Raw genomic sequence first — 121,760 nt, 5'->3', positions numbered from 1 at the left:
TTCTTTAAGAAATAACTTAGCACAATGATTTAGCAAAGAATTTTGGACAACATGTTGCAGCAGGTTAGAAAGTAACTAATTAGAAAAGAAAAGGTGCTCAATGCGAAAGAAAACTGATTGATTGATTTCACCCTCATTTGTAGATGACAACCATATAAAAGACAAAAATTGATCTGAAAGATTAAACAAGATTAATGGCAAACGCAATGACTTTGAGCAGTTAATGAGCCTTTTCAATAACTACCAAGACAAAAGTAAAATGTAGAGTTTATATTATGCAGTGTTTACATACCAACAAATTAATGCAATCATACATAAGTAGTTAGGCTTGACAATAAAAATACATTTTCTTTTGCAGTACACAAAATTAACATTAAACAGCATAAAAGGCCACAAAAATACAAATATACAAATCTAAAACTTTAATTTTTTTTAGAAAAAATGGTTACAAAAACACACAAGATATAGATTAATGCTTTCAAGGATTCTGATAGGAATGCAGTAATTCTAACACTTAGAAGATGACCAATACCCATTTAACTAAAGGTAATAAAAGCAATCCTGAATCATTTTGTTGGTCTATGAAAACTTTTACCATGATAATTTCTACAGATAAAGCTCTATAGACAATGTTGTATCAGCAAACTGACCACAAATGTGCTTCACCAGCATGATAAATATTTAGAATTTAGTATTGATTTTAGGATAAGCCAACACAAAAGAATCATTTTCAGGCTTTGGAACAGGTTCAAAACATTAAAATTTTTACAATGACATGTGCAATCCATAAAATGATCACCAAATGTCTGTGAAAAACACCTATCTAAAATTAATAGGATCCTGCATTTGTATTATTTTCCCCATGTAGCAACTGTAGGTTAGTGCACACTAAACCAATTCCTATAATATTTAAAAACACAATAAAAAGGAGGAATGTCTTGGTAAACATGTTCTGTCAACAAACGTTTCAAATGTTGGTACTAATTTTGACGGGTATTGATCAAATCCTACAACTAATGAGAGAGTTTTAATTCGTTAAATGTAGACAACAAGCTTAAATGGCATGATGGTCAATTCTGTAGCCTGAATCCATGTCTGCCACAGATTATGCCGAGGAACCTAATTTACTGAATGTAAAACCAAATAAATCAGTGGATGCTGGAAATCTGAAATAAAAACAGAAAATACTGTAAATACTCAGAAGGTCAGACAGAACCTCTGGAGATACAAACCGAGTTAATGTTTTGACCAAAGGTTAACAATGCGAAGCTGCCACCTGATTTGCTGAGAATTTCTAGTATTTTGTTTTTATTTCAATTATCAAAACTGTAAGGGCTTTATTTGAAAATAGTCCAAGAATAGTGTGAACATAATTACAAACTCCACAGTGTTAAAAATAATTACTGAAAATCTCAAAATAAAAAAAATGTGCAAATCTTAAAAGCTGCAAATGGGATTCAGTATTCAAAGAGTTAACAGCCATCAGGTAGAGAGAATCTCAGCGGCCAGCTGTGAGTGACTTTGTTTTCCAGAAATAAATGCCAGTTATGAAGGCTACTGGTCAACTTCAAAAACCCAGTTTTTGAAACAAACAGGAAATTGTTTTTCTCCCCCATTCCAGGATCTGATATATCATTTAACAATACACGTTGTCTCAGCAATCACATTCCAGAAAATCAGCTATGAAAAACTGCACTATTTTAAAATGTTTAAAATAGCATTAAATCCTCTAGTGCTAACTCTATAGATTATTGAAACATTAGCCATCTGCTGAACCATAGTCTTTTGTCTATGTTTTGTACAGAGTATATGTTGATTAACATTAAGATACAGTTTAAGCCAATATTTTAGTTCTGTAAGTTTTAAAGACAGTCTTCACTTGTGTTGACCTGCGCAGACTAATTAAAATGTATACAAATCAAACCTGTCAGCATCCCTTTATGAAATCTTAAACAGATAAAATAGTAATTAGTGTTACCTTTATATTCTTCACACAGGTTAAAAAAAATACTTGGCAAGGTGTATTAGCAAACAGATGTCTAGTTTTAAAAATCTTATTTTTAGCACTTTGAATAAACTTTCTTGTTATACAGATATACATAATGTACATATTTTTGAGCATTTAAAGTACAAACAATTTATTTTAAATGTCAGAAAACACTACAGACTTTTATGTGGGTACTTTTCAAATTCAGTTAAGTTCGGCGCTTCAAAAGGGATATTGTCAACGTTGCACGTGAATACTGACCATGCTGACAGACTAACACAAACAGAGGAAATACATAAACAAGATTTCCTACTTGTGTCTAAATTGTATTTTTTTTGATCAAGTAGTCTGAAAGGAAACTTTCATGCATAAAAACTTCCTATAGCACAAATATATAATACTAACATTTGTTAAAGTAACATTAAAATATATTATGCAACCAACAAATAATGTCATTAACAAGTAAAACTTATTTCTATTTCTATTGGCAATTTTGGGAATTTGAAAATGTTCTAGTATAAAAGAAAAAGAGCTTTCTATCCAACTCTTCCAATGTTCTTATAAATGTAGAAGAGACAGTAGGTAATCGTGCACAAAAATGTATCACACCAGGTAACACGTCGCAAAACAAATTAAAATCCCCTCATATCTTGTTTAGAATGCATCTTAATGGATAGGGTCCAAAAGGCTTGAAAAATCTATATGGTAGGAATCATGACAATAATGCAACTAAGTTGATATGGAATTTAGTAATCTGTGATGTAATACAAACTGATTTTAACAATCAATGTTATAAATTACTAATTGTTGATTCAGTTTCGAAAGAAAAATATTAAAGCTGCAGTTACTGCAGATAAGGATTATAAGCGATGCAATTTCTAGTCCAGAGATTAGAGTATTTGTATTGTGGGATTTGGCTATAGCTCAGATTTGTACTTTTAGACCCAGTGCTATTTTACACAAGTAAAGGTTTTTAAACGTTACTAGACCCAGAACAGCCTGCTAAAAAACCTTTGAACTTTGGTATAATTCCTGAACCTATAAAGTTCCCTTTTATGTCCTCCCCATGTCAGTTCTTAGCAAGTGCAACTTCCAAATAAATTGTAAATATGTTTTAATGTATAAATACTGCATGATCTGGGCAGTCATTGACTTCCAGTGACAACACTTAGGAAAAATGTTTTTCAAAAGAGATTCCAAGTACCACAGTTGACAATGGGCATTCACTCCTGGATGATAAAATTAGCCTCAGTCTTAGGTATTACTAGTGTACTAGTAAATATGCCAAGTCTTGTATTTAAAGATGCTTTTCAGCACAAGAATATAGTCTTCACCCAACAAAATGCCTACAGAAAAGTTTCTTTTTAAGTTGCTAAACACTCATTGTTTCAGGTTATGCTGTAATGTAATTTAACCCTGGATAAGTGAGGGAAAAGAAAATCACAGTCACATTACTAAGAATGCAACAGTTAATTTAAAATACAGAAGTCAGCTCTGGTATATCTATTAAGTTGTACAAGGTTTAATGGTTTTCACAGCTCTGTGCATGAATGTTGGCAAGTCCTGTCCACTAGTGATTAAACACATTGTGTTTCTCATGGTACTGCATAAATATACCCATAGTTTCAGAAAATGAATAGAAAAATCACATTTAATTAACTGAACGTGAAGCATATTGTGTGTAGGTTTCTTAATATTACATTTTTAAAAATCTGTTTCATTAATTGCATATTACTTTGTTTTAATTTTGGTAATGTTCCTTGATTTGTTTCTGTTTAAACTGTCAAAGTGCATTAATGCAAGTAATTACATGACAAAAGATAATGCGTATACACAGCAATATCAGAAAGTGTGTTAGCTAATCTAGTTAATGAACACTAATAATTTAAAAGTGCGAGGTGATAATACAATGTACACGAGGCTAACCTTCTAATATTCTTCCCACATCATCTGTGTGTAATTAGTTATATGGTACTGGGGTTCCTCATCATCAAGAGAATAAAACCACACTTCAGAATAATGCACCACCTATTCTCAGAAACAGACACTGGAATCCCTCAGGCATTCTGTACCATAGCCTAATTCTTTCTTTATCCATCATTTTTGTTGTTTTTTAATTACACTGTTGAATATTGCAACTTTCTACTTTACTTTCATGAACACATTAATCTTTGAAGCAATGCAATAAATAATCACTGCAGTATCTCTCTGTATATCCGAGAAGTCCATTGCAAGAAGAGTTGAACCACACAGTTCAACAGAATTATTTTAAAAATCATGACAAATTTGGATTGTTTAAATAACAAATTGAAACTAGGACACAAGATAAACTTTTTAAAAAAAAAAGCAAAACTGCATGCACAGAACATGAACACCACACCGTAAAGAGAGTAGCATACCAAAAGCACACTTCTGTACAGTTTAATTAATCTATTGCTCAAATGACTTTAATCTAACTATATATATCTATGTGGCCCATAGTAGAAGCAATTCCAACAGATTTTCTTTGCATTTGACCATGCATGAACTGTCACTGAATGCTGACACACCAAATTGCTTTTCATTACTTGTGAAAGTGGATTGGCTTTTTAAAGTTAGTTTAATTTAAGTTTTGTTTCCATTTCTGTTTAATGTAATTAATTAAATCACTGTTGCATCTCAAGCAGATTTTAAATATTAAATGGAATTTTGCAAAAATAAGAAAGTGCAAAGAGAATTAAAAGTTAATAAAGGTAGGTCCAATTTACATGTATGCCCTTTGGAATTGTACTAATTTGAAAGGTCTTGTTCATTACCACAGGACATCTAAAGATGACACTTCTATCGTCATAAGAATTCAATAGGGTAATTTCAAATATCAGTAACTTGGCACAGGGTGTTCGAGTTCTCTCACTGTTACACCAGATAACCTAAATTAATCTTGTTAAGAAAGAAACAAAACCTTAAAACACTGGAACTTAGTGCTGTAAAGTACTTGAACCTTTTTGAAAGTTACAAAACAATGTTCTTAAAGCATATAAAAGGAAAAGTGAATTACCCTGTTGATTACACTAATTGTATCATGAACATTTATAATATTTTAAATATCTTAAATTTTAAACCCAGGATAAGAAAATCAACATAGCATTTGGCCATGTGTTAAATCCAGCTTACATAGGTCAATTTACTCTTGTCAGAATTAGGATCTGTCCATTGGACATTAATACGAAACTGAGCCATGTTTGTCAAATGTTTTGTTCCGTCACTTAGTGAATTATGCACTAAGGACAAAATGAAAGAGTCTTTCTGGATTTAAAACCAACAAGTCCTGTTAAGTACAAAATTAGTGATATCTGAAAGGGATTAAGATCTCCCATGCATCAATGACCCTTTGCAAATTACTTCCTAAGAATGTGTATACTTTTCCACTTAAATGCTACCAGGCAACACACTTGTGGGCTTTCTTCAATGCTTGATTTTTGAAATTTCCTCACATAAGATATCAAAATTACATTTTTTGATTTGCAAATAAAATCCCCGTTAAGTTAAATAAACAATTGTCCACCTTGAAATTGGCCACTATCAACTTAACAAAGCAAATTTTCAAGTAAATTAAATGTTAAGAACAGAGTTAAATTTAGGTAAAAAGGATCATTAATTAATCACATATAATGCACTTCAAAAACAATATATAGAATTTTACTGTAGGGTCCTCAACAATTCAATCTTTTCATTCTTTCATGCTAACTTCGCCAACCCACAGACATAACAAGCATTGCAGGGGGACAAAATATAGCATTTACCAGTTTTCAATCAGAAACACAAATGTTTATGCAAAATATGAGCTTTGTATGGTTAGTAGCATTTTCATTTATTATTAAAGAAAAATCTGTCCTGTCATACATTCCCCATTAATGTTCCAATGAAAGATCCTATCTCTCCTATGCTGCAAATGCATGATGAAAACTATCAAAGTATATTTCAATCAATACCATAGTATAACTGACATAAGGCTGTCATAGTAGATGTGAAACTGTCTTAATTTATTGTCCTGCAGAGTTCATGCAATTATTTCCCAGCGTTTGAACGTCCCTCAATTGAAAGTTTGACTTCCTGTGGTATGAAGGAAGGCCGGGAGAAAATTTTCGTCTCCTCTGATTGAAAACCATCTCTTTGGAAATCTGCGGTGGCCCAACGATGTTGATAATTCAGATGGCTGGGAATGCTGTCAGAACATGTATGCAAACACTGCACGATTGAGTCTTTTGAACGGTTCTTAACTTCAGAGTTTCTATGGATTGAGACTTCTGGAGGAGCTAAGACAACTTCAGATGTTCCCACGGTCCTTGAATCATGAACTGAAATAGTATTGACTGGAGTTGAAGCTGGCTGAATAGAGCTCTTGCCAGATGTTTGGACGCCAAGTGATACACAGACGTTACCCACCGTTAGTCTTTGACATGAAAGTCCAAAGATGTGTGCAGTACGTTCTGGGTTACAAGAGGACCAACCCTGACCAAATACAAAGAAGGGATGCTCTGTGGTGACCTCTACACTCACCTACATGGGAGAAAAATCACAATGCCTCAATCCCACATAACACGTTTACATTATGAAATAAAAGCATAAGACCATAAGGTATAGCAGCAGAATTAGGCCCTTCGGCTCACTGAGTCTGTTCCACTGTTCGATCATGGCTGATGTGTTTCTCAACCCCCATTCTCCTATCTTCTTCCTGTAACCCTTGATCCCCTTACACACAAGGACCTCAGTCTTAAGTATACTCAATGATTTGGCTTCCACAGCCATCTGTGGCAATGAGTTCCACAGATTCACCACCCTCTAGCTAAAGAAATTTCTCATCATCTCAGTTCTAAAGGGTCATCCCTTCACTCTGAGGCTGTGCCTTTGGATTCTAGTCTCTCCTACTAGTGGAAGTATCTTCTCCATGTCCACTGAATCCAGGCCTCTCAGTATTCTGTAAGTTTCAACCAAATCCCTCCTCATCCTCTAAACCCCATCCAGTACAGACCCAGTGTCCTCAGTGACAAGCCTATCATCCCTGGGATGATTCTTGTCAAGCTTCTCTGGACACCCTTCTACACCAGTGCATCCTTCCTTAAATATGGGGCCCATAACTGCTCACAATATTCCAAATGCAGTCGCACCAGAGCTATCTCCAGCATCAATCTCTTCTATTGTATCCCAACTGCCAAGTGCACCTTCATATTAATCTTAAGAGATCCCTGAACTAGGACTCCCAATTTCCAGAACCTTTCCCCATTTAGAAAACAGTCTACGCCTCTATTCTTGCTTCCTAAGTGTATAACCTCATATTTTCCCACAGCGTATTCCATCTGCGACTTATTTGCCCAATCGCCTAGCCTGTCAAAGTCCTTCTGCAGCCTCCCCGCTTCTTAGCACTACCTGTCCCTCTACCTTTGTGCAATCTTCAAATTTAGCAACAATGCTAAATTTTCCGTACCTTTTTCAAAATTGTTAATGTATAACATGTATGGTTGTGGTCCCAACACAGACTACTGTGGAACTTCATTTGTCACTGGCTGCTATCTTGAAAAAGACCCTTTATCCCTAATGTCTGCCAGTCAGGCAATCCTCTATTCATGCTAGTACCTTGCTCCTAACACTGTAGGCTGTTATTTAGAAGCCTCCTGTGTGGCACCTTGTCAAACGACATTTGGAAATCCAAGTAGATGACATTCACTGGCACTTTTCTATCTAACTTGCTCCTTACCTCCTCAAAGAATTCTAACAGATTTCTAACAGGCATGGCCTTCCCGACTCAGCCTTATTTTACCATGCACTTCCAAGTACTCTGCAATCACATCCTTAATAATTGACTCTAACTTCCAACCCCTGAGGTCAGGCTAACTAGCCTATAATTTCTTATCTTCTGCCTTTTTTAAACAGGAATGTTGCATTAGCCATTTTCCACTCTTCTAGGACCTTTTGACTCCAGTAATTCCTGAAAGATCACTACTAATGCCTCCACATTCACCTCTACTATCTCCTTCAGAATCATGGGGTTTATTCCAAAATTAACTGTGGAACTAACTTCTTTGCTGTTCTTTTACTGGTTTGACTCTATTTCACAAACATTTTATCTTCAAAAATGCTTAGACTCTATTCCAACACCAATTCTGTGGGACAACACAAATGTTTGGGTTACCTGTGAAATGACTGGCAACTTTATTAATTATAAAAGGAATAGAACAATTTGGTGTGTGGCTTATGATCAACATTTTTTGCTTTACTAAGATTACTTGCAAGTGTAATTGCAGACTCACCTTTGTTTGAGTTTCTCCTACAGAGAAATGGAGAGTGACATGGCCAGGACGCTGGCCTTCAACAATGTCAATTACTGTACTGGAGTCAATCTTTAACCCGGCACTAATCTCTGCACTATGCACAAAGTCCTGCGCTTGCAGGTCTTCTACACGTTTCAACTCCCCATTTGCTAACTGGATGATTGCACCTTTCATAAAGTGTGAAGGAATATGAGCAGGTGGGGTCTGTTGGACCAGGACAGGCTGAAGAATTGGTACTGTGGTTTGAGATACTGGAAGTGGAACCACTGTACAAGCTGTCTGCCTCTCAGGATGACTTTGAATTGTGGATTCTGTTGTTACAGCAACATTATTAACCAATGCATCCTCCTCGCGCAAAGGGGTATCAACAGGCATTAACACTTGCTGCCCACTGGCTAATATTATTGTTTTATGCAAATATCCACGCTGGCCATCTAATGATTGTCTTTTGAGTCCAGCAGGCAGACAGGGAGATCGTGGTAATTCTTCACTGGAGCAAAATTCTACAATGTTTTTACTAGGAATGATCTGAGTGTGGTATTTTACTTGTTCTTGACTTTTGAATGAATTCTGTGAAACTTTACTGTTACTTAAGACTTCTTTTCTAACAACCACAGGACCCTGACACCCTTGAGTGCCCAAACTCCCAACTACTTGTTGGACCTCTAGGTCTGTGTCCGGTGTACTCCTCTGTGCTGGAGAGATAACTTCATTTCTTGGTTCCCGGTGAACAGAAAAGTGGGGACTGGCTCTTGGGTTTTCCATTGATGAGGCAGAAAGCGGAGTTTCCTTTCTGCTGCCAACATAATGGGGTGCCTGAAGTTCTATAAATCTCTCATGCCGTGATCGTCTCTCAAAATTCTGATGATCTGAAGTTCCTTCACTTCGGTTTGCTGAGACTTCCAATACAGTTTCTGAAATTTCTTTGTCTTTTGCCATGTGCAGGCTATATCTATTTTCAGGACACATTTCTGGATTTTGCACTGCTGTAGCAAAGGTTGCATAGGATGATGTTAATAGTGAAGGTTGAAAATGCAACGGGACCCTACCATGCGCCACACCTTGCGAAAGATCTGCTGTTGTCAGGTGAGGCAGTGGTCCTTGTGGAGTCAAACTGTGTACAGGAGACCCAGTGGCTTTATTGTACGTTTGTGTAGGAGATGCTGTTCGTGGTGGAGGAGTGCTAGTCTCAGCCATCATAGGAGGATATGAAACAAGTTGGGAAAGATGAGAGGTGGGGATTCCCACAGAAGAAATCAACGGATTTGGCAGTATCCCATGAGAAACGTATGGAACCGAATATGGAGGTCCGACAAATTGCAGTGAAGTGTGGGGTAGTTGGGTGTAATGAACAGGTGTGTATGGAACCCCAGGGTGCTGAATAAGTGGAGACGCAATGCTGTATGCTGGTGAAAGATGCCCCATATTCATCAATGAATGCTGAGGACTCAGTGAATAGTTTGCAGAAGGTACAGCCAATTTGTACATCATGCCATATTGATCCACTGCGACTCCAGGTGAGCTTTCACCATTATCTGCTCTGACTCCATATCTCAGCGTTGTTTCGTTCTCTTCAGTAGCACTTCTTGACCAATCAGCATCGCTTACAGTAGTGGCGCTAGTTGGCAATGTATTATTTTTTAAGACGTCCTCGCCTCCAATACTATTCTGTAGTAATTCTCGTTTCTTTGGTGGCAGGCATTCTTGGTTTCGTTCATAAGCAGGTTTCATATTGTACTCTGGAATATTATTTTTTCAGAAGTATCACTGAGGAACGTCAGCAGAAGAGTAAAGATATTCTAGAACTTTCCTCAAACCACCTGCTGACAGGACCCTAATCAGTCAGAGAAGAAACAGAAAATATATAAGTGACAATAATACTATATACAAATTGTTTTTATTCCTTAAATGTGAGATTCTCCTTTTCAAAAATATTTTTCTTTATTGTTGCTAAGCAGGCTCAAGGATGTCATTGTTAAATATCAGAAATTACTTTAGTGTTTTTTGTAAATAAAGCCATTATCAAACTTTCTTTATCATACATAAACCTCCTGATAACAAGTATAAGAGCTCCTGAATCTCAAAATTAGAAGGATGCCTCTTGGGTCTCTGACAGAGACAAAAAAAAAAGCAGAGGCAGCAACAGGCCCCACAATACACCTCTAATATTAAATGAAACCGACAGCTCACATGTCAACTTTTCTACCCTATCCCCATATCCCTCAACTCAAATCTCTTGAACTCTGTCTTCAATATATTCATCAACTGATCATCTACATCTCTCTATGGAATGGAGTACTGAAGATTCATTACTGCATGAGGAAATTTTTCTTCATCTCAGCCTTAGATAGCTTACCCTTTTTCCTAAGGTCATGACCTAGATTCCCAGCATCTATACCATCACCTCTCAAAAATTTTAAATGTTTGTTCAAATCACACTCTTCTCAACTTCAGAAAATATCGGTCCATTCTACTCAATCTTTCCTTATAGGATAGGCCTCTAATTCTAGTGAACCTTCACTGCATGTCCTCTAAGGCTGCTTCTTATCTTTCCTTGGTAAGATAATAAAAACTGGTTCTCCAGGTGTGGTTTGAAAGCCAAGTAACTGCAGAACCTTCTTAGTTTTATAATCCAACCCACTGGCAATAAAGGCTCATGTACTATTTGCTTTTTGAATTGTTTGATATACTTTCATGTTAATTCTCAATGATTTGCACCAAGGTCATCAAGGTGCTTATGACTACCTATATTTATTAATCACCTCACCTTTTAACAATACTTTTATATTCCTTTCTTAGTCCCAAATTGGATTACTCACACTGAAATCAATTATCAAGACTCAACTGCCAGGAAGTCAGAAATGAAAATAGGAAATATTGGCAAGAGCCCAAAGGAAAATAAAAACAGGCAAACACAACAAAACTAAGCCAATGCCATGTTCTGGTAAAGATTTATATGTTGAAACATAAACCAACCTACCTTCTTCTTGATACTGACAATCCCACTCACATTACTAGCATCACTTTCTGTTTAAAAAAAATGAAAGAGATAAGCAAGGTTTTATATTACTGCAGCCAGAGTTCAGACCAGAGGGCTGAGGAGTGCCCAGTATAAAATTTAGATGCTGTTCCTGTAGCATGCATGGAGTTCAAGCAAGCTTCATTGTTCCAGAGAGGTCAGATTGGGAACAAGTTAACATGAGGCACACATGATCACTGCAAAATTGCAGAGAGAATTTCTATATTTGTAGGTACTTCACTTTTTTTTTTAGCCTTTGCTCCCAATTTTTCTCAATTTTGCGTGTGTTGGAATTGTCTGTTTTGTTTTCTGCCCATGTACCTCTTTGGAAATTTTTCATGTTGTACATCTTCATTGCCTGAGTATGTATTAAACAGCTTAGTGAACGTGCAACTTATTAACTCCATCATTGGAGCACCTGCTGATTTCCTTATCCCAAACTTAAAATGCTCATTTGTCTATACATTTCCAGTTCTGATATTGCAGTTCCCCTTACACTTTAACCTGTCTTTTCACTTTATAGTTGCTGACTGTTCTGTTATGTATTTACAACATTATCTGTTTTGGTTTTGGTTCTCCAACATTAGAAACAATTTTTCTCTGATCTGATATCATTTGATTCTGCCTTAAATGGAAAAACTATTGAATATATCATTGTCATCTTTGTAATTTAATAATCACATCAAGCAATACATGCTACACTGTAACGTCTCCAGTCAGGAATCTATTGCTTGGACACCTCAATTGGTTGGAACAGACACGAGCATTCACCAGCATCATTTTACTTCAGTACTTTGGAAGCAGAAACATGAAAGATATGGTGTGTTTAATTGCTTTTTAAGGTTTAATCACTGTTTTATGTCTTCAATAAATATTTATATCTATGGTGTTTTCCAGTTCACAAACTATGGGTTAGGCAGTCCAATGTCAAAAAATTTTCAAACTCCAGAAATGATCTTATCCTATGCATTCGGAACAGAAGCAGTCTACTGTGTAAATCATGAGGATATTTACATTTGTGTTATGTTTTGCAGAGGCAGAGACTTAAGGGTGCAAAGTATAATTTTCATATTAAAATTCTAGGTCTCCACTAAGAGAAAATACCATTCAAACTCTTCCAATCCGTCAATTTATTTTCTTGCGTTAACTTTAAACAATTGTATGAACTTAAAGCAACTTACCAGCAGTTGCGAGAATCAATAGAATGCTTGTATGCTGTTAAAATAGGAAGTGCTGGAGAAACTCATTGGACCCAAAACGTTAACTCTGTTTTTCTCTCCACAGATGCTGCCAGACCTGCTAAGTTTCTTCACACTTGCCATTTTATTTCAGATCTCTACTACTTTGCATGCTGTAATTTTCATTAAACTGCATCTATGCCAAAAAGGCAGAATTTTGACACAGCACACATGTTTATGATTAAAGCGCCAGTAAACTTGAGAGACTGAATATTAGTTTTCATTCTCTTACTGAATATGGTTTTGCTTTATTACCCAACCCTCCTGCCCTTGAGAAGGTTGTCATGGGCCACTGAATGGCTTGCTTGGCCATTTCATAGGGCAGTTAAGACTCAATTGTATGACTTGACACTAGAGTTGCATCATCTTTGGATCACTACCTAGGCTTAAACTAGCTTATTTTTCCAGTAATATACGAATATGCATGGCTTCTCAATTAAAGATTTAACATCACAAAAATGTTTTGAATTTTTATTAATTGTAGCAAAATGTGATTAAGTTTGTTTTAATTCAACTTTATCCTATTTTGAATGATAGTACTTTACCAACCCGCTTTTAGCAGGGAACTGTACAATGATGAGTAGTTATGTTTGGCATTGCCTAATTATATCTTATCAATTGGGAATAAATTGAGCCAAAAACTTCAGTCATGTCTAATCTAAATATACCAAGATGGTTGGAAAAAATTACCTGCGAGTGTTTCTGTGGACACCGAGTGCCCAAAATGGAGAAGTATTGTGTTTCCGAACACTGACATCTTTCACCTTTAATGAGCAGAAGAAAGATTAAATGCAAGTAATATAGATTAAATGCAAGTAATATTCTTTCTTGAGGCATTATGGTGGTTAGCACTGATGCCTCACAACACCCAGGACGTGGGTTCGATTCCAGCTTTGGAATTTGCACACTCTCCCTGTAGCAACATGGGTTTCTTCCGGGTGCTCCGGTTTCCTCCCACAGTCCAAAGCTGTGCAGCTTAGGTGGATTGGCCATACTAAAATGCTCAGTGTCCATGGATGTGCAGACTAGGTAAATTATCCGTGGGATGTGCAGGGTTTCAGGGACAGAGTAATGGGGGAGGGGCTGGGCGGGATGGTCTTCGGAGAGCCGGAGTGGACATGATGGGCCAACTGGCCTGCTTCCACACTGTAGGGATTCTATAGTATGTATTTAAACAATAAGCACACAATTTCAACAGTTTACTCAATTTTATATTAAACAAAAGGATGAATTACCTCACATATTACACCTTCCATAGTTTATAATTAGCTAACATAATGGCAATCTTTCCATTATCAACTAAAGTAGTATCCAGCAAGGGGACCTCTACCTTGATCCTAAAAATGAAAAGAAAAAGTAAAATGTTTCTGTTATTATAGGTGTATATTAATATGTCTTGACAGTAAAACTATAGTGAAGTTTAATAGTATATCAAAGACATTTGCACTCGAATTTTGAAAAACAGCTTTGAATACAATTCTAAAATTATTGCTTTCAAACCTTAAGAGCATTTAAATCAAACAATGCTTAAGTGGTGCAATGATGACTACATTTTTGTGTGTATCTGTGTAGAGCGATCTATAACAGTTTGTATTTTTATAATGGCTTCAACATAATAAAATATTCAAAAGGAACTTCACAGAACAATGTAAAGCAAAAGGTCATAAAAAGCAATATCATGGCAGAAAGCAGGAAATATTGTCAAAGAGGTTTGGGGATTGTTTTAAAGCAGTTAGAAATTAGGTTTATTTTTAAACAGGAAGGAATGCCTGTACATAGACCACTGACAGCTAAAGTCACATCTGTTCGTGCTGGAGCATTAAAATGGGGAATTCTAAAGAGGTCAGAATTGAAGAAGCATAAATATCTTGGAGGGCTATCAGTCTGGAAGAAATAACAGTGCAGGGTAAGTAAGACCATGGAGGAGTTTAAAAACAAGGATAAAAATTTTAATCTCAAGGTTAAAAATCACGTAACCCCAGGTTATAGTCCAACAGGTTTAATTGGAAGCACTAGCTTTTGGAGCACTGCTCCTTCATCAGCCACCTGATGAAGGAGTGGTGGTCTGAAAGCTAGTGCTTCTAATTAAACCTAATGGACTATAACCTGGTGTTGCGTGATGTTTAACTTTGTACACCCCAAACCAACACCGACATGTGGGCGGCACGGTGGCACAGTGGTTAGCACTGCTGCCTCACAGCGCCAGAGATCCGGGTTCAATTCCCGCCTCAGGCGACTGACTGTGTGGAGTTTGCACATTCTCCCCGTGTCTGCGTGGGTTTCCTCCGGGTGCTCCGGTTTCCTCCCACAGTCCAAAGATGTGCAGGTCAGGTGAATTGGCCATGCTAAATTACCCCTTACCTAACACTATGGACAATGTAGGGGTATGGGTGGGTTGTGCTTCGGCGGGGCGCTGTGGACTTGTTGGGCCGAAGGGCCTGTTTCCACACTAAGTAATCTAATCTAATCTCTAAATCATTAATCTCAAGGTGTTGCTTAACCTGGAACTAATGTAGAACAAGGGTAAAATAGGTAAACAGGACTTGGGAAGCTGAATTTTAGAATTTGAGCTGAATCTGTTAATATGAATTGTAAGATTGAAGGAGAAATTAAGGGACGATGAGAATGCAGTAAATGCAGAAGAAAGAGAGCATAGTAAGTTGAGCTGGAGATTGAAATCACGTGTAATGACAGGATCTTGATGCAAAAACTGAAGAGAAAAGTAGTGAAGATGTATCAGTGTGAAAAGGTCTACAGTATCTGGGTGAGCAGTGCAGGATGAAGATTTTAAATGAGAAGCGAGAAAGCTGGAACCAGGTGAGGTACTGAAAGAAGGAGGAAGTGCCAGACCAAAGTGTAATTTGTGATTGTCAGTTTAAGAATCAAAGGAAATGGTATTTCCAAAAAGTAAATGCAATTGTGGAGACTGGTTATTAAAACTCTGGCAAACACCACAGAATTTGCATTGTTACTTTTGTTTAGAAAAAAGACTCATTTAATCATTAAATTCATAGTTGAACTGATTGAGAAAGTCTATAGCCTTAAAACTTGTCCTTAAACATTTAGGATAAATGTAATACTGAGTCATAGGACACATTTGCTGCACACTAGAAAATAAACAGGACAGGCAGGGATGCATCAGGCCACAAAAGGGGGAACCCAGGATGTGCTGAAGTTAAAAATATCTGTTCTCATCAAGTGATAACAGGCTGGTAAGGGAACGTGAAAGCTGTTGACCCTGGGAAATATTGAGGAGCTCAAGAGGGACTACGCAGGTTGGAGAACCGTGAAGCCCCTCTTTGAGTCCCCAGCGGACTGGTGGGAAACAGTAAAAGGGAACATCAAGAGGTTCTTCATCCTCAAAGATGTTCAGGAGGTGTGAGAGAGGCGGGGAAAACTCCCAGCTCCAGGAAAGTATGCAGAACCTGCTCCTGCTGCAGACGATGGGGGTGGATGTCACGGAGGACCTCAAGGAGGTGAAGGGCCAGCAAGCCTCGCTCTTTGCTTCGGAGGCCTCCAAGATAATTTTCCGGTCCAGGGTCCGCTCGGTGGAGCAGGATGAAACGTGCTCACGTTTCTTCTTCCAGAAGGTGCACAAAGAGAGCTCCGTGCTCAGCAGCCTGAAGGAAGAAGATGGCTCGATAACGTCATCTCAGGCTGACGTCATGAGGATCAGTAAATCCTTCTATGCCAGTCTGTATGACGCGAAGCTGACCGACAGCACGGCCTCCCAGTCGTTCCTGTCCTCTATCACGGAGATCTTAGACGACAGAACACAGGAGAGGCTGGACCAGCCGCTATCTCTGGACGAGCTGACCAAGGCCCTCGAGTCCTTCGAAAAGAATAAAACTCCGGGAAGCGACGGCTTACCGGTCGAGCTCTATTCCGCTCTGTGGGACTTGATTGACCAGGACCTGCTGGAGGTGTATGTCAGTATGCTTCGGGCAGGTACCATGAGCTAATCCATGAGGAAAGGCATCATCACCCTCATCTACAAGCGGAAGGGGGAGAGGGCAGAACTCAAAAATTGGAGACCAATCTCACTATTGAATGCGGATTACAAAATTCTGTCAAAGGTAATCGCCAACCGGGTCAGGTCTGCTCTAGGGTCAGTGATTCACCCTGACCAAACCTGTGCTGTGCCGGGCAGGAAGATCGCCGAGAGTCTCGCGCTCCTCAGGGATACGATCGCCTACGTGCAGGACAGGGGGTTGGACACCTGCCTGATCAGCCTGGACCAGGAGAAAGCCTTTGACAGGATATCACACAGGTATATGAGAGATGTGCTCTCCAAAATGGGCTTTGGGGAGGGAATCTGCAATTGGATCAGACTGCTCTACACCAACATTGTCAGTGCAGTCTCAATCAATGGGTGGGAATCAAATAGCTTCCCAGTCAGATCTGGAGTCAGGCAGGGCTGCCCTCTCTCTCCTGCCTTGTTTGTGTCCTGCATAGAGCCATTTGCCGAGTCCATCAGGAAGGATGTGAGCCTGAGAGGGGTGACTATTCCTGGCAGCGGGGGCCTGCAGGTTAAGGCCTCCCTGTACATGGATGACGTCGCTGTTTTCTGCTCGGATCCGCTGTCCGTGCACAGACTCATGTGCATATGCTCTTTGGGAACTGGGCCGACCAATCCTCGATCCCCTTCACCGTCAGGACCAACCACCTGAAGATGCTGGGTATTTGGTTTGGAGGGGCTGGGGCGTACGCCAAGTCTTGGGAGGAGCGTATCAGCAAAGTGAGGCAGAAACTGGGCAGATGGACGCTACGGTCGTTCTCCATCGCGAGAAAAAACCTGGTCATCAGGTGTGAGGCACTGTCATTGCTATTATACGTGGCACAGGTCTGGCCTATTCCCAGAACCTGTGCCGCTGCAGTCACCCGAGCCATCTTCCAGTTCATATGGAGGTCAAAGATGGACCGGGTCCGAAGGGACTCGCTGTACAAAGATCTGGGCAACGGGGGAAAAAATACACCCAATGCCACCCTCACCCTGATGGCCACCTTTGTGTGTGGCTGCATCAAGCTGTACGTGGATCCCCGGTACGCAAACTACGTACTGAGGTTCTACCTGTCCCCGGTGTTGCGAAGGATGGGCCTGGCCTCACTGCCGCGGAACGCTCCAAGTAGTTGGACCGTTCCGTATCACCTGTCCTTCGTGGAGAAGTTTATGAAGAAAAACACCTTTGACCACAAGTCCATCAGGAAGTGGTCAGCACGTATGTCCTTGAGACCCTTCGGGAAAAGGAGAGGGCGGATCCTATCGAGCGGTTCCCTGAGCAGACTGTCAAAGCCATTTGGCAGAATGCCTCTTCGCCAGAACTTTCCAACAAGCACCAAGACATGGCTTGGCTGGTGGTGAGAAGGGCTCTGCCTGTGAGATCCTTTATGCACGCCCGGACTCTCAGCCGCACCGCACGCTGCCCTCGAAGCGGCTGCGGGGGGGACGACACTGTCACACACCTCCTTCTGGAATGTGCATATGCAGAGGAAGTCTGGAGAGGAATGCAGTGGTGTTTGTCGAGGTTCGTCCCAAGCAGCGCCGTGACGCGGGACTCCGTGCTCTACGGCCTGTTCCCCGGGACGCACACCGAGACGAACATCAACTGTGCCTGGAGGATCATCAACTCGATGAAGGACGCTCTCTGGGCGGTCCGAAACCTGCTGATCTTCCAGCTGAAGGAGTTGACCCCGACTGAGTGTTGCAGACTGGCACATTCCAAGGTCCAGGACTACGTGTTGAGGGATGCGCTGAAGCTTGGGGCAGCTGCCGCCAAGGCACGGTGGGGAAAGACCACTGTGTAAAGTCTGCCTGCCTAACGAAGAACAGGGGGCCCATGCAGTCATTTGGGCTCTGCTGACGCCCCAGCTAATTATATGGGCATATGATTGAAAAATGTACAGACCTGTATAAAAATGATAAATTCTGATCTCTGTATGTACATGTTTACATATGTATGGCATGACCAACTGTACAGACCATCAAATTATTTTATGAATAAAGTATATTTTTGAAATAAAAAAAATAACAGGATCCTCCAAGGCAATTAAGATCATTTGCCTTAACATCAATGAATCGGTGTAAACAGGACACCGAGTGATAACATTCACTCTGTGAAATTAATGACAGTGTTTGATCATCTTGTAGGCATGTCAAAAGCCTTGTAATAAACGGTCAGGTTCGATCTGTTATAATGGATTCGTATTACCCTTGCAAGCTAGACAGACACAGAGGGAAAAACATTTTTCTGTTACAGTCCCTGACCCAAGAGTTCAAAAGGACACTGGAAGGAGAGAGAGAGAGAGACAGAGAGAGAGATGGATTGAATGTTTTGAATTTAATTGCATTTTGGGACTTAATGATAATTTTGAGTAGCCATCGCTGATTATGAAATGCAAACTCTGTAAAAGGTAATACTGATGAAGCTTTAACTTACTTGCTGTTCTTACAGATCTTGACTGCCCCACTGTTAACGCTAACTAGTTAGATCTTATGTCTTATTTGAATTTGAATCACAACCCTGAAAAGAAAGCATGTTTAATTCAAGACTAATGAATCATTTAAAATACAACCTTATGGTAACATTTCAGCATCAAGTATAGAATAATACTGTGCTCAAGATAAAAAGCAGGAGCTTAAAAATTATTCTAAATCTAACATTGAAAAGATTCTGACACAATCTGTCAGGAAGCCATTTTATGGTCAAAGTTTGCCCTCATCGCTAAGAAGCCATTTTGTAAAACAATGGTCTTTTATATGCGAGCTGTACAAGGTTACTTCTCCTACTTAGTTTAGACTGGTACTTCTTTATGATAGGATCTTATTTCACTAACAAGCGCTTGACTCAGCTGGATTTGTTTTTCCCACCTGATGGATAGCTAAGGCCCTGTAGGAGTGATCAGTTAAGCGCACATAGACCTGTCAATTAACTTCTCTTCGTTACGAATTATGTCTTTCCACTGTTATCTGTCTATTTAAGAACATGCAGTGCTTTTGTAAATTTTTGTATAAAGTAAGCCTGTTTATGATAGAAGGAGAGAGTACCCTGCAAGGGTTCTTAAAGGAAGAGCTGGTATCCCACTCTCCTAAGGTTTTAGAACCTTAGCTAGCCTGGCTTATAGGTATCAGCATTATGTTGTAACAGTGATGCTATTGGTAAATAAAGGGGAAGACTAAAATTAAACTAAACTGTGAGAGGTTTTCATTCCAGACTACCAAAGAGTACAATCTCCAGGACAAACCATGAAAGGCTTACAGGTCTGAGTCCATAAGGGATTCCCTGGGCCATCTCAAATCTGTACTTTAACATGATAACATCTAAATTATAAAAGAACAGATGGGACAGGGTTTCCAAATTCAACTCTTACTGACAAGTGTCTACATACAAAGTGTTAAAAGTATGTCAGATAAAATACCAAATGGAAAATTACATATTTGGAATTATATCCAAGGAGAGTTAAAAATAGGAGATAACAGGGGAAAAAATGTATGAAGAATGTGGAAAGAAAAGCCTGAAAGTAATGTAATGAAGCATTAGGTGTTTCATGATTATTCTGATATTAAAATAGAAAGAACAATAATAGCAATAAAAAGAAAGAAACTCGGCATGAGACTGTCAAAGTCTGTAATTATGTAAGTTGCCCATGTCAACAATAATAATGCCAACGTCAACATAATTGTCAAATTCTCAAATTTTTTTATCTATTAGGTGAGGGATCATTTTGGGTTTTTTTTTTAATTTTCATGGTGCTATCAAGTTAAAAGTCAAGAAGGGGACTAATTCCTATCTGGGAATGCCAAATAAGCTGAGATCAAGCAAAGCAGGCAACAGAATTGTGCTCATGTACTGCTGGAAAAAAGACATTTTGTCAAGGCTTTTAATTGTGCACTCACAATTTGCAAGAATACCAATTCAAGGAGAAAACCAACATTTATACGACTTGAGTGGAGACTGCTGACTGATTGTTCAAGGCACTGCAATGGACAATGCACCAACTAATGATGATTAATAGTTAACTGGCAGGTTTTGTTTACATTTTAAATAAGGCAAGTTGACGATTATAACCAGTAGCCCCATTTCACTGCCTTTGAAAGATAGGAATTCAGAGAATCAACTATATATAACTAGGATTCATATTGTTTCAACCCCCATTTGCATTATCATAGATAATGGAAAGCAACGGTATTGCTCAGATTATGGGGGATAATGGCAGTCTGCAAACAGCAGTGACTAGCAACTGAATGATAAAGGATATCTCCCGCAAACCAGAGATTTATAACCACCACACAAATCATTATTTCTACTTCACACACTTATACAAAAGGCAATGTGCTCAACCTGTTTCTTCTGTTCATTTAGATACACAATATAAGCTTCACATTTATAATCCATTTCTGGTGTTACAACATTCAAAAGATTCAGGCTGCTTCATGTCAAGTAAAATGTTCATTTATACAACTTTTGCTCCTTTACCACTCCCAATGTGTTCCAAAAAACTACGTGCTAAACAAAAACATTTTTAAAATGTTCCCATTCGAAACTGTGAGGTAGTGTGTTTTAGATTATCTTTACTAACTCACTCACCAGCTCGCTATATTCATTAATACCTGTTCCCGTTCATTCATTCATAACTCTTTATTAACCCATTGTTTACTATAACACTGTTTCATTCATTCATTTACAAAATCACATTTTATAGAAAATCTTACTATCTAAGATACACCAAATTAAAACAACCCTTTCTTCCCTTACTGCATTTTCATACCTTATCAGCCCTTGCTACCTCTGAATAAGCGTAGAGTACAGAACAATACCAGACCTGTCAACATTTCTCCACAAAATATTATAATATTAATCAGCCCTCATCAACAGTCTCCTGGATCTGAATGGATTACAAACATTTTCCCCAATTAGTATGTGCAGTGATGTTGTTAAATAATTTTTAACTTGACCATTATCCCTTTAAGAAACTAACTATCAAAACAGTGTTTAAGTGAAATTTCATGAAAGAATGAAACTCACACTAGTAAATAGTAAACAAATTATTACTATTTGTAGTCAGCTGCAGTAATCAGATTAATAGCCTTTATTCTTTTATTAAGTACAGATAAAATTTCTAACTTATCTAAAGCACATAGGCTTTACTCACATTTACTAACCTAAAAGACAAAAAATCCTAATACCTCTTAATTATGAAAGCAGACCAGACAGACACTCTTAATCGCATCAGAAGTAGCAGCCTGCACTTTGCACGTTTTAACTCACCTCGTCTCCCATGACAGAAGCCCCTCAAACCTTTGTATACTATAGTTTAAATGAAACAATGTAACAACATAGCAATGGAATTTTAATATATGTATGGGCCAGTTGGCTGAGAACTGGCAGATGGAGTTTAATTCAGATAAATGTGAGGTACTACATTTTGGGAAAGCAAATCTTAGCTGGACTTATACACTTAAGGGTAAGGTCCTAGGGAGTGTTGCTGAACAAAGAGACCTTGGAGTGCAGGTTCATAGCTCCTTGAAAGTGGAGTCGCAGGTAGATATGATAGTGAAGAAGGCGTTTGGTATGCTTTCCTTTATTGGTCAGAGTATTGAGTACAGGAGTTGGGAGGTCATGTTGCGGCTGTACAGGACATTAGTTAGGCCACTGTTAGAATATTGCGTGCAATTCTGGTCTCCTTCCTATTGGAAAGATGTGAAACTTGAAAGGGTTTAGAAAAGATTTACAAGGATGTTGCCTGGGTTGGAGGATTTGAGCTATAGGGAGAGGCTTAACAGGCTGGGGCTGTTTTCCCTGGAGCGTCGGAGGCTGAGGGGTGACCTTATAGAGGTTTACAAAATTATGAGGGGCATGGATAGGATAAATAGACAAAGTCTTTTCCCTGGGGTCGGGGAGTCCAGAACTAGAGGGCATAGGTTTAGGGTGAGAGGGGAAAGACATAAAAGAGACCTAAGGAGCAACTTTTTCATGCAGAGGGTGGTACATGTATGGAATGAGCTACCAGAGGATGTGGTGGAGGCTGGTACAATTGCAACATTTAAGAGGCACTTGGGTGGGTATTATGCCCGAAACGTCGATTCTCCTGTTCCTTGGATGCTGCCTGACCTGCTGCGCTTTTCCAGCAACACATTTTCAGCTCTGATCTCCAGCATCTGCAGTCCTCACTTTCTCCCTGGGTATATGAATAGGAAGGGTTTGGAGGGATATGCTGGCAGGTGGGACTAGATTGGGTTAGGATATCTGGTCGGCATGGACAGGTTGGACCGAAGGGTCTGTTTCCATGCTGTACATCTCTATGACTTTAACTGTGTATAAGGGGCTCTTGTAAGAACTGTATTTCGGGATTCTGTTGCCACCTCAAACTTCAGCTCCTTAATTCAGAAACAACAAGTAGCACATTTCTGCCACTCACCGATTTCGGTCGTTATTTGAACATGATCCCACAAAATCATCTAACTTTTTCTGGGCTGCAATTTTAGCATTATTGGCTTTCTTGAACAGAACAGGCCCAAAATCCTTTTACTAACTTACTATGTACTTTGGGCTCACTGCTTCCCACTTCAAAACCCCACCACTGCCATCTCCCAAGTCGCCCAGCCCCTCCCAGCATCTCACTCCACTCACTCCCAACACCATCTCTTCCGCTGCCCCCTCTACCCCTGTCTCAACCCCCCCATCCCATTTCCCTCTTCCAATCCTTTCCCACTTGCTTCCTCCATCTCCCCAATTCCCCCGCTCCACCCTAAGCACCTAGCCACACCTCTCCCACTGCCTTTTCCTGAACACTTCACTTCATAGCTTCCCTTTCCCGTCACCTTTCCACACTCCTCTCCCAATCCTATTGGTTCCTCCCACTTGTTGACCTCCTCCTGGGAGGATGAGGGGGGAGTCGGGAAAGGTGATGCGAAGAGATGGCCAAATTTCAGAAATGGACCTGAACAGGGCAGCTAGCAGAAGAAATTGAAGAAAGTTGGGGAGAGTGGGACAGGGAGGAGAAATCAGGAGAACTGCCGTGCGAGAGAGTCAGGAAATCAGGAGAGTGTTGCAGTAAAGGACTGGAGAACAAGAGAGAGAGAGACGGAAATCAGGAGAGGCAGTGAGTGAGAATGGTTGAAGAGAATCAGAAGAATGGCAAGCAAGAGAGAATGAGGGGAATCGGGAGAGGCAGCAAGTGAAGGTGGTGTATGGGAGTCAGGAGGTCCAGCAAGCAGGAGAGAGTGTGTAAATCAGGAGAGCTTACAATGTAATTCTTCATGTATGTGCAGTAGCAATGCTAAAAATTAAAATTGGGCCATCACTATTCAAATCTACAAATTGCGCTAAAAATATACTATTAGAACGTGCTTCAGATAGAGGATACCTGCATAATGACAGTGGCTATCTTGTTTAGGAATGTGAGCTAATCTACAGTTGAAGAAATATATTTTGTTCCCCCATCACCAGATTTTCTCCCATTTCTCCTCATGCTGGAATAGTACATTTTGTAGTGGGAATCCTCCAGTACTTATTATAAATGGTCACTAGTCATGTTTCACTTTCTTTGAGATCATTGTTTTTCTATATTAAGCTGGAGAGGGTTCAGGAGAGTTTAACCAGGATGTTGCCAGGTATGGAAGGTTTAAGTAATAAAGGAAATAGAGATGTACAGCATGGAAACAGACCCTTCGGTCCAACCCCTCCATACAGACCAGATATCCCAACCCAATCTAGTCCTACCTGCCAGCACCCGGCCCATATCCCTCAAAACCCGTTTTCACTGGAGTGTGGAAGGTCCAGAGGCAACCTTATAGAAGTTTATAAGGTAATGAGAGGTATAGATAGAGTTAATGGTAGCTGTCTTTTCCCTAGAATGGGGGATTTCAAGACTAGGGGCACACTTTTAAGGTGAGAGGAGAGATTTAAAAAAGAAATGAGGGTCAAATTTTTTAAACAGAGGGTGGTTCATATGTGGAATGAGCCTCCAGAGGAAGTGGTACAATTACAATGTTTAAAAGACATTTAGATAAGTACATGACTAGGTATATTGGCCAGGAACAGGCAGGTGTGACAAGTTTAGTTTGTGATTATGTTCGGCATGGACTGGTTGGACCAAACAGTGTGTTTCCATGCTGTGTGACTCCATGACTCTAAGAACTGTCTCAAAATGTGCCCAATATTTCCATTAGGGAACATTCACTAACTTCAACCTCACCCTCCACAATCTCTTCTGTGGATCGGGGGTACTGAAGTTAATTATGGATTGTCTTTAGCATTCGAGTTTTTCTAGTCTACATAGCTCAGATCTGTTCCAAGCAAATATCTTCCTAAAGGAGAAACACTAGCTTTTGTGAATATAAATTATTTTGAATAAGAGCAACAACTTGAGAACCAAAAAGCTAATTGATGATAAGGTATTTCTAATAACTGGTGCCTGGCTGGAATTCCATATAATTCAACTCATACTGAATAAATTGTACTGACTTGACGCACTGAATATCAGAGGTATCAGTAATGCATTTTCTGATACCAGGGTATGACATTAAGAGATTCAAATATCTTAAACTGTGAGCAAATATTTCAACTTTTTTTTTAATAAAGCAGCTCCTAACTTAATATTTTCAGTGCAAATGGATTATTTTACAGAAAGGCAACATCCAAAATTAGCTAACTGATAGTTAGTGTGTTCTTCTACAACACTGTACCTTCAAGAATATTAAGGTTTTGTGATATAAAGATCAGACAATTTCATTTACAAAAGCTAGTTTGCAGCCAAATTCAAAAATAAGACATTGATAAATTATAGTTTGTATAAAAAAACACTTGATAAAACCAACTTGAATCTTCTAGTGTTAACCTCAACTGGGACTAAACCACACCATATATGAAGCTGTATTCACATACATCGGTCAAGAATCACCAGCTCTGCTCTTGCTGATAATAATCCACCATCTTAACTGTATCAAGCAACATTTAACCTCAAAAACCACTAAGCATCTCCAGCAACATATTTACAATGCATCTTAAAACAACTGTAAATAAAATTACAGTAGTTTACATTATTTTCAGAATCAATGAGTAAAATAAAACAAATCTTAATGCAGTCTAAATTCAAGGATCGCTTCATACCGATTGACATATGGTTAATTGTTCAGCTTGTAATTGCTAATGTACAGTACTTTTGCCACATGACTAATGTTTAAAATAAAAGAAAGAGTTTTCATTAATATACCACTTTTTACATATATTGGGCGTCCCAAAGTGCTTCACATTGCAAGCACTGCTATTTGTAGATAAATGTGTCAATGATGCCAGTTGATACTCCACTGAAGGAAACACTGCGTTTAGGTGAGACATTAAGCCACCTGCTCATGGATATGAGGAATCAACACCACTAAATTTTCTCCTAATTTCTCTCCATTTATGTTTAAGAGATCTTGATACGTGCCAATTTACTCACATTTATCTATATAATAGCAGTGGTCACTGTCAACAAGTCAGTCCACTTCCAAAAAAGGCTGTTAGAAAGTATTCTGATATTTTCTTCGTAAATCAAATCGGCATCGATGTCCATTAGGTTGAGACAGACATTGCAAACTGTTATGGACCAACTCTTCCTTAACAAGTTAGCAAAAAACTTTGTGAAATAGAGACAAGTAATAAGGTGTATTCTGTTTTACTTCCAATCTCCTCATGTCAAATGGAATATTGGGATTGGATAGGAAACAGCATGCAGCAGTTTGGCCTTGCATTCAATCGACCTGTTCAGATGTGTTATACCGCACCTCCAAGCCAGGAAGAACTTGAATCCAGACTTTCAAGCTAGAGGTTGGGACACTAATACTTCCAGCAAAGTCCCCTGCAATCTTTGCCTCTTTGTCTTGTTTTTCCTTTGGGGTGTATAAAATGCTTATCTTCTACCCAAAGTTGAAATGCACGAAAATGGTCCCTCACACTGGCTGTCTCTCTTCCTCACACTCACTTTCATACATATCTGATCAAGATTCGGAGTCAAACATTCATGTCAAGTCTTGCATGAACAGATACAAGGAAAAGCTCACTGTGTCATGAAACTATGGCTTCAATTCAAGCACGACATTCCTTCTGTGTAAGTATGACTTTTCCACCATTTTTGACAGACATACAGGACATATTTAGCAGCAGTATGTAGTAGATCACAATTAATTTTGTGCTGTGGATCCATAATTATCAGCTGAACTTGCCCAAACCACATTCTGTACAGCAGTCCATGCAGCTTGCAGAGTGTACACTTCTGCCATTTCATCTAGGCTGCATTCAAACCATCTGTTCAGCTGCAGCACCAGCTACTTTTCCCTCCCTTAAAACAAGTATTCAAGATAGTATGTAGGCAAAGGTGCCTCATATTATGTTACTCATGCTCTGCAGCCAAAGCTGCATTGTGTTGACTAGGATAGATCTGCTTGTGGTAACTAGCTTTGTTGAACTTCAGCCTTGTACTCAGAAGTTTCCAGAAAAAAAAAGAAAAATCCAGGCTATGGCAAATGAAGACATGAACAATTCAAAAGTTGACACTAGGAATAAGCTACTTGTTATGTTTGTCTCTGTACCATGCACTAAGAATTAAGGTCATGTTACTGCTGGAGAAGAATACACAACTGCAGTTTGTTCAGCCTGAGTATAAATAATAGTATACACTGAGACCTTGGGATATACTTTTTTTTATTTATTCATAGGATGTGAGCGTCATTGGCAAGGTAAACATTTATTGCCCATTCTTAACTGCCCTTGAGAGATCACAAGTATAATCACAAGTACTTTTAAAAATTAAACACTTTATAGTTTAACTGAAAAAAATGGCATCGTACTTTTGGGATACTAAATCACAGGAAGATCAATCAATCCTGAGCTAATCTCAGCTTGGGTGCCAGTGGTTATGCTGGTATTGGCCTCCCACAGACAGGATTGTCAATGATGGTGACCACTGTCCTCTGAGCATTCATGAAAATAAAAGCGGGTTAACAGGATTTGAGGGGATGCATCCTAGGACATTAAAGGAAGTAATTACACAGATAGTGGATGCACGGATAGTAATCCTTCAAGAATGCTTAGACGCTGGAAAAGTTCCAAAGCATTGGGAACTGCCAATGTAACACTTTTATTTACAAAGTGAAGGAGACAAAAATATAGATAACTATGGGCCAGTTAGTTTAACAGTTCGTCTGTATTGGGAAAATGTGAAAGTCTATTATAAAGGATGTAATAGCAGAGCATTTAGAAATAATGAAATAAGATGAGAGCCTATATGGTGTTGGAGGTAGTATATTAGCATGGATAGAGGATTGGCTAACTAATAAAACAGAGTTGGGAAAAGGGAGAATTTGTGCCCTTTGGCAGGACAAGAAATATTAAGTAAGTGGAGAAAGACTACAAAAAAACTACAGAACAGAAAGCTTACATTCAAGTTCAGTGGGTAATTGGGAAGACAAATCGAAAGTTGGCCATTATTTCAAAGGGAATAGAGTATAAAAATGTAGAGATGTTAAAACTATATAAGGCATTAGTCAGATCACACCAAGACCATGAACAGTTTTGGGTCCCTTTTCAAAGGAAAGATATACTGGCATTGGAATACTCCTACTTCAGTAATGCATAAACTTACAGAAGCTGCTATTAACTCTGCGACCATGCAATACCATAGAAGGTCTGGCTTAATTCAGATCAACGGTATGTCTTCTAGCATGGCAATTCCGCTGGTTCACTTGTTTCCATAGACTATTGGAATTGTGACCCTGAATACTTTGTAAATGTTTTGGTCATTTTCAAAGCCTATCATGGGGTCTAGCATAAAGGATTTCTTTATAGGTTAGTATCACAGTCGCTTTGCATCATACTGTATCTAATTTGTCGCAAATCTTGACATATACCATGGTTGAGCATTCCTCTCAGCTGCATCTGCAAACTGAGGATGCCCAAAGCTATATTCTCTTATCCTATTCCTTTTAGCTAATGATTTCCACATTTTGGGTGGCACAGCAGTTAGCACCACTGCCTCACAGTGCCAGGGATCCAGGTTTGATTCCAGCTTTGGGTGACTCCATGTATGGAGTTTGCACATTCTCCCCATGTCTGCTCCAGTTTCCACCCACAGTACAAAGCTGGGCAGGTCAGGTGATTTGGCCATGCTAAATTACCCCAGAATAAGGATGTGTAGGCTAGATGGATTAGCCATGGTAAATGCAGGGTTAAGGGGATTGGGAGTTGGGCCTGGGCGCCTGTATCTGTACTGTAGTGATTCTATGATTGTTTCAGTATCTCAACGCCAGTTCCACTAAGTCTCCAAAAAGTCCACTTTCTTAACATTGTTAGCGATGCATTTCACCCCTAAGCACTTAAATATCAATTCCTGATCCTTTTCACTGAAAGCAAGCTAGTGCTCTTCAATGTTTACTTTGTCTGGTTATAAAACTCTTCCAATGCAAACAAATTTCTGTTAACATCCCATGAACGTACTGTCACATACTGGTTTTTGTTCTGAAATAAAGCATAGCTCCAGAAATAGTGACAGGTTAGTCATATCTTATTAAACCCCCTCATATTGTCAGACTAAAAATATTTTCACATATTTTCCTTCAGTCAATAATGTCATTAAATTAATGTCAGAAAAAGGACTAGGATGATTGAAGTGGAAAGTGATAATTTAGAGCTAAGAGCTGGGTAATGTTTCAGATAACAGTTCTTTCCAGTGTGAAATGCTACTACTTCAAGATTTAAATTTTAAAATAAATGACATTAAAATATATACAAAGCACACACCTTGCATCACACAGGATACATATAGAATTTCTGAGGGAATTGGAAGAAATAACAGAGTTCAGTGAGTGAATGTGTTGCAGAGGATTGAAGAGTAACTAAACCCTGTTTCAACAGGGCAAGACATAAACTTGGGTAATTACAGACCAGTTAACTTAATGAAGACAGAAAAAAGATGGCTCCTGAGGGAGCTGTCAGCTTGAGGAAATATAAATATGAAGAAAGACTTGAAATACTGGGGCTGCTTTCATCAGTATAGAGAGATTTAAAATTCTCGTGGAATCAGACAAAGAAGGGTTGACGGCCGTTCAAGAAAATCTGTCACCCTGAACAGATTTGCAGTAGTTCCAGTCCCAATCTACATGACTGATACTTAATCTTCTCAGCAACTATGCACATTCAAGGACTACAGCCTTGTTAGCAACATCCAAATCCCAAGAACCAATATAAAATGAAATAGATAGAACTACACTGGAAATCTAAAATGAGAAGTCATTGACACAGGATTAAATGCAAGAGATATAGGAGAGAGCAAGAGATTTCCTTTTTGTATATAAGGTTCTAAGGTTGTGTAATGCACCACAGCATTTGTAATTAAAGCAGAAACCATACTGACTTAAAAGATTAGGTTCAATATACTTTTAGTGGAACGTGGAGGTACCAAAAGGCAATGGGAATGGAACAATCAAACGGTACTGCTCATGTGAGAGGTTGACACATGGCTAAAATGTCTTTTTATGTGTAATAATTTCTACCTAATGCAACACAAGGAATTTGTCATTAAATAGCACATAAAGCAGTAAAACATACCAAGATACTCAGCAGCGTAATCACACAAAATTGGATATTTACTTGAGATATTAGAGATTTAATTTGCTCTACTGACCTGCAAGAAATTAAATACCTCAGAAGTAAGGTGGTGTGTCTTAGTCTTATAGGTGGAATGTGGGAGGTTTACATGGCCATTTCCTTGCCATTCAGGGATGACTTACATATTCATCCAGAAATCAATAAGAACATTACAGTTGGAATTTGACTACTCCCCTATAGTTAGAGAAAACAATTTGCTCCAGATTTGACCATTAAGGGATAATTTGCATTACATTGTTTCTGGAGGTGGGGTGGTCTCTGCATTATATCTTGTGTGGCATGTGACTATGAGGGGGTGCTGAGGGGTGTCTTGTGAGTAGTACTAACTGTGATGTTGAGAGTTTTGTATAAAGGAATGACTGTTTCCTTTCTTCAGAGACAGCTTTTGCCACGACCCTGTAAGCTCTGCGAGATGTGTGTTAAAGGTTCCTCCAAAAAGGAACTGTATTGTGCTTAATAAATTTGGTTGCTTGTTCACAGAAGTTGATGTGTTGTAGTTGCATCAAACTTGTAAGAATCTCAAGAATAAATGAACCTAACATTTGGTGACAGCAGTGGGATTCAAACAGCTTCCAGGTGGACTGAATAAGTGATCGTCTGAGTGTCAGTTGTGTGAGACGGATGGGCCCACAACATAAGCTTCACCCTGATCTCTCTCTCTCTCTCTCTCTAAATCTACCACTCAGTTGACCACTCGTCCCCTCAGACTCTATGGTAACGAAATCTCTAAGGTAACTTTTGGACTTGCATGCTGATGAGTTTGCTTTCAGAATCATAAATTATTGGGAATTCGGGGGTTAAAGTCCTCTAGGTGAAAAGGAGTTAAAGTCCTCTACTGGTGAGGTTTGGGTTCAGGAGCATAGCGTAAAAAATCAACTAGGCAAAAGTGAGGACTGCAGATGCTGGAAACCAGAGTTTAGATCATAATGGTGCTGGAAAAGCACAGCATGTCAGGCAGCATCCGAGGAGCAGGAAAATCGACTTTTCTGATTCCTAATGAAGGGCTTTTGTCCGAAACATCGATTTTCCTGCTCCTCGGATGCTGCCTGACCTGCTGTGCTTTTCCAGCACCACTCTGATCTAAACCCCAGTAAAACATCACCGGCTATGTCTGTCTCTATCACCCTGCCGGAGACTGGTTGTTAAGAGGGGAGATCCCTCACAAAAAGGTCAGGACCCCGAAATGGGTGTGGAGACTAAAAGGCACTAGACTAGTATATAGAGATAGTCAGAAGTTCAGAACATAAAACAAAAATGGGACAAACGTTGGATAAGTCAGGAGTCGGGACCCCTTTGTATCAGTTATGCCATGATGACACCCAAAATGAGGAAAGGTTTAGGCATCTGTCAGCATGCTTAAATAAAAAGTTGGGAAATGAAATTTGGCCGCTGGAAGGAACTTGGGACATAGACAAATGTTTTAAGACAGAGGAGGCAATCGAGAAATGAGATAAGGGGACTAAATGAAAAACTTTAATATCCACATGAAGAAAGACTGCAGAGGAAATTACAAACAAATCTAAACAGACTAGCTGGGAGAATAATGCATGTCAAAGAGGGATTAGAGTGTGTGATAATATGGGAAACCCCAAGTCTTGGCAGGTGCTGAGGAGTCGGTGTGAGGATTGTGTTATGAGTAAAGGAAACCAGGAAAAATTGAGAAAGGAAAGACAGTAAGGAATCAGAGTTGAAATGTCAAGCTGAACTTTCAAGAGGGAATAAAATGGAATACCTCCTGCCATGTTTGGTCTGCCGATATCGTTCCAAAATAATGACACCGATGACCAGGAGGAGGATTGGCAAATTCGGTGTGGGGCCCCGCCATATCAACCCAGAGACCCTAATACCCCTGCCAGCACCCCACCACCTCAGCCAGTCTCAGAACCAGCAACTATTACCCCCACTCTACCCTCTGCTACCACCTGCCTGTCCACAACCTGATCCTCAGCCCCTGGGAAATGCTAACTATCCCCGTCCTGACCAGAACCAGATCTTGGAATGTTTCACCGACCCAGTCACCTTCAGAACCCAATCAAATACCCAGAGAGAGCAAGGGACTAGACCTTTTGAGAGGCATAGGGGACAGACAATTTATCCTATAACACTGACACAAACAGTAGTATTGAACATGACGAACATCACCATTACGACCACAAAGACAATGGGTAGCTCAGAAAGATGGTAAAAGGACCGGTCAATCCTAGTTCTTCCCACCAAAGAAGGGGAAGAATCCCCGTAAACACAGACTGAGACAGTTCCCTACTTGGATAGTCCCTAACCCGAACCCTGGAGTGGCAGGCGAGGCCACTATGCAAGTTTACACTCCTTGGAAACCCTGAGAGATGTGTTTAATTATGTCATATGCCCCAAACCAAAAAATAAGCCCCAAGGCTGAAAGACTGGAGCAACTGGGCTTGTATACCCTTGAGTTTAGAAGACTGAGAGGGGATCTGATTGAGACATATAAGATTATTAAAGGATTGGACACTCTGGAGGCAGGAAACATATTTCCGCTGATGGGCGAGTGCCGAACCACAGGACACAGCTTAAAAATACGGGTAGACCATTTAGGACAGAGATGAGGAGAAACTTCTTCACCCAGAGAGTGGTGGCTGTGTGGAATGCTCTGCCCCAGAGGGCAGTGGAGGCCCAGTCTCTGGATTCATTTAAGAAAGAGTTCGATAGAGCTCTCAAGGATTGTGGAATCAAGGGTTATGGAGATAAGGCAGGAACAGGATACTAATTAAGGATGATCAGCCATGATCATATTGAATGGTGGTGCAAGCTCGAAGGGCAGAATGGCCTACTCCTGCACCTATTGTCTATTGTCGAAGGATTTTATAGATTACATTTGGATCATGCCTATAATGTATTAGGCCATAATGTATCAGGATCTTTTCAGTTTGTGCTGTATGGCATCGGTCCCGAATAAGGGATCTCGATGGAAAACCCAGTTGGGAGGACATAATGACTGGGTAGCCTTTGCCGGTGCAATGCTCCAACCTGGGGACCAAATCCAGGCAATTACAGGGGCCCTGCAAAGAACCTTGCAACAACTGGTGGATATAACTAAAGTATTAGAGTGCAGCCCAAAGCAGGGGGAGGAAGGTTCACATTTCTGGGAATGGTTCTGTTCCACGTACACCACCTATGCAGGCGGCACTGCTTAAAATGCAGAGAATCCCTCACCCCAGTTTAATGCTCTCCTGTTGCAGAGTATTCCAGAAGGGGTTGCCACAGCTATTAGGACCAATAATTTGGATTGGCCAAACAACACCTGTCTACAAATGAAAAGGGCACTCACTACTGGAATAGCATTAAAGACTCTAAACAAACTACAGTAAAACATAAAATGGTACAGCGTCCTCCTAGTCAGCCCCGTCACAGGGGCTCTGTTGCTCCAGTTGTAGATCTGGTCAATGGATTTAGCTATGGGTATACTACTCACCCGGATGGCCCCAGTGCTCCTCTTTATCAGTCACCCTATGCCCCTTCACCCCCTTTCTGCAACCACAACAGACGCTCCCTGCTCCGTAGCGGCCTGCCCTGTCTGGCAATGCAAAGGTCAGCACAGGGCTGTTTTAACTGTGGTGCCAGGGATCATTGGCAGCAAAAATGCCTGTAGGTACAGTAACAACATAGACCCCAAAACAGGAGACAACCTTTCTCCACCAGTAACCCTTTCTCAGCCCGACTATCTGCCCTTCCAATTTACCCCATGTTGACCAACAACCCTGAGGATGAACCGTTGCTTGACCGTTGAGGGCAATGAAATCCCTTGACGATTGATACCAGCACCACAGCTTCAATGCTTGAAACCTCCTGTGTGCGCCAACACGGATTTAGACTCTCACCCACCTTTATGAACCTTAGTGCCTTAACCAGGAAGGAAAGACCATATTCCCTGACAGAATCACTAACTGTTCAATTTGGCCTCCAAACCTGTACTGTCCAATTTGCACAAACCCCTGATTTAGGGATTAACCTAACAGGAAGGGATTTGTTGTGTTCCCTCGATATTCTTTGCGTTAACAACGGCATCTCCATTAAAAACACTCTCACAAAGAGACAATTTTGGATCTATTGCGCCCCCCTCCGAACGGTGGGCTGTTGATTTGAGGCCAGAGGAGTTTATTCCTGCCCTGCAGGCCCCCAATCCCTATGTAACCCTTTGCTACAATTCCACTGGAGCTTCCACTGAGCTGGCAGCCACCTTTGCTCCCTTCCTAGGATCGACTGTCATTATTACCATTATAGGCAAGGAGAAATCAGCCCTCTTCGTGGATGTGCTAGTCTACCTATGGCATCAATCAGGATTGGTTTCTTCCCATATTGCCTTGACTGTGAACAAGGAATATAAAAGCTAAGGCTCTGGGAATCTTAGCACACCGTTTACAGCAGCAGTCAGACCCCAGTGTCACTGACATTCCACAACAGCTGACTGAGGGGAATTTGACTAATTATTCAAGCCTTTTCACTCTAGCGGGCATACTTTGCCACCATCAACCCCAACACAATCCCTCGGAAGAACCCCTTTCCAGATCTCTGGTCGGTCTCTTAGCATGAACTAGCCCCATAGAGGCTATAAAAATCCAGATTATACCAGGGACGAAACTGCCTTCAGTACCCCCTAAGACCAGAAGCAATAGAAGGGATATCAACCTTGATAGATTCATTCCTCCAACAACGCGTTCTAGTCCCCTGCCAATCACCCTGCAACACCCACATTCTACCTGGTCCAAAGCTAGGATGCCCAGAATGGAGATTAGTACAGGATCTCAGGCAGACGAATAGAATAGTCCAGCCTTTACACCCAGTCGTGCCAAACCCTGCTATGATTCTTAGCAGCATCCCCGCTAGCCCCTGTATTTTCACCCTGTTGACCTACAGCATGCTTTCTTAGCTCTCCCTCTAGCAGCAGATTGTTAATATTCGTTCGCCTTTACCTTCAAAGGTCAGCAGTACATGTGGATGCACCTCCCTCAGGGATTTGTCCATTTGCCTACTTTATTCTCCCAGGTATTGCACCAGCAGCTTTCGGAGCTTCAGCTGCTGAGTGGCTCCACCATTGCCCAATATGTTGATGACCTGCTCCTGGCTAGCCCTTCGGAATCTGCTAACATCACAGATCCCAACTGTCTCCTGAATGTCTTCCATACTTGGGGCTTCATCATACCAGCCAGCAAGATTCAACGCACCCAGTGCCGAGTCACATTCCTGGGAACCTTGCTCAGTGTTTCTGACCGACAGTTAATCCTGGAACTTATCACACCCATTCTAGCGACCCTTCTGCCTACAGGCGCCAAGCAAATGCATACCTTCTTAAGCCTAGTTAACTACTGCCGACAGTGGCTCCTAACAGTTAACCCCTTTGGCCTCAAGCAAGGCTTCAAGCACCTTCACCTTAAATGAAGAACAAAAGTCAGCTTTCACTGAATTAAAAACAGCCCTTGCCAGCGCCCCAGCATCGGAAAACCATTGTACAACAGGCCCTTCCAGTTGTATGCCAGCATCCTAGAAGGCTGTGCAACTTCTGCTTTAACCCAAACCCAGGGGGATCGCAAGAAACCTGTGGCCTACTACTCAACTCGCCTTGACCCTGTCACCATGGGCCTCCCACCCTGCTCACAAATTCTCCCAGCTATCTACTCCCTTGTAATGACTACTTTCAATAGTATTCTTCAAAAATCCCCAACTACCTACCTGTCACATGCCATTGTAGCCCTCGACTTCTCATCAGGCGCAACATCATACACAAGCTTGACTTAGAGGAGAAAGTGAGGACTGCAGATGCTGGAGATCAGAGCTGAAAATGTGTTGCTGGAAAAGCGCAGCAGGTCAGGCAGCATCCAAGGAACAGGAGAAGAAGAGCTTATGCCCGAAACGTCCATTCTCCTGTTCCTTGGATGCTGCCTGACTTGCTGCGCTTTTCCAGCAACACATTTTCAGCACAAGCTTGACTTAGCCATTATGAAGTAGCTCTTCTCAATAGCCCCCGTTCTGACCTTCTCCTACCGCTCACCTGTGAACCCGACAACACTCCTGAGTACCCCAAGAGGAGCTTTCAGAACACCGCCCATGACTGCCTTTTGTACAACCACTTCTTAATCTCCCCTTGACCAGACCTTGTAGATGCCCCATTACCCCCACCGGATTTTACCCTCTTTGTGGATGGTAGTTCTTCGATATTACCCTTAGAAGTTCCCCTTTCAAGATACACAGTCACCTTGGAATTGGCCTCCTTCGATCCCCCAGTATCTGCTCAGAAAGCAGAACTCTTTGCTCTAACATGGGCTTGTATCCTGACCACAGGAAAATCAGTAAATCTATATACGGATAAGCGATACACTTTTGGCGCAGCCCATGACTTCGGACAGCTATGGTCACAACATGGATTTCGGACCTCCTCAGGGACACCTATTGTCCAAAATCTCTTCAAAGTCATCCTCCTCTCCAAAAAATTGGCCATAATCAAATGTGCTGCCCATGTAATGGACCTAAGGACATCAGCAATGGCAATGCCAGAGCTGATCAAGCTGCCAGAGACGCGGTGACAGCTCGCAATTCTATTGTGTCCTCTATGAACTGGCAGGCACTAAATCGATCACCTGCCTCAAAACTAACAGACATACCAGACACTGTTACTGTGCAGCGTTTGCAGGGGTCTCCCCTGACCCAGAAAAACAAAGATGGAAGACGCATGGGTGTTCGCACTCTGCTTCAAAAGGCCTCTGGATTCTCCCCAGTTGGCCAAGTATGTATAGCTGATGTTTTATTACCAGTGTTTATTGACTGTCTTCATACTGACACCCATCTTGGCAAGGAGGGAATGAGTAATATTATATTGCATACCCCCGACTGGCTGAAGCAGCCCAAAAGCGTGTCAAATGATGTTTAATATGTCAGCAAAACATTACCAGTCAAGGGATGCAGTGCGTAACAGGGAGAACACCCTTGTCAGGTGGTGCATTCGATTGTATCCAGCTTGATTTCATTGAACTGCCACGCATACATTGTATTGCCTTGTTATTATTGACTTATCTAGTAGATGGATCGAAGCTTTTCTGATCACTAATAATAAAGTCTCAACGGTGGTAAAATTACTCCTGACAGCGATCATACTGAGGTATGGTGTGCCTCGGCAGCTTAGTTCAGACAATGGCCCCCATTTTGTAGGGAAAATCAACAAAGAGCTACGTGAGACGCTGCATATCCAGCAGCAATTCCATTGCGCTTACCACCCTCTGGCAGCAGGAATATGGAAAGAGCAAACAGGACTCTTAAAACCAAACTAACTAAGTTAATGTCTGAAACAGGCCTCAACTGGTTGAATGTCTTGCCTTTAGCCCTGTATCACATGAAGATTACTCCACACTCAACCACTGGGCTATTGGCAGCCAAAATAATTTATGGCTGACCCAGTAGGACCCCTTGGGATGCAAACGCAGACCCACCCACCCATGTAGACTTAAATATTATGGAAGAGGAAATCCAAAGATACTTTCATCAGCTAGCATCGTCTCAAGAGTTTCTCCATTCACAGGTAAAGGACGCCTTCGGACCACCGCCTACCCCTCCACAACCTGATCCGATGGATTCAATCAGCTCCCCAGTCATGTGCAAGAAAAGTGAAGAAGCTAACAACGGTGAAGAGGAGGTCTGTTTGTTTTTTGTCAGTGGCCTTCCTACGGATATTAAACCACGTCAGCTTTACCTTCTTTTCGATATTTAAAGGAATATGAAGGCTTCCTGATCAAGCTAACATCACAACAGCCAGTTGGCTGTTACACTTAACAGCAGAGTGGGAGCAGAAGCAGCAAAGAATGCTGCGTTCACCTAGCCTGCTGCTACTGCAGCCGCTGCACTACATGGCCAGATGCGCTGGTATCCTCGATCTGAAGAGTCTCCGCAAGGATGAATGTCTCGTCAGTTTTGTGAAGTCTTTAACTTCCGTTATCCAAGAATTCGGATTTCTCTGTGGAGTGGTGTGCAAGGGCCGACTGAACTTTATTTTCAAGTTGGACTTTCCTGAAGGAGATCTTGGATAACTGGCTCGTTTCTACTCAACTTGGAGGGGATGGAGTGGTCACTATGGACGGTGGATTTAAGAACTTCACTGGTGAACTTTTTTTCCCACATAGGAGGATCCTATCTACTGCGTGGACTAGTAATTTTTGTTATGTCAATAACATGCTTAAGTACTGGCTATAAGATTCTTATGAACAAATTGGTAGTGCCTTTCTCATCCCACATCTAGGTGGTTATCATGGAATGATAAAAGAAGGGAATGAGATATTAAAGAGTTAAATTGCTCTGTGGATCTGCAAGAAATTGAATGCCCCGGGGGGGGGGTAAAGTGGTTTGTCTTCGTCTTACAGGCGGAATGTGGGAAGTTTACATGGCCATTTTCATCCAGAAATCAATAACAACAATATACAGTTGGAATTTGACTACTCCCCTATAGTTAGAAAAAACAATATGCAACAGATTTGACCATTAAGGGATGATTTGTATTACACTGTTTCTGAGGGGTGCCTTGTGGGCAGTCCTAACTGTGATGTTGAGAGTTTTGTATAAAGACTGGTTCCTTTGTTTAGGGACAACTTTTGCCACAACCCCGTAGCTCTGCAAGGTGTGTGTTAAAGGTTCCTCCAGAAAGCTTGTGCTGTACTGTGCTTAATAAATTTGGTTGCTTGTTCAGAGGTTGGTGTGTTGTAGTTGCATCAAGTATGTAAGAAGAGTAGAAGAACCTAACACAGTCACATAAGAGATTTAAGAACAGATGAAGAGTAGGTTAACAGGAGTATCTTAAAGCATTTAAAAGAGGGAGAGAGAAGAAGGAGTTTTTTTCTTCCATGGAATATAGGCATCGCTGGCATTTGTTGCTCAGCCCTAATTGTGCCACTTCAAAGGGCACTTAGAAGTCAAGCACATTTTTTTGGGTCAGGAATTACATCTAGACCAGACAAGGTAAGGACAGCAAACTTCCTCCCATTTGTGGGTGGTCATTCGTGAACCAGATGAGTTCGACAACAATTGACAATGGTTATATGGTTACCATGAGACCATAAGAAATACAAACAGAAGTAGGCTGTTTGACACCTCAAGCCTACACTGAAACACTATAGGATCATGACTGATCCAACTGTTCTTACGCCCACTTTCCTTAACCCTACTGATCAAGAATTAACATTCCAGAGTCCAAGGCCTGGGCAGCTGAAAGCATAGAGGTAAAAACAATGACTGCAGATGCTGGAAACCAGATTCTGGATTAGTGGTGCTGGAAGAGCACAGCAATTCAGGCAGCATCCGAGGACAGGCAAAATCGACGTTTCGGGCAAAAGCCCTTCATCAGGAATAAAGGCAGAGAGCCTGAAGCATGGAGAGATAAGCTAGAGGAGGGTGGGGGTGGGGAGAGAGTAGCATAGAGTACAATAGGTCAGTGGGGAAGGAGATGAAGGTGATAGGTCAGGGAAGAGAGGGTGGAGTAGATAGGTGGAAAAGGAGCTGGGCAGGTCGGACAAGTCCGGACAAGTCGAGTTGCTGGAGGTTAGAAACTAGGATGAGGTGGGGGAAGGGGAAATGAGGAAACTGTTGAAATCCACATTGATGCCCTGGGGTTGAAGTGTTCCGAGGCGGAAGATGAGGCGTTCTTCCTCCAGGCGTCTGGTGAGGGAGCGGCGGTGGAGGAGGCCCAGCACCTCCATATCCTCGGCAGAGTGGGAGGGGGAGTTGAAATGTTGAGCCACTGGGCGATTTGGTTGATTGATGTGGGTGTCTCTGAGATGTTCCCTAAAGCGCTCTGCTAGGAGGCGCCCAGTCTCCCCAATGTAGAGGAGACCACATCGGGAGCAACGGATACAATAGATGATATTAGTGGATGTGCAGGTAAAACTTTGATGGATGTGGAAGGCTCCTTTAGGGCCTTGGATGGAGGTGAGGGAGGAGGTGTGGGCACAGGTTTTACAGTTCCTGCGGTGGCAGGGGAAAGTGCCAGGATGGGAGGGTGGGTCGTAGGGGGGCGTGGACCTGACCAGGTAGTCACGGAGGGAACGGTCTTTGCGGAAGGCGGAGAGGAGTGGGGAGGGAAATATATCCCTGGTGGTGGGGTCTGTTTGGAGGTGGCGGAAATGTTGGCGGATGATTTGGTTTATGCGAAGGTTGGTAGGGTGGAAGGTGAGCACCAGGGGCATTCTGTCCTTGTTGCGGTTGGAGGGGTTGGGTCTGAGGGCGGAGGTGCGGGATGTGCCTCACCTCCATCCAAGGCCCTAAAGGAGCCTTCCACATCCATCAAAGTTTTACCTGCACATCCACTAATATCATCTATTGTATCCGTTGCTCCCGATGCGGTCTCCTCTACATTGGGGAGACTGGGCGCCTCCTAGCAGAGCGCTTTAGGGAACATCTCAGAGACACCCGCATCAATCAACTAAATCGCCCAGTGGCTCAACATTTCAACTACCCCTCCCACTCTGCCGAGGATATGGAGGTGCTGGGCCTCCTCCACCGCCGCTCCCTCACCACCAGACGCCTGGAGGAAGAACGCCTCATCTTCCGCCTCGGAACACTTCAACCCCAGGGCATCAATGTGGATTTCAACAGTTTCCTCATTTCCCCTTCCCCCACCTCATCCTAGTTTCTAACCTCCAGCAACTCGACTTGTCCGGACTTGTCCGACCTGCCCAGCTCCTTTTCCACCTATCTACTCCACCCTCTCTTCCCTGACCTTCATCTCCTTCCCCACTGACCTATTGTACTCCATGCTACTCTCTCCCCACCCCCACCCTCCTCTACCTTATCTCTCCACGCTTCAGGCTCTCTGCCTTTATTCCTAATGAAGGGCTTTTGCCCGAAACATCGATTTTGCCTGTCCTCGGATGCTGCCTGAATTGCTGTGCTCTTCCAGCACCACTAATCCAGCTGAAAGCATAGGCCATCAGTGCTGGAGCAATTAAATTCAGGGATGTGCAAAAGATCTTAAGAGGATTGGTAGAAATTATCAGGATGGAAATGAAAGATTTGCATTTGTACGGCATCTTCAAAGCACTTGACAGACAATTAAGTACTTTACTGAAGTGTAAACATGGTTTTAATGTAGGAAACATGACAGTCAGTATGCAATCAGCAAACTCCTACAGACACCAATTTGATAATCACCTGATAACCTGCTTTTCACTAATTTGACAGAGATAAATATTAACCAGGACAAAGGAAAAAACTCTCCATGTCTTTGAAATAGGTTCATGGGATCTTTCACATTCACACAAAAAGCAAATGGGGGACTTGGTTTAACATCTCATCTGAAAGTCAGCATCTCCAACTGTGCATTGTTCTCTCAGTACTGCAGTGGAGTGTTAGCATAGGTTTTCATGCTCAAGCACTGGAATGGCACTTTAGCCCAGAACATTGTGATTCAGAGATGAGTCCACTACCAGATAATCCACAGCTGACAAATAAGAATGGGGGTGGGGGTTGCAATGATAATTAAAACAAGGATTAGAGTTTAAAAATTAAATGTTACTGTATGGATGTGAAAACATAAAACAGTATTAGGAAATAAGTTGCAGAGTTTTGCTGAGGTTGGAACAAGGGCTGTTAGCTAGGAGACAATTTGAATAAACAACTCTAGCAGTAACAAAGGTAAGGATGAATATCTAAACAGTAGATTAACTGAAGCAGAGATGGAAATGGGTGATGTTACAAAGACAAAAGTACGTAATCTTTTTGATGAAACATATACATGGTCAGAAACTCATCTTGAAGTTTAAAATATAACCAAAGGGTTGTGAATGATAAGATATTAACAATCAAGAGGGGATGAAGTTGGTGCAAGGTACCAAACATAATGACATTGGTCTTCTCAATATTTAAAATGGATATTGGAAAAGCAATGTGTCAAATCCAACAGAGCAAATGGATTAAGTGCTCAGTATTGTTAACATTTATATGAAAACTAAAGCACATTTTCAGATGAAGCCATCAAGATGCAGCATGTAGATGAAAAATCAGAAGATAACCAAGGATACCCTGACACATTGCAGAAATAAACGGATGAGGAGGATAAAAAGCCATTGCTCTGGAACTTTATCGTGCCCTAAGAGATCTGAATGTGCTAACTTGTACGTGATAAAATCAAGACAAATGGTTGTTGCTTTCTAAATTATACTTTCCAATTATTCCACTTCAAAATTATATGACACATTGTTCATTCTTGTCCTACAAATAATTGGGATAAGAAAATAGGAGTTATGGTTAGTAAGCTTGCAGATTACACCAAAATTGGAGGTATAGTGGACAATGAAGAAGGTTACCTGAGAGCACAACAGGACCTTGTTCAGATGGGCCAATAGGCTGAGTGGCAGATGAAGTTTAATTTAGATAAATGTGAGGTGCTGCATTTTGGAAAGGCATATCAGGGCAAGACTTTATACACTAAGTGGGAAAGCCCTGGGGAGCATTGCTGAACAAAGACCTTGAAATGAGGGTTCAGAGTTCCTTGTAAGTGGAGTGGATAGGATAGTGAAGGTGGTGTTTGGTATGCTTGCCTTTATTGCTCAGTGCACTGAGTATGGGATTTGGGAGGTCATTGGTTAGGCCACTACTGGAATACTGCATGTAATCCTGGTCTCCTTGCTTTAGGAATAATGTTGTGAAATTTGAAAGGGTTCAGAAAAGATTTACAACGATGTTGCCAGGGTTGGGGGGGTTTGGCTTTAGGGAGAGGCTCAATAGACTATCTTCCCTCGAGCGTCAGAAGCTGAGAACTGACCTTATTGAGGTTTATAAAATCATGAGGGGCATGGACAAGGTATTGCCCCTGGCATGAGGAACTCTAAAACTAAAGGTCATAGGTTTAAAGTTGAGAGGAGAAATATTTAAAATGGACCCAAGGGCAACTTTTTCACACAGAGGGTGGTGTATGTATGCACTGAGCTTCCAGAGGAGGTGGTGGAGGGTGGTACAATTACAACATTTAGACTCAATGTCATGCCAACCAGGTTTCCTAATCTAATCTAGTCCCATTTGTCAGCACTTGACCCATATCCCTGTAAACCCTTCCTATTCATATACCCATCCAGATGCCTTTTAAATGTTGCAATTGTACCATTCTTCACACTTTCTCTGCAGCTCAATTCTTACAAAGGCATCTCGTTAGGTGATATGAATAGGAAGGGTTTAGAGGGATACAGACCAAATACTGGGAAATGGAAGTGATCAATTTATTTAGGATATGTGGACGAAATGGACGAGTCAGACCAACGGGTCTGTTTTCATGCTATATATCTCGATGACTCTAAATGTCAGGTTTTTGAAGACAAAGTTACGGTGCACACTATTCACTCAGTCATTCTCTGGTACAAGTGGCCAAACATGTTAGGCGACACTGTAAATGTCAGTTAGCTTTTCCTCAAATTCAGTCCTCATAGGTCACCAATATGCATGCCCCATCAAAAAGGCAGATCAGGCTAAATTTTCTCTTGCATGTTCTAAGGCCAATGATGGTGCTCTCTTACAAACAATTCAGTTTTGCACAAATTAGAAATCAAGCATGGTACCTTCCTGGATTTTACAATACAAAACTACCCTGTCCAGCTTGCCCAGAAACAATGTAATCAGGAGATCATCGTGGGGGATCTCCTTTAAATGATGTCAGCATCATTTAGAGAAAAATCACAACACTCAAGCCAGTTTCTTTATGCAGTATACTGAAAGAATGATCAACCACTATCCCCTAACCTTAACTAAAGAAAAGCAGCATTTCTCAAATTTAAAAGTAAAACCACTGTCAGGCCCAGCAGGAAACTGGATTCTTCCCACAGGTTTCTAAACTTCAGCAAAACAGGCTGGAAGATCCCATTCTTTAGCTACTCTTTCTTTTACCTGCAAATTTCATCCTGATTCCAGCAACTTCCGCGAATTCATGGGCTTTTCCCTTTCCGACGAGTCTTATATTTCCTTTCACCTGAAAATTAGAAACTCAACAGCAAAAAAACTTTACAGCGACAAACACCACAGCGCAGGCTGATGGCGTCACTCAAAGCGTCCGCCTGCGAACCGTCACAGCGGTCCTCCAGTTACAGCGCCCCCTCTGCATGGGAGGGAGGAGTGCTCGGAAACTGCAGACTGTGACAGAACCCTTAGAACTGTTCGAGGAAACAACCTTTGCACCCCATCCCCAAATAAAAGAAGGCGAATAAAAGCAGAAAGTACTGGGGAAGATCAGTAGTGCTGGTAGCATCTGTAAAAAAGAGAGAAACAGAGCTTACAGTCCGGAATTACCCTTTTTCAGAACTTCAAGTTAACCTGTTCCCTCTCCAAGATACTTGGAAGATCGGGTAGAGGGAATGGGTCTGGGAAGGTCTCTTCGGAGGGTCGGTATGAACTTGTTGGATTAGAGTGGTGCTGGAAAAGCACAGCAGTTCAGGCAGCATCCGAGGAGTAGGAAAATCGACGTTTCGGGCAAAAGCTCCCCATCAGGACTACAGGCAAAGTGCCTGAAGGTTGGAGAGATAAATGAGAAGAAGGTGGGGGTGGGCAGAAAGTAGCATATGTCCTGGGTCTCCTCCACCGCCGCTCCCCCACCACCCGACGCCCGGAGGAAGAACACCCCAACCCCAGGGCACCAATGCGGACCCCACCAGCCTCCCCAACCCACCCCAGCTCCAAACCTCAACTTGTTGGGTCGAAGAGCCTGTTTCCAAGCTGTAGGGATTCTATTATTCTATGCTACCTGATCTGCTGAGTTTTTTTCCAGCAATTTCTTTTGTAGTTTAGAATTGCAGCATCCGCTGAATTTTGTTTTCGTTTAATTTAAGGATCATTGTAGAATTGGGCCGGTACCGGAAAGGGTGTTCAGTGAGGTAAGGACAGGGAAGCAGAGATATCGTTTCTGACCGATGATCTTCTATCAGAACTGAAAACAGTTAGAAACGTAATACATTGTGGGCAACCAAGGAGATGTCCGAAATGCCAGGTGCCACCAGGAAACGAATATTTTGCTTCACTTTAAACATTGCAAAGGAACCATTTCTTGTGCAATAGAGTGATAGATTCTTCAGTCACTCTCAACACCGTCTCCCATTCCTATAGCTCTTTTTGGCAGCAGATGCGATACCCATTCTTTTTAATTATTAATACACCAACACTTTTCTCCACCGGAAGCACTGATTCACTTGTTTTTTTTTAATTTAGTGTTAGCATTACTCCTCCTTAACTGTCCTTGCACCGTGAAATCTTTTGTCATTTAATCTCTCCTGCCTTCCACGATCACAGAATGTGCCTTTGTACTTTTTTCCCATCGTCTCCTTTTCTCGTATTTACTATTGCATCTCAATTTTTACCCCATTCCAATGAAAGAAACTCGACTTAAAATTTTAATTTTCTGCGCAGATGCTGCCAGATTTGAGTTTGTTTTTCTTTTTTTCTGTTTTTATTACACTAATCACAAATGCGTTTTCCAAGAGTTGAAAAATAACTTTTTGGTCTGAATTTAATGCCGATTTAAATAAATAAATGTGCTGTCAAAATATATTTATAATTCTGATCCATTAAGCAATATTTTGTGTCTTCAATTAAACTTCCTGGACACCAAAACCATTTATAAATCTTTTTGGATACTGTTTACGTTCTTTTGTTACATTTCATTCCACACCCCCACTTTTGTCCATTTAAAACAAACACCAATACAAACAGCTACACGACAATGTTTAATTGTTGGGTTGCCTAGACTTGTTGTTTTGACCAATGAACAGATAGTTTATTCAAGAGTATAGTTTGAGTAATGCTGCTGATGATTGGGTAGTGCTAGAAGGGAAGATGGCGGTCTCTACAGTGGAGCATGTTGTCGCGGATGCCGGGGCTTTTTTAAAGAACGCGCCGCTCCAGGTCAGTGAGCCATGTCTAAGGGCTTTTGTGGATAGGGTAACAAAAACCGGCAGTTTTGTTTGTGTATGTTCTCCGGTCCTGGGTGCACTGACTGAGCTCAGTCTCTTCCTGTCCTTTGCAATCTCTCGTTTAGAATCTTGCTACGTCATAATTGTGAACGTTCCGAAACATTCAATGTAGCAATTTCTTACTAAACACGTGACCGTTAACATTAAGGCAACGTGAGCAAGCCAGTAAAAAAATCAAAAAGAAAAGGATTTGAGAAACATGTCCTTTTCTGACGATCCATGAAACAGGTGACGATTTTCTAACTACTGGAGTTATATGTGAGTGTAATTTATTCGGTTCACTTGTACACTTGGCTGAGTTTCATAAATCTTCAGCCCGGTGTCAGATACAAGCGACAGCCCATTGTTAATCTTAAAGTTTTCCAAACCAAACTACTGATTTTGATTTATTAGTTCTGTTCATGCTACCGAATCCAACTGATTAGCCATTGCTGAAAAGTGCCTTAGAGTATTCTGGTATAAGATGAAAGAGTTTATCGAAAAAGATATTTATTTTCAATCTTCTGTTGCCACATGTGTAACCTGGTGGCTTCAGATAAAGTTATTGACAGTTTATTTTTATTCTAGCTCAATTTTACATTGCCTCATTTTGTGTGAAATATGAATTTTCATTTAACGTCCAAATTTTATTCTCACATAATGCTGACTTCACCTGATGTACAATTGTTTGGATGCCAGACTAATTGTTTCCTCATGAATGGTATTTTGTCATTTGAATGACTTAGATACCAAGTTTTGGCAAATGGTTCAGCTGAGAATCAGAATTGGTCCCAGTCTGTCCACACACTCTTGCTTTCTAGTAAACTCATGGATTAATGTGGCTGCAGCCCTTAGTGTCTCAAATCTGGATGACATGCAAATAAGTGGGGCACAGCATTTTAATTTTGCTACTATAATAAATCTATTGATTGTGATTTGCATGAAGAAATAGAAACAAAACTGACACATTTTAAAAGTTAGACTTCTGACAAGTTTGCAGTTTCATTTGGATATATGTGAGGTGTTGTACTTTGGAAGGCAAATCGGGAAGGAATTATATACTAATGGTATGGTCCTAGGAGGTATTGCCAGACAAAGAGACCTTGGGGTGCAGGCTCATAGTTCCTTGAAGGTAAAGTCAAAGGTAGACAGGGTAGTGAAGAAGGTGAAAGTGAGGACTGCAGATGCTAGAGATCAGAGCTGAAAAATGTGTTGCTGGAAAAGCGCAGCAGGTCAGGCAGCATCCAAGGAGCAGGAGAATCGATGTTACGGGCATAAGCCTGAAGAAGGGCTTATGCCTGAAACGTCGATTCTCCTGCTCCTTGGATGCTGCCTGACCAGCTGCGCTTTTCCAGCAACACATTTTTCAGGGTAGTGAAGAAGGCATTTAGCTTATTGGTCAGTGCATTGACTATAGGAGACAGGATGTCATTTTGCAGCTCTACAGGTCATTGGTTAGGCCACTACTGGAATATTGCATTCAATTCTGGTCTCCCTCCTATAGGAAAGATATTAAACCTGAAAGGGTGCAGAAAAGTTTGACTAGGACGTTAGAGGATTTGAGCTATAGGGAGAGGCTGAATAGTCTGGGGCTATTTTCCTTGGAGCGTAGGAAGCTGAGGGGTCACATTAAAGGTTTATAAAATCATGAAGGGCATGGATAGAGTGAGTAGCCAAGGCCTTTTTCCAAAGGGTAGGGGAGTCCAAAACTAGATGGCATAGATTTAAGATGAGAGAGGAAAGATACAAAAGGAACCCAAGGTTCAACTTTTTGATAGTGTGGTATATGTATGGAATGAGCTGCCAGAGGAAGTGGTGGAAACTGGTAAAATTAAAACATTTAAAAGGCATCTGGATGGGTACATGAATAGGAAGGGTTGAGAGGGATATGAGCCAAATGCTGGCAAATGAGAGTAGATTAATTTAGAATATCTGGTTGGCATGAACAAGTTGGACCAAAGGGTCTATTTCTGTGCTGTACAATTCAATGAATCTACATTTGGAAGCTTGCATTGTCTGCTGTAAGCTGCGATACATGACGAGCATAATGTTGTCACTCAGACTGTAAGATGAAACCATTTCTTTTCCCATTTGCTTATAAATGCTGATGGAATTTATAGCGTTTTCAGACATGCACTCAAAATTGGCAAATCAGTTCATCCTAGACTCAGTGTTTAGGTATTATACAATGTAATTAGTCATCAGACTACTGAACAGTCAGATGTTTACTGAGTAGAATGTCAATATGGAATTATCACTAAGGCTCCTTTGACAGCACCTACCAAATTTGCAATCTCTCCCACCTAGAAAGGTAGCAGATGCAGGGGAACACCACTATCTGAGCACCTTACCTGACTTGGAGCTGTACTATTAATCCTTCACTATTAGGTCAAAATCCTGGAATTTCTTTCCTAATGGCACTGTGTTGGATGCCCTAAAAATTACAATGGTTCAAGAAAGCAGCTCACCACTATTGTAACCAGGTGATAAGCATTAAAAACTGGCCTAGCCAATGACACCCACGTCCCATGAATGAATAAAACAAAACCATGATTTTTGAAGGATATGAAGTCATAACTCAATTTTGAGTGAAAAAATACTAATCCATTAATTCTGCATAATTTCCAAATGTATTTGAAATATTGTAATTTGTTGGAAGTTGTCTAACATGACATGGGACTTAAGTTGAGAGTAAATGCATGAATGCTAGTAGTGTTTGTTCATTTGTTTGTGTTCAGACTACACCAGTGATTTATTCATTCTCTACCAATAAGAAAGGATAAAATGGAAAAAGACATCCTAACGCAAAATATTGTAAATACTCAGCAAGTCTGGCAGGATCTATATGGAAAAGAGTGGAGCTAAATGTTTCAAGTTGATGTCTTTTTCATCAGAACGTGGAAGATCATCAGTGTGAAATATTAGTTCTTTGTCTCACTCCATAGATGCTCTGTGACCTGCTGAGTATTACCTTAACTTTCTTGTTGCTTGGAAATCAAGTAAAACTAATATTCTGTTTTTCTAAACTAAATGTCAAAATAGTGATAAATCATGAAATTTAGTAAAAACAAACGGATGCAAGAATGGGATGGTGGGGTACAAAAAGCAAGTATCTTCTTTAAAAAAAAAATGTCAAGGAGAAATGTTTTGGCAAAAAATTGTAAATGTTTCAATTGTAAAGCATTTAGCCATGTCCTATGTGCAACTTTGAAAAAGTTCACCTAAGCAAATGTGGAATTTAATTTGTTTAGAGCAAGGTAGCACAAATAGCAAAAGAGATGCATTTGTGTTTGATAATAGTTGAGGGAGAAGAGTTGAGATGGACATTGAGAGCACCCTTCTCTTCGCAGAGATCCCTCATGTCAATCTGTCATCAGTTGTCTTGATGTTGCCCTCCACTCATCTGCAACAAAGGGTATTTTGAAATGAGTTCTAAGCTGGATGTAAGTTTGCTCGTTGAGCTGGGAGGTTCATTTCCAGACATTTCGTCACCCTACTAGGTAACATCTTCAATGGGCCTCAGGCGAAGCAGTGCACATGATTCCTGCTTTCTATTTATATGTTTAGGTGTCTTTGGGTTGGTGATGCCATTTCCTGTGATTATGTCATTTCCTGTTCCGGTTGGAACTCTATCAACAAACACATTGAGGTAGACCTCATCTACCATCACCCTGACAAAAAGAACAGGAAATGATATCACCACAGGAAATAACATCATCAACCCAAAGAAGCCCACACATATAAATAGAAAGCAGGAATCATGTATGCTGCTTCGCCTGAGACCCACTGAAGATGTTACCTAGTAGGGTGACAAAGCGTCTGGAAATGAACCTCCCAGTTCAGTGAGCAAACCTACATCCAGAACCTCAACCTGAGCTACAAATCTTCTCAAAACTCACTGAATTCTAAGCTCTCAGATTTTGAAGGAAGTGTTAAGCAAAATGATTTAAGACATTTAATTGTTTCCTTTGAGCATGAGCTGAATGAACAATGTTTGATTTTGAAAACAAAATTAACCAAGTTGCTAGTTTTTTGCATTATACATGTTAATCTTATTGACTTTAGGAATTTGGAAAAAACATCTACACATTAAAGGAAGTTGTGAATGAAATACGAGATAAAGAAACTAAGCGAAGACTGGCAGTTTTGCCGTATCAGCTGCATTTTAAGGAACCATTCCCCGAATATATTCGACATGGTGAGTTGTTTGAGCATCCCTCACCACCACCCACCAAATATGGAGGGGGCGGGGGGCTTTATTGTGTAAAATAAATGATAAAACCTTCATTTCTTTTATAAATGCATGCTAAAGTTTTTGCTTATTTTGTTTGATTTTAGCAAAATTAATTTCTATAGTGAAGGAAAGAAAACTCTTGAATTATGTAGTGCAGGTAGTTCTTCATTAACACTGAAAGAAATTGATGGAATTACTCAGCAGGTCTGACAGCATTTGTGGAGAGAGAGCTGAATTAACATTTTGGGTCCAGTCACCCTTCAGTGACCATTCCGAAAATAAAATTGTTCCTTTTAAAATTTGTCTGGCTACGTGTCTTCACCATGTATCACTAGATACTAACCCCACACTATCATAGAGACATTGTTAGTCCTGATAAAACCCAATGAAAGACTCACCACTTCTCACTAAAAGATTCTCACCTTTTCTCACTGAATCAATATTTGGACTTCGTTCTGTTACCAACCAGTATTCCAAATCCAAACTAAAGACAGTCTTGCAGACCAAACATCTGATACAGGCCTCACTTAACTATTGATCTGAGGCAGCTCCCTTTGTCATTGAAACAGAACTTGCATTGAAGGGCTGCATCTGGTGGCAGAGGTTTGTTGGTTCAGATAGTGCTAGGACTTGAAGCATCTTCCCCGAGATGGAAATTGATCAATCTTAAAAACAATACAAAAACCAACCAATAAGCACTTAGTTAAATAGGAGCAGAAGTAGGTCATTTGGCCTTTCAATCTGCTATCCCATTCACTGAGACTCTGATTTTGCCTCACCATTTTCCTGCACTATCTCCATATTCTCAGTTATCTTTTAATATAAGGAAATTTATCAATTTCTATCTTTAGGCGTACTGGTACTCAATGTCTGATCCTCTATAACTTCTTGGGGCAGATAATTGAAGGCATTTTTTCCTGACCTTTGTCCCAAATAACTTATCCCTTATTCTGAGAACCCCCTCCTCCCTGTGCGCAGCCACAGGAAGCATCCTTCTTGCATTCACCCAGACCCATTTGGGCCATCTAAGAATCTTGTATATTTCAATGAGTTCACCTTTACCTATCCTGAACTCTTGAGGATATATGACCAGCCTCCTCAGTCTCTCCCCATCGGGTAATCCAACCTAGAATCTGACAAATCTCTTACTTGGAAGGTGGCTTCACATAACCCTACAGGCCAGTGTCCGGTTGGTGGAGAATTACTTAGGAAGGCAAAAGATCCCACAGACTATTCACTGGACAGGCCCACTTGCCATTAATAGACAACACAAAAAATTCCATCAGAATTAGCAGGCAGAATGCTACTGCCTTTGAGATACCAATGAGTTAATATCTGGATTCAAGCTGGAAAGCGTCAGCCTTATTCTGGGCTCCACATTCAGCTAGTTCATTTTATTTATGTTCAGCCCCACCTGTTAGAAAATCAATCTCTCAGTTACATATTGTAACAGTAGTGTAAATATTGCTTTTAAAACTCCATTCTCATATCTTACACTAACGATGCCATATTGCACATGTGAGAAACTATCTGGTTACATGGGAATCAGGATTTTGACCCAATCTCATATGGGTTCAGCCCTGGGATTGCATTTCAGTGAATTATGTTTTAGACGCATTTTAGAGATCATCTGGAGGATGCTCACAGATACACTTTGAGAATCACTACTTCAATAAAACTTAAAAATCCCAAATTTCTATTTGGTGAAAGACATGAAATTCTCCCAGGGTTGTGAGCACCAAAGTCAGCAAAAGAGTCTCATTGCTGTTTGTGGAACCTTGCTATATAGAGATCAAATGGTGAACTTGCTGACATACAACTATATCAGGGGCAGTCCTAAGTTTGTTAAATGTATTGTACAAACACAAGTTTGGTCATAAGATTCAAACATTATTTTAATTTTTGTTTAAAAAAATGTCTTCACAGTGACTGAGTTTTCCAAAAAAACTGGAGATTACCCCAGCCTCTCAGCAACTGACATTAAGGTTCTGGCATTAACATATCAGCTCGAAGCTGAATTTGTGGGAATTGGCCACTTGAAGAAAGAACCTGCACAAAAAGTAAGTAGTTTGTCATGTGAAGATTACTTGCTGATGGGCTGTCTGTATTACTATCTGACCAGTAACAATTTGAGACAAAGTGACTGCAGAGACTTAGCCATATTATGGAAAATATAGAGCAGTTTATTGTAGTACATTTAAATGACTGCTGTGATAAAGATGTATAAAATACTGTTGTTATATTTGAAATTTGGATTTGTAAGGTAGAGGCAAATGGCTTTTGCCTTCAGTTCAACGGAGCCTTTTCCTTTTTTGAAAGAAAAGTCAAAGTCATTTGGAACATAACTTAAATATGTCAATTCCAAGTAAGCATGTATTCAGGCAAGTGCCTAGCAGAATACCTATACTATGAAGTTATGGAATGTTTTCATTGCTAAATTTATTGCATGCGGAGAAAACAGACCCAGAGCCACTAATTATAGTTTTTGACTTGAGAATAGAAGAATCAGAGGTTCTGTTTAAGTTTCCTAGCAGAACAGTCATCCGAGCAAAAGTGTTTTATAGTTCAGGGTGCCTTGAAACTGTGAGTATTTGCATAGAAGTCTTCCAATTGTCAGAACTGGAAATAAATTGTAAGGTTACCCCAAAAGTCCAAGAAGGAGAATCAGACAGAGCCTGTTAAGTGAGAATTTTGAGTTTGGATAAGCGTGATATTTCTCGAGGATTTAAGTATCTGTAAGCATAAATTTCAACCTGTTTCTCAAAAATATTTTGTTTAACTTAAGAAAGATCTTAAATATGTTGTTTTTTATTAAGATCTTTCTCAACTGTCATATATAGCTTTGTCTTTTGTTTTTCTGTGTGTGATAATCTTGTGTTCTTCGCATTCATGTAACCTTGTGTGAATACACTTAACTAGCCACCAGATAGCTGACCACAAAAAATTAACTTATGATCTATCTGGCCAGGTTTCACTTTGGGACTTGATTTATTACCATCAGCTGAGATTGCACAGGATAGAACTGTTTCATTTTGTACAGCTGATACTTGTTTTGAGGAGCATATACTGGGTACACAAATAGATTTAGCAGAATGCTAAGCTATGTTGCCTATATTTGAATATAGCAAATGATTTTGAGATTCTAAAAATGATATCCAATATGAATATGATGAGCAGGAAAAGTCCAGTTGGGCCTTTAATCCTTCAGTCAATAAACCTTGCTGAGTATTTTAAGTGGAAATCTAACATACAGGCTTGCAGAATCAATTTTTAAAAAGTTTCTCCTCCAGCTGTTGCTGGGAGGCAATGGTCTAGTGGTATTATTGCTGGACTGTTAATCTAGAGACCTAGGTAATGGTCTGGGTTGTCGTGTTCGAATCCTGCCATGGATAATGATGGAATTTGAATTCAATAAACTCTGAAAGACAAATGATGGCCATTGTTAATTGTTGGAAAACCTATCTGGTTCACTAAAGCCTTTAGCAAAGGAAATCTGGCATCCTTACCTGGTCTAGCCTACATGTAACCCAAAACCCATAGTAATGTGCTTGATTCTTAACTGCCACCTGGGAAATTAGGGAAGGCCATTAAAAGCTGGCCTAGCCAATGACGCCCACATACCGTTAATGAACTTGAAAAAATTAAAATTAAGGCCAAAATCAAAGGTGTGAAACAGAAACATGGATTTAAGTTTCTTGTACACATTGACCAATGCCTGTGTGCATTTGGTACATGTTGCTTTTCAAAAATCTGAAGAGAATTACTGTGTTGATATAACAGTGGTTAAAAATATGTCTCTCTTCCAATATTTTGTGCAACAGAAACATCAAATAGATGTACTTGCCAGTGGAACAAACAAAATTGGTAATTCTTGAAAATCCAATTTGTTCTTGCTTTATTTGGTTAGGTTGAAGTGAGTACCACTTTAAGACACCCAGAGTCACTGATCGACATAGCAGGCTTTCATCTGCCATCTAAGGTAAAAAAAAATGCACAGTTTATAATCATGTAAAGAATTTATGAACTGTATTTCTAGGAGTTACCGTTGACAGTTTTGTATATACTGTATTCCTAATTCCCAGAGAGCAGTGAAGAAAGAACCGGAGTATTGCTAGAAAAACCAGATTTTGTCAAAGTTTTTTTTATCTGACAACCATCAGGGCAATACACAAGAATACCAGTGTAACAAGGAAGCAGTATTCATACTATCTGAGCAGGGAGTGCTGATTGTTTGGCAAATGGACTTTGCTCATTTGATTGACTAGTCGTTAAAGGGATGTTTTCAAAGAAAGTGCATCAGTCTGAATTTGATTGACAGTTAAACACCAAGTCATTTTTAAACATTAAATAGGTCAAGATGTTAATTAGATGAGAGAAATGAGAAAAAGACCGGAGAATGGTTGAGCCCTGTTTGTTGAGTTTAAACAAGTGCAGTATATGTAAGTCTTTCTGTTCAAAAGAACTAAAAAATTCTACCAATTGGAATTTGTTTGCCAACAATCAACACACTCCTCTTCACATATACATGTTTCTACAGTTTTTGAGTGAGATGTATGCTCATTAGTATTGAATGTGTGTAACTAAGCTATTAACTAAATATTGCTCACTGTGGTATAATTGTTCACCCGAGTTGTTGCTGTGGCAGCACACACTTTTAAATGAAACAAAAGCAGAAATTGCTGGAAATCTCAGCGTGATGTGAGATGCTTTCTTTTGGAAAGGCACATCAGAGCAGGACTTATACACTTAATGGTAAGGTCCTGGGAAGTGTTGCTGAACAAAGAGATCTTGGAGTACAGGTTCATAGTTCCTTGAAAGTGGAGTCGCAGCTAGTTTGGATAGTGAAGAAGGTGTTTAGTATAGTTGCCTTTTTTGCATATAGGAGTTGGGAAGTCGTGTTGCGCCTCTAACTAACTAACATTAGTTAGGCCACTTTTGGAATATTGTGTACAACTCTGGTCTCCCTCTCTTATCGGAAGGATGTTGTGAAACTTGAAAGGATTCAAGAAGACTTACAAGGATGTTGCTGGAGTTGGAGGATTTCAGCTGTAGGGAGAGGTTAAATAGGTTAGGGATGTTTTTCCTTGAGTGTTGGAGGCTGAGGGGTGACCTTATAGAGATTTATAAAATCATGAGGGACATGGATAGGCTAAATAAACAAGGTCTTTTCCCATGGGTGGGGGAGTCCAGAACTAGAGGGCATAGGTTTAGGGTGAGATGGGAAAGATCTAAAAGAGACCTAAGGGACAGCTTTTTTATGCAGCGGGTGGTGTGTGTATGGAATGAGCTGCCAGAGGAAATGGTGGAGGCTGGTACAATTACAACATTTAAAAGGCATCTGGATGGGCATATGAATAGGAAGGGTTTCGAGAGATCTGGGCCAAGTGCTGACAAATATGTCTAGCTTAGGTTAGGATATCTGATCGACACGGATGATTTGGACTAAAGGGTCTGTTTCTGTGCTGCAAATCTCTGTGACTGTATGACTGGCAGCATCTTTGGAGAGAAATCAGTTAATGTTCCAGATCCAAGACCCTTCTTTAGAACTGAGAATTTCTAGCTATTTCTGTTTTTGTTTCTGATAATTACAAATCTGCAGTTCTTTGTTTGCATTTAATACATATTTCTAAACAGTCTGTTCAGACATGTTATGATACACATTTGGAACAGGTGGGATTTGCACCCAGGCTTGGTGGCTCAGAGCTAGGCAAGCTAGCACTGCACCACGAGATAAAAATTACATTGTATGGATCTATGAATTGCAACAGTTCAGGGTCCAGTGTTCTTTCTGTCACGTAGCTGACCGAGAATCTCTTGTAAGAAGGTTTTGCAAGTTGTTACTCGGTCCATTTGTCCACATTATAAATGCACTTTTTCTTAACCATCAAGTCTTAGGGTGGGACTTGAACCTGGAACTTCTGACTCTGAGGCAGAGACCCTACTGGTTGCAAAAAAAGACTCATTAATTAAAATTGGAAGCTGGAAATGGAAACTGAGGCAAAGAGAAATGAAGAGGAAGACAACAAAAAGTTGGCAGTTGAGAGAAACGTAATACTGAGTCAAAATAATTGTTGTTTAGAATAGATTGTTATTTCAGATTAATCTATGGATTTCTTGTGATAAAGCAGTTCACAACTACCTCCCTTGCCATTGTAACACACAGAGCCACCACACAGGCCAGCTGGCTTTGGTTTGATTGCCTGAAAATGCTGAGTTAGCTTCTTCAAACAGGGCTAATGTGTTTGGCACCAGAATACAAAGACCTTCTATGTTTAAAGATGAGTGAAGACAGAAACCTATTTCACTGCTATGGCCTCCACATTCAAATAATCTCTCTGGATTTGTGGAACAAAACTGTCCATAGACTGCTAAATTCAAATTAGTTACCTCATTCAGAATGGGGAAAGGACATTGAAGAGCAGGGAGAAATTGCAGAAATAGAATTTTAAGATTGGTCAATTTATCAAAACAGCTAGCTGCTGCAAACAGACTTCAACCTAAAATGTAGTATTACTAGTGTCAACATATCCATTCTAGTTTCAATCTGAAATTGTTTGAATCTGAGTCAGTTGCAATTACATTGACTTGCTGATTCAGTCAAACCTATATCACTTCTTCTTCCCAGTGTTGAAAATAGTGATTTAGAATTTTTTTGTTTTCAGCAGTTTTGTTACTTACATGTTTACATGAATACAATGAAAATTATTTTTATGCAGCAGCATTCAGAACAAGATTGCCCAAAGGAAGATTGTTCACTTTCTTTAGGATCAGAGGAAGCTTGCCCTCCAAGTAGAACAAAACATTCTAGTGAAGTGCCTGTGGCTGATGCATCAGAATTCAGTACCTTTCATTATTGGAGAAATCCACTACCAAGCATCGAAGAAGATCTACAAGACTTTTTGGTAAGCTGGTAGTTTGATGTCAAGTCATTGATATGAAGCATTGACCTACTGAGCGATTTTAGCATTTTCAGCATTTAATTTAACAGTATTTAGCTTTTGGTTTTATTATGTTTTTTAAATAAATTAATGGTAGCATACAATTTAGACTCTCCTTAGTAAATGAGAAACAAATCTAGATATTTTGAATGTAATTTGCTTACCAGTAACTGGTGTGCTAATCTGTATTGCTTAATAGAACAAAGAGAATTTCTGTACTTCAAGTGGGACTTCACTTGAGCAACGCCAAGAAGAACCGTATGAAAGTAAAGGAGATGATGAAAAAGATGATGACGATGGGTGGATAACACCCAATAATATTCAGCAAATCCGCCAAGATATGGGCTGCTCTGAGATGACGGCAAATGTCAAAGTTGGTTGTATGACTACAGATTTTTCCATGCAGGTAATAGATTTTTTTCCTGCTTTAGGTTTCTATTTAGTAGAAAACCTGATTGTTATGCTCGTGCCAAAAAGCCTCCATGTTACTCTGTTATCGTTGCAAAATTGTAAAACAATTTTAAGCTTGTCATTGAGTCTGAGGGATGTCCTCAGAGAGACTTATAAAATCATGAGGGGCATGGATAGAGATTGTGTGTATGGAATGAGTTGCCAAAGAAAATGTTGGAGGCTAGTGCAATTAGAACATTTAAAAGGCATCTGGATGAGTATATGAATAGGAAGGATTTAGAAGATTATGGGCCAAATACAGCAAATGGGTCTAGGTCAGCTTAGGATGTCTGATCAGCAGGGACAGGTTAGACTGAAGGGTCTGTTTCCATGTTATATGACTGAACTGATGAATGTACCAACATCAAATAATAGTAGAGGTGGCAGTAAAGCCCACTAGAGTCAAATGTGACCATATGAATTAGGAACAGTAGTGGGCTGTGACCAGCTCCATCGTTCAATAGATCATGGCTGATTTGAAGGAAAAAAATAAAATTAATTCAAGATTTGGGTAGAGATATTAAAGGTGACAATGATGAAGAAAGATTACCACACTGAAATTTGTGCCGATATACAGTGACTACATTAGTATTGTTATGGACCAGGCCAGAACACTGAGTATTTTTAAGAAGGTAGCCTCGACCCTAACATTTTCTTATTTTAAAGGTAGATATGAAGTGTTGAAAGTGTGATGCAACTGGTCAAACCACTTGGCTTTAAGCAAAAGCGAATTTATGTAAACATTATGGTTGAAATATGAACAAAAGAAAGTGGAATTTAGAATAACAACTATTGGAAAACTTAACCGATCTCTACACCATCTTAACTAACTGCTCCAATATAATAACATCCCATAAACACACCCCTTGGCAAAAAGGTAAATTCAAACACAGGTTCTTACAGACAGGAGTCCAATCCAGAAGGGAGCAATGAGAGAGATTTCAGAGAAGGTCATTTAGGAATCTTTAACGGAAGCTAGCAACTGTTCTGATACTCTCACGTCTTGTGACTGCTACAGCTAAAAAAAACTGGAACTGAACTGGGAGAACTGGCCGCTCCCCTTCCATTGTTAAACTGTGTTTTTTAACAAAAAAAACTATGAATTCAGACTGGTGCCTAGCCACTTTGGCATCTCTGCCTTTACAACCTCTCTTCAAAAAAAACATATTAGGACAAAATAACCCTTTTTAAAAGTGACAGCATCGTCACAGTATTCTAAGTACACATATTTTACATAGTGATTACTGAAATTTTTATTACACATTTTATTTTTTGTGGTTTCTTGGCCAGCGTTTTCTGTCTACTAAATCACTAGAACAATTATATTTTAGTATTGGAATGCCAACATTCCTTCTAAACTTTGCAGCAACAGGAAAGTCCCTATGAGAGCCACCCCCTCTGAGTTACCATTTGTGATAGTTGCACACAAAACTTAAAGGAGCCGCACACTTAAACAATTGACTTGTGCTCTATATTAATCTAAAGGTATGTTGGCCGTCACTTTTGCCTATCTTATAACGTGCTATGCTAAATAAACAAGTCCTTTGTTTATTTCTTAGAATGTCCTTATTCAGATGGGGCTCCATGTGATTTCTTTAAAAGGAATGCTTATAAAACAAGCACGAAACTACATTTTGCGGTGCCATGCGTGTTTCAAGTAAGTATTGATCATATGTACATTGGAATGCTTTTCAAGAATCTGAAATTATACCACAATGATCAAAACTTGGGTATCACAAGGGTAATTCAGTGGATAAATGCGGGTCCTACTGCCAAAGATGCACAAACTGCAGTTGGAAATCAGAAGCTGTCAGCAGATTGACCAGCATTTGGAGAACCGAGCTCACGTCATGTATGTGAACCTTTTATCTTAACTGGAAGATATTACAGATGAATAATATTGAAAAAAGGGCAGATATAGATAAGAGAAGATAGTCCAGAAAGTCATAGTGATATACAACATCGAAACAGACCCTTTTATCCAACTTCGACCAGATATCTCAACCTAATCTAATCCCACCTGGCCCATATCCCTCCAAACCTTTCCTATTCATATACCCATCCAGATGCATTTTAAATGTTGCAATTGTACCAGCCTCCACCACCTCCTCTGACAGCTCATTCCATACACGTACCACCCTCTGCGTGAAAACATTGCCCCTTAGGTCTCTTTTATATCTTTCCCCTCTCACCCTAAACCTATGCCCTCTAGTTCTGGACTCCCCACCCCAGGGAAAAGACTTTGTCTATTTATCCTATCCATGCCCCTTATGATTTTATAAACCTCTATAAGGTCACCCCCTTAACCTCCGACACTCCAGGGAAAACAGCCCCAGCCTACTCAACCTCACCTGACAGCTCAAATCCTCAACCCTGGCAACATCCTTGTAAAAATCTTTTCTGAACCCTTTCAAGTTTCACACCATCCTTCCGATAGGAAGGAGACCAGAATTGCACACAATATTCCAGTAGTGGCCTAACCAATGTCCTATACAGCCGTAACATGACCTCCCAACTCCTGTACTCAATACTCTGACCAATAAAGGAAAGCATACCAAGTGCTGCCTTCACTGTCCTATCTACCTGCGACTCCACTTTCAAGGAGCTATGAACCTGCACTCCAAGGTCTCTTTGTTCAGCAACACTCCCTAGGACCTTAACATTAAGTGAATAAATCATGGTAAGATTTGCTTTCCTAAAATGCTGCACTTTGCATTTATCTGAATTAAACTCCATTTGCCACTTCTCAGCCCATTGGCTAATTTGGTCAAGATCCTGTTGTAATCTGAGGTAACCTTCACTGTCCACTACACCTCCAATTGTGGTGTCATCTGCAAACTTACTACCTATACCTCTTATACTCACATCCAAATCATTTATATAAATGATGAAAAGTAATGGACCCAGCACCAATCCTTGTGGCATTCCACTAGTCACAGGGCTCCAGTCTGAAAAGCAACACTCCACCACCACCCTTTTGAGCCAGTTCTATCTCCAAATGGTTAGTTCTCCCTGTATTCCATGAGATTTAACCTTGCTAACCAGTCTCCCATGGGGAACCTTTACAAATGCCTTACTGAAGTCCATAAAGATCACGTGCACTGCTCTGCCCTCATCAAACCTCTTTGTTACTTCTTCAAAAAAACTCAGTCAACTTTGAGTCATGATTTCCCATTCACAAAGCCATGTTGACCATCCCTAATCAGTCCTTGCCTTTCCAAATACATGTACATCCTGTCCCTCAGGATTCACTCCAAAAACTTGCCCACTGCTGACGTCAGGCTCACTAGTCTATAGTTCCCTGGCTTGTCCTCACTGCCCTTCTTAAACAGTGGCACCATGTTAGCCAATCTCCAGTTTTCTGGCACCTCACTTGTGACTATAGATGAGTGCTTAATTGGAAATCAGGAGGTGGTGAAACGGCTGAAGTAATACATACTAATAAAGAAAGAAATTGAACATTTTGAGAGGATATGTGGAAAATTGAGGACATTTGGTAAATGGAACAGCTTCCAGAAGCATAGAATAAACCCTCAACCCCACTTCCAACATAGTGTTCCAAATGAAAATCTCCTATGCCAAGTAACAATCAATCTTCGACTAAATTTAACCCAAATCCATTATTAATTGCAATAGTTTAATGGATTTTTAAGTGTCAAAGGTTTTTTTCTCTGAATCTCTGACACTCTACAGTCAATGTCATGTAGTTGCTGAGTAAAGATAGTGAAAGTACCTGCTCTGTATCCTCGCTGGATCAGTGTTGTTCTTTAGTTTGAATCTCACATTAATTAAGGAATGTTATTTTATTATCATATGAGACGCTTCTATGTGTTTCCAAATCAATGGTTTGTGGACGGAAATTTGGGGTGTGGACTGATGCTGAAATGCTCCCAAAATCAGAAAGCACAATGAAGATTGTTGGAAACCAGTATTGTGTAAATGTTTTTCTCTGGTTGGCCAGGACCACAACCAATATGAACAAGATGTTCTGCCCAAGCTGTGGTAACAAGACACTGAAAAAGGTTGCAGTGACTGTAAGCGAAGATGGCAGTATTCACATGCATTTCTCAAAAAACCCAAAAGTGTTGAATGCACGAGGATTGAGGGTAGGTTGCTCTTTTTTTTTTAAAAACCCACCATCAAAACACCCAATTAGTCGCTTCTTGACATTTATATTATTGAATGTGACACAAATTTGTGATGGTAACAAACTTCTTCTGTTCCATCCCTTTATGCTCTTACAAAGATTGTTTGTTGGTGGTGCAGTTTATATAATTGAAAGTGAAACATAGATGTTAGTGAAATCATTACTGAAATTGCACTGGAAAAAACTATTCTTATTCATCTCATGTGATCCTCTTTAAATTGCAAATATCTTGTCTGGTAAGATGCATTTATGTCATAAATATCCTGTTAATTCTTTTTTGTCTTATAGTATTCTCTCCCATTACCACATGGTGGGAAACATGGCAATAATCCACATTTGACTGAAGATCAAAGCTTTCCTCAGCAACGACTATCCAAAAAGGCTAGACAGAAGACAAATGTCTTTGACCCAGATTACATTGCTGGGATTTCTCCCTTTGTGGAGAATGACATTTACAGCAGAGCTGCTAACTTAAACATTCGCGACAACAGAATTGGAGCTGGGAGGAGGAGGATCAATCCAAATGCTGTATCAAAAAAGTTTGTTAAGAAGAAATAATCATTCCAACTAAGTTACTGAAAAATTAGAGCATAATGGGGTTTTCAGTTACTGTATCATAAAACTATTTGTATAATGCAAATTCAACAAAAGTTGTTAAAGGATTTTCATTGTTGAACTTTTTTAAATCAACAGTACTCACTGAAGGGATATAACACTTGTAAACACTTTCTGGAACCAGTAACCCTACATAAGTATAATGTTTACTTTCGAAAGTATATTTATATTAATATTGCTAGACGGAGATGGTTTACCAGTTAACACTGTATACCTTTTAACTACATGTGCCTCTTGCCTCATTTAGTATAAAAATATTCCTCTGAAATGCTTTAAGGCCAGATTGTCTTTGGTTAAAATCTACTGTGTACGCAACTTCAATATAAACAAATTTACTAAGTTCACTTTTTTTCCCTTGCTTTGTTTCATCAAACTTCGTTTTTATAAGTTTCCCCTTTTATATAAATCTCATTCTGCATTCATAGCACCAAACAAGCTTATTTGTTTGGTAATTTCCAAAGTTGATCTCTTCTTTCTGATTATTAAAATTCTCGGACAAGTATTTGAAAATAATGCTTAACAATATAATTGCCACAACAGTCATTTATGAAATATGTTGAATTAAATTTATTTAATTCTTTTTGGAAGCACAAATAATGTGCCTGAGTTTGTTTAATGTCTGCTTTAATTAGCAAATATTTTTGTGCATAATGCTGCAAAAATTCAGTGTGCACTTTAATTAATGTAATATCAGAAAAACAGCAATCTTATGTTTTGCAGCATGCCTCAAAACCAGCATATGTAGTCCATCCCTAATCTTCCTTGAACTGGGTGGTTTGCTAGGCTACATCAGAGGACAGTTAAAAGTCAACCAACATTGCAGTGGGTGTGAGTCAATTCTAGTAAAGATGCCAGTTCCCTCGCATAAAGAACTTAGTGAGCCAGATGCCTTTTACAACAATTGGTGGTTTCATAGTTCCCATTACTAGAATAAGTTTTATGGTCCCTATTTTTATTGAATTCTAATGCCTCCATTTACTAGGGTGATATTTGAACCTATGACCATAAAGCAATGGATTTCTAGTGTAGTAACATTACCACAATTCCAAGTTAAAGTAGTATTGCTATGATGGTGGTAAATACAGCACGTTAATTTATACCAAACCCACTTACAATTTGTGGGTCACTTTTCATGGGATGGCAAAAATTATTAGTGTACCTTTGAATGTACAAACTAGTTTTCAAAATTAAGTACCTCAACTCCTTTCATATGTTAAAAATCTGGATGTAGGTTTGCTCGCTCAGCTGAAAGGTTCATTTTCAGATATTTTGTCACCATATTAGGTAACATCTTCAGTGAGTCTCCAGACAAAGCACTGCTGGTGTTTCCTGCTTTTATTTATATGTTTGGGTTTCCTTGGGTTGGTGATGTCATTTCCTGTTTTTTCTCCGGGGGGGGGGGGGGGAGAAGATGGAGGAGGAGGAGGAGGAGAGAGAGAGAATAGTAAATGGGATCCAAGTCAATGCATTTGTTGATAGTTTCGGTTAGAATGCCATGCTTCTAAGAATTCTTGTGCCGTGTCTCTGTTTGGCACACTGACCTTCCATCCAGGCAACCAACGCCAAGGAATCAGTTGCTACAGCACCATACTTTTATAAGTATACTATAGTCATACAGCACAAAAACAAATTATTCAGTCTAATCAGTCCGTGCTGACCATAATCTCAAACTAAACTAGTCCCACATGTCTGCACTTGGCCCATATCCCTCCAAACATTTCTTAGAAAAGTACATGAATAAGTGTTTTTTAAATATTGTAACTGTACCTGTATCCACAATTTTCTCTGGAAGATCATTCCACACCTGAACCACTCAAAAAAAATTGCTCTAAGTCTTTTTTAAAATCTCTCCTTTCACCTTAATGTCCCCCAGTGTTGAAATTCCCACCCAGGGAAAAGATACCTGAGCAATGAAGGCAAGCATGCTAAACACCTTCTTAACCACCCTGTGTGTGATACAAACTTCAAAGAATTGTGTAGCTAAACCTCTAAGTCTAAAAGTCCTGGAGCTGTGGTAGTAAATTCCAATTTTTTGTTCATCACATGTTTAACCAGGAATCTCTGGCAAATATTGGAAGGATGTATAAATTTATACTCCACCTGTGGTTCATATTCTGAATGCAACTTTCCCAGCCATTAGGGTTTCCTTAGTCTTGAACCAGGGCCAAAACCTGAACCATCTGGCTCAGAGACGTGGGTGATAACTCTGTTGCAATATTATGTGCAACTGGGTGTTCAAAATTTATTGAGCCTTTAACATGGTACAAAAATATTTAACCTTTGAAGTGATTTTTGACAAGTAACAATTAACAAGTATTAATAACATTAGCTATTTGTATATTAACCTGGTTTTCCCAATCCACATGCCTTTAAAAAGTATGTACTTTATGCTGCTCATAAGTCAACTAATCTTTAATTGATATAATAGGAAGCAAAATAACCACATTTTGTACAATATTTATACAAAGATAAATCATAATCAGACAAAATGTCCATATTCATGAGGACAGAACCTAAAACATTATTTAATCTTACCCATTGGCACCTTATGAGAAAAATCTTAGAAGCCCAGGAATAATTTTACAACACTTTCCACCTTAGATTTGTTATTTACAGTTCACAAAGAATGTATACAATGATTAATACAATTTAGCAAGTTTCACAATGGTTATTTACAAAACCAGCACACCTCGATTTCACAAACACCACAACTCTTTTAGGTTTACAGAACTATTTCAGAGTAGCTTTCCAAGTAAGTAGTGTGATTAAAGTCTTTAAACATATTACCTTTCAAATGTTACCATGAAAAGATTCAACACCATTCAAGTCCCTTAAACAGGCAGGATTTATGATGATCCCATATTTAGAAGATATTAAATAAAGTCAGGTCAATTTATTGCAAAGTGATTTTCTAATTCCTGAAGTAAAACTTGGAATAATCGGGTATTGTAACAAAACGTATTTGCCGCTAATTCAGTCCTTAAGTAGTTGCCTCAGCATTAAATATTAACATGGATTTGCCAACAATTTAACAAAATAAAACAGAACAAGAATGTGTCAGTATTGAAAACTATCATTGTTAAGAAACAACCATTTGTTCTTTCCTCAATTCTCTTTCATACTAGCTACTAAAAATTCTTGACGTTTCAAAACATTAGATATTTGGGAAAACTATATTAACAGTTAATAAAACATGAAATATTAACAAGTTTAAATAAACAAACTGTGCTAACAAACAGTAACATTTATCTCACCTTGGCTGACTATGTCAAGTCTTTTTCAATTACAATATGTTCCACATTTTAGATTCAACTAAATCCAAATAATTTACATTTTCAATATTAATAGGGAAAATCAAGCATTTATGCAATTCAGTCCACTTTTGGAAATAATGTGAATCCCATGTACACACAACTGCCTTTGCTAAATTATAAACATGTTACAGTTCAGCTTGAAGTGAGTCATCTTCTGTTGCCTGGCTATCCACATACAGGGGATATGGTTTCATTTCCTCCATTGTTACATTTGGCACACATGAAGGTGATGCTGGTGGATACTGTTCACTTAGTATATCTAATCCAGAGCTGTCTATGGTATGTTCCACTGGCAAGAGTTGGATGGAATTATTTGGTGGAATTATAATTTCCTTTCTTGGTAGCAGAAAATCAAGCATTTCTAGAATAACACTTGTGTTAATGCACCCAATGGAACCATATTTATGAAGCTGAGTAGGAGGAATGCCTGTGAAACATAAAAAAGCCATACATTTTTAAGTCAAAAGATATAGCTGTGGTTCAATCAAGTTTATTCAACATCCAATAGAAAATAATGTATTATTTTCTAAGTAACTGGTAGCTGAGTACATACCTAGAATCTGCGCTACTTGTGCAGGTGGAAAAAGAACCTGCAAGCATCGATTCAGGTAAGGCACTAAATCTTCAGTAAATGTAATGCAGAACTGGAGAAACAGCTCCCGTTCTTTCACACTGAAGGCAGTTTCCTCTGCTCGATGAAAAATGAGAATTAACTTTGTAACCTACAAAGAAAATCTGAATTAGAAAATCATACATTTTCTGAAAATTTGCTCAACATTTAACATTTCTATAAAGAAAGACAGAGTTGCCACTATTATCATTCTTCATTTATCAAGTAGAACTACTGAACAACAAAACCCCAATGATCATAGAATTATTATGGGACAGAAGGAGGTCTTTCAGTCTATCAATTTCTTGCGAGCTCTGTAGAGCACTGCAGTTAGTTCCATTTCCTTACGAGTGGTAAATTTATTCCCATTACTACCCATAAATCTAAATCAGTCATTGGCTCAGCCTCCACCATTTTCATAGGGAGCAACTCGTAGCTCACTCCCAACTGTGATGAAATCTGTGGTCAAAGTTTGTAACTTATCTTGAAATGAACTCCCAACTGAAAAAGAAAATTGAAAAAGAAACCATATACAGAAAAGGAACTGACTCAGTTTCTCAGGCAACAAAAATAAACTACAATTGGAAACAAAAACTTCCGAGACTGAACCTGATTGGAAGGACACCAATCAACTGTATTCTGCCTGTTGATTCATTTTGTAACTTTAGCAATTCTGAGTTTGGGAGTATACAGGGGTACCAAAGACAGGATTTTGTCTTGGTTTTGTTTGAGTTACGTATAGTAAATATTCTTCTGTTTTCTAAAGTGAAATCTTGTGGTTTCATTTTTTTCAATAAATGTCAGATTTTAGATTTCATTTTTCAAAGGGAAAATGTCACTAGCCTTGACCAAGATTGCAACACTTGAAATAAAATGTTCTCCTTGAGATCCACCTGCATATTTTGTCCAAAAGATTAAAGGAATGTCCCTTAGCCTTTACACCTTCAGCTAATGGGAACATCTTTCAATGTCTGCCTTATCTAAAGCTGTCAAAATCTTGCACACCTCTCCTTCAATCTCTTTCGCTCCAAGGAAAGAAAATTCTATGTCTAACATAACCTTTTGGCTAAAATACTTCCTCACTAGAATCATTTTGGAAAATGTCCTCTGACCTCTCTCAAAGATCCTCACAGCCTTCTTGAAGCACAGTGACTGGATGTGGATGCAATACACCAGCTTTGGACTAACCATGGTTTTAAACAGGCTCAGAGTAACTTCCAGCCTTTGCTCTCATTGCTTCAATTTCTGAAGTCCAAAATCTCTTTACTGACTGCTCTCCCACCACCCTCAAAACATCTATTCAAATTAAGCCCTAGGACTCTCTGTCCCAACACTCTTTTAGGACTACTCTTCCAGGCTATATTGCTTTTGCCAAAATTGCATCAACTCTCATTTCTACGTACTAAAATCCATCTGCAACTTCACGGCTCATTCTGATATTCTGTACAGTCGATTGGTATCATTCTCAACATCAACTATATTTCAAGTTTAGAATTATCAAATTTTGAAATTTTACTTCAAATTCCAAACTCCCTAGTTTCAGCTTTCTTTGAATTGATCCTTCATGCAAATTAGTGTATTTCTCTCAACTCCATTAGTCATCATCTTTCATAATTTTTTGGGTGGCACCTTATCGAATTTCTCTTGGAAATCCAAGTATACTACAGGTACTGGTTCCCCTTTTTGCTGCTAGTTACATCCTTAAAAATACATTTGTCAACAATTTTCTTTTTGTGAAACCATATGACTCTGCCAGGTCATATTATGACCTAAGTGCATTGTTAAGACTGTCATAACAATAAGCTCCAGTCTTACTCAATAGCTGTCAAGTCAACTGACATATACTTGCCCATTTCCACTCTCTTTATGAGGCTTTTTAGGATGTAACAAATTTTAGAAGCAATGCCTTTGAAAAGCAAGAACAGCACATAGTGGATTCAAAAACTTCAAACTATGCCCTTGTGGCAATAATATTAAGTTGGAAATGCTATTTCCATCCTTAGAATACCATGTATCATCAGCATTGCTATATAAACAAACACTAATTTAAATATGGGAATACAGTACTCTCTAAAATTCAAACTATGTGATTATTGTTATATTTTTGCAGAAATTGTACAAATTTGGCCTCATCCTTTTTTTCCCCCTTTTATGAAATATGCCCAGGAAAATAGTTAAGTGTTGGAAGGTTGTAGCGGAACAAATATTACTGTAAAGGAAATGAGAATTTAGTACTTTAATGAATTTAAACTGTAAGAAAACACAGCTGTGTGTATTCCTAAAGTTGCTTCGTTAAAGTTTTTAAAATACTTTAATTATGGTGTGGTAACAATAGTTAAAATACCTTCACAAGTGCATCTTCCAAGCACGTGGTAACCTCCTGTGCAAGTGCTATGGGACAACAGAGGCGAAGATCATTAAAAGCTGCCAAATTGTTATTTAGAAAACATGCCAGCGGAGGAAAGTCCAGAAGTACCATTGGAGGTTGTAGGGTGCCTGGCTGATTAGTTGGTAGAGACACAGGGATCGTGCTGCCTAATATTGGAGGGGCAGAGGTTAATGTGTACAGATTCATGTCTTCCTGAAACTTCTCCACAGCATCCTGAATTGCTTTCTCAAAAGTATTCATAGCAACCTTTTGAAACATAGGAGCAAGCTGACCTCGAAAATCTACTCCCACACGACTAAAGGAAAGCCCAAAATACATACATTGGCCCAGCAATGAATCCAAGCGGCCACCTACACCCTTCTGAAGATCCAATTCCAGAGTCTGCAAAAATTCAGAAACCTTTTGCACCACCCAGCCATGGAAAATAGCACTTTCATTCACAGTGTGATTACTGGAAAGCAATAAAGGATCTTCATCAGAGAAAATAGCACGATATTGAGTGATAATATCAAACAGATGGACTCGGCAAGCCTCAATTGTTTTAGTTACGTGAAAGTAAGGATCACTGTCCATTATGGAGGCAAGCATAGATTTCAACCAGGCATCTCGAGCTTGAAGAAACTTTATTCTTAATTCAGCTTCAGTGAATACATCCATTCTTCTCAAATAGCCTATGACCCGTAGACACGCTGGAAGTTGGATATTGGTTCGTAGCTGTTGGATAAGCTGGTTTAACATCAACTGAGCAGAAGAACGCACTTCATTCACTATTCCCTGCATGAGAAAAATAATAGCCAATACATTAAAATGTTTCAGAGATTTAGATTAAAAAGAACTAAATGTATATTTCCCATAAGCAAAGATGAGAAGATAAACCAAAACATATAAAATTAGTGGAATAAAGAGTAAGTTTTAGATAGCGTTTTTGTTGCATTAAAACAAGCTTAAAATTACAGCTACAACTCAGTTATTTCTATTATTACAATAAGGAAAATTCGGGGTGAGCAACAAACAATGGCCTTGTCATTAATATTCACATCAAGGCCACATTTGACCAAGGATGGCATCAAAGAACCGTAACAAAATTATAGTCAATGTAAATTAAGGGAAAACTCTGCTGGTTGGAGTTAGACCGAGCACAAAAGATGATGTTTCTGGTCATCTATCTATCCCAGCTCCAGGACATCTCTGCAGGAATTCCTCAGGGTAGTAGCCTAGGCACTACCCTGCATTGCAGCTACTTCATCATTGACCTTCCTCCCTTCATAAGGCTACACATAAGAGGTTAGTAGCTAAAACTGAAATGCATGGGATTGAAGGCAGTATACTGGCATGGGTAGAGAACCAGACAAGCTGACAGACAGGAAACAATGTAGGAATAAATGGACCATTGTCTGAGTGGCAGTCAGTGGGATGCCACAGGAATCAGTGCTTTGACCCCAGCTATTAAAAATCTTTTTTAACAATTTAGATGAGGGAACTAAATGTAATATAGAGTCATAGAGATGTACAGCATGGAAACAGACCCTTCAAGTCCAACCCGTCAATGCCGAACACCAACCCAATCTAGTCCCACCTGCCAGCACCCAGCCCATATCCCTCCAAACCCTTCCCATTCATATACTCATCCAAATGCCTCTTAAATGTTGCAATTGTACCAGCCTCCACCAGTTCCTCTGGCAGTTCATTCCATACCCGTACCACCCTCTGTGTGAAAATGTTGCCCCTTAGGTCTCTTTTATATCTTTCCCCTCTCACCCTAAACCTATGCCCTCTAGTTCTGGACTGCACGACCCAGGGAAAAGTCTTTGCCTATTTACCCTTACCATGCCCCTCATAATTTTGTAAACCTCTATAAGGTCACCCCTCAGCCTCTGACACTCCAGGGAAAACAGCCCCAGCCTGTTCAGCCTCTCCCTATGACGACACAAAGCTGGGTGGGACGATGAACTGTGAGGAGGATGCAGAGATGCTTCAGTTGAGTGAGAGTGTGCAAATGCATGGTAGATATAATAAGATGTGGATAAATGTGATTGCAAAACCAGAAAGACAGATTATTTGAATGGTGACAGATTGGAAAAAGTGAGAGGTGCAAAGAGACCTGAAAGACCTTGTAAACTAGTTGCTGAAAGTAAGCATGCAGGTGCAGCAGGCAGTAAAGAAGGTAGATTGTTATGTTGGATTTCATAAGATGTCTTGAGTACAGGAGTAGGGATGTCTTGCTGCAATTATACATTGGCCTCAGTGAGACCACACCTGGAGTCTTGTACGGAATTTTGACCTCAAGTGAGGAAGGATGTTCTGGCTGTGGAAGGAATGCAATGAAAGTTTACCAGACCAATTTCTGGGATGGCAGGACCAACAAACGGAAAGACCCGGGATCGGTTACAACTATATTCACTGGAGTTTAGAAGATGAGGGGGAATCTCATAGAAACCTATAAAATTCTAGCATAACTAGAAAGGATAAACACAGGAAAGATGGTCTGAATGACGGGGGAATCCAGAATCAGGCGGTAATGGTCTGAGGATACAGGGCTGGCAACTTAGGTCAGAGAGGAGGAGAAATTTCTTCATCTAGACAGTGGTGAGCCTATGTAATTCTTTACTACAGCAAGTGGTTGAGGCTCAAAAATTGAATGTTTTCAAGGAGATAAATATAGTTCTTAGGCCGAAAGGGTATAGGAACAGAGTATTGCATTGGCCCATCAGCCATGAACATATTGAATATCAAAGCACGGTCAAGGGGCAAACAGCCTACTCCTTTTCCTATCTTCTATAGCGGAGATATCTCCAAAGCGGAGATGTTTGCTGATTAGATTAGATTAGATTAGATTAGATTAGATTAGATTAGATTACTTACAGTGTGGATACAGGCCCTTCGGCCCAACAAGTCTACACCGACCCTCCGAAGAACAACCCACCCAAACCCATTCCCCTACATTGACCCCTTCACCTAACACTACGGGCAACTTAGCATGGCCAATTCACCTAACCTGCACATTTTTGGACTGTGGGAGGAAACCAGAGCACCCGAAGGAAACCCAAGCAGACACGGGGAGAATATGCAAACTCCACACAGACAGTTGCCTGAAGCGGGAATTGAACCCGGGTCTCTGGCGCTGTGAGGCAGCAGTGCTAACCACTGTGCCACCGTGCCGACCAAATGCATAATGTTCAGCACTATTTACAACTTGTCAGATATTGACACAATCTGTGCCCATACAAAGCAAGACCTGGACGATATCCAGGCTTGGGCTGACAAGTGGCAATTAGCAATTCATATTTGTAACATTTGCCACACAAGCACTCCAAACAGACAATCAAACCATTGTTCTTGACATTCAATGCCATTACCATCACTGAATCCTATGTTGCTAACATTTGGGGGAGGGTGTGTGTGGGGTTTACCATTGACTAAAACTGAGCTAATTACATAAATACAATGGCAACACATCCTGAAAACATTCACTCCCTCCATTACTGCACACAATAGCAGTAGTGTTAGCCACTTACAAAATGCACTGTAGAAATTCATCAAGGTTCCTTAGATAGTGCTTTCCAACTATGTCGCTGTTGTTTCAAAATCCTAGAAGTTCCTCCTTAACATCTCTGTGTATATAACTACATAAATGGACTGCAGCAGTTCAAGCTGACCACAATCTTCTCAAGGCCAACTGGCAAGAAATGCTAGCCCACGCCTTATTTATTAATTTTTAAATAACTTCCTGGCATTTTCCACTTTTGCTTCAGATTTCCAATATCTGCAGTAGAATATTTGCTTTTGTGTGTCTACTTAGACAGTGATAGTTATACAACACAGAAAGAGACCCTTCAGTCAATTTCATCCATACTGACCAGATTTCCTAAATTATTCTACAGGTTATTCTGCTATAGCTCGCGTTTCTTTAACGTGAATTCATTGCAATGTGATTGACAAATTGTTGACACTTTTTAAAGCGTGAACGTTTAAAACGTGTGTTGGCTGTAATGCAAGTACATTAGAAACAGTGCTTAAAGTGTTGACAAAGCACAATTTTTCTAATAATGTCGAGATGCACAAGAACACAACCATCGAATTATAGAAGAACTACCTGTAGTCTCATTTGCCAGCATTTGGCCCACACCTCTCCAAACCCTTCCTATTCATGTACCCATCCAGGTGCCTTTTAAATGCTGTAATTATACAAGCCCACATCACTTCCTCTGACAGGTCATTCCATAAACACACCACCCTCCACATGAAAAAGTTACCCCTTATGTCTCTTTCAAATCGTTCCCCTCTCACTTTAAACCTATGTCCTCTAGTTTTGAACTCCCCTACTCTGGGAAAAAGACCTTATGTCATATTGTGAAGAATTATGCAACATTCAGAACACTTTAAAACCAATTCTCACTCATAGCTAATACTGAAGACAGACATTCACAAAGGGTAGTGACATGTGTATCAGTCAACATACCGTGGGCACTGCAAATTGGAAATGAAATCAGAAAGTTCTGGAGAAACTCAACAGGTCTGACAGCAACTGTGGAGAGAGAAATAAAACTCTCTTTCAGAAGTCCAGTTCAGAATTAGTTCTGAAGTTCTGAAGAGGAGTCATATCAAGGTTGAAACATTAACTCTGACTTCTCTTCACGGATGTGCTGCCTGACTAGCTGAGTTTCTCCAGCAATTTCTATTCTGAATTACAGAGGAAACTCGATTAACTGTTGTGTGTGGGGCGCTGTGTGCGCGTGCTATTTGGAGACTCACCCCCCCATAAGGCAGCAGCAGCAGCTGCCTTGTTGTTGGTGTCCAATTCAGCTGCCCCTGGGAGTGGGGGGAGAGGCACGCAGGGGTTGGGGTTGGACAGGGTTGGGGACTCGTACGCAGTGTGCTGCTGCCTCATCTCCTGAATGGGGAGCAGAATTAACAGAAAACTCTGAGCCCCAGAGGAAAAGCATTGAATCAATTAACCGAATAATCAATTATCCAAACGAAACAGTGCCTGTCCATTTCATTCAGATAATGGAGGTTCCTCTGTATTCCAGTTCTGAGGGCAGCTTACTGGACGCAAAACGTTAACGCTTGTTTTCTCTCCACGGAAGCTGCTTGACCTGCTGAGTTTCTCCAGCCATTTCTGTTCTTGTATTGAGTTTCTGCAGCCCTTCCTGGTTTTGATACCTGTATGACGGGTATGGAAGAGTGTTTCTTCTCCAGCCTCTTCACGTAAGCGGTCAGCTCGAGAGCCTCCTCGTAGTAGCCGTTCCTGACACAGGTGTCCATGAGCTGAGGGATCTCCAGGATCTCCAGGATCTCGGTGTGGCGGTTCAGGGTCAGGCTGTTCATCCTCCTGCTGGCGCCGGTCTCCTCCGTCTCTCGGATGAACTGCCTGCATTTCTCGCTGAGTCCGGGCAGCTTGTCCAGGAGGGCGGAGACGTGCTTCTCGACCAGGCCGAAGTCTCGGTAGATCTCCTTGGTGCACTCGGCCGTTTTGATGAATGTTTTGTAGTTGGAGAAGGCCAGCTGCTGGGTCTGCTGCAGGATCTGGGCCCTGTCCTCCGCCAGCCTCTCGGGCTCCCGGGTCAGCTTCTCCACTCCGTACGAGCTCAGCTCGGACAGGTACACCGTGAAATCCGCGTTCTCCCTCCAGTTCTCCGGGAAACAATCCCGGAAAATCGACGCCAGGATACTCTCGTCCTCCACGTCGATGCCCAGCGCCGCCATCTTGGTGACCGGCCTCACTTCCGCTTCCGGCGGCGGCAACAACAACAACACAGAGGCGCTGTCAATGGCAGCTCCTTGCTGCTCCAAGTAAATGTTCGGGTTTGCGGAATGTCACCGCGGAAACGGTGTGTATTGATATTAGCACGCGGTTTGCGAACAGTAAAGTCGCGCAGAGTCACAGTGGGTCATCTCCTGATAGCCTGGTATTGGGTGGGTTTTACAGAGTCCTCTTCACTTCAGCACAATGCTCCTGGGTGGGAGCTTTGATTTCATGTCTCACCCAGAGACGGAGCTGCATCCCCTCAATAAAACAAAAGGTGAAGTCACTGTAGCTGAAAATGTGTTGCTGGAAAAGCGCAGCAGGTCAGGCAGCATCCAGGGAGCAGGAGAATCGACGTTTCGGGCATAAGCCCTTCTTCAGGAATTTCTCCTGTTCCCTGGATGCTGCCTGACCTGCTGCGCTTTTCCAGCAACACATTTTCAGCTCTGATCTCCAGCATCTGCAGACCTCACTTTCTCCTGCGTGAAGTCACTGTAGCCTTACCAGACCACAGGATTGCCCTTTTATTACAGGGGGACGACTGGCAGTGGTTTAACCTGAGGGTCACCACACTCAAAGCAAATGGAGAGATTGAGGATCATTCATAGTAATCCCGGCCAGTGCAGGAATTGAACCTTGCTGTTGCCTTTACTCTGCATTACAAACAAGCTGTCTGACCATCTGAACAGCACCCCTTCAATGCTGGTTGAAATTGTATGCCCAAGATATATGGTGTGGGGTTTTGAACACAATTTGCCAACTTAGAGTTGAGAATGCTACCTTACAGGGAACCAAGACTGACACCTGGAGGCTTTTCAACACTACATATAAATCCTCAAACACAGTTATTTTGTTATTAAAAAAATTAGATTCCCGACAGTGTGGCAACAGGCCCTTCGGCCCACCAAGTCCACACCGACCCTCCGGAGAGTAACCCACCCATTTCCCTCTGCCTAATACATCGAACACTATGGGCAATTTAGCATGACCAATTCACCTGGCCTGCACATCTTTGGACTGTGGGAGGAAACCAGAGCATCTGGAGGAAACCCACGCAGACACGGGGAGAACGTGCAAGCTCCACTGACAGGCGCCAGAGGCTGGAATCGAACCCGGGTCCCTGGTGCTGTGAGGCAGCAATGATAACCATTGAGCCACGTATTCTCCTTGACCACTTTTGTTAACCATAGGTGGTTCTGCAGACAAAAGACTTTTGATCAAAAACTCAAATTACATTATCTGAAAGTGAACAAAGCGTAAGGTTACAGGGACAACGCAAGGAATGGCATTAGGAGAGTTGCTAATTTGAAGAGCTAGTGCAAACACAATGGACCAAATTGCTGCCTCCTGTGCTGCAAATATTCTTATGATTTTGATCCTATGCAATTTTTTAAATTACTAACAAAAGTTTTTGCTTTCCCCAATGTGCTACATAATAGGTCATTGCGAATACTTGACTCCTTTGAGCTTTTGATCCAAAATAAATTAATTGTTCATGATATCCAGTTACGCAAAATATTTTACTTCCAAAGGAAAGGCTCATCAGACAGAAGCAGTCTTTCCCAACTATTACTGACATGTAGTGAGATCCGTTGTTCTAGTACTCATTTTAAATTCCAAAAGCCATATTGTCCACGTTTGCCGAGTGGCTGGGATACTTAACCAGCTGTTCCCAGTCATAGACATCCATGAAACAGTTTCAAGCTAACGCATATATCACCAGCAGGGATAACTGCCGAGGTCAATACAGGATTCTGAAGAACCCGTCGTCTTCAGCTCCAGCAATGAGAAGGCAGCTGACTGTACAAGACACATGGTCACAAGAAAAGGCTTTATAATGTTTGGTCTCAAAACATTACAAAAACCAGCTCCATGGTGATAAAAGCTGTTTCAGTTCATATAAAGTTGATATTAGAAATGGGATTGAAAACTATTGTTTGAGAGTACTTCGAACCTTGCCTCACATCCATGACAGTTGTAAATACTCGAAACTATTTCTGTAGACGTGCTGCAGATTTGTATACTCGAGATAAGCCAGGTCTACAAGTCTGTCCCTGTTTTGTGGAATCAACACTGAGGAAGACGAACACAAGCTGGACGAGAAACACATAGTCAGAGTCATGGAGCTGTAGAAATGTACAGCACGGAAACAGACCTTCAGTCCATGCTGACCAGACATCCCAACTCAATCTAGTCCCATCTGCCAGCACCGGGCCCATATCTCTCCAAACCCTTCCTATTCATACACCCGTCCAAATGCCTCTTAAGTGTGGCAATTGTACTAGCCGCCACCACTTCCTCTGGCAGCTCATTCCATACATATAGTTTAAATTAATTAAAAGATTGATTACTCTGTGATTAAAAATGTGTTTGCAGATAAACTGTCTAATCTTCTTTAGTTACACTGTTTTGATTCATGGAAAAAAGTTGGAAATTATTGATGTTCTGCAAAATCTATGTTCACTGAACAAGTCACTAGTAGCCCTTTCCAAATCTGCTAAAAGCACTGGCAAGGAAAAGAACAAATAAAAATGTAATTAACAGAACAGTTGCAAATGACAAGAAGAAGTAAAGTTAAATAAATCTATGCAAACAACAAAATATTTTCTCTCCTTTCCTAAAGTGTGTATATTGTGGATAGAGGGATAAGTATTTGTACTTCCATATTATTGACTGTGTATGTTAAACAGAAATTGCATATTAATTTAACATTTTTTGTTTTGATAATGAAATAATTGCATTTATTTTTAAAAAGTCTGGTTGGTAGATCGTTTTACTTAAAACTTAATTGGATAGTTAAAAATCACAAAACACCAGCTTATAGTCCAACAGGTTTAATTGCAAGCACACTAGCTTTCGGAGCCTCGCTCCTTCATTTGATGTTGGACTATAACCTGGTGTTGTGAGATTTTTAACTTTGTACACCCCAGTCCGACACCAGCATCTCCAAATCTGGATAGGATATTTTATTTGGTCATCCTGGTAATTGGAAAGAGTATTTTTATGTTATGTGGAGTAGTGGATTAGAGTGACAGTGCACTGCTCCAGCTTGTAAAAAAGTTGTAAAAAAAGACAAGAATATCAATTTTGGGAGAGTTATTGTTCATGGTACATATAAACAATGTAGAAGAAAATGTATTGGAGTGATAAGTAAGTTTGTGATGACATAAAGATTGTCTGGGTGGTTTACAATAAGAAAAGTGATCTCAGTTTACTGGAGGATATTGATGGAATAGTCAACTGAACAGATCAGTGTCAGATAGAATTTATCACTGAAAAGTGTGAGGTGATGCAGTTTAAAAGAAGTAATAAGACACAAAAGTACTAATGATTGGCAAAACACTAGGAAGCTCAGAGGAGCAAAGGGATCTCAAAGCAAACAGGAGAAAGTCAGGACTGCAGATGCTGGAGATCAGAGTCAAGAGTGTGGTGCTGGAAATGATGAAGGGCTTATGCCTGAAATGTCAATTCTCCTGTTCCTCGGATGATGCCTGGCCACCTGTGCATTTCGAGCACCATACTCTCGACTTTGAGTCCAAACGCCTATCTGATAAAGCAAAGTGGTGACAGAAAAAGAAAGAGAAAGAAGCAAATGCTACAGTCTAGATCTCACTCCATCATGGGACATTCTGCTTCGTGGGCTCAAAGATCTGATGGTCAAGAATTAGCCAGTTACATGAAAACCAGATTACGACTCCCTGAGTAAACATTTTCCTTGAATCGAGGAACAGACAAAATACATATTAGTGTAGGCTACATAGCTCCAGTTCTTTAATTTATTTCTTCACACTTAGAAATTCAGGTTCTTTTATTAAATGTTCCTTTGGTTATTTGTAAAGCAAGCCTCCATTTCCGGTATCACGTTTTTCTTGTGCATTTCTGTCCTTGTCAGACACATTCCCTTTTTCATTCCTGACTGCTGTGTCTATTGCTTCCACTTTATATTGTTTAGTGTTTCTCAAACATTTTTGGTTGAAGGTTTCTTTTTCAAATAAATTAGAAAAAATAAGCTATCCCCATCTATGTTAGGAAAATTGTGTCCTGAAGAACATGTACTTGGCATTAGTCATAGAATCATAGAGATGTACAGCACAGAAACAGGCTCTTCAGTCCAATTCGTCCACGCTGACCAGATATCCCAATCTCGTTCCACCTGCCAGCACTGGACCTATATCTCTCTGAAACTTTCCTATTCATATATGCATCAAAATGCCTTTTAAGTGTTGCAATTGTACTAGCCTCCACCACTTCCTCTGGAAGCTCATTCCATGCACATATCACCCTCCGTGAAAAAGTTGCCCCTTAGGTCTCTTTTATATTGTTCCCCCCTCACCCTAAACCTATGCCCTCTAGTTCTGGACTCCCCCCTCTCAGGGAAAAAACTTTGTCTATTTACCCTATCCATGCCCCTCATGATTTTATAAACCTCCAAAAAGTCACCCCTCGGTCTCTGACGCTCCAGAGAAAACAGCCTATTCAACCTCTCTCTGTAGCTGAAATACTCCAACCTTGTCATTCTTATTTTTAATTTAAGTATGTAGTACTTTAGAGATATTTAAAGACTGTGAGATTTACTGACCTGCTGGCCACCTTAGAAACTCTAGGTCTACCTGGTGATCTTTGTGCTTCTCCACATGTGACCCCTACACAAGACCATATTGTAATGCACATATGGTGGTCATCTCTGATCTTACCCCACAGCTCACATTAAGCTTGCCCCTATACCCTGTTTATTTACGTACTCTTGATCATACGCTACCAACATCACCAACACATTACTCCGAGATGGGTTCAGTAGGCACTTCCACAGTAGTTCTCAGACCCCCTTTACAGAACCCCAAGTGTCAATGGACCACAGTTAAGAAACCACTGTTCTATTTGCTTGTGTACCATGACTGTTCCTAACAATTCATCCAGGCTCAACGCATTCCCTCTAAAAGTTAGCTTCTCTGTGGAAGATCAGCACTTATCCAAAAACCCTGATCTGATTGATTTAGGGACCAGAACCAAAGTTCATTGCCCGGAGTATCAAGCATGTGTCTGCTGTTTGTCCCTCTTCCTGGAAGCATTGATGGGAAGCACATCTCTCAAATGGTACCTAGTTCTTAGTTGTGAGGTGACTGGCCAAAACAACATACCGGACCACATTCCCAGAAGAGTTTGCATCCGGATGGCAGTTGAAGAATAATTCTTACATTTACAATCTCACAGATATCGAAACTTTTCTCCCCCATTTTAGATGCTTCAGGGAAACAATATAAATTGAACTGTGTAACACATACATTTTACTTTGTTTGCATTAAGGTTTTGCCTTTATATCAAAATATGGATTCTGTTAATTCAGAGAACATAATATCACTTTGACCTCAGCGCAACCTTGCCTGAAAATCCTTATTGATAATTAATGTTGGGGGAATCAAAAACTGTTAAACAGTGAAAACGTTGGGGTTGATATGAAGTCACAACATCGTGATGAGAGGGAAAGTTTTTTTGGGGGACAGGTGGAGGTTAAAATTAATCTTTTTAAACATAATGTAAATCTACAAGATCAATTTTGAATGTGCTCCCACTTTTATGGTCAAGGTTTTCCATGCATTCATAAGAATTGCAATATATAAAATTTAAGGCTTTCATTAACTTTCCACATATAATCTATAAGAGAAGTGGCAGATGAGTTTAATTCAGATAAATGCAAAGTGCTGCATTTTGGGAAAGCAAATCTTAGCAGGACATATACACATAATGAACAAAGAGACCTTGGAGTGCAGGTTCATAGCTCCTTGAAAGTGGAGTCGCAGGTAGATAGGATAGTGAAGAAGGCGTTTGGTATGCTTTCCTTTATTGGTCAGAGTTGGGAGGTCATGTTGCGGCTGTACAGGACATTGGTTAGGCCACTGTTGGAATATTGCATGCAATTCTGGTCTCCTTCCTATCGGAAAGATGTTGTGAAACTTGTAAGGATTCAGAAAAGATTTATAAGGATGTTGCCAGAGTTGGAGGATTTGAACTACAGGGAGAGGCTGAACAGGTTGGGGCTGTTTTCCTGGAGCGTCGGAGGCTGAGGGGTGACCTTATAGAGGTTTACAAAATTATGAGGGGCTTGGATAGTGTAAATAGGCAAAGTATTTTTCCTGGGGTCGGGGAGTCCAGAACTAGAGGGCTTAGGTTTAGGGTGAGAGGGGAAACTTATAAAAGAGACCTAAAGGGCAACTTTTTCATGTAGAGGGTGGTATGTGTATGGAATGAGCTGCCAGAGGAAGTGGTGGAAGCTGGTACAATTGCAACATTTAATAGGCATTTGGATGGTAAATGAATAGGAAGGGTTTGGAGGGCTGGGTGCTGGCAGGGGGGACTAGATTGGGTTGGAATATCTGGTTGGCATGGATGGGTTGGACCGAAGTGTCTGTTTCCATGCTGTACATCTCTATGACTCTATTTAGAATTACACAAATACTGTGTCGGAGGAGTTGTTCCAGTCCATGTCCAATTATTAACCTTCCATCATAGTCTGACAATGTGACATACCTGTAGTTCTGAGGTGTAGATCAAAAAAGTGAGTGAAGTTAGTCACACATTACTTTTACAACATATTCTTAAACATTCTATTACTACACTCAACAATTCCGGAAGACTGGACGGTATGATATATGCAACTTCTGCTGAATTTCCATCAACTCTTCTAATACAATAGAAATCCCTTGTAAAGTGAGACCTTGGTTCTAGTTGGCCAATATGTGAAGTCCCCAACTACACAACACATCACTTAATAATACCTTTGTCGCCATAAATGTAATATGTGACTGACAAGGAAATGCTCTATATAGATTAGACAATAACTGTAAGTTCATATGTAAAATTTAATTATGATGGTGATAATAGGACTATAAAGTCAATTTGGTCATGCATCAAAGGAAACTATGGTGCTGCCTGACAGTTAAGGAAAGCTCTATTCCCACTCAGTGTCGGGTTTACCTGTAACCCTGGCAAATATCTAGCATCTAGAGTTTACATCCTGTTGTGAAGGTTCATGATATATTATTATTACTGCCTGGAAAATTAGATTCTAAAATACACAGAAATTGCTAATGTTGATCCTATCTAATACACACCCTGTGCGATATAACCTGCATGTCTCTGTCTTAACTTTGATCTGTACATCCTTGCTTACTATGATCTGCCTGTACTGCTCGTAAACAAAGCTTTTCACCATACTTTGTTTCATGTGACAATCAATCAATCAATATATTGTGTGGGTTAAATGTAAAGGGCATAATTTAATTTTCATTTTAGATTTGTTCTGTGAATGATGATGGGATGTCCGAACTTTGCTAAATATGTATTTTTAATGAGGATTGACAGCCTTGGAATAGAGGTAAAACCAATAACTGCAGATGCTGGAAACCAGATTCTGGATCAGTGGTGCTGGAAGAGCACAGCAATTCAGGCAGCATCCAACGAGCAGCGAAATCGACGTTTCGGGCAAAAGCCCTTCATCAGGAATAAGGCAGAGAGCCTGAAGCGTGAAGAGATAAGCTAGGGAAGGGTGGGGGTGGGGAGAGAGTAGCATAGAGTACAATGGGTGAGTGGGGGAGGAGATGAAGGTGATAGGTCAGGGAGGAGAGGGTGGAGTGGATAGGCGGAAAAGGAGCTAGGCAGGTCGGACAAGTCCGGACAAGTCAAAGGGATAGTGCTGAGCTGGAAGTTTGAAACTAGAATGAGGTGGGGGAAGGGGAAATGAGGAAGCTGTTGAAGTCCACATTGATGCCCTGGGGTTGAAGTGTTCCGAGGCGGAAGATGAGGCGTTCTTCCTCCAGGCGTCTGGTGGTGAGGGAGCGGCGGTGAAGGAGGCCCAGGACCTCCATGTCCTCGGCAGAGTGGGAGGGGGAGTTGAAATGTTGAGCCACAGGGCGGTATGCTACTCTCTCCCCACCCCCACCCTCCCTAGCTTATCTCTCCACGCTTCAGGCTCTCTGCCTTTATTCCTGATGAAGGGCTTTTGCCCGAAACGTCGATTTCACTGCTTGTTGGATGCTGCCTGAATTGCTGTGCTCTTCCAGCACCACTGATCCAGAGCCTTGGAATAGAGGTTGAGGTGAACTTGGGAAAATAGGATAGGCCATTCAGCCTGTCCAGACTGTTCCACTATTTAATATCTTCATGGCTGATCAAATATTTCAATGCCTTTTACTCACATACCAACAATTTGTCAAATACCATTTTTCATTTGCAAATCTATGCTGATTGAATAAGTCAGTGCATTAGAAATGAGGGTAGTAGAGAAAAAGATGTTTCCTAGCAACAAGGTGTCCTTTGAAACAGTTAGTGTGTGCAGATTCAATCAGAGCAAAAATGTCAAGGCTAGGGAAAACATTCTGAATGAATTAAACGAAAACTCCAGAAAGAGAAAACTGAGGGAATCATAAACCCATCTGTTTACAAGTCGGCAAGAACAAAGCTTCAGAAACCAAGTATAGGCATGCCAATTGAACAACAAAACTAAAGTGAAGGCAGGAGTGAGTTCACTGAGGTTCAGGTATTTGTATGGTTTTTGTGGGCGGAAAAAAATTGAGTCATTTCTGCTGTCTAATGAAACCTTTCAAATAGTTCTTGTATAGTGTAAAGTAGTATGTTTTTGCCTTTGAAAGTATTAAACTTTGAAGTTCTGTTGTTGAAAGTACATTGTGAAGATGTAACTGACCACCTTAGTAAACAAATTGCAAAAATAAAACTTATGGTCTATAAAGCCAGGTTTCACTTTGGGTCCTCACTTATGCAGTATTGCCATCCATACTTTATCTAAGGTCAACACAAGTCCAGTCCAACACCACCACCTCCACATCAACACAAGTTGCAACTTTTGCTTGGAGAATCTTAGCAGAATAATGACCAACATTTGGATGAGAATGAAATAAACAAAAAATGTAATCCTCTAGTTCAGAAGGAACACACCACTGGATTTTGATTTGCCTTTTGCTCACACCTTAAAGAACAAAGAGAACCTTCAATAGAAAATAATGTAAGTTCATGAACAAAATGCACCCAAAGTCCAATAAATATCTAATTGATATGGGTTTTACTCACACTGCAGGCTTAGCTATTGAACACCCATTGCTACAGTTTCATCTTTGAATGACTGAGTTATGGTACTTAACTCTAGAAATGAATCTCTGGATACAGCTGCTTCCTTAGCTGCTATATCAATGGCATTGTTTCCCTGAGTGTGCTGAGAACTATTCCACTTCTCTGCTATGACATTAACTATGTTTCTCTCTTTCAAAACTTGTCAAGAAAATTAGACATTGGATCAAGGATTTACTTTCTGAAGATCAATAGGGATTTTTAATAGCATAGGTCTCAGATCATGTATTCACAGTATTCACCTCTTTTATAGCTGCAATGCATAAAAGCCATCAATTCTATGAACTGGGAAGAATGACAAAGACTTGAACTTGAAAGTCTGCCAAATAATGCCACTAAAAACCCTTTGAGAAACTCCCTTAACAAGCCATCACTCTAAATATCAGAAGCTTATTGAGTAGGAACTTAAAGAAGTGGATTTTGCTCAAAATCTATCAATGGTAAAGGATTCCAGAAATGCACGCAATACTCTAGCTGTGGACCAGCCAACGTTTTATACATTTTAAGCATTGCCCTCCTACACTTAAAATCTATGCCTCAGTTAATAAAGACAGGTGTCCAAGTCTTTTCCTTATCACTTTATCTGCTTGTCCCACTACTTTAAGGGATGATTGGACATGCACACCAAGGCCCTTCTGATCTTTGGTGCTTTCCAGGTTCCTACCGTTCATCATTATTTTCCTGGCCTTCCTTGTCCTGCCTAGATCAGCCCATCTGACCAGCCTTTTTAACCTCCTGGAATCTACAACTATCCTTGTGAGATGGCCCTCATTTTCCATTATTACTAGAAGAAGGGTAATATCATATAGGGTCACATCCAAATCTCTGTGAAATAATTCCAGTGTTCATCTACTCAACCTTTGTGAAATTACAAACAGTCCCCAGTTTCATTAATAAAATTAAAGGAGGGTGAGATGAATGGATGATGGTATTTTGTGGGTCCATGATGTAAGTAAAATAGCAGACCAACAAAAGAAAGCTAACAAATGCCATTTATAAATCAAATAAGAATTCTCTATCCACTGTAGGACATGACAGACATACTTTACTTGATGCCAGTTGTCTGCAAAGTCTTGTTCCAATATCTGTGCAAAACCCTATATAAAGCAGTACCAATCACACGCCAATCACAGAAACAAGTTAAGCACAGGCTTGGATACTGGCAAAGGCAACTATTGAATGACTTCTACCTTATGTCTGCCTAGACTCAAATTATGTGGTAATATTGAGACTCCCATGAAAATCACTTCATCCTGCAGCACCTGAGCCTTCTTCAGGTTAACTTTTGAATTTCCCCTTCAATAACGAAGATAACACCCTACTGTGTAACTTAACATAGTCGTCAGTTGTTTCAGTGGGTCAAAGTAAGTCATCTACATATTGCAGCAAACATTTTGGCTGCAGAATTTTGTTCCATTCTGAGAAATAGTGGATGCATTATGAAACCCCTTTGTGATCACAATCCAAGTCAAACTATAACTTCCCAATATTATTGCAAAAATGCTCATTTATTTTTGCCACTGGTATACTGTAGAATTCATTTGCAATATCCAGTACAGAAAATACTTTAGCTTTTGCTGATATTTCAGAAAGCAATGATTTTCTAACAGTGAGTGTGCATTTAGACAGTTACACTCTCCAGTTTCATAGTCTCAGCAGAATTAACATAGTTTAATACTATTTCAAATATATTAAATGATTATTTTAAGGGATTTTTTTAAGTATTATAAAGCTGCATGCTTACAAGCAAAATAAATTGCCTGCTCGTCATTCAAAAGAAAACTTGTGAACGTAGGAAATGCTGACAAAAACCCAGCTGCTATAGCTAATTGTCACTTGGCTTGTGGAAACCAGCACTGGGTAATATATGGGCATACATAATATAATAGCATTTTAAAATGAAGAAGATGAAAGGTTAACACTGTTTGTTATTGAACAAAGTCAACAAATTGAATGATGCTGCCTATGCATTTACAATTGAAAACCAACACTAAAATATAAAATTTATTTTCTTGCAATTCTCTATGATGGTATGATTATCATTTTGTGTTTGCTAACCTCACCTTCAAGCACAGAAGTTCCAATTCACTTCATAATATTATTTTACCATTGATATTAGAATATAATTCCTTTGTAATTAAATCACACCAGTATTCACATGCAATTATAAAGGAGGGTTCTTTGGAAACAAGAACAAGATTATGAAACAACATGAAAGATACACAGCACAGCAAGTATACATTTCAGAAATATAACTAATGTCTAGAGAAGAATATCCAAGAATACCTTTCTTGCTCTTAAAAGGAATACAAAGAGCCCTTTACATTTAGCTTTACTCTTGAAAAAAAATTACAAAGAAATTACTAAAGAGCTCAAAATTACAGGGAATCTCATTCCTGAATAATAAGATCCTTGGCAAGAATTGTGGGAGAATTACATGATAAGTCAACAACACCTATATCCATGTCAGGAGAACAAGTCTTATTTTTCACAGATTTCCAGAAATTGAAATGAGATCGTTATCACAGAATAAACAGTGATACTTGAGCATGAGTCAGAATGTTATGGGTTCAATTTTCAATTCAGAGACTTGAGTGCTTCTAGATTGTCACTGCAGTGCACTACTGAGAGGAAGGTGCACTGTCAATTGTGATGTACTTCAGATGAAAGGTTACACTTTTTTGAGTAGAAGTAAAAGACCTCACAGTGGTATTTTAAAAAGAATTGGATTTCCTGGTCAATATTAATCCCTTGTCCAACAACATGATGCAAACAGTTGTTCCACACTGCTTATGGGACCATGCTCTGCAGCAATTGTTGTTTCCTACATTACAAGCATGTTTCATCTCAAAACAACGAGAGATCAAAGGTGGCAAACTGATATTGATTCAGAACAAGAATTAGAGAACAATATGCTCTCTCAGTTTTGAAATATCTTTTGATTACTGACTGGTGTTTGGGGAACTTCAGGGAAATAGTGTGACCCACATTATACACAAAATATTGCTATCAATCTCACACATTATTCTGAGCTATAGATCGTCTATTTTAAGAGTATTGAAACTGAATTGTTTCTGTTCCCAAGGCATGCACATACTTGTTGCCTTTCGGCACCCAATGTATCTATTTGTCCATCTTGGTTCCTTTTCTCTTATTTCCTCTCCTTCTCATCATTTTAAAATGCCATCATATATTTCCCCTCTCTCGATTATTTCTCCACCCAACATCCCCCCTTCATCATCAATCTATAGCGCAATCCATTAATACTTGTTAAATCTTATCTGTCCCTGTGACTATAAATAGTAGCACTGTCAGTTCTAATCGCCCTGTTATAGGAAAGGATATTATTAAACTGGAGGGGGTTCGGAAAGGATTTCAAAAAGGAGGCTGGGACTTTTTTCACTGGAGCATAGGAATTTGAGGGGTGACCTGATAGGTGTTTGTTAAATCATAAGGGCTATAAGATAAGGTGAATGGGAGAAGAGATTTCAAGACTAGGGAGCATATGTTCAAGGTGAGAGGAGAAAGATTAAAAAAGGCACGCGCGGTGGCGTTTTTAGACAGAGTGATTCGTGTGTGGAATGAACTTACAGAGGAAGTAGTGGATGGGGTACAGTTATAATGTTTAAAAGACAATTGGATAAATACATGAATAAGAAATATTTGGAGGGATATGGGCCAAGTGCGCAGGTGGGACTAGTTTAGTTTGGGAATATAGTCAGTCCGGGTTGGTGGAACTGAAGCACTTAAAACAGTCTGATCCTGAGCTTCCAACACTTGCAAAGCCTTCTTTTTGTGGTTTAAAATCTTCACCATGTAATTGGACTGGACAGGGTGCAGTGGATATTTACCAGAAATCCATCACTTATCTGTGATCCAAATTTTATCTCATCTAAGGTTTGGCACAGGTGTAAATCTTAAAGGGTAGTTCCAATTAGAACTCTTGTCACTCTACTGGAAAACAAAACATACAGTGGCTTAAAAGTGAAGTGTTGCTATCATCAGAGTTTGAGTCCTAGGAGTGACTGGCACTTGAAGCCATCCATCCACATCTAATAAGCCCTATCAGTCTTCAGAAAATCTTCCGGATGAACTCACTTGCCTTGAGGGGAAAAGCTGAGAGGAGCAGCTCGGTTGGAAGAAATTAACTAAATTCATACTGAGTACAAATGTTTCACAGAAACTGTGAATCTTGGCAATAGCCAGAGACGGGAATATTAGATCCTCACCAGCCTGCAGGGCTATGGGCTCAATGTTCTGGGCCCATGCCTGCACATAATGGGAGACCATAAAATTCCCCAAATGGCCCTCATACCGCGAGCCCCAAACTTACAGACAGCTAGCTGGCATGCATTGGCCCCAGTTAAGGACTTTAAGAGGACAATTAATCACCATTTTAAGGCAGTTTCCTGCCTGGCTCGATCTTGATACTGGCAGGATCAATTACAGGGCAGGGTAGGGAGAGATGCCTGACAGGTCACCCTACATATGCCTCAGGTAGGAAGGCACTGCCTCCCCTCAATGGTTTCTTTTCTACATTGGGTACCTTCCCATAAGGCCTGCACTCAGTGTGTGCTCTGTCTGTCATCTTCAGTTTCTCACAAGATCCTTCACCTTCCCTCCTAATGTCCTCAGGCCCCACCTCCCAATTGCATCTGGAAACCACTAACACTTACCTGTTCCTGGACTCATTAATACATATTAACCAATTCCCACTGACAGTGCCCACAACAGAGAGACAGTGCGAACTTGGGCCTGGTGGTAGGTACTTTAATGTGTGAAAACAAGTGGATTGGGCATTTTAAGACAAATTAGTGTTAGTGTGTGCCATGCATTTCCTGCAGTTTTCAATCCGGCTGAAAGGGAAGCCTAGTAAGAAGGCTTAAAGTACTTTTGTAGAGTCAGGTGGAATAGGATTGCTGTCTTGACTACAAAAACAATCTGGGTCTCTACTGTACTCAGTTTCTAATCACTGCCGAGAGAATGGAACCATCTCACAGGTTGGGATTTCTGATGGACCAGCTCCAATTGCACTGGCTTGGAATGGTGAACATTCCTGCAGAGCTGGTTTTGAACCAGGATGTTTCAGACAGCAGACAACCAGGCCTTCCTGGAGCCATAGTACTCTTGTTTATATTGTGAGAGTATTATGAACAGAGACAGCAAACACTGAACGGCATTAGCTTGCTCGTGGTTAAGGAAAATCAAGAATTGATTTCTGCTTAATGCAAACCTTGGATTGGAAAGCTTTTGAGTAGTTCACAGAAGACCTAGTTGGGGCTAATGCAAAAGCAGTTTACTCTGAAGAAAAGCACTGATTCAGAACAGTTGATAACAGGTTAACAGAATTTGGGAGAAATGCGACAGGTCTAACGGCATTGTGGAGAGAGAAACAGAGTTAACATTTCAAGTCCAGTGGGGAGACTGATGCCCACTGGATAGATCTTTTTTTCAATTAGTGATGAAAATCCATCCAGCACTAAGACATTGCACTGGCACAGGCTAAAAACATCTACAATAATGTTGTGCTGCACCAGCTAATATAAAAGAACACTGAAAAGGTTTACTTGTTGATGGTGAATCTCAATCAATCTTGTTTAGTGCCACTGGTTAGGCTACTGAAGAACCCGAGCAATCCTAATAACTTGCTGGCAGAAGTCCAAAACAAGAATTAGGCACCTCATTAACACACAAAGAAAATGCCTGTTTTAGGAAATAGCTGGAGGGGTTTGTGTATGGTCTGACTCAAAATGATGTCAGGCACATTTCAGACCCCTACGGGGTGTAAAGATAGTTTTGGGAAGTTTGTACTTTTTGCTCCTTTTCTGTTCTGAGGACAGAGTGGTCCAATCTTCCTTCAAAATGTTTCTTAACAATAAAAATCATTCTTTTCCAGTTCTACCTTTTCACAGGTTGGGATTTCTGACAGATCTGCTGAAATTGCACAATATAAATTTGAGATTTGTAATAAAACATTGAATACACAGATGGTTCACCATAAAATTCCTACTTATTAGGAACTTAATAATTAAATCAATGGAGATTTATTATTCTGCCGCATCTTGGCTGTTCATGTTGCTGCTGAAGATGAAGCTACATTGAGAAAAGTGTTTTGGAGTTGAGAAATGTGAGGACTTCACATGATGGAAAATAGAACTTTCCAATTTAGCATCCGATCTCAGTCTGAAGCCCAGTTAGCCTGATAGCTGGAAATTTCATGTCAGTGAACTGATTGATTACTTATCTCTCTGCACATCATTTGAGAAGAATGGTACAAAATTGTTAGAAATGTTTTTAAAAATGTGCAGAACCATATTAGCTGTGCTTTAAAAGTGCAAATGCACAATTTAAACTGGACAGTTTAATAAATCATTTACTGACACTTAGTAAATGGGAAACGTCAGTAGAACAGTGAGTTGTTGATCACTGGCTTTGTATCCACATATATCTGACTAGTCATCGCATTCCAAGAGATGATTTCTGGATAATTTAGAAAAGAACTGAATGAAGCAAAAAAATCAATTACTCAATCCAGCTAAAGCCTGTGTTTTACTGGTTACCAGCCAATATGTGAAATTAATGTAAGAAAAATGCATTGGAGTAATTACATGTGCACAGAATCTGCCACTTTCACAAACTACAAATTTTTTGCCAAATAATGAGATCTGTTTTATGGTGGTAAAAGTGGGAAATTGTCAGAATTCACTTTCTTCATACCAGTGACATGAAAGCAACTGCTGGATTCAGCATATGTGTGGTTAAGTGTAGAAATACATATTTGCTGTCAGTGATTGCAGATTTCCCCATAGGGTGCACTGTTGAAGTCTCTGCAGACAACAATCAAATAGAAATTGCTGAACTGATGTGACCTTTGACTCCTTTGCGCTTGCTCTCATTGTAAAAACCCTTGAAGAATTCACATCTGATTGAATGAGACACAATTTGGTTTTTAACAATGTAATAAATTCTTAGTTTTTCAAGTGCATGTTTAGGAGTAATTAAGTCGAGAGTGTGGTGTTGAAAAAGCACAGCAGGTCAGGCAGCTGAGGAGCAGGAGGATCGACGTTTCAGGCATAAGGTCTTCTTTATACAGTATTTGTGGAATGTCAGGATTCTCCATTGTGATCAAAAAGGTTGTTGTTAAACAATACTTCTTAAAATATATATTAATGATGTTTCACGTACTATCTGAATTTCATGTGTATGCTCCAATCATTTATTTTATTCTTTGTAACATTTTAATTATAAAGTTAAATAATCAGTACATTTTACTTCCTAATTTGCTGTTTATGAGACTACTTCAACATGATTGGCTGCTTACACTCCTTGATGACATCACCTTTGCTGAATATTTGGAGATCAGCCTGACTTGACACCAGATGCAAACTAACATCAGGAGATGGGAAACCCACACAACAAAGATCACTCAATCTTTGTAGTTAATATTTTTCAAGATCTAAGTGAACACCATTATTTCACTCCTGCTTGACATTGTATTTGAACAAGTACAGCAAAGTCTAATTAGTTACAATACATAAGTTAGTAATGAAATATATCGGATAAATCAGTTTGGGATGAGGACTAAATAAAATATTTTTTATATTATGTAGATGCACTATGCCAGAACAAATTTAACATTTTCTCGAATATTTTGGATTTTTGTTTAAAATCAATATCATGGAACCTCTTACTAACTTTCTGACCAAGAACAGAGAAAGCAAAACATATAAAAAGAACTTTTTTTTGGCTGTAGTATGTGATTGTAACATAATGAAGATGTGTTTCAGACCTTAGTAATCGCAAGAGAGTTTTGTGCAACATAATTTATTTTCAGACTTAGAGCTGAAATCAAAATCATTCTCCTTCCTTCCCAGTAAATAATGCTTTTTCTTCCAGAAAATGAATGAACAGAACCATTTCTCCTGAATGTTTTGAATATAACATGGTTTTCTCTTGAACAGATAAACATGGTCCTTGAAATCTGATGTCTGTGCTTCTGGGCAATGTAGCATATGGCAGAAATCAGGTCACAACGTTCACAGATTTCCTTTCTTGGCTTGATATACTCTAACACAGACATATCCAGGTAAAAACAATGACTGCAGAAGCTGGAAACCAGATTCTAGATTAGAGTAGTGCTGGAAAAGCACAGCATTTCAGGCAGCATCCGACAAGCAGGAATATCGACGTTTCGGGCAAAAGCCCTTCATTAGAAATAAAGGCAGAGTGCCTGTAGGGTGCAGAGATAAATGAGAGGAGGGTGGGGCTGGGGAGAAAGTAGCATAGAGTACAATAGGTGAATGGGGGGGGGGGGAATGGAGGTGATAGGTCAGGGAGGAGGGTGGGGGAAGGTTGCAAAGAGTACAATGGGTGAATGGGGGTGGGGATGAAGGTGATAGGTCAGAGAGGAGGGTGGAGTGGATAGATGGAAAGGAAGATATGCAGGAGGACAAGTCATGCAGACAGTGCTGAGCTGGAAGTTTGGAACTGGGGTGAGGTGGGGGAAGGGGAAATGAGGAAACTGGGGTTGAAGTATTCCGAGGTGGAAGATGAGGCATTCTTTCTCCAGGCGTCGGGTGGTGAGGGAGCGGCGGTGAAGGAGGCCCAGGACCTCCATGTCCTCGGCAGAGTGGGAGGGGGAGTTGAAATGTTGGGGCACAGGGCGGTGTGATTGATTGGTGCGGGTGTCCCAGAGATGTTCCCTAAAGCGCTCTGCTAGGAGGTGTCCAGTCTCCCCAATGTAGAGGAGACCGCATTGGGAGCAACGGATACAATAAATGATATTGGTGGATGTGCAGCTAAAGCTTTGATGGATGTGGAAGGCTCCTTTGGGGCCTTGGATGGAGGTGAGAGAGGAGGTGTGGGCACTGGTTTTGTCTTTCATTGGGTGTAGCTCCCTTTTAAGAGGAACAGGTTGTCTTTAAGAGCTGGAGGTTGATTAGTTGCCTTTCAGAAAAGAACAGGTAAAATTTTCACATTAGGTTAAATGCCACTAGCAAAAAATTCATTGACAACACACAATGAATTGGTCAAATATGGCTGGAACTGTTTCTGCACTATACACGGTGGCTCAGTGGTTAGCACTGCTGCCTCACAGCGCCAGGGACCCAGGTTCAATTCTCGCCTCAGGCAACTGTCTGTGTGGAGTTTGCACATTCTCCTCATGTCTGTGTGGGTTTCCTCCCACAGTCCAAAAAAAGAAGTGCAGGTTAGGTGAATTGGCAATGCTAAATTGCCTGTAGTGTTAGGTGCATTAGTCAGGGGTGAATGTAGGGGAATGGGTTGCTTTTCAGAGGGTTGGTGTGGACTTGTTGAGCCGAAGGGCCTGTTTCCACACTGCAGGGAATCTAAACTAATCAGACTTAGCATTTGAGCTGTGCTTTAATAAACATAATGTGTACCTTCGTGCATTTTTACAATATTCAGTTGCTTTTTATGTATACAATATTATTAGAATTATAATGGATCCATCTTTTGCCCTCATTCTAGGCTACTTTACATGTGTGCATGACACAAAATAATATATGTCATTATCTCTCAGTGATAATTTAAATACTTTTGATAAGATTTTTAAAAAAAAAAATCAAAGATCCATTGAACATTGCGGTTAACCCATTCTGAACAAAATACTGGCACACCTTTCCCTTTTATCAAAATGTTATCGTGGAGATGGTGCTCAATCCTGAATCAATAAATTCTTTTATGAACTATGAAAATGCCCATGCTTAAATTGAAACAGATAAATAGAAGATTTTTTGATTTATGACTTTCCAGTACATTTAAATGCCACAATAATACAGAAACAAAACAGAAAATGTTTTGCACTGGATAAATAATCATTAAAACAAAGAACTGTGGATGCTGGAAAAATCAAACAAAACCAGAAATTGCTGGAGGACTTCAGCAGCTCTGGCAGTATTGGTGGAGAGAAAACAGCGTTAATGTTTCAAGTCTGTTCTGGAGAAGAGTCACTTGGATTTGAAATCTCAGCCACTTTCTCCAAGGCAGCACTTTGGCCAACTAGTTTTGAATAGTTCTGGGAAAGGGTCACTGCATCCGAAACATTGTTTCTGCTTTCTCTCCATAGATGCTGCCAGACTAGCTGAGTTCCTCCAGCAATTTCTGTTTTTGCTTTGAATGATAATTCAATTGTATTTGATACTGATTTTAGTTTTAACAAAGTGCAGGAGTATGAATCAATGTCATTGGATTAGAATTCTTTTTGGTTGTTCTTAGACATCATCTGCTTTATCGGAAGAACAAGTACTTATTTCTGCAGGGCTTCTAAGTGTAAAAACATTTAATCCCCTGGGAAATTAAACAACGTAAGTGAAGCTTATGATAAAGCTGAACAGACGTTGGTTAAAATAAACAATCGCATCATCTGTAGCTTAGCAAATAATATTAATTGCAGGTATGTTTGATATTACCTATGCGCATCTTGTTACAAATTTGTAAACTTTTAAATTATATGATTATGATTTCATACATTTTGCATATAGAATATTCCCCTTATGTTTTGTAACTACCAATATTCAAAATAAGCATTTCTAAGTTTGGGGTATGATGAAAACCATGCTAAAAAGAAAACTCCAGAAAAAATACAGCAGACATTCAACATGATGAATAATTTGATCAAGATTGCTGCAGAGTAGGACACTCCTGCAGGAGCTCCTCTGCTCTGCCTGTTCTTCTTCTTCTTCCTTTTTTCTTTATTTTCCTCTTTTTTTTCTTCTTCTTCCTTAGCACCAGAGGCAAATCCTGGACCAGCGGCGGGCACTGGCAGCAAATCCCTGGAGCAGCAAGCCCTGGAACAGTGCACATGCAGCGAGTCCCAGGCGGACACTGGCACAGGGGAGGAAATCCTGGAACTTGCCATGGAGCAGCTGAGTGCTGGTATGGAGCAGACTGGAGCTTGGAACGGAACAGGGATGACTGTTGGACTGGTGTCTATTTTTCAATTCTGTAGAGTAATGCAATTATTTGTAGTTCTCTGCTGGAACTAGGTACTTGCACCTAAGATGTCACCTTAAGAAGGCAGACATTGTAAAAGCGTTTCACTGTACTCCTACAATGGAGCATACAAGATAATAAAAGTATATTTTATTCCAATTTTCAAAAAGATAACCCACTGGCTCACTGTAGAAATGATAAAATGCAGGAATTACTTTGGTGAATTGTGCCAGAAATATCTTTTGAAATAAAACTTTAACAGTTTGAAGTTTTAGCAGAAATAAAGCTGATGTATACTTGCTTATCATGCTTGTTGAATACACCATAGCTCAGTGTTCTTAAAGATAATGCTAATGGAAAAGTTATTCAAAATTTACGTGCTTTGGTATGATGTATTTTGTTCAGTGAAACAGATAATACTGAGCTTTTTGACTTATTTAGCAGATTTTGTATGAATTATTTCTCATTTTTATTAATTGCCCCAGTATATATATTGATTATAGATTAGAGTGGTACTGGAAAAGCACAGCAGGTCAGGCAGCATCCGAGGAGCAGGAAAATCGACGTTTCGGGCAAAAGCCCTTCATCAGGAATAGAGGCAGAGTGCCTGCAGAGTGGAGAGATAAGTAAGAGGTGGGGAGAAAGTAGCATAGAGTACAATAGGTGAATGGGGGTGGGGATGGAGGTGATAGGTCAGAGAGGAGGGTGGGGGAAGGTAGCAAAGAGTACAATGGGTGAATGGGGGTGAGGATGGAGGTGATAGGTCAGAGAGGAGAGTGGAGTGGATAGGTAGAAAGGAAGATAGGCAGGTAGGACAGGTCATGGGGACGGTGCTGAGCTGGAAGATTGGAACTGGGGTGAGGTGGGGGAAGGGGAAATGAGGAAACTGGTGAAGTCCACATTGATTTGTTGATTATGACTGAACATCTGATTGAGCTGCAACAATAAAGCTTTGAATCAACCGCAAGAAGGTAATTATTTGAAATGTGTCTGTACATCTCGTGATTATCTGTTTATTTGCATTTGTGCCTTTTTACCTGTTTCTCTTTCTTTACCTGTCACCATTTAACATAGATTGAGAAGGAATACAGCAACAAGTATTCCATCTGGAAGATGATAGCCAGTACTGCGCAGAAGTGTCAGTTTACATTTCATATTCAAATCATTGGAGTATTACTTGAAATCATGACCTCCTGACTGAACACTGAGCCCAGGCTGAAATAATTAAATGCCTTTTATAAAAGCTCAGAATTAAGGTATGTAACTGTTCTGGGGTGATGCACTGATTTATGTGTTTTGCAGCCTGCTGTTAAATACCTTACAATGCTGTTTTCTCTGTAAAATGTATGGCTCTAACATAATTCCACATTCTCTTCTGCTGCTCATTGATTATTGTGAAGGTATCCATGAAATGTTTCTCTCTGTTGAGATCAGTTTAGTAAATCTATGTTATTCGAATATTAATTCTGTATTGCCGTGAACATGGTATGTGATGGAATGATTTGTGAAAGAATATTTTGAAACAAATGTTGAGCTTCTAGTTAATTAAATAATTGAAAAGAATGCCTTGGCTATTTATAAATTAAATCTTCTGATATCATCTGAGGAATAAAACTTGGAATGAGAATTACAGTACTTTGATAGTAACCCAGTGGTAGAGAAGTCTTGCCATTTGGAGGAGAACCAGATGCAAATTCAGTGCCTGATTGAGGAGGAGGGCATCAAAAAAGGGAGTGGCTTGCTGAGACCACCTTCTGCCCTTGCTTCTAAGATCATTCCCCCTGTGACCCCCATTCTGAATAGACCCATCCGCCATCATCATCTCCAGCCAGGGATTGAGAAGCAGTCTTCATCCTGAGGTGGGTGTTGTACCAGGAGCATCATCACACCCACAGTGGTATTGCCACTCATTGCAGCTACTGACCTCTGACTCTCAGAAGGTGGGATTTCTGTCCTGGGCTCTTTGATTCCTGGGAAAGGCCCATTGCTGGCCTTTCAAGTGATTGAGTGGAAGGCACTGTGGTAGGCCTTTCCAAAATGAAGCAATGCAAGACTCGCACTGGATCTCACGGAAAGCTGTGACCCTCATCATTGCCACAAGATTTGGCCAGTAGGTTGTGAATAGATGGGGCCCCAGCACTGATCTCTGTGCTTTCCCACTATTTACAGCCTGGCATCTTGAAATTGCCTATTTATCCACACTCTTTCCTTCAACCAATTCTTTATCCATGCTATAACTTACGTGCAACTCTGCAAACATTTATTGTGCGCTTTAATCTTTTGTGCGGCACTTTATCAAATGCCTTCATGGAAATCCAAATATACCACATTGGCTGGTTCCCCTTTATCTAATCCATTAATTCTATCCACAAAAAAATCTAATGAACTTGTCATAAACATTTTCCTTTTCATCAATCATTATTGACTTTGTCTCTATATTGTTAAAATGCATTTTTCCAAAAACTTCTATCAGGCTAACTGGCCTGTGCTCCCAATTTTCAACCTCTCTGCATTCCTGAATTATGGAGTTACATTTGTTAACCTACATCCTGTACAGTTCTGGAATTAAGAGGATTTTGGAAAGTTATAAGCAGTGCATCCATTTCCTCTGCAGCTGGGTTTTGATTAGAAACCCACATTGTTCGCAATTTGATCGTCAGGATTTACCAGATTTTAGTCCCCTAAGTTTCTCCAGTACTTTTTTTCTTTGCTAATATTATATACTCCATGTTCATCACTCTCATTACCCCAATGATTACCCTTTCTGGTAAATGATTTTTGTGACAGCAGACACAATTTTTTTTTTCTTTTTTTTGCCATTTTGTCATTCCCTTTGATAGGTAAAAACAATGATTGCAGATGCTGGAAACCAGATTCTGGAGTGGAGTGGTGCTGGAAAAGCACAGCAATTCAGGCAGCATTCAAGGAGCAGGAAAATCCTGCTTTTCCTGATTTTCCTGCTCCTCGGATGCTGCCTGAACTGCTGTGCTTTTCCAGCACCACTCTACTCCATTCCCTTTGATAGTTTCTTTTTCTGCTTTTAAAGGACATTAAGCATCTTACTTTTCATATACTTGTGAAAGATATTATAATCAGCTTTTATATTCCTGACTCATTTACTCTGATAATAGTATCTATTCTCTTTATATCAACATTTTGGTTGCACTTTTTTGGTTTTGAAAATATTCCTAATCCCTGGTTTTACTGCTATTTTTTGCAATATTATTTACCAGTTGTGTCTTTATCCAATACAGTCCTTAACATCCTTAGTAAACCACAGAAGAATCTTCCATACCACGATTCTGCATAGGTCCAATGTCTGCTCCTCTGCAGCTGTCAATTCCTACATCTCCAGAAAGCCAAATTTTGGTTTTCAGCCTCACTTTTGTGATGTGTTCTCCTCTCCAACAAAGAGGAAGATAAATCATCTAGGGGTGTGTGTAATAGCATGTGTTGAATGAGTGAATGGAGAGCATTTGTTGGGATGACCGTGAGCAAGAGGCATGACAAAAAGATGAGGGTAAGGATCAGCAATGGATTGCAGATGGGGATGTGAGAAAGTGCATAGACAGAGCACGATGGGTGAGTCAGCAAGGTAAGTTTGTGTGAGGAATGATGGACTGGATTAGGCTTGAGGAAGTAGAGTACACTTGGAATGATACATCCATCTACATCTTGCAGTCAACATTTCTACCCTGTTTATATCATGATAATTTTGATTTTAGATTCATGAATATGGCACCAAATTCGTTTTTTCATCATTTACAGGATGTGGGCATTACTGGCAAGACCAGCACTTATTATGTATCCCTGTTCACCCCTGAGGAAACCGTGGTTAGCCGCACTCTTGGAAGTGATGGATATAGGTACACTTAAAGTGCTGTTGAGAAGGGAGTTTCAGGATATTGACCCAGTGACTGTGAAGGAGTGGCAGAATATTTCCAAGTCAGGATGGTGCACGATTTGGGGTGGAACTTGCATGTGATAGCTTCAACTATCCGCTGTCCTGGTTCTTCTAAGTGGTAGAAGTTGCAAGTTTGGAAGCTGCTGTCTAAGCAGTATGGACAAGTTACTGCTGTGTCTCTTGTAGATGATACACACTGTCTGTCATTGTCTGTCAGTGATAAAAGTGATGGATGTGATGCCAATCAAAGGCACATTAAAGAATACCAATACAGAGAATGAAACAAGATTAATCTCTGTAAGTGTCTTATTTTCCTTCAACTCTGTGACATCACATTTCTGATCAAAAGCAGCTAAGGAAATTTGCCTTGAATTGACTGATTCACACTTATTCAAAATTACAATGACTTTTAGAGAGCATTGTGTTGATTTGCCAATAGGAACCTATGCCAACATTTACCATTGAGTTTATATTTCTATACTGGAATGCAAAAATCAATGTAAGACTTTACAAGTACATGCATGACTTCCCCACCTCTAAGTGATTTGTAATACAATTGTAGACATAAACATTCTTTAAACAGTGATGGGCAAGAAGTCCTCCCCCAGTGTGGTGTGGGCAATGACTAAAATGGTAGGAAAATACAGTGAGAATGAAAAGAATCAGAATCTCAATGTCAAGAAATAATTTCTCGATCGTCTCCTCAAGCCTTAAATGGCGTTTTCAGAATCTCACCATTGAGCAGTGGCTACCTTATTTTTATGCATTTGAATTTCATTAAAGCCCCAAATTATTTTATTTATCTGTCACATCCAGAGAAACTATGTGCGCAAATTCCCGACATGTTAACTAGAGCAGATGCCTGCTGGCTGCAATACGCAGAATGCTTATCCCAGCCATTGTGTAATCGTTTCCTCAGCACAATATCCCAACCTGTCCCACAGCCAACCTCCTCCTTGACCCTTAATCCAGACAAGTAAACATCAGCAAACCTCCAGCCTCACCCTGACACCATGGCTGCTCTCAGAACAACCTGCACACCACTTTAGCCCTTTACTTGGGAACTCAGGGACATCTATGACTTGCATGATTCTGTCAGCTTGCCTTGCACACAGTGATATACACACAAACATACACACATTTCATCTGCACAGGATGCATCTTGGCTTCTTAGCACTCACTCTCTTTAGTGCTCACGTGGATGCTGCCATCATCAGCCATCCAGCATCAGCCATCCAGCAGATGCAAACAGCTGGGTTCAATTCCCACACTAGCTGTAGTCATCATGAAGGACTCTCCTTAAGCTTTCCCCTTGCCTAAGGCATAGTAACCCTTAGGTTAAACCATCACTTGTCTCTCTCTGTCTCTGCAATGAGAGAGCAGCCCTACAGTCAGAGTAAGAAAATGGTGAAAATTTTAATTTTAAAATCACACAACACCAGTCATAGTCCAAAAGGTTTATTTGGAAGTACAATTTTTCGAAGTACAATCCTGCTCCTTGGATGCTGCCTGACCTGCAGTGCTTTCCCAGCACCACTCTAATCCTGATTTTTAACTTTGTCCACCCCAGTCCAACACTGGCACCTCCACCTCATGGTTACTTTAATTTCACATTGCTTTCATAGTGCATATTCAATAACTTCAGCACTGGGTTATGGGCTTCTACTCATTGCATTGGGCTTTCTTAGTGCACAGGCTCTTTACTGACCTTCTATCTCTTCAGTCAGATAGAGGGTCAGCTATTGCTGAGTGGTACCGTGCAATATTAACACTAGATCTGTAGCATATGCCAGAATTTTATGCGTGTTTCAATTAAATGGTCATGTATGAAATTCAAGGGGGAGCAGTCCTTAGTATGATTGACTAAGACTATAGTCAGTCAGGGGTACCATCACAGTCAGTCCAGGACTTGAATAATTCCATTTCAGAGGGTTGGCCACAGTCAGTCAGGCACCTGATCCTATCAGACCCCAGGGACCTTGTCCCTGCAGCCCAAAGACAAGTACAACTGCTAGTCAAGTATAACTTATCCGGGGATTACAGACATACACAGTCAGGGTGTTGTGGAGACATCGGTTCAGGAGTGGATCAGCTTTCCCCTGAATAGGACAAAGGGAGGGATTGACATGATGGAAGGGAATGGAAGAGCAGTTAACAGTGAAGCAGGAGCAGGGTAGGTGGTGAGGTGACCCCAGCGAGAGAGTAGGAAGCACAGAGGGAAGCCAGAATAAGGAGTTTGAGATGATGAGAAAAGTGGATATAATGCATACTATAGTGAGTGTTGTAGTTTGTGAGTCATAGTGAGAGTAAGTGGTAGAGTGAGAGTGAATGATGGCCCTGTGAGGTGTGAGGTAGCTGAGAGAAGAAGTTGATACTTACCCTTGTGAAGCTCAGAAAATCATTGATCTTTTTCCAGCAGAGCCTTCACTTAGGACACAGCACTGACCAATGGCTGTAATTAGTGCCCAGCCTGGCTTGTTCTGGTGGCATGGCCTTCTATGGTGATTGGCAGGAAAAAAGACTGCCCTACTCTCCATCCCATCCACCAAGATCGCGACATGAGGACTGAGGTTTAGTATCTTTGAGCAATCTGCTAAATGTTGACCATCCATAATAACAGGGTGAGGGCCAGTTCCTGAAGTGGAGCACAGCTGAACTTGAAAAATGGTGTCAGAGGAGGGAAGGCTGGAAATTCTGACAGAGGAGAGCATCTCAATATTTCTAGACACGTTAATGCCTGAGAAAGACAAGCAGGAGCCGAGTTGCACAATTATTGAGGTATAGAGCAGAAAATTGACCAAGTCATTCATTCCACGCAGCCCAGGCACCATGAATCTTACTGAACAAAACTCTTTAACTTTTAATGGGAAAATTCCACTTGACATTTCCAAATAGGTGATGAAGAAGTTTGTAAATCTCTGTTGCTGTTTAGCAGCTTTTCGTTTTGAAAGCATGTTTGCATTTCTTGATGGGGAAACAGCTTCTCAACAAAAGTGCTATATCATTTAGTGGTCAAGCAAGAGCCATCAAATTGATCTGAGTGATGAGAAAGAATTGTGAATTGTTGAATGTGACTTTGAACTCATTGTGGTTGAATTTACACTCGTTTGATTTTACTGTCTGTTCTACTGCGGAGGAACATTTTTGCATTCTAGCTCTTAACATCATAAATGTTTACTACATGCCATTTTCATTCTTCCTACATTTAGTCTTGGCATCTTTTCATCCTCAGCAGTAAATTGGAAAGGCAACCATTTCTGCCAGTTTTCCATCCTGACATTTTCCAACCTCTGAAACTCCTACCAAGCCTTCAATGGCAAAGGCTTTGTGTGATTCTTTGTACTTCCTAAACCTCCCACCTTCAGAGAGCTCTCGGGTCAGTCAAAGTTTATGACATGAATTTATCTGTTTTTTTTTTATTTATAGTGAGGTAAGATTTTGCATTTTAGCGTGCACTTCACTTGGACCAGTACTCCAATAATTCATTGATGAGGTAAATACTTTTTGTGGAGTCAATTGAGATGGTATTGTCAATAATTAGTTTAAATAATGACAATGCCCAGCAGCTACAATTAGAGTGCAGGGTGCAGGAGAAGTCTTCTCAGTAAGGAAGGCATTCCGCTTTTCTATGCATGTTGAGGCCAAGAATCTCAAAAAAAGCTTTCCACATTATTTATGTTTCACAGGTTTGATTGCTATAAACTAGGAATTGTATTTTTAAATTAATTTTTTTAGATTTATGAGTCATCTGCTGCTTCATGACCTGAACGAAATTTGTGCCCTATGCCAGAGTCTGAGTTATGGCTGACAATTTTCAACTAATGCTGAAAGCGCGTAATAATGATCCATTGTTGTGCAATCAATTAACCAGAACTTTCATTTATTCTAAAATATCCTCATTATTTCTAAATTATCTTTAGTTGGTATTCCACCTTTGGGCTAGGATGTATCCTTATAGAGAAGACAAATTGGTTGGCAGGTTTCCTCCAGCATTGCTTTATAAACACTTGATGCTATGAGTGCTTCAATTATTATTTTTCATCACTTTTCTCTCTAGGAAGGTCTTATTTATAGGTCATATTATCCTAGTATAGCTAAGGTGCACACATTAAGGTGCCTGCCTTGCTGGAATGTAGATGGTTCACTAATATGCCTAACAGAAGCAATGTCCACACCTCCAGAAACACTTGTAAAGCTGCCTACCACTGGAATTATGACCAAAGAGTAACCTGACACAGAGCATCTGATCTCCTTGGCAGTTATTTCTGGCCTTATCTTTTCCGGACTCCAATTCAGGTTTATCTTATATGCATGGCCACCAATTGGGATTTCTGTGCTTTTTGCAGCTGGTCCTGCCAGATGAGGACAAAGAAAACCAACCGCTCCAACGGGAGCAGCAGTCATTACAGCCTGCATCTGATAGATTTGCAGCTTTACAGGAGAGTGAGGACCAGCTCAAGGGTGCAGCTCACAGGAAATGATACCTGGCATGTGGACTCTATAAGCAGAGGAGAAGCTTCTGACACATATTGAACACCGGTGATTCAGGAGGCTTGGGGTCTTGCATCAAGTGGCGCCACACATTTGCAACCTCATACAACAATATCTCATGCCAGCTAGAGCTGGTGGTCATCCTTTACCAGTGGAGGGGGCGGGGGGGGGGGGGTGAGACGGGGGGGGGGGGGAGCGAGTCGCGGTGGGGGGGGCGCGAGACACGGGGGGGGGGAGGGGAGATGCGGGGGCAAAGTTTCCTGAGTAAAGCACCAGCAATATGTATGGCTTCTGTGGCCTGTGGTACTGGACAGCTAACCTGCTGCAGTCAAAACGCTCCTTGCCTTTCGGAGGTGCAGGACTGAAAGGAGCTGGGAAATGCTATGACAGCATGGGAAGAGGAGGAAGTGGAATAAATGGTGAGTATGCCTGAAGTAAAAGATAAAGGCAATGGGAGTGATGGAACGGAAGTGTTGGATGTGTAAATTTGGTGGAATTGTTAGGTATGAAAAGGAGAAAATAGGTGTGTTCCGCTGAGAGCAAAGCCAACAAGACATGGCTGGGAAGTTGAGTTATGTAAGAAAAATGAGAGACAAAGGTCATACTCTGATATTATGGAACTCAATTTTGAGTCCTAGAGCCTGCCTTAGTAGAAAATGAGGTCCTGTACCTCCAGCTTAACTAGAACACTAAGAGGCCCAGACCAAAATGTAGCATAGGAACAAGGTGGTTTATTGAAATGGAAAACAACTGAGCAAACGTCTTTCATAAATAAGAGCGGAGGTGTTCCACAATGTAGTCACCCTGTCTCCCAATATAAAGGAGACCACAATGCATGCAGCAAATGTAGTAGACTGGAGTGAAAGCAGTACAGTAAATCCCTGCTCTACATGGAAGTTTAGTTTGGGGCCTTGGCCAGAAGGAGGAAGGAGGTAATTAGGTAAGTGTTACACCTTCTGCAATTGCAAGGGAAGTGTACCAGGGAGAAGAGAGGGCATTAGGAGTTCCAGAGGAGTGGGTCAGGGTGTCATGGAAGAAACAGTCCCAACAGAATGCTGAAGTAAATTCAGTATGCCCATTGTTGACTTGTTAATACAGCCAGCTCAGGTTTCGTATCAGATTCTCGTTTGGTTGCCACAGTAATAGACCACTGTTCTGTATGTTTTTCTTTCCAACTTAGGAAATGATGTGCTGTTTTTTTTAATCCCTTACCTGCATTTGATTAATACCTTTGACATTTCTCATAATATCTGAATTCCATCTGTTAAACACATGTAAAATACCAAACCTCTAAGCATTTAAGATTATTAACAAAATCTAACAGGGGTGTAAATTTAGGGGGCACAGCTATCCAGCTTCCCTGTATTTTACCAGCAGTGGGCAAGGTGCCAGGCATGTGCCACCTTTGGACCACTTGAGACCATTAAGCTGCCAATGAAGGAACCTTCCCCCCACCACTATTTTACCAGTGGTAGTTGTGCCCACACCATGTGGCATCTCTGACAGCCTTGCTCCGGCTAGAGGGGACTTTCCTCACATTTGGGCAGCCTATCAGCATCACCCCTGCCAAACTGCCCCCAACCCCCTCCACAATTCACCCTCTAATCCGGCTGATGGAAAGGTCATCCTGGTCCCTGTTCTTCGGGACTGGAGAACTAATGGCCATCTGATTAGTTGGCTGCTCTCAGAGGCGAGACAGACTTTTCCTTTTATCTTGCAAAAATATACATTATTCATAAAAAAAATCTTCATGTACGTGCACAGGTATTGAAGTATATATTGTCTTTACATATCGAGAGAATCAAACCCTGACATTCCCTGCAGTTAAAAGGCCAAAGACGTTTCTTACTCATGCAAGACAGTATTTACATATATTTGAGGCAATGAGAGGGTCTGACAACTGAATGGATCCACATTATGCTTTGACAAAAAGACCTTAGATGGTGGATTTTCCCCATTGTGCCTTGGTGACAGTTGCTCGAAGCTTTGGTGCATCCCTCAGCACATAGTCCTGGATCTTGGAATGTGCCAGTCTGCAACACTCAATGGAGTTCAATTCTTCACTGGAAGACCACTAAGTTTCAGGCAGACCAAAGAGCATCTTTCACTGAGTTAGGGGTCCTCCAGGTGCAGCCAATGTTTGTCTCAGTGTGGGACCCCGGAATATCCCATAGAGCGCATAATCCTGCATCATGGAGCTGCTCGGGGTGAACCTCAACAAAACCTCTGCATCTCTCCAGGCCTTCTTTGCAAAGGCACATTTGTACTAATTAACTACCTGACAGCTTCAAGATCAGTTCAGGACTTTTTGGTCACTTCAAAGTGAGTTCACCCCCAGTGCCCATGGTCCTTGCATAAAATTCCAACCTGCTTGTCTTCATACTTCAACTTGATTGATTGAAGAGCTCGACTGTTACTCTCTCTAGTCATGATCAGTGCAGATCCTGTATGCAAGCACTGCACTGAAAGTGTAAACAATTGATGCGGTCCTAGAATTGATTAAATGGGCTAAACTAGTTTGAACCTATTGAGGAATGTAACTGTGACTCTGAACAAAATAATGTCCAAACCTCAATTCTGACAATCGTCCAGCCAATATAAAAGAAAAAGGAAAAAAGCTTTTTAAACGTGATAATTGAAATAAAATCAGAAAATATTGGATATACGTAGCAGTCAGTCAGTGGGCACAGTGGGCAGCATGGTGGCACTGCTGCCTCACAGCGCCAGAGACCCGTGTTCAATTCCCACCTCAGGCGACTGACTGTGTGGAATTTGCACATTCTCCCCGTGTCTGCGTGGGTTTCTTCCGGTTTCCTCCCACAGTCCAAAAATGTGCAGGTTAGGTGAATTGGCCATGCTAAATTGCCTGGAGTGTTAGGTGAAGGGGTAAATGTAGGGGAATGGGTCTGGGTGGGTTGCGCTTCGGCGGGTCGGTGTGGACTTGTTGGGCTGAAGGGCCTGTTTCCATACTGTAAGTAATCTAATAAAATCTAATCTAATAAAAAAAACAGTCGGTTACAATTTTCAGACATGTTGCTGCATTAATTAAGGATTCAATAAGGCTGAGTCCAGCAATAATTCTTCATGAGATTGTACAGGATGCATTTTGCTTCCTGTAGCATGAATGACAGATTGTGCACAGTGCATCAGTTACAGTTTCTATATTGTTTAAAACAGTTGGTTCTCGAAGCAAGAGTGTGCACAGGAGCATCATTAATGTGTTGCTTTTCTTGTATGATACAAATGTCATCGTATCGTAGCCTTTTGTCTGTATAATGGATTCTGCATTAAGCTGCAATAGGCCTTTCAAATTGGGTATTTGATTCAATGATTCTTTGTATCTATGGAAACAAATGACTGGGATGAAAGAATTTGTGCCTTTACATTTACGTTAAGTTTAACAAATATTTGTACAATTATTTCAACAACAGAATTTCCATAGATAGAAACCATATTTATAATATGGAATGTATAATAAATATATTAGCATATTTTATAATATAGTGCCCATAGGAGATCAATAAAACTGATAACATAGTTTCATAATAATCAGAACAAATTACATGTTACAGCAGTGCCCCATATTAAGCACACTAAAGGCAGAGAAGGAGAGGTAAATCGGGATTGTTGGTACACTTGTACACTTTTGGATGATAAGCAGTCGGCCTAATTCTGTCCTGACCTAACGTTTAAACACGATGGAGTGTGCAGGTCACAACTTCAAGGGTACAAGACAGGCTGGTGGAATGAGTGGACACATGGCAGGTGAAGTTTTGTGCAGTGAATTGTAAAGTATTACATTTAGTCGGAAGAAGGAGAGGAGGCAATATAAAATAATTCTAAAGGAGTGTAGGGACTGGGGGTAAATCTACACAAATTGTTGAAAGCTGCAAAGTAGGTTGTGGAAATGGTGAAGCAAGCAAATGGGTTTGATAGAAAAGAAACGTGTGGAAGTTATGACAAAACTTTATTAAACATTGATTAAACTTGAAAAGGAGGATTGCGTCCAATCTATGAAGTGTTCAGAAAGAATACAGGAAAGAGTTATACAATGCCTCCAGGGATCATCAGGGACTTCAGCTAGATGGAGAGGTAGAACATTTTAGAGTGTGTTTGTGCTGAAAAGGTTGACCAGTGATTTATTTGAGGCGTTTAAAACCATGCGGAATCTAGGCAGAGTAGATAGAAACTGTTCCCATTGGCAGAAGAGTCAAGAATCATGGGGTACAGATGTGGGTAATTGGCAAAAGAAGACATTTGTGAACAAAGAGAAACTTTTTGGAGCATTGCTGAAAACAGGACACAATACTCAACTTTACATTTTTGTTGGTCAATTGTGTTGAGTTTTTCTGTCGTGAGGCTGAGTGAGTTTTTTCACATAACTAACCAAAGTGATTCATTAACTACCTTCCACACCTTAATTATGTCCATCATGCCTGTTTCCAGCCTTATCTTACCATGTACTGTTCCCAGGACAACTCGCCACTTAATGGATATCTGTTGCACCTGTGCTATCTTTGAAAACCTATTGTGCACCTGGCTAAGCATTGGCAATCTGGCAATGCCCCTCACTGACAACATCTTGGCACAGCAGCCACACTGCCCAAAAGTATTTGCTGACGTGGTTGCCACTCCCTCACATACAATCCCAATCTCTCATATTAGTTGCTGTTTAACCACCACACCTCCCAGTTTACCTGTCTGCTAATGCGTTCCGTCTGAACACCCATTACTTCAATGCTGTTCTCTCCCTAGTGCCTGCTGTGGAGCTGCAACTAGCCATTGTTCAATGGGGGAGCATTCATACACGCAAGCAATTAGACAAATCTAAACACGAGCTTTTATTCACACACAGTAAAAGTGAACACAAACAAAATAATGGCTTCAGTTTGCCCTCGCAATATTCCTCTCACAACGTAGACTTTGGCATCATAACCAACATTTTCGCTGCTAACTTCATTGAGGAATCCATGTCCAATTTGTAAGCTCAGTGACATGGTGCAAACCATCTTTAATCCCTAAACATCCTCACTCTGAATGTGTAGCAAATGGATAATGATCTGATTGCAAATTAAATTTAGGTGGAGTTTGCAAATGGCTGTTTATTTTATTTGCTCCTTCAATGTATTAGGTCCAGCAAACATGGATTCAGCACTTTCACCCATCAAAATGATTTGACTCTGTCCACCCTGGGTATTGCCCCAGCTATTTTCAATGCAAGCAATGTAGAAAATGGAAAGTAATGACAAGGAACACATCCCGTAGTGGACATTTTAACCTCCATCTTGCCTTGTCACCAGGTCATACCCTCCCAAACCCCTAGCCTCTTTCTCCTTTTACCTTATATGATTCCAACAATCCATTTCCACCCATTCCCTGCACCATATTGAACTTTGCCTACAACTGTACCCCCTGTTCTGTGAACCCCACCATTATACCTTGATGGTACCCACTCTAATCCTCTGTGCTTCACCTGTGGGGTCCACAGTGGTGGTCACTACCACTACCTTCACCTCCACCCCCACTGGAGCCTACAATACTCTTCAATGCTGTTCTGCAAATCCTTTATTCACCTTGCAATCCTTACCTGGTCTGGCCTACATGTGATTCCAGACTCACAGCAGTGTGGTTGGCTATTAACTGCCCTCTGAGCAAATAGGGATGTGCAAAAAATGCTGGCCTAGCCAACGACACCCTCATCCCATGAATGAATAATAAAAAAAACCTCTTTTCCACCTAAGCCACTAAATTATTCTGTAAAATGTCACCGGTTCACCTATAGGCAATTGTAACAAGTTCAAAAGGCACAATTGCTTTGGAAGATGAACAGAATATAATTGAGCAATACTAAGTAAAGGTGAAGTGCAGTAAATTGAGGAGAGTATGTATCTGTAATAGTGTAAAAGAGATTGAATTCACTGCGGCACAAAATTCTGTTTATAATGCTCATTGCATCTGGTTCACTTTCTGTAATTCCCCAAGACAAATGTTATTGACTTTTGTGCAATAGGATCTGTGCAGAATAATTCAAAGCCAGCAAACCAATAAAGTCAACAGACCAATTAATTGTTTTCTGCTGAAAGTAGTGAAATGCTACTAGAACAGAGCACGTGTTGGAATAAATCTAAAACTTCAGACATCACAATTGATTGTTGTAAATTAGAAATTCGGTACCTATATGGACCAATAAATCACGAAGCAAAAGTGAAAATTAAAATTGAAAAAGTAATGCTTAGAAACAAATGCTGGTCATATGAGTGTTTTCTACAAAATTTTGAGATTTTCTTTGCATGTTTTGATGATATTGTATATGACATTTGGGAACTCAATAATCCTCTAATTTATGATGAGTTATATATTTGGCATTAACCTTTCTGCTGTACGGCTTCATATGTTGGAAGTAATAATACAAATTTTGTTTCAAGCTACCATAATTTTCTATTCAAGTTAATAGATAGAAAATCATAATGCCTGTACATCCAAAATCACAATATATGTTCTTCGTGTGAAAAACTCTGTTGCAGGATGTTAACAATAATAACTCCACGAGGTAGTCCTGAAGGAATATCAACCCTTGAGCTCGTCTAAAGGTTTGAGATTCTTGCTGTCTGTGTGGATTAGAATGGGGGCTGTTGGGAAGATAAACAAATTGACCATAGCACCTTGGTACAGGGAGCCATTCAGCAGCGGGGAGAAAAGAGACAGGTAGTTGTAATTGGAGGTAGTACAGTCAGGGAATAGGCTGTGCTCTGTGGCCAGTTTCAAGAGTCCCAAAAGTTGTTTGCCTGCCTGGTGCCTGGGTTTAGGATATCGTATCTGGGCTGCAGAGGAGCTTGGAGTGGGAGGGGAAAGATCCAGTTGACATAGCGACCAGCTATATAGGGAGAAAGAGGAAAGAGGTTCTGTTGAGGGAATATGAACAGCTAAGAGCTAAATTAAAAAGAAGAATCAAAAAGACAATACTCTGAATTATAACCTGAAGGATGAGCAAATTAGCACAGCCTCAACAAAATTACAAAGGTAAATGCATGGCTCAAACATTGGTGTGGGAGGAACAGGTTCTTATTCATGGGACATTTACATTAGTACTGGGGAAGAAGGGAGTTGTTCCAATGGGTCAGGAATCATGATGCGACCAGAGTCCTGGTGAATCATACTACTAGGGCTTGGGAGACAGGGCTTTAAACAAAATAGGTGTGTGTGTGTGTGTGTGTGAGAGAGAGAGAGAGAGAGAGAGAGAGAGAGAGAGAAGTATGGAGGGCTCAGCACAGGTTGTTAAAGTCTCCATGACAAATAATACGACAGGGAATGTGGAAATGGTCAGGAATCTAACTTCAGGCACAGCAGATAAGGGGGCAACAATAAGAAGGGGAGCAATTAAAGTGTTGTACCTAAATGCATACACTATACGAAACAAGGTAAATAACTTGTAGTGCAGATAGTAATTGATGGGTGCAATGTTGTGGGAATCACAGGGACATGGCTGCAAGGGGATCAGGGCTGGGGACTAAATATCCAAGAATATATGTCCTATCGAAAGGATAGACAGATGGACAGAGAGGAGTGGAGTTGCTTTGTTAGTAAGAAATTAAATTAAATTAAATCAATAGCACGTAGTGATATCAAGTCAGCAAGGTGCAGAATGTGTGGTACAGTTGAGGAACCGCAAAGGAAAAAAGACCCTGATGGGAGTTCTGTACATGCCTCCTAGCAGCAGTCAGGATGTGGGGAAGGTAATAAATCAGAAGATAGAAAAGGCATGTATAAAAGGCACTGTTTCAATAATCATGGGGTCTTCAATATGCAGTGGATGCGGAAATTCAGTCTGGTAGTAGATCTCAAGGAAAGTGTCATAAAACTAGTTCCTTATTTTTCTGAAGGCTGTTCCTCGGCTCAAGGATACTCCGTCCTTGATTTTTTCAGAGGGGTAATAAACCAGGCCGGGCTCCGATCAGTCTGGTTTGGTGCAGAAATGAAAAGGATTTTGAGAGGCCTTTTGTTTATATGTAAACAGATGAGACTTCAGGCCAAAGTGGTCATGTTTTAGAAGTGACCTGTATAATGAAAGGAGAGTGGTCAGCTCTCTACCTGGCTGAGCAGTTTAGTTCAGTCTTGAACTGGTGAGGAGTTCAACAGGGAGCTGTGTGAAAACTCTCTCTCTCTTTCTGCCCTACAACTTCAACCTGTAAGTATGTGTTCCATTTATACTGGTATTTAAAGGGAGTTTGCTTATTGGGACAGTTATGTATATTTGGAACAGCATAATTAAGTCTAGGTTGGATAGACTGAGTTCTGTACAGATTCTTGATTCTGTTCTTAATGTTTCATTGTGTAATTTTGTGAATAAAGTTTTGTCTGTTTTAAAATCTAGTAGTCAACATAGCTAACTTAATCCGGGTAATTTTCACTGTACACTTAAGACCATAAGACATAGGAGTGGAAGTAAGGCCATTCGGCCCATCGAGTCCACTCCGCCATTCAATCATGGCTGATGCGCATTTCAGCTCCACTTACCAGCGTTCTCCCCGTAGCCCTTAATTCCTCTAGACAACAAGAATCTATCAATCTCGGCCTTGAAGACATTTAGCGTCCCGGCTTCCACTGCACTCCGTGGCAATGAATTCCACAGGCCCACCACCCTCTGGCTGAAGAAATGTCTCCGCATTTCTGTTCTGAAATGACCCCCTCTAATTCTAAGGCTGTGTCCACGGGTCCTAGTCTCTGTGTCACTTACTGACACAAATTGCAAAGTTAAGGTCTGGCTGCCTGCTTATGAATGTTTTGAGTGGTCTGGCCTTGTCCATAACAAAAGGAACTTGTGGAATGGGTATGAGCTGGTTTTTTGAAGCACTCTAGGGAACAGGGAATTCTGGATTTGGTGATGCATATCGAGGCAGAATTGATTAGGGAGCTTAAGTTGTGGAACCCTTAGGGGGCAGTGACTACAATTTGATACAATTTGCCCCACAGCTTGAGAGGGAGAAATTGAAATCAGATGTAATTGCATTACAACTGAGTAAAAGTAACTACAAATACAGGGAGGAACTGGCCAGAGCTTATTAGAAGGGGAGGCTAGCAGAGAAGATGGTGGAGTAGCAATGGCAGGAGTTTCTCGGGGTACAGCAGAGTTTGAGGTGCCCAGCAGAAATTCATCCCAAGGAAGAAGAAATAGTGTAAGAGGTCAAGGCAACCATAGCTGGCGAGGGGGGTCAGGGACAGCACAAACACAAAATAAAAAGAAACATACAAGTGTTGAAGATTACTGGGAAGCCAAATGATTAGGAAGCCTTTAGAAAACCAGCAGAGGACAACTTAAAAAACAATGGAGGGGAGAAGATGAAATACAAGGATAATTTTCACTAGTAATATAAAAGAAGATTTAAAAAGGTTTTTTTTAAATATATAAAAGGTAACAAAGACGTAAGAGGTCTTTGGACTGCTGGAAAAAGAGGCGGGAAAAGTAGTAATTAGGTAACAGAGAAATGGCAGAGGAACTGAATAGGTACTTCAAATCAATTTTCACAGTGGAAGACACAAGCAGCATACCAGAACTTCAAGAGAGTTGGGGGCAGAGGTGAGTGTAGTGGCCATCATTGAAGGAAAGGGTGTTGGGGAAACTGAAAAGGCTGAAGGTGGATAAATCACCTGACCAGAGGGACTACATCCTAGATTTCTGAAAGAGATAGCTGAGGAAATTGTAGAGGCATTGGTAGTGATCTTTCAGGAATCACTGGAAGCAGTGAGGGTCCCAGAGAATGGGAAAGTGGTTAATGTAACACCTCTGTTTAAGAAGGGAGGAAGGCAGAAGACAGGTAACTACAAGTCAGTTAGCCTGACCTCTGTCATTGCTACGATTTCATAGTCCATTATTAAGGATGAGATTGTGGAGTACTTGGAAGTGCATAGTAAAATAGGGCTGAGTCAGCATGGCTTTGGCAAAGGGAGGTCATGCCTGTTAGAATTCCTTGAGGTAAGGAGCAAGTTAGACAAAGGAGAGCCAGTGGATATGATCTATTTGGATATCCAGAAGGCATATTTCACAAGGTGCTGCACAGGAAGCTGCTAAATAAGATAAAAGCCCATTGTGTTAGGGGCAAGGCACTAGCATGGATAGATGACTGGTTGTCTGGCAGAAGACAGAGAGTAGGAATAAAGGTGTCTTTTTCAATATGGTAACTGGTGACAGGTGAAGTATGCAGAGATCAGTTTTGGGACCGTAACTGTTCACGTTATACATTTATGATCTGGAGGAAGGAACTGAGGGCATTGTTGTTAAGTTTGCAGTTGACATAGATAGGTGGAGGAACAGATAAGGTTAAAGAAGCAGGAAGGCCACAGAAGGACTTGAACGGGCTACGAGAGTGGGCAAAGAAATGGCAGATGGAATACAATGTGGGAATGTATGAGGTTATACACTTTATATGGAAGAATAGAGACATAGACCACTTTCTAAACGGGGAAAAAACTTTGGAAATCTGAAGTACAGAGGAACTTTGGAGTCCTAATTCAGGTTAACATGAAAATTCAGTTGGCAATTAGGAAAGCAAATTCAAAGTTAACATTCATTTCAAGAGGGCTAGAATACAAAAGCTGAGGTTGTATATGGCTCTCATCAGACGGCATTTGGAACATGGAGAAAGTGAGTACTGCAGATGCTGGAGTGTCAAAGTTGAAATGTGTGGTGCTGGAAAAGCACAGCAGGTCAGGTCCCACCTATCCACTCCACCCTCCTCACCGACATCTCACAATTACCCCCCATCTGCATCCACCTATTGCCTTCCCAGCTACCTTTACCCCATCCCCACCTCCCTATTTATCTATCAGCCCCCTTTAACCTCCACATTCCTGTTGAAGAGCTTATGCCCAAAACATCAACTCTCCCACTCCTCGGATGCTACCTGACCTGCTGTGCATTTCCAGTGCCACATTTCAAATATTGTGAACAATTTTGGGCCCGATATCGAAGGAAGGATGTGCTGGCCTGAGAGGGAATCCAGAGGAGGTTGACAAGAATGACACAGAAGAGCTCGTCACATGAGGAGTGGTTGAGGACTCTGGGTCTGTTCTTGTTGGAGTTTAGAAGAATGAGGGAGGCATCTGATTGAAACTTACATAATACTGAGAAGCCTAGATAGAGTGGACATGGGGAAGGTGAAAAGGAGACACTAGGACAGGAGAACAGTCTTAGGGTGAAGGGAAGGCCCTTTAGAACTGAGATGAGGAGGAATTTCTTTAACAGCGGGTCACGAATCTGTGGAACTCATTGCCGCAGAAGGCAGTGGAGGTCAAATTATTGAGTATATTAATGACAGAGATAGATATGTTATTGATTAGTAAGGGGATCAAGGGTTATAGGGAAAAAGCGGAAATTGGGTTGAGAAACATATCAGCCATGGCAGAGCATATTTGATGGACCTAATGGTCTAATTCTGCTCCTTCGTCTTATGGTCTAGTGAAAGAAAATCTATATTTTAACAGTAATATCACAGGTAAAGTGTATCAACAAAATATAGAAATGGACCAAAGAAAGAAAGATAAAGTGCAATACAGACAATTATAAGGCACCACCTAAAGCTGAAAAATATGTGACATAAGTACTCTACAAAATATATCACAATGGATAAGAATAAAGTTAAATGATATCTTGGGATGTAAGTAGATTCACCACTCAAAGTCACTCAATACTCCGGGAAAAACAACTAACAGAGTGAACAGAATGTTAAACTTTACAGTTTAAAGTGGTGGCAGACAAATCGGATTTAATCATAGTCAAACGGTAAACGGCTTTCCTTTGAGGGCACTGTGACTACTGTGCTCAATCAAAGCATTGACCAACAGCTCAGAGAAGGGCCAAAAGACTAACCCTACCCAACCCTTCAACAGGGAGTTGGAGAAAATAGGCTGCTGTCAACCCCAAGCAAACTTATAAGGAATAAGAAATGGAAACTGAATGTAATTAACAAGAGCAAATTGACATCAATCAAGAAAATCATGCAAATAAAAAGTGACAGATCCCAAGAACCAAATGATTTATATTGTAAGGGACCCCAGCTATGAACTTCCAAAGTTCTCTTGACTCAAGAACCCTTCCTCTTGATTCGAAAATTGCATGTCACTCCATTATTTAAGAAAGGTAAAGGAAAAAAACACAGGCAATTGTGGGCGAGTTAGCCTATCATTTGTTGGGAAATTACTATTGTATATAATTACATACAGGTTGCTGAAACATAGAGTCATAGAGATGTACAGCGTGGAAACAGACCCTTCGGTCCAACCAGTCCATGCCGGCCAGATATCCCAACCCAATCTAGTCCCACCTGCCAGCACCCAGCCCATATCCCTCCAAACCCTTCCTATTCATATACCCATCCAAATGCCTCTTAAATGTTGCAATTGTACCAGCCTCCACCACTTCCTCTGGCAGCTCATTCCATACACGTACCACTCTCTGCATGAAAAAGTTGCCCTTAGGTCTCTTTTATATCTTTCCCCTCTCACCCTAAACCTATGCCCTCTAGTTCTGGACTCCCCAACCCCAGGGAAAAGACTTTGCCTATTTATCCTATGCATGCCCCTCATAATTTTGTAAACCTCTGTAAGGTCACCCCTCAGCCTCCGATGCTCCAGGGAAAACAGCCACAGCCTGTTCAGCCTCTCCCTGTAGCTCAGATCCTCCAACCCTGGCAACATCCTTGTAAATATTTTCTGAACCCTTCCAAGTTTCACAACATCTTTCCCATAGGAAGGAGACCAGAATTGCATGCAATATTCCAACAATGGCCTAACCAATGTCCTGTACAGCCGCAACATGACCTCCCAACTCCTGTACTCAATACTCTGACCAATAAAGGAAAGCATACCAAACGCCTTCTTCACTATCCTATCTACCTGCGAATCCACTTTCAAGGAGCTATGAACCTGCATTCCAAGGTCTCTTTGTTCAGCAACACTCCCTAGGACTTTACCATTAAGTGTATAAGTCCTGCTAAGATTTGCTTTCCCAAAATGCAGCACCTCGCATTTATCTGAATTAAACTCCATCTGCCACTCCTCAGCCCATTGGCCCATCTGGTCAAGATCCTGTTGTAATCTGAGGTAACCCTCTTCGCTGTCCACTACACCTCCAATTTTGGTGTCATCTGTAAACGTACTAACTGTACCTCTTATGCTCGCATCCAAATCATTTATGTAAATGACAAAAAGTAGAGGGCCCAGTACCGATCGTTGTGTCACTCCACTGGTCACAGGCCTCCAGTCTGAAAAACAACCCTCCACCTCCACCCTCTGTCTTCTACCTTTGAGCCAGTTCTGTACCCAAATGACTAATTCGCCCTGTATTCCATGAGGTCTAACCTTGCTAATCAGTCTCCCATGGGGAACCTTGTCGAACGCCTTACTGAAGTCCATATAGATCACATCTACTGCTCTGCTCTCACCAATCTTCTTTGTTACTTCTTCAAAAAACTCAATCAAGTTTGTGAGACATGATTTCCCACGCACAAAGCTATGTTGACTATCCCGAATCAATTTGTAAAGATTATGTTTTTCCTGATGAACCTGATTGACTTGTTAAAAAAAATTTCTAAAGTAGTGGCCAACAGAATGTCTACTGATGCTGGCTTCCATACTGCATTTGATAAAGTCCCTCTTACCAGACTGTTAGCTAATATTTAAGCTGCTGGAATTGAAGACAAATTATTGACCTAGTTAGGAGATTAACTGAGTGACAAGAGACAAGAGAGGTTGTCGGCAGATTTTCTAATCGATAAGATGTCTTGTGAAATTGCATAGATCTTTGGTCAAGCATCAACTATTCACTGTATTTAATAATGACTCAAATGACATAGGACACATGTCCAAATGTGCTTCAGGATAGGTCATGTTATGAGCATTGCAAATGAAAGTATTATATGAAAAACAGCAAGTGGGCAAACTTGGCAAGTGGGATTCAATTTGGTACATAGAGGTAATCTCCTCTGTATTTAGTAAACATAAAATATTGCTTTCAATATAGTGAAAATCTAAAAACTGTAGACTCCTTAGACTTATTAATAAGATAGAAATAAGTTTGATGTTTTAGGAAACACATCCGAACTATGGAATGGTCTTGAAATGAGAAGCAGAGATCAACAAATGAGCTGGTTTGGAAGTCAACAATCATGGATATGCTAAGCTGGTTTACAAAACAGTTTGGGGAAGAAACTATTTTATTTTGATGCTCATTTTTGGCTTGGTTACCCAGGATATCATATTAAATTAATTTAGTTCTTATTCTTTTAGGTTGTTAAGAGTGTACATGTTAATCTATTTAGAAACCCTAAAGAAGCTTAAACACAGTGGTGGCTCAGTGGTTAGCACTGCTGGCTCACAGCACCAGCATCCTCTGTTCAATTCCAGCCTTGAGTAACTGTCTGTACAGGGTTTGCACATTCTCCATTTGTCTGTGTGGGTTTCTGCTAGATACTCCAGTTTCCTCCCACAGTTCAATGATGTGCAACTTAGGTGGCTTAGCTGTGCTAAATTGCCCCATAGTGTCCAGGGATATGTGGGTTAGCCATGGGAATTGCAGGGATGTAGGTCTGGGTGAAAAGCTCTTTTGAGGGTCAGTGTGAACTTGATGGGCTGAAAATCCTACTTACACACTGTAGGGATTCTATGAACTTCATAAAATAACATTTGTTAATTTTAATAGATACGATCAATGACCAGCTAAGCTGCCTGTTGAGCAGTATCCATATCAAGAATATTGATTAGTTCAGGAAATACAATTACATTCTTTAGGAGTGGTCAGAAACCCTTATGAAATCTTTTCAAATTCTGTAGATGATGTGTTCTTACTGTGATCAATGCTTATGAAATTCTTACTTCATTGGAAAAATGCCATAGCATTTTTGGGTGCACTATAAACTATTGTCAAGTTGAATAGAGCATTTTAATATTATGTAAACCATGTACGTCTTAACTAAAGAGACTAGCATTTTTGCTTAAAAATGAATTCATGAAAAATAACACTGATGTACACTGAATCTTTGTTCCATGTGTTGAAACAATTTCCTGAACATTTTTAAAAACGTAATATTATGCTTCATAACTAAAATTGCAATTTTTGTTTTCACTGAAGTTGTTCAGATCAAGAATTCACCTTCCATTTATTACTAATACAATATTCTTTACTTGTGCAATATATGTAAATTATACTCACAAAGTATCATAAAGTCTGGTACTAAGCCACTTACTGGACTATTGATTGACAAGGGTGTCAAGGATTATTAGAGTGGGTGGGGGTAATGGGGGTGAAGACTGGAAAGTGAATCAGGTCAGATCAGATCAGCCATGAATAACAGAATAGGTATGAAAGGCTGAATGATCTACTCCTCCTAATTACTGTGTTCCTATTGCAGCTCAGTGAAAAATGCTGCATGCTTGACCTAAGTTTAAGTGGAGGATAGCATTTTATACTATTGTAGGTGGAAGATCTGTGGCAATGATTCAAGAAATTTAGCACGTTTCAGGGCACAGTAATATTAACAATGAATAGCAATAATTTTTAACGTGCAATGTAAGTGTGGTATGTAATTATTATAGGTCAAAATTGATATGTAGAATAAGGCAGTAAGTCCAGTGGAAGTTAGCACTTAAAAGACATAAAGTTCCTATCAGTTGAAGATAGTTGCTATGAGAATCAGCAATTACATCAGAGATTTCCCAAATTTTAAGTCTCTTCAATGTTCATATACATTGCTTTAGGCCCTTGAAAACATCAAGCTGAGTTCTCATTTGTCTCTTTTAAATCAGTAATCTAACTACTTCAATATCTCAATAGTTTTCTATTTTCTATGAACAAGCATATGACTCAGGAGTAAGCTCTTTAGTCCCTTGAGCCTATGTGCCATTCAATAAGATTATGACTGACTGATTACTCTACATTCTTCCTTACCCTTGATTTTTTCCCATATTTAAATCCAAAAATGTGAAGGAATAAAAGAAAAAAAAAATTGCAGTTATATAGCACTTTTCATGACCACTGCCTGCCTCAAACCATGCCAACTATTTATAGCTGATTAAATGTTTTTTACAAGTATAGCCACTGTTGTGGTGTGGGAACAGCAGCAGCCAATGTGCACTCAGCAAACTCTCCCAGTCAGCAATGTGTTAATGCTCTTCAAAATAGTGCAATAGGCTCTTTTGTATCCACCAGCTCAGGTAGATGGAGCCACAGCTTAATGCCTCATCCGAAAGATGGCACCTCCAAAGGTACAGTATTCCTTAGGTCTGCACTGGAGTGGCAGTCTTCATTTCTCTGCTCAAATCTTGGGAACAGTACTTGAACCCAGAATATCAATTCCGAGGCAGGAGCCATATCAACTGAGCCACAGTTCTGGGGAATTTTGGACCTGGTCACAGTTTCAATTTTTGACCATAAGAAATAGCAATAGGAGTAGGCCATTCTACCCCTCAATCTGCTCTGCCATTTAAAGTCATAGAGTCATAGAGACGTACAGCATGGAAACAGACCCTTCGGTCCAACTCATTCATTCTGACCAGATATCCTAAACTAATTCTCGTCCCATTTAGAGTCATAATGTCGTAGAGATGTACAAAACGGAAACAGACCTTTCAGTCCAACTGGTCCATGCAGACCAGATATCCAAAACCAATCTAGGCCCACCTGCCAGCACCCAGCCCATATCTCTCTAAACCCTTCCTATTCATATACCCGTCCAGATAGAGTCATGGAGTCATAAAGATATACAGCACAGAAATAGACCCTTTGGTCCAACCCATCCATGCCGACCCGATATCTCAACCCAATCTAGTCCCACCTGCCAGCACCAGGCCCATATCCCTCCAAACCCTCCCTATTATGGACTCCCCCACCCCAGAGAAAAGACCTTGGTGGCGGTTGGAGGGGCGGGGCTCAAGGGCAGAGGAGCGGGAAGTGGAGGAGATGCAGTGGAGGGCATCATCAACCACGACTGGGTGGAAATTGCGGTCTTTGAAGAAGGTAAAAAGGTCGAGTTTGTCAAGAAGGTAACTGCAATTGCTGAAGAAAACCAAAGCAGAAGAGAGGGATTTGGAGTTCAAAGGTCGAGAATCAAACTTTCTCTTCAACCACTGAAGTAATCGGTGGAAAGTCGTCTCCAGGGGCACGGCCGGAAGTGTGCTGCTCCTTCTGAGTATAGTTCATCTTAACACGGAGGCACCTTAACCCTGAGGGAGCAATATCTGTTGTCTGGACAAAAGAGTGCGCGGAGTGATGCTGGTTTGCGTCAGACGGAATGTGACTGGAGGAAAAGCTCAGGGTTTGGCGGAAAGACGGGGGATTGCAGTCAAAGCTCCGAGACATGTCTCTTGATGGTGTTACACTCATACCAAGCTGCTGGCCAGAATCGACGACTTCATCGCGGTAACTACAGCACTCACCCATAGGTAGGTCCTGAGCACTGTCTGATTGTAAACGCTGGTTATAGCTTTATTGGTTTGGAGACTGAGGAAAATCTCCAGGATCTCGAAAAGCTAAAGGAGACTGGGTTTGTTTTTTAAATAAAAGATTAATCATAGGATCACAGAACCCTTACAGCATTGAGGGAGGTTATTCGGCCCATCGTGTCAATGAAGGTTCTTGGGAAAGAAGTGGCATTCTCACTCGAGTTAATTCCCGGAACACTCCGACCGCCTTCCCTAACCTTTCAGTGTCTGTCACAAACTTAAAGAGTTCACTTATTTTGACACTTCGCTTACAATCATACCGACCGGGCAGGAGCGGCTGTCGCCTACCAGAAGGAGATTGGTCTGTGTGAAACGTTAATTTAATGATCAAAAACAAAGTGCCATAACATGTACAATTAGAGGTGACTGTACAATGTGAGACTGACCCAGAACAAGCAACAGAAAGGCGGCAGATGCAATCCATTGCAAACCTGTTATTATGTTCTTGTACCACAGTAGTTATCTAAATTTAAAAGTCACAGACAGTAATCATATCGAATCAGACCAGTCAATGCAGTGAAGACGCGACTGCAGTTTCTCGGAGAAACAATACAAACACTGTGCACAAAAGCGGACAACTCAGTTAATCAATTGAGGTGTCCCGTATCCACTGTATCTAGACCGTAGCTCGTTCTGATCATGATTTTCTCCTGCATTGCATTGCTGTAAGTAGTTAATAAGTGCATCCACCGCAGTTTATCTCCTTGTTGCACATGTGGAAACGTCTTTTTTCACATCATAGTTTGTGCGTTGTGCTTTATTTAAAAGGTCAGTATCGCGAATATGGTAATGGTTTTGAGACTTTTTTTGAAACAGAATAAAATACTTCTCTGGAAAAAGGTGAAATCACAGCATTGGAAATTGATTTTAAAAATCATTATTTTACACTTCTACCAATATATTAAATGATGCATTCATTAAAATCGTCTACAGCATCATAGGTTTTGGAAACGGTCAACTTACACTGAACACGGCAGAAACCTTATTTTCCCGCATTGAGTACCAGTCACAATTCGCAATTTAATCGAGCCCTTTTTAAATAAATCTCCATTTTCCCCACTCCAATCTTCACTGGTTATCCTGCATGCTCTCTTGGTGTGTGTATGACAGAGACTGACAGTGGTGTGCCTGTTTTCTTTCCCCAAGTTAAATGTTCAGGACCTTGTTGCTGTTTGGACAGATAGCGAATTGTGGACGGCTAACCCGAACCCTCTC

At 40.4% G+C, this 121,760-nt stretch overlaps 3 protein-coding genes and 2 long non-coding RNA genes across 13 annotated transcripts; 3 read left to right on the top strand and 2 right to left on the bottom strand.

Moving 5' to 3' along the window:
* Positions 1-255: 255 nt before the first annotated feature.
* LOC122558312 (ataxin-1-like) lies at positions 256-44,199 on the bottom strand. Of its 5 annotated transcripts, XM_087995776.1 has the most exons (7): positions 44,076-44,194; positions 18,990-19,073; positions 13,788-13,889; positions 13,243-13,316; positions 11,276-11,322; positions 8,275-10,129; positions 256-6,526 (listed from the first exon to the last, which is right to left on the bottom strand). In XM_087995776.1, the coding sequence occupies exons 6-7, from the start codon at positions 10,024-10,026 to the stop codon at positions 6,035-6,037; spliced, it is 2,244 nt and encodes a 747-aa protein (XP_087851902.1). In that variant the 5' UTR covers positions 10,027-10,129; positions 11,276-11,322; positions 13,243-13,316; positions 13,788-13,889; positions 18,990-19,073; positions 44,076-44,194; the 3' UTR covers positions 256-6,034. The 5 variants fall into 5 exon arrangements, with proteins under 5 accessions (XP_087851902.1, XP_043562671.1, XP_087851904.1 ...); XM_043706736.2 differs by lacking the exon at positions 18,990-19,073 and having other exon boundaries at positions 44,076-44,199; XM_087995778.1 differs by lacking the exons at positions 13,243-13,316; positions 18,990-19,073 and having other exon boundaries at positions 44,076-44,199.
* On the top strand, positions 6,507-12,754 carry LOC148147307 (uncharacterized). Its single transcript, XR_015759939.1, has 2 exons — positions 6,507-6,604; positions 12,599-12,754. It is a non-coding gene; the product is annotated as an uncharacterized LOC148147307 (long non-coding RNA).
* Positions 44,200-45,939: 1,740 nt separating the features above from the next.
* Positions 45,940-62,854, top strand: nob1 (NIN1 (RPN12) binding protein 1 homolog). Of its 4 annotated transcripts, none has more exons than XM_043706733.2 (9): positions 45,940-46,079; positions 50,192-50,324; positions 52,287-52,420; positions 54,268-54,339; positions 57,080-57,262; positions 57,498-57,704; positions 59,308-59,405; positions 61,710-61,854; positions 62,184-62,854. In XM_043706733.2, exons 1-9 carry the CDS (start codon positions 46,011-46,013, stop codon positions 62,451-62,453), a joined length of 1,311 nt encoding a protein of 436 aa, XP_043562668.2. In that variant the 5' UTR covers positions 45,940-46,010; the 3' UTR covers positions 62,454-62,854. The 4 variants fall into 4 exon arrangements, with proteins under 4 accessions (XP_043562668.2, XP_043562667.2, XP_087851901.1 ...); XM_043706732.2 differs by having other exon boundaries at positions 57,077-57,262; XM_043706734.2 differs by lacking the exon at positions 45,940-46,079 and adding an exon at positions 46,259-46,375 and having other exon boundaries at positions 57,077-57,262.
* A 1,884-nt stretch (positions 62,855-64,738) lies between these two features.
* cog8 (component of oligomeric golgi complex 8) lies at positions 64,739-74,793 on the bottom strand. The gene is made up of 4 exons (XM_043706731.2): positions 73,987-74,793; positions 68,779-69,597; positions 66,378-66,546; positions 64,739-66,251 (listed from the first exon to the last, which is right to left on the bottom strand). Exons 1-4 carry the CDS (start codon positions 74,527-74,529, stop codon positions 65,950-65,952), a joined length of 1,833 nt encoding a protein of 610 aa, XP_043562666.2. The 5' UTR covers positions 74,530-74,793; the 3' UTR covers positions 64,739-65,949.
* LOC148147306 (uncharacterized) lies at positions 74,557-76,381 on the top strand. 2 transcript variants are annotated; one of them, XR_015759937.1, is made up of 2 exons: positions 74,557-74,654; positions 76,296-76,381. It is a non-coding gene; the product is annotated as an uncharacterized LOC148147306 (long non-coding RNA). The 2 variants fall into 2 exon arrangements; XR_015759938.1 differs by having other exon boundaries at positions 74,612-74,654; positions 75,439-76,381.
* Positions 76,382-121,760: the final 45,379 nt, after the last annotated feature.

The sequence above is a fragment of the Chiloscyllium plagiosum genome, unplaced genomic scaffold (genome assembly GCF_037043375.1).
Source record: "Chiloscyllium plagiosum isolate Xiang-an unplaced genomic scaffold, Cpla_swu_hap1 HiC_scaffold_17, whole genome shotgun sequence".
Lineage (NCBI taxonomy): Eukaryota > Metazoa > Chordata > Chondrichthyes > Orectolobiformes > Hemiscylliidae > Chiloscyllium > Chiloscyllium plagiosum.
Note: the sequence above shows the minus strand (reverse complement) of the source record. Positions and strands in the feature narration are given on the sequence as shown.

Coding starts and splice junctions, on each gene's coding strand:
- cog8 (XM_043706731.2), bottom strand. CDS start 74,529: ATGGCGGCGCTGGGCATCGACGTGGAGGACGAGAGTATCCTGGCGTCG. Junction 69,598..73,986: donor CTTCCATACCCGTCATACAG/GTATCAAAACCA, acceptor TTTCTCATGCAG/GGAATAGTGAATGAAGTGCG. Junction 66,252..66,377: donor ACAAGTAGCGCAGATTCTAG/GTATGTACTCAG, acceptor TATGTTTCACAG/GCATTCCTCCTACTCAGCTT.
- LOC122558312 (XM_043706736.2), bottom strand. CDS start 10,026: ATGAAACCTGCTTATGAACGAAACCAAGAATGCCTGCCACCAAAGAAA. Junction 6,527..8,274: donor TAGGAGAAACTCAAACAAAG/GTGAGTCTGCAA, acceptor TCTCCCATGTAG/GTGAGTGTAGAGGTCACCAC.
- nob1 (XM_043706732.2), top strand. CDS start 46,011: ATGGCGGTCTCTACAGTGGAGCATGTTGTCGCGGATGCCGGGGCTTTT. Junction 57,705..59,307: donor CTACAGATTTTTCCATGCAG/GTAATAGATTTT, acceptor TTTATTTCTTAG/AATGTCCTTATTCAGATGGG. Junction 59,406..61,709: donor CGGTGCCATGCGTGTTTCAA/GTAAGTATTGAT, acceptor CTGGTTGGCCAG/GACCACAACCAATATGAACA.